General features: G+C 46.9%; 7 protein-coding genes across 11 annotated transcripts; 3 read left to right on the top strand and 4 right to left on the bottom strand.

Moving 5' to 3' along the window:
• Nucleotides 1–25682: 25682 nt before the first annotated feature.
• Nucleotides 25683–41582, bottom strand: rpap1 (RNA polymerase II associated protein 1). 4 transcript variants are annotated; one of them, XM_086153330.1, is made up of 28 exons: nt 40882–41576; nt 40675–40817; nt 40297–40389; nt 39866–40052; nt 39479–39661; nt 39112–39333; nt 37997–38112; nt 37792–37890; nt 37474–37575; nt 37221–37388; nt 36796–36984; nt 36077–36211; nt 35670–35840; nt 35237–35394; nt 34398–34568; nt 34076–34271; nt 33750–33859; nt 33351–33546; nt 33064–33210; nt 32688–32830; nt 32021–32453; nt 31755–31873; nt 31433–31664; nt 31173–31349; nt 30776–30832; nt 29272–30004; nt 28849–29168; nt 25683–28602 (listed from the first exon to the last, which is right to left on the bottom strand). In XM_086153330.1, exons 1-26 carry the CDS (start codon nt 41090–41092, stop codon nt 29858–29860), a joined length of 4305 nt encoding a protein of 1434 aa, XP_086009456.1. In that variant the 5' UTR covers nt 41093–41576; the 3' UTR covers nt 25683–28602; nt 28849–29168; nt 29272–29857. The 4 variants fall into 4 exon arrangements, with proteins under 4 accessions (XP_086009456.1, XP_086009463.1, XP_086009446.1 ...); XM_086153337.1 differs by having other exon boundaries at nt 25683–29168; nt 33351–33405; XM_086153320.1 differs by having other exon boundaries at nt 25683–29168.
• Nucleotides 41583–41758: 176 nt separating this feature from the next.
• Nucleotides 41759–47726, top strand: LOC147237742 (transmembrane protein 151B). The gene is made up of 2 exons (XM_086153373.1): nt 41759–42214; nt 45562–47726. Exons 1-2 carry the CDS (start codon nt 42116–42118, stop codon nt 47191–47193), a joined length of 1731 nt encoding a protein of 576 aa, XP_086009499.1. The 5' UTR covers nt 41759–42115; the 3' UTR covers nt 47194–47726.
• On the top strand, nt 47213–53258 carry lrr1 (leucine rich repeat protein 1). Of its 2 annotated transcripts, none has more exons than XM_086153384.1 (5): nt 47213–48749; nt 49303–49401; nt 51040–51316; nt 51941–52415; nt 52502–53258. In XM_086153384.1, the coding sequence occupies exons 1-5, from the start codon at nt 48567–48569 to the stop codon at nt 52755–52757; spliced, it is 1290 nt and encodes a 429-aa protein (XP_086009510.1). In that variant the 5' UTR covers nt 47213–48566; the 3' UTR covers nt 52758–53258. The 2 variants fall into 2 exon arrangements, with proteins under 2 accessions (XP_086009510.1, XP_086009519.1); XM_086153393.1 differs by having other exon boundaries at nt 51064–51316.
• Nucleotides 53259–53396: 138 nt separating this feature from the next.
• On the bottom strand, nt 53397–56079 carry dnaaf2 (dynein axonemal assembly factor 2). Its single transcript, XM_086153360.1, has 2 exons — nt 54431–56079; nt 53397–54197 (listed from the first exon to the last, which is right to left on the bottom strand). Exons 1-2 carry the CDS (start codon nt 55964–55966, stop codon nt 53853–53855), a joined length of 1881 nt encoding a protein of 626 aa, XP_086009486.1. The 5' UTR covers nt 55967–56079; the 3' UTR covers nt 53397–53852.
• Nucleotides 56080–60108: 4029 nt separating this feature from the next.
• LOC147237745 (Krueppel-like factor 11) lies at nt 60109–63822 on the bottom strand. The gene is made up of 4 exons (XM_086153406.1): nt 63586–63822; nt 62657–62947; nt 61442–62369; nt 60109–60893 (listed from the first exon to the last, which is right to left on the bottom strand). The coding sequence occupies exons 1-4, from the start codon at nt 63622–63624 to the stop codon at nt 60592–60594; spliced, it is 1560 nt and encodes a 519-aa protein (XP_086009532.1). The 5' UTR covers nt 63625–63822; the 3' UTR covers nt 60109–60591.
• A 6095-nt stretch (nt 63823–69917) lies between these two features.
• grhl1 (grainyhead-like transcription factor 1) lies at nt 69918–81735 on the bottom strand. The gene is made up of 16 exons (XM_086153418.1): nt 81571–81735; nt 79789–79978; nt 79591–79664; nt 78762–78892; nt 78450–78679; nt 77860–77942; nt 77348–77501; nt 77153–77264; nt 76561–76655; nt 75097–75340; nt 74511–74638; nt 73189–73217; nt 72900–72985; nt 71852–71937; nt 71383–71447; nt 69918–71161 (listed from the first exon to the last, which is right to left on the bottom strand). The coding sequence occupies exons 1-16, from the start codon at nt 81588–81590 to the stop codon at nt 71047–71049; spliced, it is 1842 nt and encodes a 613-aa protein (XP_086009544.1). The 5' UTR covers nt 81591–81735; the 3' UTR covers nt 69918–71046.
• Nucleotides 81736–102076: 20341 nt separating this feature from the next.
• Nucleotides 102077–109703, top strand: LOC147237747 (14-3-3 protein beta/alpha-A-like). The gene is made up of 6 exons (XM_086153429.1): nt 102077–102175; nt 102744–103158; nt 106986–107109; nt 108157–108320; nt 108412–108507; nt 108665–109703. Exons 2-6 carry the CDS (start codon nt 102865–102867, stop codon nt 108734–108736), a joined length of 750 nt encoding a protein of 249 aa, XP_086009555.1. The 5' UTR covers nt 102077–102175; nt 102744–102864; the 3' UTR covers nt 108737–109703.
• The last annotated feature ends 2237 nt before the right edge of the window (nt 109704–111940 follow it).

Consider the following 111940-nt stretch of genomic DNA (forward strand, 5'->3'; position numbering starts at 1 on the left):
TTTATTTTCTTTAAAAAAAAAAAGTAAAAAAAAACTAAAATGTCATACATTCTGGATTCATTACAAATCAACTGATATATCGCAAGCCTTTTATTATTTTAATATTGCTGATTGAGGCTTACAGCTTAAGAAATGCATGACATTTTTGTTTTTTTAATTACATTACAGACAATAAAGAACTTTATCACAATATTCTAATTTTCTGAGACAGTCCTGTACATGACAGTTATAAACTATCTCAACTGCTACTAATAAGTGGTTGTTACTTATTTATCGTCTACCCACTGACATATCTTGACACTGAACATATTTTAGCTTTCTGTTTTATCTGCTTTTATCTAATTCTATTTCTTTGCTGTATGGAGCAATCCTCTGAAAACAATTAAGTATTTCTGATTCCAAATCTGATGAATGGCAAGATAAAGCACGTCTTTGACCAGTTTCCTTGTTTGTGATCTGTTGTTATTTTTCCCCAGTCATGCTCTAACTTTCTGCATGTACATGATGGCAGTCCGTGTCAAAGTGAGCGTCTCATCGCGGCTTGTTTTCGGACGTTTCTGCAGAAATGAAGCTCACGAACAATTGATGAAAACTTGAACAAGTGGACTTCGGACCCCCTTACATGTCCACACTTCGCCTCCAAAATAAGGCGTTTAACGTCCCGAGTTCAGCCTTACAATGGCTTCCAAATGTTTTTATTTGCAGCGTTACAAGTCTCTCTCTCTCTCTCTCAACGTGCCCACATTGACCTTTTTTTTTTTTTGTCTTTACCATTTCTCAGGATCATCTCAAATTGAATCACGTAATGAAATTAGTAAAAACCTTGTTACTTTGAATGTCCCGCAGAATTCGCGCTTTGTTCCAGTTCACATGAAATTGGTGAGTCTCCGTTGTCGGCAGCAGGACGGGTGACTGGAGCTGCGTGTGGAAAGAGAAGTGGGGGCCTTTATTCACAGAAGCCAACGCCGGGCTCATACCGAAATATATTCACAGTCGCAGACAAAAAACTGAAAGTCGGAAGGAAATTTTAGGAGTTTTACTCTATGGTGGTAGGTGCTTCCGCCTCACGGTAAGAAGGCTCCTGGTTGGATTCCCGTAGGATGCTCTTTTCGATGTCCACGGAACCCCAAGAAGGGAGACCAAGGGTGGGCAAACATTTTGGCTCAGGGGCCACATTGACTTTTAAAATTTGACAGCCTGGCCGGGTCAGCACAAGATACAATACATATATATATATATATATAAAAAAAAAAAAAGCATTTGTAAACGGTACATATCAGACTCATCTGACATTTGCTTTGAAAATAAAACCAGCTTGGTTTTGAAGGCTCTGGCGTTTGCTTGCATTTCATGGACAAACCAGTTTTTCCCTTATGGCTTCACGTCCAGCTCATTCATGTGTGTCAGTATGTTCACAGTAAAGGCTGTTTTCAACCTTTTTTGAGCCGCGGCACAGTTTTTACATTTACAAAATCCCGGGGCACACCACCAACCGAAATGACACTCTAACACAGTACATATAAACATACAAGTTAATAATATAGTTTTTAATGTATTTATACTCAATGTGAAACCTGTTTCTATGAACACACAATGGATGTCCCGGCAGTAATTGTAGAAAGACACACACGAAGCTCTTGCTCAAGCTTTACAAGCTGGAAGTATTCATGTTTCTGCCACAGTGTGGGACTTTTTTGATTTAGCTACGAGTTCAGCAACAAGGTAACTAGCTTTGAGGGCTCTCTCGTTTACCTTTGTGGTTTTTCTCCAAAATATTGCCCGTTTCTCAGAAATTGTACGTAAGCATACAAAATAGTCCATCAGCTTTTTTTGAACGGAGGGGTGTTTCATTTGGAGATGGCGTTTAAGCTTGCTTGGCACCCTGGCGCTATTGGATAGCTTCTCACCGCACACCGAGCGCAGCGGAGGCGGTGCCGTCGCTGGCAGGACTTTCCAGAGATGTTTCCTGGAGCCCTTGGAGCGAGAGGCCGATCCTTGTTCCGTTCCCATCACATCCCATCATTTCAACATGCCACTGCCTCGCTTTGAAGAGCTGGCTTCTGCTGTTCAGAAGTGCTTCCCATTTGGCCTGTTCATCACACCTCAACATCTTCCAGCCATAATGTTATATGCATATCAAGCTACACTTTCAGAAGCCCTGGGCACTGGCGGCCCTGGTCTCCACATATTGTTGAGGGGACAGAGTATGAATTTAAGTCGTGGCTTTGCCGGGGTCGGATTCTTCTGATTTCTGATCTGCCGAGTGGGAAGAACTTGGGAGGCTCCCATTCGGAGAGTTCACAGAAGCAAATGCATCATGAAGACGACTTTCTAGTGGTGACCTCAAAACGGGTCACGGGTAACCATGGGAAAGTGACTGCCAAATGGACTATAAAAAGGTATTGTGCAGCTTCAGACAGGTTAAAACTCGATCTGTAGGCCACCGATTATATAACTTTACTCCGACACGTCGATGGATGGCACCACTTATTTTAACATAAACGGTTAAAGTGTAGCAACATTACTTTTGCACAACTCTTTCCTGATCTGGAAGAAAACCGCGATCAGTTCAGTGACTTGGTGAGTTAGTGTGATTACTTTCTCATGGCTTTGTACGAGACAGATGTGCTGACAAATGTCAGGAGGAGTCGGCTACATTTGTTTGTTTCCCTTCACCCTGCAGACGGCAGGGAAACACTTGATCTTGATGTCTAATCTAATAAATGTGAAGGCTATCTGGGTATGCCAGGGTGTGTGTGTGTCAGTCTTATCGCGGGCTCATCACGAAGAATGCTCCAGGTACTTAAAAACCTAATCTCCAATACATTGTGCTGAAAGAACCAAGTAAACGCTCAGATACCGCCAAGGGACGTCCTTGTGAAACCAAGACAGTTGTCAGCCGACAATATGATCCTTCAAATGGCAACAACGGCTGTTTATCCACCACATTTCTCAAAAACGTTTCAAAGCTTGCAGTCTGTCAACGGCGCGGCAAAGGTGCTGTCCGACTCGGTATCGGCCTCTCGCTCCTCTCAATTTCTGTTCCCTGCACTGAACGTAGCTGGATTTTTTTTGGCAGAACAGTTAATACCACAAAGATTTCAAAGATCAGATTGCCGATGGCTGTGTGTGTGTGTGTGTGTGTGTGTGTGTGTGTGTGTCCAAGGACAGGAGCCATAACAATTCCATTTTCAGTTTATTTCTGGGATATTACATTAGGCAAGGGAGGACTCCTTTAAGGACACTAAAAATGTGGATTTTTCTGCGATCGCACATCCTGTATTTCGTTCAGGCGCAGATTCATGAAAAGTCTAGGGAGCCGGCGTTGTGCAAAAAGTCGTATCTAATCCAAAGCGAATGCTGCTTCTGCCAATGGACGCTTGGCGTTTACACGGTGGAGAGGATCTTGGCATGAGAGATCGAATCGCAGGCGGGATTTGATTTCCTTGTTGAAAAACGCCAAATCCCAAGGCAATGTTTGTTGGAGGGCAAACAAGGAGGTGATTCGCTCTCAAATGAAAAATTCCTGAACAGCAGGAGGTTGGAAAAAGTGTCATGTAACATCAAAATCAAGTCTGCAGAAAACGGAGGATGATGGAAAAGAGAGGTGCCCTTCAAGCTTACCTTTTCTATCCTTTCGTTCATTTTCAATCCTTCATCACAAGACCAACAGGACATCATTTTTTAAAACGTTGCCACATCAAAAGCCCGTGAGCACAGACACATCAGCGTCCATCCGGGGGGAGACGGGGCTGACCTGCCCCAACACTGAAAAACTTCTCAAATTTCAGCCTTCTTGCTGCTCCAACCTAAGCAAGGTGAACACATGGATGGCATCTGGCGCCGATGGGTTGCTTAGTCACGCTCTGGGGCAGATTCCCAGTCTGCCTCCGACCCCGGCCATTCTCTCACACTCACGCAATCAACGCAAAACCACCATTTTACACTCCTGCCAACCCCACTGGGCCTTCACACACAGTGTTTGAAGCTGGGGGACCTCAAAGATGATCTCTTAGCATGGTCTACTTAGACGTCTCTAATTTGGCTCTAGGAACCAGCTTCCTCCAGGGGGACATTTGAGCCGCGCATGTTCGCAGGCGGTGAAGGCCTACGGTCGGGACGGGTGTGACGCAGGCATCTACGACTTGCACCCGAAGCTCAGCACTCCAAAACAAGCCTCTAAGAAGACGAAGCAGAAGAAGAGGAAGACAACACGGACAACACGAAGGTAGAGGCTTTCCATGAACAGCATTCATAGAATAATAACCATAGACCATGAGCCATTAGCTGACCCCGCACTTATTCTGGCCAAAGTGTCGATGTTCTTCTGCAAACCCAGGAAACCCCTCTAAGGCGTAGCAGGCCAGAAGAACTTGGACCTCTTTGACCCTCCATTTCTCAAAGATTTGTCTATCTGTTCCCCAAGAAGACACCTGACCAGAGACTAGATTATGCTTTAGAAATGGTGCTCTACGGTCTGCAAGAAGTAACTGGTACTGGCTGCGGCTTGGGCGTTCTATGGAAGCGTAAAAAGACCCTACCTCAGAGACGGAGCTAATATGGTTCCTCGGCTGTCCCAGTGCATAAAAAAACAGTCCAGTTCCTGAAAAGGTTCTTGGAGCTGCAAAAAGTTCCTACACTGGGAAAGCAGCTAATGACACCTTTGGGCTCCTGCACAACTGACCAGAGTGACTGGTTGCTAAACATGTTTTCAGATAACTGAGGAGGACTGAACCAAGCAGCAGGTCATCTTTAACAACCACGCACACCTTTTGCAATACTGTGGCTCTCCACCTTCAGCCACCATAAATCATTTCAGTCGTGTAGGACAAAGGACCCCTCATGCTGCAGAATCTTTAACTCCGCTTACTTTACGTGGCGTTGTCTTTGCAGCGTTCAGATAATAACAGGTACATTTACACACTTAAGTTGCATCTCATTCGGTAAACGTTTCCTTTTTCTGCTCCGAGCAGAATATCAGCACAATGAATGCACGATTGGAACGTGGTATTGTGTTAAAAAGAAAAAACTCAGCTGTTCGGGTTTAAGCAAGCGTCATATCCACTGGGGAAATCTTCCGCCCAACCGCTGCCTTGCTTGTTGTAACTGACACCCAGCCCTTTCTGCCAAGGCTGGCAGAAATAGCTGGGAAGAAGAGAGCAAACCTGAGGGTGAAACCGAAAGAATAGGCTGACTATCTTGAAACCCATCAGTGTGATTAGTGTCTGGGTCAACGACCCTAATTTCTGAGCTTTCAGCAGTTCTCCGGGCCAACATTTTCACCCCGGCTGCAGACCCCCAGCGCTTCTCTGTAGCTGTTCACTGCACAAGTTCAAAGTTTGGACTGGCTTCCTGTGGCTGAAACTTTTGGTTGATGAGTGTGTCATCCCTCTTTGAAAAGGTTCCAGTCCCGTCAACGCTGTTGAACTTGTTCGAACCCCCTGCCAGCGCCGGAGATCTCAGGCAATCAGTCTCATTGAGTTGCAGCAGCACAGCCATCGAGCAAACAAAGATGTGTACCTCCCAATCAATGTTCCAGACAAGACAAAGGGCCATGTTTTTGTTGTTTTATTATTAACTCTGTGGTTTCAGTCTCAACCAGTGTCCCTGTTACTCTCTGTCAAAACAACGGAGGATGAGAAATAAATATAATTCTTTTCCAGGGATGTTTTTCTTTCCTTCCTCTAACGTAACCACTCAAATGCACACGTTGGATATCTTAAATGAGTTAATAATGTCATGTGGCCACTTTCCGGATGGACGAGTACGTACCCCCCCAGGATTTGCAGGCACTCCTGTGCAAACTCACAGGTGGCCTAAAAATTCAGCCATCCCCAGTTGCTGAAATATGAAAGTAAAACCCATTTCCTCGTTCTTTCCCAGCGCGTCCGTCGCCCCTCGATGCAAAAAAGGGCTGTGGGTTCCCATTCCGAGAGGTCTGCAGATTGTCAGCTTGGCTGCTGACTCCTTCACAAGGGTCCGCTGGGACGTGTGCTCACCGTCTGCTCACTTCACCACTCCTTTGCCTGGAGGGCAGCCAGAGGACTGGAGTGAATGCAGTTTTATACATGATGCGTTTATAACGTTATTTATAAGTGTCGTTTTCTAACGTCTTAGACGGCGGGGCTGTTGGGAGGTCAAGCTGCCACCGGTGGGATCGGGATCCGACGTGACCTTTAGAAGGATGGAGAATCACGCACATTAAATATGCCGAATTTCTACTTTTCATCTGCTTTTTCCCCCCAATGAGTACGAGTGCAGCGGCGTGATGGCAGGGGCCTCCGAACCGAAGCACCCGAAATAATTCATCTATCACTAATGGCAGTCTATAAATCTGTTTCTGTTTCGACAAGCCACTTTTCTTCCTCAGAACGAAGGTGGTGTTTTTTGGGGGTGGTTCCTCATGAATAACTAATACTACAGTCTTGATTTCTGACAAATGATCAGAAATCAAGGCTGTAGTGGAAAAGGCAACATTTTTGCGGAGGGGTGGAAATCACCCTGACGTTTATCTTTCACTTCAGGTACCAACTTCTAGATCCAAAGCCATCAACTGGAGTTGCAGGCCCTTGGTCTGTGTGTGTGTGTGTGTGTGTGTGTGTGTGTGTGTATGTGTGTGTGTGTGTGTGAATTATTCTCTCCTAATGAAACCCTAATGACTGTCCAGTTTAATGCCTTGATCCTTTGAGCCTGGCGTGAAACATTACAAGCCGTAGAGTTAGCACCATGCCTTCGAAAACTTCCACTCTTGAAGTACAAGATCGGCAAGAAACAAAATGGTGGGGAAAAAGGGCACAAGGACTGCTGATCTGAGGGTCTCCGGCTCAGAGGTACCGGCTGTCCAAAGTGCAGCTCGCTGCATTTGCAGACACCGCTCACAGCACGCCCGTCTTCCATAAAGCGGACGGCCGGTTGTGGCCGCGATGCAACGGCGGAGCAGAAGTTGAGCGAGAGAGACGTCGGCAAGCGATGCAGACAGACGCGCCAGGGCTGCGTGACACAAGCGTTTTCTTAATACCGGCCAAAGGGCCCATCTGGGATTCTCCTCGGTAATGGAGCAGCCGTTTCTCTGATGTGTGGTTTCAATCCCCATGAAATCCCTGCATGTTGTCTTCATTTAGTTTACTTTGACCCAAAGCAGGCAGGCAATGGCATGACTTTTTTTGTTCTTTTCGTTCCTTGCAGTCGCTGTTTATTCTACCAGCACGACGGTAATTGTTCTTGTATTAGAATTTCACGTTTAATATATATATATATAAAGAATATAATGTTGTGTCTCCATTTCTATGGGGTTTTGGAGACACAGGAGTTTGAACACAGTGTTATCTTTTGCCCTTTGCAAACTTTTCCTTTTCCAGTCTTACACAGGTGGACTTTCACAGACCTCAGAAGGATACAGGGTAAAATGCATGCATCTTTGGTCTCACCAAGGCTCAAACAATCGTCATGGAATCGCCGGCAGCTACGGGCATGGTTTTAAAACTCGACGGCAAAGCCGAGGGGCCGTAGAGGTGGAGGCGACACAAGCGAGAGCTCTTTTGAGGCGATCAGAGTTTCTGTACTCACATGAGGTTTTTTTTTTTTCACGGGAGGGACAGCAGACGACTGCACTCGCATATCACTAATCCATGCAGGTAGATCACCCAGACAACAGGGATTCCTTTCAAGATCAACAGTTAATTCTGGTGCAGAAAGAACGAACCAATAAGGAGTTATTATTTGGGGTCGGATCTGTTTGGATAGCATAGAAGTTCCTTCTCTGCAGGGTTGGCCTCAGTGGAGGAGTTCACCTTACCGGCAACACGGAAGCAGAACAATCACCAAATCGCCAATTGCTGTCAATAATCGAACGGACAGAAATAAAAAAAGACAAACAGAGCACGTGTTTCTTTATCCTTCACGTCGCTGTTTACGCCGCCTCCTAAGTGACAGTGTTCCAAGTGATCAATCGAAAACACATTGCTATCGAGCCTTTGTGCGATCGCTCTCATTAGCCCGTTGACCAGTCAGAGCCTCTCTGCTATCTCTGATAAACAACTCCATTAAAACGTCAATGAGTATCCAGGCCATTGCTTCTCGGCCTCATTAAGACTTCCGGCTACACCACTACGACCCAGAGGGGGGCTCAGACTAACCAGAATGCTTTGCTCTATTTGGCAAAAAGTGACACATCATGCCAGATGGATGTTTGGCAAAGAGGAAATATAGTAATGCAGGTGAATCCAGACAAAAGGGGATTTTGTGTAAGATCCGGACCCTCGTCCAATCATAAATCAAAAACGATGCGTCCGTTTGTTATCTGCCCGTCGTGTTTCTCAACCGCACAGTTTCAGTTACAGTATATCATCAGAAATAAATTCTGAAGTTCGCTACGGCCCTAGATTGTTTGCCACTGTTGGCATTGGCACTTGTTTGGCATTATCTTTAAGAAAAACATTCAATTACATTTTTAAAGAGAGGCGCAAATGACCCAGAAAACTGCAATGTGCAGAAATCTCGGACGTGTGAAGACAGCGAGAATCCCTCAGAGCAAGCGGCGGGCCCCACGCCAACCTGCAATACCACCGTCACAGAGAAACAAGAGTCAAGAAATGCGTCTGTCATCAATATCCAGATCACTTTGTCTTAAGAGCATTGAAAAAAGAAAACAGAAGGTCGTGTGCTGTCTGAACAGTTTCTTGGCCAGGGATGCTGATGTTTGAAATATACTCAAATGTAAAGCCAAAAAAAATGAAATCACAGACCTCAAACAGCCGTGGGTCAGAGGAAAACACAGGGAAAACACAGGGATTGTCCATTGTGTCCAATTCGGGGATCATGTCTACATGTCATCTAAAGGAGCTGAGAGGAGCTGATTTCCAGGACCGGGGGAGACAAAGGATTGCAGTGAAAACTACTTCTCGAATGAAATGTCTGCTCTTTTTATTTTTTATCAATTAAAGGAGACCATGACGTGATGGGAATATCAACGATGCTCACGTTCATTCTTCTCCTTTTGGCCTCAGAACACAGCAGAAGCAGCAGTAATGTGGCCGAATAGATCAAAGATGCTGCAGTTGATTCTCCCTCATGGTGAAAAAATCCACTCCCAGGGTTTTCAGAGATGGCTGCGGGGTAAATACCACTTCATCTTCCAAATCTCTTACTTCCACAGCGTTATGTGTTCGATACAAAGGATGAGTTATTTGCCATATGATATCACACCCGGCTGTCAGCTGGTTGCGTCTCTCCCTCTCGCTCTCTCCGTCTGTTTGTTCTGTTTGCTTTTAATGACCACCAGGCCTTAACTCTTCAGCAGGCTTCACTATTTCGGGGGGATTTGATAGAGGAATGGTCCAGAAGATGAACAAAAGAACAGAGCTGCTTCGATGGCCAAGGACCGCAGTCATCCCTCGCATGGGCCCTTCACACGCCTCTCCTTGGGCTGGAGCTACAGGAGAATGAAATATTGGACATCGCCGAAGAACTCCTTCTACCCACCTGCCATCAGATTCTTGAACAACTGGCAGTCAATAACATGTTCTACCGCAGAACCAACAGACCCACCCGGTTGTCACTTCTCTGCCCCCAACTGTTCATTTAAACGTTTGCATCCAACCTGCGCTTTGTGAGTTTGCACACTCAAAGCTGCATTTGACCGTTTGCATGTCGATCTGCATGTTTTTTCCACTCGACTTCCTGTAAATCCAACTGTTTATTCTGAATTTGCACACCCAGTGCTGTCCTATTACACACTATCCGGCTGCAGTGAGGACATCTAAGTAACAAATGCCTTATACAGGGAAAGACGTCTCCTGACTGCACACATGACAATAAACACTTTGAATCTTAAAAAAAAAAAAAAAAAGGATCAAATTTTGAAAGAAGCAATGAAATAGTAAGTAGTCTCCCTTTCTAAAGCGCTTTCACGTCTTTGTGAAAGCGCAGAAAGGAGGAGCCGGGGATTAACCTTCCAGCCTCTGGCTTGACGCCCATGTCGAGCGTCAGGTCGTTTCTGCAAGGCGTTTGTGGCGGCACTCCCGAAGTTCACAATAATTCATCGGGATTTCCATTGACCTTTTCCTTATTGATGCAACACAAATCCAAATCCACGAATCGGTGTCATCGACACAACACAACATGAACAAGACCCTCTGTTTCAAAACAGAGCCCAGAGGGAAACAAAAACAAAAATGTCTTGTGGTCACAAGATGTAACTTGGTTGTTAATCACTGTTTCATGGTCATAACCAAGAGATAGAATATGTTTAAATTGAGTTAATGCAGCTGAAAACACATGTTTTCAATCGAATCAGAAAGATACCCCGATCGATAGCTGACGGGAGAGGAACGCTGTCACAACATGACACATCTTTATGATTCCACCGGGATGGACAGAAGGCAAGTGTGGGACGCATTTAATCGCAGTTAAAACATTTGTGAGAATGAATATAGATGATTGATCCATGGCGGGGTTTCAATCGATGTTTAAACATTACACTCATGACGGGCCGCTCCATTTGCTCTGCCCAGAACCAAAGCAGAGAAGTGGAGAATTAATGTGCTTTGGAAAAAACACTTTGACCATTTTTTTTTTTTTTTTTTTTTTTGCCTTCATGTGTTTCTTGTTTTTCTTTCAGTATTTAAATTCTTCACTTCTTTTTTTGGACAGTGAGCTCGGTGAGGCCCTCTTGGTGTGAAAAGCGCTCAAACCTGGCCTGGCCTATTGTGTGTCATCCCATGAGTCTGCCTTTCCTCTACTAATACTGGATCAATTAATCCCTCTAAGACTCAAAGGATGACACACTCCGCGACAGAGTCGTACAAATGGATTTTCACTGGTCAGCTGATGTTTTCTTTTTTAACGTGGTCTGATTATGCAAAGCAAGCGGCAGATGCTGAGAATGGAGGGTCGAACTGGTATGGAAGCTGTTTTCACATGTTGTTCACATCTGCCATTTGTCATCACGCTTTACCCACAACACGTTTGAGCTCCAGTTTAAAAGACAGAATACTTTGACTTTAATTATCGTCCTGTATCTCATATAGTGAGCGAGCCTGTCAGTCAGCAAGTTAGCTTATTAAAAACTGCATATGTTACTACTTTACTACTTCATTGTCGCTCCTCAGGCTACTGCCTCTTATCTTTCCCAGTATTCATATATAATAGCAAGAAGTACAAGAACTTCAAGACAGAAGAAAAGGGTGCAGAGAGAACCAGGCCTGGGAAGAAATCCGCTGTGTGTTTTCCAACAGTTTTCCAACAGTTTCCCTGATATACACATTTTGGTTTCAAAAAAGTACCTGCTTCCAGAAATGTTACCTTGACAACCCGCCGAATAATGTATTCATCACGGACCACGCGTCTTCAATAATTAATCGATTCAACATCGGCAAAGTCACTAAATCACCCTGTTGCAGATGACTGTTTATCACAATTGATAATAACAATAATCCTCCTCACATCCCTGTTTTCATCATTATAAATAGTCGTTCGGCCCAAAAATAAGTTCCTTGCGGGTCTGTCTCTTGTAGCTGTGCAGATATTTCACATGATGGCTGAGCACGGAGCCGTGACAGTGCAGGTTTCTTATAGAGCACGATGTGGACCATCTCTCCCTTCTATGGACTCGGGTTACACTGGACAACCAGCACGGAGGGATTTTGTGTATTTTTCCCCCAGTGTTTCACAGCTCAGGAGTTGTCTCCAGGAAGCTGCAACACTCCTCATATCGATATTTGGGAAATAGGACTTTTTTTTTTTTTTTCATTTTTTGGTGAACAACACCTTTAGGTCCCACCAATTAGCATCCAAACCTTTACACCTACTGCGGTAAACAAAAAGGGCCGTCCTTCCAGCGTAAAAGCAGGTATTATTAACAGATCCACTGTCATAGCTTTGCGTCAGTATGACAACGTCCTCTTTCAGCTTCGATCAAAGAACCTCTACACATGATATCCCACGACGTCCCCTTCCTCTGGACCCTTTTCGCAATACTGTCGTCACCACATGACGCCGCAGTGTCGGTTTTTCGCCGTGCAGCTCTCTGTGCACGTCTTTGCTTGATGTGTTTTGGGGAATGATAGATGAGTGAGCATGCAAATAGTTATTCCTCCAGCACTTAGCCTCAGTTAAACCAGTGTCTGGAGAGAACCGTTTCAGAGATTATTTATGAGCTCTTAGTTTCTGGCTAAATCCAGCCCTCAAGTATGTAAAAGGGATGCAACAACATCACTGTTGAGAACGACTGCTGCCAAACAATTTGAAAAACCGCAGCCATTAATTTTTCAGGCTACCAGCCTCAGTCCTTGTCCTCAGATGATATATTTGAATCTGCATGGGTCGTATTTAATCCTGTAGACTGATAACTAATCCCCGAATCTCTGCACAAAGTCCCATATCAGAGGGTTCGCAAGAAATGAATAACTGGGCTGTGATGAATCGACATGAAGGAGCATTGTGAAAGTAAGATATGCTGAAATTTACGTGCCCATAATTCAAAACATAGTCTGTATTAAACAATTAAGAGCCAGATATTGTTCTTACACATGTATCAGTAACTAGTTCATCCAGTAAATCATTAAAGATCAATTCAGTTCACAGACTATTATGATTAAACACAGACTTCATTCTGTTGCGTATGTCAGTGGCATCATTTTAGAACACCGGATGACAAGTTAACGGCACAGTCAATATATTCAGATGGCTTAAGGATATTCAGATGGCTTAAGGATAGGGGAGGAAGTACCCTGTGGCCCTACGAATACAACAATATGAACGTTTTTCTGATAAGGCCCAAAAAACAATTTCTATCTCACCTCAAAGACTATCGGCGTCAGGCCTTTTTGGCATTCCGTGAAATCACCAGACAATCTCTTTCTTCCTCGTGCACACTAAAACCACTGAGGTCGTCTTCCTCAGTGTCAGAATTGAACAGCCTCAGAATTTCACGGGAATTTTATTGGTCCAATGTGAAAAAAAGATAAATTAGCAGCATCATTTAAGCCGCAGTGTTCGAAGCGCGTGAGAGAAATAGCGGCTTATAGTCGGAAATTTACGGCATATACAATTAAGAATACCTGACGAAGGCACCTTGCTCGGGGCGGAGCGTCGTGAACAGAAAACATACACACGTTAACAATGCATTTGTCCTTATTTATTGTGATGGCAATTATTTGGATTTTTTTGCAGGAACCATCATGGAGGATTTCATTTCCCCGGAGCTGTTTTCAACACTGGGTACTTGACTCCCAAAAACATTTTTTCTGAAGAAATCTTTTGTCAGCCAAACAGTTTTTACTAAATTGGGAGTCCTCTTTTCCTTTTCATTGGATCACAAAAATCCCCCACATCCACACTTCGCAGATAGCTTGACAGAACATGAATGTTTTTTTAAGAAAACAAAAATTGCAATAATTAGGTAATCTGAAGCTGTATTTTTGTCTCATTTTAGAGCTGGAGTGGGCAGAAGGAAGGCAGGCAGGGGAAATACAAATAACTTTGTCTCATGTACACAGAGGGGAAGAATGATAATATCCAGCAATATATGGAAAATGGTGAGCTTGAAATCATTAATGTTTTAAGTGGAAAGCCCTGCTGCAGGCCAGCGCTTGGTTGGCCAGCTTTAACAGCACTTTACAAGAGTGGCAATCACAGCCTCACTGCGACTACAACACTACACTAATGAAAAAAAGAAAATTCACAAACTTGCATGATCAACCCTGAAACATTGATCCGTGCATGTCTTGGATGGATGTTACGATAACCATCCCTCAAAAATATGCAAGTAAAATACTCAATACTTAAGTGTTTTGTGGTCTTGCTACATTATTCACCGCTAAAATGAACATGTTAATGGTAATGTTATTTCACCATTGCAAAGCCTTCAACTGTGGCAAGCTAAAAACCAGATAGATAAAATGGGATTTTGCTCACCACAGTACAACATATGCCTATCACAAAGCACGACACACCATGATGTCCACATTTTATCATCCATGCATAAAGCGGCCTTGGCTTCGATATCTGGCTCGCTAACATTTTACTTCAACCTCACAGTCGCAGGCTGACAAGCACTCCCACAGCACTGACAGGACTTGGTGAATCATCAGAGAAAAACAAAAGAACAGATCACCACCGAGCTAACTCATTATAAGTCCCTACAGGTGTGTCAATCTGTACGACCGCCCTTCTGCATAACCAATGTTATAAACATCACATAAAGTATCAAGTTTTTTCTTCAAACAGAGTTCAAACATCAGTTGCTTCCACTCGATGATGCACCGATGTGGACCTGACAGGTTTGTGCCGAGAGGAGCACCATTCAAATGTACAAATAAAAGAAAATATCTATGGGAGCAAATTATTGAAGCCAAGGCTGTCGGTATTCATACTTAATTTTCAACTGCAGATTATACTGTTTACACATTCGCTGTTAAATGTTCATGCCTATTGAAAATAAACAATTACTTATGTATTTCAACAAGACCTTGTTGATTTCTTGAGAGTGGAGCTGTCACACCATAGACCGATTCCACCACAAACTAAACGCCTTTAACGTAATCCTCAATTGAGACTACACAGTAAAATGTTATTGTTGACAAAACAGAGACCCTAATCTAATGTAATGTCAATTAAACGGAGACCTTTCCCCACAGCCAGCCATCCTGTGTGTGTATGCAATTGATGCTGCTGCAGATCTAATGGGTAACTTGTTCTAAGTTACCACTTTAGTATTGATGGCTCTAGTAGCTACTGACATAACTACACAAGTACGTCTAATTAATTATCACGCACTGATTCATTCACCTCATGGTGCCCTTAATGCAGCTAAAAGGGTGTAATGGAAACATTCGATTTTTGCCTTTTCACTTATATATTGTGCATTTCACACATTTGTACTTTGTATCAACAGCCAGTGCTGTTGCTACCCACCTCGGGCCTTGCGTTGTGGGCTGCATTCACAGTTTTTTGGAGCATTGTCTTGAAAGGCTGCAGAGCGGTAAGGAACAAATTATACTTTTGACATGCATCATGCGCAGGCGCCAAATGTTTTCTATATCAAATCAAAATTCCTTTAAGTTGAATATTCACCACAGTCACAAACATCTGGACAATGCTGATATGGAAAATGGCAATGGTGTTTTGGTTTCAGGTAACTGAGCACTTAGGAAACTTTATATCTCTGGGTCTTGTGACAGTAAGAACAGTTAGTTTGTAAAAATATCAAACAGATATCAATCTTTTCTCTCTGACCATTCATGTCACTGTATACGTGAAGAAATACAGGCAGGATCAGAACAAAACACATGACTTTTCGGGTCGGCTTGTTAACTTAACACCAGAAGAATACACTTGCTAGCTTAACACCAGCCTAACACTAGAGGTCGGATTTTTTTTTTTTTTTTTTTAATTGAACATAAATGGTATAAACAGATATAAATATGTGCAAACAAACAAACATGGCAAGGTAGACTCGAAGGTCAACGAATCAACTGGGGATGAGGAAGCAAAGGACATAAGAACATTTGTTCTGTATGTAATCACTGAACTGAATGAGTTAACAGTATTAAAGGTTTGTGAGAAATGTTTAATGCTAGAAGAAAAATAAATTAAAAGAAAAATAAATAAATAATACAATACAATATGTACTTAACTTGGTGGTTCACAGGGAATCTCAGATATCAAACTGTATCCTTTTTTTGTTTTGTTTTGTTTTGTTTTCCATAAGTTTTAAGGATTCTTTTATGGAAGTTTGACATTAGCATGACACCGACAATTGCCTGCTCAACACCGGAAGTCGGAAATTAGCATAACACCGACGCTTGCCGGCAAAACACCGGAAGTTAGCAACGCGAACAAGCAAGCAAGCACTCGGTTTAGCCACTGATCTCACCCACGAATCAGCCTGATGGTAAATTAGCCGCTAAACGGAAATTCTACTCGAACCTGTATTTACTTGTATTTACCTGTAGAGCAGTCAGGTAACAGGAGGCGTCTTCTTCGGTCACCCACCTTGGCGTTGAGGTCGTACCATGTCGGTCCCGCATCGGCAGCGACACCTAGCGGTACAAACGAGTACCTCCGCGCTTTGGTGCACTGCTGTAACACGAATGATGAATGTTTTTGGAAAAAGGTGTACGTTTCTATTTAATCTTAAGCATAGACGTTTTTTTTCCCAGTATATTTTCAATTTACCTGCCTTGTTTAACAAGTGAGTTAATAGCATCATTTAACAGAACTGATCTTTTCCATGAGTCCAGGAACAAACAACCCTGATTGTCGTCCCCTGGACTGCGGATGATGGTGTCCTGCAAATAAACAGAACTGTAAACACTTAAGTCTTCAAAACACATAATGTTTTGCATTAAAGTAGATTGTAATCAACACTATTTTTCTGCTGCAATGAAAGTTTTACCACCACCACTATGAATGCCTGGGCTACAAAGGCCTGACAAATAACATATTGCTAAAAAAAAAACAACAATCAGCTAACATATTCTGTTGCCTGCTGGAGATTACATCTTATGCAAACACAGAAACAACCGGATCACGTCTATTGAAGTTGTCAGTCATCCAGTTCTTGCCCGAATCTTTTTGTGGCGACTGGACTTGAATTGCTTCCCTTGAAGACGATGGCAAAGAGGGCACTTTGGCATGCAATCAGGAGGAGCCTGGGATGAAACTGCAGTAGGGATCTGCAGTTTTGTGTGTGTGTGTGAAATATCAAACAAAGTGTGGGGGCATCAAACTGCCCTCATGACAGAGTCCTGCAGGAAAATCCTTGTCTCTCTCCTGTGTGAGACATCCCTGAAGACAAACATTGGGATCTGTGCTGACAGACGACTCCAGATTTTGGGGAAGAACCCTTTGCTGTTGTAAATCAGTGTTTGCCATTCACACAAGTGTCTGCAACCAAAGGGGGAAGAGCTGGACACAGTGCAACGTTGACATGTAGCTTAGTTTTACATTGCAGATCCGTTGCTTGGGTGTTTCTCATATCCTCTGTCAGTGGAGACGCTCCACTTTGTGCTTGGCTTTGGGGACAATCGCTCATACCCAAGACAACAGCACCAACACTTGGGGCCGCGATCGATAGCTCATTTGTGGATCAGCTGAATGTGTTGCTTGTTGTTTTTGACAAAGAAGCTGTGAATATGGGTCCAGTTTTGCTTATTTCATGGAGCACGATGCACAACATCCCATCAGCAGATGTTTTATTTTGATTTTATTTACTTTTTGCCGTTTTCTTTCTTGGTCCAAGTGCTTTCATCATCTCGGGCTCATGCGGTGACAGGCAGCTGTTTTTGGTCAAAGTGTTTTGCCGAACCCGCCGTGAGGCTGGTGCAGCTTACGGACTGTAGACTGTCAAAGTTAGCGAGGAACCGATGAGCCGGGTTTAACAATCGGGGACCAGAATGGAGCAGGAAAAGGCCAAAAACAAAAACAGAGGAGGATCTGACTGGAATCTGACTGGAAGGTGAAGGTCCAACAACCCTTTTTATCTTCAGTGTCCTGTGAGTTCAATTGAATTAAAAATCAATTGCAATTGTCAACTGAGGGGTGTTTTTCAGCTGTCAAAACCTAAACATGATTCATTGTTCGGTGAATTTGTCTTGTAAACCTTCCTCATTGAAAACCCTCTATGATTCAGTCAGCATTTTGCCCATTTTACATGGTTGTTTTCTAAAATGTGATAAAATGCCACGAGTGAACGCTTGTTACCAAAACATAAGTGAGCAAGTGCCTTAAAATGTAACATGAAATTTCCTGCAAATCGGGGATTGTCCGAGAGTGAGCAGGAAAGTGTCCCAACTCGGTTTAGATTTGCAACATTTATGGACCTTGTGTCACCTGCTGCCCCCCCCCCACCTCTCTCTCTCACACACACACACACACACACACACACACACACACACACACAGCTCGGCGGGAGGCCCAGGTGGCTGCAGCAGAAAAACATCTCCCTCAAACTGAGCTTTTCATCACTCAATTGGACCTTTGAAAGCCTAATCTGATAAACCACCCCCCTCTCCCTTTCATACCATGAAGCACGAGCCTCGCCGCCAGTCCTCCTTCCCCACCCTGTCTCCAGTGGGATGGCCTCATCAACTACTTTTAAAATATTTATCAAAAGAAGAAGAAGAAAATGAAGAGGAAGAACGAGGCACTGCACCAGAGAAGGAGAAATGAGCAGAAACAGCTTCCCCTCACACACAGCGGGGCAGCCGGGGGGGGGGGGGTATGAGGTCCTAGTTTACAAACCTCACAAGATACACTTACAAATGCCCTGTGTATGCACAAACACCCCCAAACACACACACACACACACACACACACACACACACACACACACACACATCCGACATGTCAGTATGTCATATTTGCATCGTTGCCCTCCTCCACCTCCTCCTCCTCCTCCTCCGCCACTGCTGCCCTGGTCTTGTTTTTCAATCTGCCATGAAGCTGGAGCCTGAAGGCAGGCTTTGTTGGTGGGATATCATGAGAGCGGCATGTCCTCCTTCTAATGCAATCAGTCTCAGTGAATTACAACAGCAGCTAATGGCATTAGGACCTGCTGATTCTCATTTAGTCTACTTATTCCCTGCTTGTCCCAGACGGTGCAGGGTTGAGGCGGGGAGCGACAGCTGTCTAAACAGCATCTCTTCCTGTCCAGACAGCAGAACTGCAGCCGGTCCGGGACGAATCTCCCTCCTCCTCTCGAGTCCGCGGGGAAGATCTGTCGTTGACTGGAGGCAGGGCGGGGATTTTCAGCATCCAAACACTGTCCGCCGGCTCGGCTTTGTCCCGACTCAAAATAGCAGCCGAAAATCCTAATCCCGGATGGCCGGCCTCCCCCGGACGAGTCTCTCTGTGATTTCACACGGTTTCATCAAAACCTCCTGAAGTCTCCATCCGCTGCCCGCCTTGCCTTAGCAGAGTTTGTGCGCAGGCGAGTGTCACCGCCAACGTCATCTTTCAAGTCCAGTCCTCCCTGGTCCTTATTTTCTCTCACCGAGATCTTCCAAATCAAGTTCCAGTCTCCCGCAGTCATCATTGCTTTCAAACTCCTTTATTAAGTCCATGTTTTTGAAACCCAAATCTATGTTTTTCCCTCCAGCGGCCATCATGCGCTCCGAGCGGGCCCGTCGGTCCTCGGCACACTGACTGCGGTCGCGGCGTGGCTTCGAAATACAAGCTGGCTGCGCCGGGAGAGACAAGGACTCTTCCTGTTGGTGCACACTCCACAGAACATGCAGGGAGAAGGTCTGATTCTGAGGCAGGGGAGTAAACGGATGAGCCACGTGTTTACGCTGACCTGATCTGGTCAGATGGCAGGCTGCTGCAGCCTGGAAACACCCAGACTATGAGGTGACACAGAGGCAGCTTCGCTCCGTTAGACGCTGGAGCTCCGATCACAAACCTGCAGACGAGAGGGTCCTTATCCTCTTTCTTCTCTCCGAAGAGCCACCCTGCTGCTCCTGTCATTTACCACGAGACTCTTCCTCCTCTTCAAATCCAGCACGTGCATCGACGTTGTCCGTCATTTCATCATCATCAAACCTTTATTTATACTTGTAAGACCACTGAGGTCTCCCTCATTTTCAGGGTCGACAAGTTTACAAGCAAAGCAGAGCACAGCACAACAATAAAATGAGATCAAATTAAAAAACAGTAGATAGACTGAAAGCAGGTGAAAATGAGATTAAATTAAAGACAGTACGGAAGCAGTAGATAAAAGTCGAAACAAGTAAAAATGAGATCAGATTAAAAAGTACAAGGGCAGTGGATAAAACTAAAAACAAGTGCAATTGGCAGTACATACATTTTTGACCAAGTGTTTAAAAACAGCGGCAGAGGGGAGGGCATCTAATTTTAGGGTTTGTTGCAGAGTGTTCCATGTGTTGGGGGCATCAATACAAAAGGCTGTTTTACCCAGATCCATTTCAACTTCCTCAGTGTTTTTAGGAGCCGTGGTTTTACCCGAGGTTCTCCGGCCTCGCTGCTCGTGTCTTCTCAGACGCGTCACTGACCGGAAGCTGCGTCAGCAGATTCGGTCTGAAAGCGACCTCTCAGGGGCTGAGGGGTGACTTATGGTGTGTTTATGAAGAATATTACAACTTCTTTGGATCGCTGGGGACCACATGCTGTTCCAAAGACTCCCAGGTCCTCTGAGCATTTTGTCAGAAATGATGGTGAGCAGGGTTTCACTCCTGGTCTGGGGATTTGGAAGAGTGCTGTGTTTCACTTCACGCCTTCCTGAAAAGAAAATGATTATTTGATTCTGACTGGCGGAGTGTGAGCCGACCGTGGTCCGGTGCAGCCTCGTGTTCTGATGTTTGAAGCATCAACGTTGACACACAAATCACACAAGACAAGTGTTATATCATGATCCCATTAGCGGAAGAACAGCGGAACAATCCAAATATTTGAGTAATGGAGAACGGGCAAATCATTCCCTCATGTCTCTGCGACGAGTGCTTCCAGACCGACCCCGCACGTCCCAGTGGCTGGTTGCTATGGCGATTCAGAGGAAAGGCAACATGGGCTCCACAGTTCATGAATTAAAGTGTAGACCAGACCTGGGGTCCCGGTGTCCCGGAGCCCGAAATCTCCTCCATACTTCCTGAAGACTCAGGTTTCAACTTCACATTTTTTTAAATAGCAATGTTTTCACGTCGCTCAGACTGCTGGAGACCCGCCCAGACAAAGTCCACCTTCTCTCTCCATGGCACAGCCACGCCATGAGCGCTCTCCGTGCTTTTATTCCTCCGTTCACCTCACTGGTAGCCGCCAGCTTTTCTTTAAATACCTGGAAGTGGTTTGAAATCATGTCCTTTATTCAAGTAATTCCGACTCGGAAGCGATTTCGAATTGTCTCCGCGTCTCCTGGGGCGCAAATAAAAGCCGAAACGACGGCCGGCTCCCCGGTGACTCCACCTCTTTCCAGGATGCATCTCGGGGGGATTTATTTTAATTGTCTCTTGATTCTTTTTTAATTTCCGGAGCGAAAGCGGCCAATCGAGCGCAGGCGAATCACAGGGCCTAAGCTTGCAGGAGACTCATCGCTGGCTAATCCCGACAAACTTTATAAGCTTATAAAGACGGACGTGATTGAGTTCGGCCCTTTTCGTGTCTCCGTGAGAGTTGTGTTTTCCAATTTTTACGATATTTGTGTCAAGAATTTGTGCCTCGAATTTGTGGTCCTGACCATATTTGGACAATTAGCATTGATTTCCTTTCGAGTGGCAAATAATTTGAACACGGTGCAGGATTTAAAGCAGCTGTTGCTCCATGAAGACCATGAAGACATTGAGAAATCAAGATACAAAGACACGGAAGTCCACCAAGTCGTGACCCTGGAAAAAGAAGCGCGGGAGGGGGCTGAGCCCTGGACGGCAGTCTGCATTGGAAGGAGACGATCTGAACCCCTTGTCGGTTCATTCAACACATCCCAAAGACATAGAAGAGGAAACACAAACGTCAAAGATGACTCCAAGAATTTTCTAGACTTTTGAAGCCCTCTCGCCGCTTACAGCCCCGAGTGACCATTATTTTTTTTCTTTTTCTTTCTGCGGTCGCATCCAGTTCAGCTCAGCTCAGTGACGTAGGGTCACCACTGCACACCAAGTAGACCGGTTTTATAACTGATACTTGGATACAGTGTGTGTGTGTGTGTGTGTGTGTATGTGTGTATTTGTGTGTTTGTGTGTTAATGTAACCCCATATAAAAAGAGACTCTTTTCCTGTCCATAACGATATAAATTTATGAGCCATGTTCCTGCTGGACACTCATCTCACAGTTATGGCTTCAAAAATTGTTTCCTGGGTCTGCTGGTGCTTTTACCCCTGTTTTCCGCGAAACAATTACGCCAAAATTGAGCGCAAACGAGAGGGGAAAACCCTGGGTTATTGCAATGGCTGCATCAGGCAAGCTGCTGTAAGATAAACAAAGTAAACAAATAGATGGTGGTTGTTTGGTTCTATAGCTGTATAGCCTGTCCTTTTAGAGACAATTGTGTGTGTGTGTGTGTGTGTGTGTGTGTGTGTGTGTGTGTGTGTGTGTGTGTGTGTGTGTGTGTGAGTGCCTGAGCAGCTGGGGAGAAAGACGATACTGGAGGTCAAACCAGGACGCCAAACCTTGATTCTCCTCTTCTCTCTTCTCTCTCTCTCTCTCTCTCTCTCTCTCACACACACGCACACACACACACACACACATGCAAACACTCTCACTCATGCATGCCTTTTACCCGCACATGTATGTGCCTGTGCATGCCAGGAATGTGTTGTACATCTGTGTGTAAGTTCCAGGATGCTATTGGACTCTGGAGATGGACGCTTTGTCATTGTGTGTGTGTGTGTGTGTGTGTGTGTGTGTGTGTGTGTGTGTTTGCACTCGATACTCAGCGGCACATGAATTCCACATGCACGCCCGATGTGCATGTACAGGAAGGAAGCTCACAGCATCTAGCAGCGCTGCAAAGAGGCAGCTGCTCGGAAAATCAAAACCAAATCTATAAAACATTAATTTGATACGTGTTTGAGTTTAAGATCATACTTGACCTTTTCCCGGCTGGCGTCTGCAAGGAATTGTATCATCGCTTCATATTATGAAAGTTAATTATTTGCTTTTATAAATAAAAAATAAAGCAGTGTCTAAATGTGTTGTATATTAATGTGGAGTCAATTTTGGGATTCCCGGATATGAAGTAAAAGCGCTGTGTTGCATTCTAACATCAAGCTGCAGCATTAAAAGGTAGCACATGTACATGTTTTGTACATACTTTGCACCCCCCTCCAGCAACCACACACACACACACACACAAACACACGCACACACGCACAATTAACACAGTATAAGGTCTCACAGGCATGTATGATGTCAGTGTGTAGTATCAAATGAAGAACCTCAATCTATTTAATGTACTGACTTGCGAGTACCTGAAGAGCTTTCTGTGTCTGAGATCTGTGAAATCTAACGTGTTCTCTACTGTCTGATGGGCGGTGCTACTGTTGCTGATGGAGAGGTTAAAAAATTCACACACTTAACTGCAATCAGAAAATTTTGTACGCATTCAGTGTTGTTTTGCAGGATAATGCTCTCGGGGAGGAGGGCGACCCTGGATATTACGAGCCGGGAAACCGAAGGAACACGAGGATCTGCAGTGGAATTCTGAAAGCGATTACCCAGAAGTCCCATCATCCGTCGCAGTTTTTGTCATTGCAAGGTCAGCAGTCTGATGACCTCAGAAAAAAAAACGGTCGGATGCAGAGGCTGCTCTGAACTTCAACAGGAGGACGTAAATATAAATATAACCCCCCTGGTTTTATCCCTCACGAATCATTCCAGTAACCAGTGAGTTATTTTCTTCCTTCCCGCCATGGTCTACCGGCAGAGGCTCCATGATTTTATCCGAGCGTTCTTCCTGCCACTCAGCGGCACACGTGCGGGAACGCTTCCCCCCCCCCCCCCCCCCCCCCCTTCCCCGCTGAGTCCAAAGAAAAACAGTGGCTGCTTTCAGTGTTGTGAGGATAATTAATGAACGTTTCTGTTTTTTGTCTTACGCTTGTGCGCTCAATCCCTGGCACGTGGCTACTAATCAGTAGCGAGACGGAGAAGCTACTAGACACTGTATTTGTCATGGCGGCGGTGACGGCCCGGTCCACGTAGCAATGCCGTGACCACAAGATATCAAAAAAAGCCAGCCGGTCCCCAGATAGCGCTAAAGTTTTGGTCTCGATGAGCTCCACATCTGTGGAGGTGCGTGACGGCCAAGTGTAGATTCCCTAAGGAGTGTTTGCTTTTGAACTGCATTTTCATCAGTTTTTGTTAAGTAGGACTATTAGCAGATTCCTCATATACGCGATGCAACATTCCATCATATTTTCAAGTGACTGCATCCAAATGAAGAGCAGATGTTCGCCGAGCCATCCTCCTCCCATCAGTCCTCAGGTTGTGACGGGTTGTGAACGGAAAGGAGGCGAGGGACGGACAGAAGACACTGAGCAGCCCCGTGCAGGTCCACCAACAGCCGGCATTAATTAATCGACATTTTATTCGATGGGGAGAGATTTGACTTGGCAACTGGAAACTTTTATGTTAAAATCTGGTGGGAGTGCGGGTATCAGCGGGAGATTGCCTGGGTCGTCCATTAAATCCTAATAACGGCCATCTTGCACCTCCCTGCTGTTGCCACAATCACCTGCTAAGGCCTTACGAGCGCTTATCCAAAGCCATAACCATTCACCCTCTCGTTCATGTGTCTGGACAATTTAGGGCAGGGGTCGGGAACCTTTTTGACTGAAAGAGCCAAAAAACCCACATATTTTAAAATCTGATCCTAAGAGAGCCATATGTATATTTTAATACCAAAAAAAGCTAAATGGAAGAGAAAGACCAACAATTTTAGAGTACAATAAGACTGAATTTATTTTGAACAACATACTTTGCTATAACAAAGTAACTTAATAACAAGAAAAGTGCTTCTTACTTATAATGCTACTAAACGTGACCGCAGGTTCGTCTTAATGTTTTCTAGGTGCGAGAACGACTGTCCATTGCCAATAATATAACAAGCAGCTGGTCTGCAGGATGAAGTTTTTTTCTGTCCATTTGTGTTTACCTGCCAGCTCTGCTTATTTACCCACATGTCCGAAAAACTACTGAAATACTTCGCTGCATTTATGTCATTCACCTGTTGTTTCTCCACTTGATTTGACATCATAATGGTACGATCATGTCCAGTTCTTGCTGAGAAAGGCATATCTTTTATCCGTTTGATTATCTTGTCTTTATCCTTAAAGTCGTCAAAAAGCTCGTTGGCCACATCAAGCATGAATGATTTGGCGTATTCGCCATCTGTAAACGTCTTCCCGCTTCTCACAATTGTTAAAGAACCAGCAAAGCTAGCCGAATTGTAATCACCTTGTTTGGCCCAGACACGGAGCTGCTGCTGACTTGCCTGCACTCTGGACACTAGTTCTTGACAGGCCTTCTTTCTGTCATCTCCCGCTGGATATTTCTCTGCAAATGTGGCATGGCGTGTGTCAAAGTGTCGCTTTATATTTGAACGTTTCATCGATGAAATTTTATCATTGCATAAAAGACACACTGCACAACCCGCTCTCTCCACGAAGGCGAATTCTTATGTCCATTCCTGCTGAAACATACGGTAATCCTCATTATTTTTTCTTTTCGTCATCTTCTTTGTTAGAAGGGTTCACTCTGCATAAACAAGCTAACCAAAAACGAGGGAATATTACTTCTTGGCCTCAAAGTGACGTGTGCAGGCTGTTGTAAATTATCCAATAAAATTAGACTTTTAGGGTATCGGACCCTTCCGCACACACTACAGAAAGGATTGGCTCTTTGTTGCGTGCCAGCGCGAAAAGTTGCGGGTGAAAATATCTTAAGATTAAAATGTGTGTGGATTTTTTTTTTTATTGTGATGGCTTTTCCTGTAATTTTTTTTTACTAAAGTAACATTATTAGTAAAATTATTGATTAATTTTTCTGTTAAGAAATTTTCAAAGAGCCAGAGGCAGTCATCAAAAGAGCCACATCTGGCTCGCGAGCCATAGATTCCCGACCCCTGATTTAGGGTCTCCAACAAACTGCCTGTAATTTTTTGAACAGCTGAAGGAACCTGGAGAACCAGAACATCAGTGAAATTTTCATATCTGCTCTCTGGTCCTTGCATGCATTGAGTCAAGCTTCTCATTTAATGATAAAATTGATGGTCACATTGATCACTTGGTCCATTTGGAGTGAAATACAAAACACAGCAATGATCGGAATCAGAATCAGAAAAACGTTATTTGTCCCCGAGGGCAATTGGGGGGCACATGGGGTTGCAGCAAGTTGTGAACACGTGAACATCAAGAGTAAAATTTACAAAAAAAGAAAAAGAAAAAAGAGAATTATATATATATAAATTACTTTACAAAATCGCTCTGCATTTGAATAATAACTATAACATGAGCGCCATTAATTACACTCAGTGATATGGAGCGAGGGCTGGCTTGGCGATGAGGGGTTTGGCATTTGAACAGCTCAGGGGACAAAGGGTTTTGCAGGCGGGGCAGCAGAGTCTGCGGGAGCCACTCGAAAGCCGGGTGTAGGATGTGGGACTGATCTGCGAGGATCTTTTCGGCTGTTATTAACATCCGAGTGTCGTTAAAGCGGGTGAGAGGTCTGAGGGTTTGGCCAATTATTTTGGAGCTGACCGAGGCGGTGCGCTCCAGGAGATTCCTGTCGTGTTGGGTAAGGGAGTGGAACCAGCAGGTGAAGGAGAAGGTCATTGCGTTGTCAATGAAGACATGATAGAACGTGGTTAGGACTGTGCTGCTAACCTCGAACGACCTCAGCTCCCTGAGCAGGTCCTGCCCTTGGTAATATTTCATGATGATCTCCTCAGTGTTGGAGGAGAACATCAGGATGTTGTCGAAGACGGTGCCCAGGTATCTGTGCTCCTTCACCATTTCAACTGGCTCCCCTTGGTTCGTGGTGGGGATTGCCTCTGCCAGTTGCCTCTGCGTACTGAATGTGATGACCATGTCCTTCGTCTTGCTCACATTCAGATTCAGGGAGGAGGCTTCGCACCAAAGCGTGAAACCCTGGAGGGCCAGGCCGTGGTGGAGAGCGCGACCAGACAGTGGGGACAGGGGGACAGTGTCGTTCACCAGGTGGCAGTCTTGTTGGGTGGACCTGCAGGGGAGACAGGATGCAGCCTTGCGGTGAGCCGGCGGAGGGGAGGAGGGTGTCGGAGAGGATGTCGTTCGCCAGAACCCTCTGGGATCTGTTGGTGAGGAAGCTGATGATCCGGTGGTTGAGGTGGAAACACGTCACCATCTTCTCCACCAGTATGTATGATTGCGGGGTATTAAAAGCAGAGAAGTTGGCAAAAAGGAGCCTGGATGTGCTGTGGGTGGTCTCCAGGTGTCTGTGTACAGAATCAGTGAGGAAGATCTTGACATCATCCACCCCTCTCTGAGCTCTGTAGGCTCAGAGTGGGTTCCGTTATTCTGATGATGTGAGTTTTTACAATTCTCTCCAAGGCGTTCATCACCAAAGAGGTGAGAGCCACCGGCCTGAGGTTGTTCAGAGCATTAGGGGTCCCCTTTTTCGGGGCACAGTGCTGCAGGACAGGGAGTTATGAATAAGGGAAATTAAAAATCTCCCCCCAGCTGCTCGGGAAAGAGCTTGAGGGTATGTCCACAGACCCCGTCAGGACCAGGCATTGTAGAGACCCTTGCTTTCCTAAGGGCTCTCACCCCCTCCTTGGAGTTGAGGACCAGGGCGGGCCAGTCGAGTTTGAGAGTGGTCTCTGCACCTTAGATGGTGTTTTCTGCTATGTCGTCTGATGACGATAATGAATGCTTTCACTTTAGCTCCACACTCCACACTGTGGACTGGAAACAACCCCGACACACACATGGTCCAACAAGGATACCACACCGGTAAGGCAAATGGAAAGTGTTGCCTCGTAAAAACATACAGTTCCTTTAAGTTCAAATATAAGTAGGAGAGTTTGGATAAAGCTGAGTAATGGGCCGTGCAGAGCGGAGGCCTTATGATGATTCGATTTTTCCACCACTGGAAGCATAACATATTATACCTTCAAGCTGGAACGAGTGAAGCGCTGCTGCAGAAAAGCTTCCTTCTGTATCTTTGACTCTCATTCCCTTTCTCAGCTCTACCAAGGGGCTGGGATATAGATATCTGGCTTTTTGGCTTCCAACGCAGCACGCTCATCCACACAGCACCTCGACCGGGTCTCTGGCAACCTCACCTGGCTCGAGAAGACTGCTCAATCCAGAGGACATGTTTTCTGTACAAATATCACAGTGGACATGTAAACACGTCCTATGTGTTTACCTCCCAAGATGTTTTACTGTGACGCCTGAGAATGATGATGTTTTTGTAAATGTGTCTATCGCTTGAATTTCCAAACAGCTATTTGAAGAAGTCCTGTCCAAGCTTTGGAGGACCTCTTAGTGTTGCAAGGATCGCCTTACGGGCGGCACAAGAATATGAAGATTCTGGCTCTGTTACACCACCTCGGAGGGCGGCGGACATCACCGAGCCGCCAGATGTGTCCAGTTTGCCAGTTGCACACCCTGACCTCCCTCTGCCCGGGAATCCTGAAGTCTGCAAGTCGTTCGGCAGCTGTGCAAAGACATAAACGGATTGATTTCTGCAGGACTTTTCTTCCTCAGCGGGGGAACTCCATGGGTTTTACTGCTGCATCCGTGCCACTGGATATAATGAACGGCTGTAAATGTTGTCTGCCATCAGCCGCTGTCCACGACAGCTGTCTCCTTCCTCAATGACAACTCCTGCTGGGTCACAATGTTTCTCAAACTTGCAAAGCAAGGGGTCCACATGTTTCCCATTGCCTCTAATATTTGGAATATTTATACAGTAAATATTATTGCTAAAAACTTGTCCGAGCACAGCTTCCAGACGGTTTTGCTCTGCTGTTCCTGCAGAACTTGGCTGCGCTTTATCTCGGCCCTTAAGAGGAAACTCGCACCTCCGTTTTGCAGCAGGAGCCATTTGGAGACATCAACATCAATTACCTTGGAATGGAGATGAACTCCTCCTCGGCTCATGTTGGTGCCCTGAGGGGGGATGTGCAGAACACATCAAAATGGCTTATTTGAGTGACATTTATAATGTGAAAAATTAAGTTTTCCATAAATTGTCACATCAATATTAAATATCTGAAGAACATGTTCTCATGAACTTGAAATGTGAAAATGCTTATTCCATACTTCCCTCCCACGGGATGTTGAAAGGGCCAAACATGTGAGGTTCCCATGGGAAGGTGCAAGTAACCCTTTGTTTTGCTCGAGTTGGGGCATCACCTGGTGACTCGGGTTCCTGCAGGCTCTTCATACGTGCGCAGCTGACACCAATTCCTATTTACAGATGTGATCCCTTGGATCTAAAGCATCTTTGTTCCTGTTGAGACTCAAAGCGAGCATCTTAGCAACTGAAGCTGATTCAACCCGCTGTCAGAAACTTTTATCTTTCTCTTTTGTCCCGTTGATTAAACATTTCTTAAATCCAATATTGCACCATGTTCACAGCCAGCGTGATCTGGAGGTCGTGCCTGTTGCCAGCAGTAAATATAGAAGCATCTGCATCCCTGCTGAGTCAGTGTTTCTTCATTTTCCTGTCACATCTGGAAATGTGAGGAAAACAAAGAGTGTTGTTACGTTGATGCGCCCTCTAAAACCTGTAAACAGGACGTGCACGAAGGGTGTGTTGGAATGAAGGGATCTGACCCGTCTCTCGTGGGAATTATCAACAGCAGTGATGCATCTTAAAGGGCTGCTTCTGTGGAAAAGGGATGTAGCTGGAAAATTACTTCATCCAGACTGGTTTTAATCAGTGAAACAAACACTTCTGCCGGCGTCAGATGCATTTCTCACGCCGATAAACAATTAAAACATAAAGGGAAAAAATGTTCCTCCTGTACCAGTCGCATGCCTTTAAATCACAGTAATCAAAGTAAACGCACTTTCCAATCTTATCTAGAGCCCTTCTTCTGGTCACTTCTTTCTTCAGCTGAGTTTTAGTGCATGAGATGCAAAGTGTGTTTCATTTGCGGAAAAAAAAAAAAAAAAAAAACAGTCTGAGTCATGTCTGTTTAAGAGATGTCCTGGGCGGTTTTCTCCAATCACAGCACACCCCGTCATTCAGGCACATGATGCAGTTACAAGTCAATGCAATTCCTTCTTTCGTTCTGCCAGGGAGGTTTGCTTGGTGGGGTCCGAGTCCCTCAGCAGTCACTCCTTAGCATTTTGAAAAGATCCATCTTGAAATCTCGTCTCTCCTCCGTTTGCTGTTGGCTCCAAAACCCTTATCCCGTCAGGGTCCTTTGTCATCACCAGTCCGCTGTCCGGCGACGCTCTCCAAATGCTTCACTCGGATTTGAGGCAACTGGTCGTATACGTCGAATCCCAAGTCCGAGCGCTGTTTGGGAAGGCGGAACAGAAGCAAGTGGTTCCTAAGCACCTGGATTTGAGTGCGGGGAGAAGAAGGTGTGCATGTCAATAAGACAGGATAACAGGAGGAGAGATGTGAGATTGAAACTTCAAAAAATGTACGGACAACATGACACTTCATAAGGATCCCTCTCAGGAAATGATGGCAGCTTGTTTGGGCCCATTTCAGATGGTGACGCCTTGTGTTTATAAGAGCGCCCCAGGGAACGCCATTTCCCATTTGCTATATTATCTATTGTCAGTCCTTGCCTCTATCCTGCACAGCTAGGAGACGACTGATGGTAGCTGGCCTGGACAACGGGTGGAGATCTGAAGGCAATGGGAGCTGGACGGATCTCGACAGAATAATGAAATATGAGTGTGGCGGATCAGTCTGGCTGCCAGGCTAAGGTTGTTAGCTGAAGTAAGGCTGGATTACAACTATAACGTAAGGGTTAAAGTACATTGAAAATATAGACGTGACTCCCACACAATAGCTATTTCTGTTCCAATAATTATATTTTGCTTAATATTCCTTGCGATATCAGTGTCTCAACATACCCACAGTGAAAACATTAACACATGAAAACATTCCTTGAGGAAAATGGTCTTAAACCGCGATTTTACAAAATGAGAAACAGCACAAAGAGAGGAATGTGAGAATATTGAGGGCCATGGTAAAACCATCATCAAAAAGCTCTGTGAGAGGCATGGCGGGTACGGAGTGCGATCGATAAGTTGTGTATCAAGGGAAGAAGTAAAGAACAGAAGAGACTTGCAGTAAGAACAAAAAAAGAAATACCTCATCAGTCAGGTAGTAGATTTTCCTCAGCATACTGTGCCGAGCCGCTTTGACCTCCTGGAAAAGAGGAATGGATGTAAAATCATTAATGGCGTACTTGACGTCCTTTTTTTTCTTGAACTGCACATGCATGTATGAATGCCCCACTGAGGTATTTAATATTCTATGACATTGCAGCCGCACTCACATTCGACACAGATAATGTGTATGCGCTGCTAAAAAAACGCGCCTGTTTCTCTTCATATACTAGAGTCTCCAGCACCTCCTGTAAGCTCAAAATTTTATGCGGAGAACTTGTAATCTGGTGGTGATTGACTGACGAAATGGCTGGATCGTCTAAGGCAAGAACGATTCTAGATATATTGCACTCTATTCCAAGGTGTGTTATCTGCCGTACCTGAGCCGCAGCATCCTGTGAGAAGATGAAACTGTTGACTTGTGACACAGCGACCACATATAGGACAGGACACCAGCAGGGCTTCAGGGCCCCCGTTACAAGCGATCGGAAATAGAGGCGAAGGAGTGGCAGGGAGTCTTCCGGAGGAGAGGTGAACCGCTCGATGGGAATGGAGAGCTTCAGGCGAAGAGATAATCAAAAGGTGTTAAGACATGTCCACAACATGAGGCACTTTAACTGTGGAACATTTCCATTATCACCTCCTCTAGAGTGACACCCAATGACCTCAGTATCCCCACGTGTTCTCCAAATACAGCCAGCCTCAGGGTGGTGCTGCACTTCCTCTGCAGTGGCAAGAGAAGCCAGCAGCCAAACAGTCTGTCACCGAAAGACACGGCTTCATACTGAGCCAAGAGGGCTGAATATAAGTCCTGGAAGGAGGCTAAACCCGGAGGAGGGATATCCAGGTCCAAAGAGTCCAGCCTGGATGGCCTGAGTACAGAGGAGAATGTTATTTCAACGGCTCAGCCACCATTCCACATCCTTCAAAGCACATTAAATGAATTATCGGCTTTCTCAAACCTGGTCAGCAGTCTGAATAGACCCCAGGTCAGTTTCTGAACCTGCTTCTTCAAGAACAAGTCACTGGAACACAGGAACACACAGGAGAGGCGTGCAAGCTTTGCGACAGGAAGGATTACCTGCAGAACATTATAGACGTGTTTAATTTCCCGAGTACAGATATGTTTACCAGCATGCCAGCTTTAAATATTACACACAAGGCCCAAGCCACTCAACCTCCGCGTCCCATCTCGTTACATAAGGGGGCTTAAGAGGTGTGCATGTACCTTTAGAGCCTCCTCCCTCCAGACTTCCAGCACCAACAGCCACTGCAGGCAGTGTGTCACCAGCTGCAGAGCCCCCTGAGGCAGCTCCTCCACTGCCAGTCCTCCACCGTCAGACACACCTGCCCGCTCATACAGGCCGACGAGCGGGAGGAAAGGCCAGTCGGAGGGCAACGTGGGGCCGCTGACTTCGGGGAGCAGATGGGACTTTATCCAGGGGTTGCGTCCCAGGTGAGCATCTCGGGAGGCCAACACGGACGGCTCAAGGTGGGCCAAGTGGGTCAAGAAGCAGCCGCGGATGGATGGCAGCTGGGTGCCGGCTTCCCTCAGAAGCTCCCCAACAGTTTGTAGTGAAGGAGAGGTGTGTTCGTGGCTTTGGTGGTAGAGCCTCAGCTCTCCCAGCTCCACGGCCTCAGGGCCCCCGCCGCGGATTTCTCTGAAAGGAAAACACAGAGAAGGAGCTGTGTAATGCACAAACATCTGGAGGACTATTTTTGGTGATCTGCCACTTTGAAAATTGTAAAGCAATGTGTTTAATTATACAATCCAATTTGTGAAATGACATTACAGTTATGGGCCCTGCATTTTATGTAAAAACCAATAAGGTACTCTTCATAAAGCATCTATTGTGCACAGCTTAACCCAAAAGACATCATTTGTGGAAACTCACAATATGAAGTCCTCGGTGAAGATGACTGTGGACAGCAGTTCGTGGATCAGGTACTCGCTGCCCGGTAACAAACAGGGTAAGAGGACCAATGCCACCTGGTGGTAGAGAGAGGCCTGCTTGGCCACATCAGGATCAAGGGGAACCTGAGAGATTTCAGAGGAGAATTGTGGTCAAATGTAGAAATCTAATAAATGGTGTAAAGGAATCTACACACGGTCATTCAACAGGAGATGACACTGACTTGCAACGAGTCATCTTCTGCACAAGTTCACACTTTTGAGTCAGATTATTAAGTGAGCCCGGGATCTTATCATTAGGACCTTCCACAACCTGCAAAACTTTAGTTATTTAGTAGATTGAAAATATCTTGAGTTACCAGTCTGTGTGCCAGCCGCAGCAGCAGGTAGATGAGGTGGTGTTCGTGGCGGAGAAGCCAGGCCCTGGTGTGAGACAAGGTGGGCGCTGCCCGGCTGCAGCTCCGGAGATAAGTGACCACCGGCTCTGCCAGCAGGAGTCCGGTGAACTGGATGTCAACAAATAAAAGGCAAACAGGGGCATGGTTCATGAACACATCCTGTGTGTCAGGAGCCACAGCGAGTTGTAGCTTCAAGTATCCTTACATTCTATTAAACTACCAAAACATTCTCCTTCTGAAGGACCTACCTTGCAGCTGAGGCCTTTGTGGAGGTCTGTGATTGTTTCCAGGAGGAGCCCCAGGCTGGTAAGAAGAGGGAAGGGAGAGGTGGCGTTGAGCAGGCCTGGGCGATGCCTCAATCCAAGGCAGGACAACCCTGGGAGGCTGGTGGGGAAATCTGAGCCCTGATGACCAGACTGCTCATTGCATACTAATGAAGACATCCTGGTGAGGGTTCGGGTTAAACAGGAAAAGAATTTATGATTAAGAGACAGGTTTTTCAACCCGTTGTCTTCTTCAGCACTGACGGGCCCATCACACATTTTATAAGAAGGATAATTACTCCTGATCGAAACCACTGAATTAGCCGGCCTAAGAGAAATACAAGGGCATTGATGACCACAGAGGTTTTACAGTAGGTCACTTACTTGAGGTTCTTAATAAAGTCTCTAACAACATAATGACCCATCAGGGGAAGAAGAACTTCATATGTCAGCTGCTCCAAGTCCTGAAGTGTTTCCACTGGGCTGAAACAGTTCTGAGGAGGACACATTATTGTACGTATGTTGTCCATTTAGCTAACGTGACTTTTTTGCTAAACATGCTCTGCATCAATTCTTAAGAAATAAGAACATTTCACAGGAGGAGCACAAAAGAAACTGAAAAGCAGATTCTCAGATATTTGCCAAGAGGTTTCATTTCAGCCAAAACATGATGTGATCATAAAAGATCTCTACAAGACGGGAAGGAGCACCTGTCTGGAGAGCTGCTGGTAGTAAGCCTTGAAGTAGAGCAAGTACGCTGGTATGAGTGTAAGACTTGTGTCTTTCTGGACTGGACTATCCAGACCTTTAACAAAGCTCTTGAAATGGCCAAGCAGCAATGGCTGCAACCCTGCGACATGTTTCCAAGACACTGGAGGAGGAGGAGGACATTCGTCTTCCAGGGAACTGATGAAAAACAAGAGACAAAGTAAAAACATGAGGCAAAAGAGATTGAAACCATTGGGGAAAAAAAAACGCAGAAGCCTTTGGTGCAGCTGGGTGATGTGGAGACACAGCAGAAGTTCTCCATACCTGACCATGCCAGCCTGCAGTGCTTGGTGGCAGCCGGCAGTGTGTGTGACCTGGGTGAGCATGGACAGCATGGCCAGAGCACGCTGCAGCTGCAGAGGCAGCAAAGGTCCCAAGGTGATCCACACTTTGGGAAGTGCCTGCAATGCATTCACCAAGGCTGGATACAGGTCTCTGGGGAATGACAACGACAAATAATGAAAACACTGTGAGAATCAACGAGGTGACAGTGGTTGGATGCGTAACTCGGCTCACATGTTTGTAATAATAATTCAATAAGCTGATGTCGAACTCGGCCCGATGATTTATTTTTACAATTTCTTTTCAAAGTTCCTGCGGCTCAACGTAGATTTAAGAATGTGCAATGCTAAGTGATGTAAAATATAATGAAAATACCTTTATAATAAGTTATTTCAAACAACATGTGACTTCAAACGCTTGAGAAGAATAGCAAACGCGAGAGGCTGACTAGGAAAGCCTGCTTTGAAAGAAACATTTGGGAGCCGACGCAAGAATAAGAAATAACTGATTGGCTTGAGAAACAGCTAAGAAAAGAAGTATCTATCCTTGAAGTATGCAAATGTACAGATATTTACAGATACTATGTAAAACCCTGCTCCACAGAGCAATAAACATGACCTGTCAGTTTGCTATTTCACATCCGTGTCGAGAATTACAGTTCATAAAATCCTGACCTAAACATACCATAACATAAAATCCTTAGATGCTTTCATACTGAATTCAGGCGGTATTTTTTCATGATTGTGTCCAATGTCTTTTTGGGCTCTTTTGTAAGGAACTCCGAATGGGAACTCTGAATTACAGTATCAATATCGGCTTACATGTATAATTGGCAGGCCTGTCCGTAGCCAGCTGCTACAGCCCAGAACCTGTAGGCCTCCGTGGTGATCCTGAGGGCCTCGCTTGGCTCCAGCAGCAGCTGATTGGGCTCGGCACTCAGAAGACAGGACAGACACTCCATCACACCCAGAGAATTTAACTATGTGGAGAGGAGAGAATAGCTATTCTGAGACGATTTAGTTGAATCAAATTCTTGTTTTTTTGCGAGTCCTGGCATGATTTATTCTGGCGGATCACAACCGATCAAAATCAGCCAGATTTCTGAGCTAATATTACCGACGGTGAATCCAAATTGTCTGACAGTGGACAAATGGAGTTCCTGTCAAACATAATTAATTGTAGCCAGACTGTTTTCCTTCATGAAAATAAGTAAAGGAATAGAATACTTGGCATTAACCCTTACAAAGTCCTTACCAATCTCGCACAGGCATGCCTCCCAGACGTCGCCAAGACTCTGAGCAGTTTAATGGCAGGAGAAAGCGGAAGTCCGTAAACCGACGGATGGAGGGGAAGACACCGTGCAGCCCAGGACGCGGGAAGGAACTCCGATACCACAGTGTTCATCAGGCGAGGACAGGCCAACACCTGGGGGAGTCCAGTGTAGAAAATCTAATGTAATCAGAGCCAAAACTGACAGATATATTCTACAGGACATAACTTAAGTCAACTTGGACTTTCAGCCATTTGATACCATGTTGGGCAGATGCTTGATGTGTTCTTACTTCAAAACTTTTTTTTTTAGCATACTATTAACTAAGGCACATGAAGTCATACCCTCCCTAGTGGGCCTGTTTGGAAGATGCTGCGGTTGCTACAATTACCTGAGCGGCGGACAAAGCAGAGTGCCTGGCGATACGAGTCAAGACCTCCAAGACATCCTGGACCACCAGCGGGGTTGGTCGCACCACCTCGAGAATGTAGCGCAGCCTTGGAAGCAGCTTCATTTTGAGCAGACCCTGACACAGCAGACAACAGAGACAGGAAGATGGTTCACTTCTCAGGCTATTTCCTCATCGGATAAGAAATATATTAAAATCACAGGTTTGACAAGTGAGAGTGAATGTATTGCAAGCAAAAGAGCTGTTGATGAGAAGCTTGTTGTCATGGAGAACGTGGCAATGTTTTAAGCTTGCCTATTACATGAAAGTATAATGTGAAATCAACAGCCAGACTTAATCCACTACGGTACCATCATGTGCCGAGGTGCCAAAGTATGACACGAGGAGAGGGGGTTCACCTACCGAGCACCGCCGATGTGCCCCTGAGTGAGGCCCCTCCCTGGGCCAACCCTCTCACTCTGTTGCCATTGATGCCTGTTTAAAAGTTCTGTTTGTCCATGCGTGAGTTTGTGTATTAATGACAACAATCTCCCTGCAGGGGATCATTAGTATATGAAATTTAACTTTCTTGTATTAGCAATGCTGAGAATACATGCAATGGAGTTGGAGCGCCCTCTGCTGGGCAAACTGAGTGACAACGTCCTCACTGACTGTTTTGATCCCAAGATCCGAAACCTCTCCAACACAATTTGTTATCTTACCTTGACAACATCTTGCCTGGCCACATCATAATCAGACTTCCTCTCCTCCCTCTCCTTTGCTGTCTCCTTTAAGCCTTCATTCAGTCCTTCATCCTCCACCTCATCATCATCGTCCTCCTCTGGCGCAGACGGCAGCAGCGGGAAGGAGGCCAGGCCACGAAACCAAGAGAACGTCAAGTCTAAACTCTCCTGAAAGTGAGGATAAATCTTTGAAAGGCTGTCCAATGGATTGTGGAGAGCGAACGTGACCATTAATTCAGTGATGCACGATGTAGTTTCTTTGAAGCATGATATATTTTTGTAATTTCTCTATGAGGGTGATTTTATTTTAAGGCAGGTGTTGCCATGAGCTATGTGGAAAATCTGCAGTAACGGAGCAGGGATTGAACGGTCTTGAATGAGAATTTAAGAGTCAGAGTGCTTACTTCGTCATCTGCGCAAACCAAGAGTGCTTTGAGAGCATGGACTGCAGCAGCCATTACTCCCTCCACACTGTCATCCAACGCAAAACGGAGCAGGAAGAGCAACCCAGCATCCAACAGGGTGGACGCCACGCTGCCAGTGAGGACAGACTGGTATTCCCCTGCACGTGCCTTCAGAGGAAGATGTAGATGTCGTCATGCACGGCCTGTATCAACCCTGCGAACACTGTGGGACGGCGTGTGCCTCCTTGCGTACCTTTGAAAGAACGTTGCCGAGGGTGCTGAGGGCCAGACACCTCTGCTGGATCACCTGGCTGCGAGACAGCAGGAAGAGGTCCTGCAGGGAGTAACCTGCCCGCTGGGGAGAAGGTCTGAGTCAGTAACCATCAGTCATCAGTAACCCTAAAGATTGATTCTGACAGCTTGCTGCTTTTTGTATCATTTGCTGGTCAACTGAAGAGGTCGGATCCAAACCTTGCCGTTAGCCATCAGTTTAAAACAAGTAATAGATTTTTGTATTCAACTGGCTGTGTAAAATATCACAGTTTAAGACAAAATACTGTAGTCCAGTGACCTCAGGCTCCTCCCCGTGGTGGTGCAGGCCCAGGTGGGTGGGTAGATCATCTGTTGGAGGAATTAGAGTCCCATTGAAATGAAAGCGGGCCTGCATAGCCTATAGGAACAAAAAACTCAATTAAACACTTTGGCTTCAGCTGTATCAAATTTCAGATCTGTCGACGAAGTGATGCATGTATTTGGGAGGTCTTTTTCACTCTTACTTGCTTGGTTCCCGTCTTTCTTGGAGCAGGCAGGTCCCTCATCCACTCAAGCTTCTCTGGCTCCAGTTTGTCCATATGAAGCCATTCCTTCTCAGGCTTAAACGACAGATCTTGCTCTGGATTAAACAAATACAGTGGGACGAACAAATAAAACAAGACTCGACTAGGAATTGATTAAAACAAATGAAGCTTCTGCAAGCCAAGTGGCTGACTTTATTTTGCATTGTTATAAGTATTACTACAACAAATATCATACTAGTGAAGTAATGCTAGAAAACTCATACTTCATCCATATGCTGGAAGAAAATTGGAGTTAACTGGTGGGAAATAACCTCAAGAGCACCAAATCATCATCTTTAAACTGGAGAGAAATTACTTAAAAGTTTTAATGAGAAATGGAAAAAAAAGAAAAAAAATCAGCCAGATATCTTCAGTAATTTATTCACTTTATTCAAAGATTCACTAATCTGTCTCTGCTGCAAGTTGCTAAGTTGTTTTCAGCTCATTCCTTTTAGTGATGTTTAAAAAACAACAGAAGGCATTAGCATGTGTCAGTGAGGCATCAGAGACAGGCCTCAAGGGTTCATCCCTGTTTGAATCTTCTTAGAGCGCCATCACAAAAGTGGCAATATTTGGACATTCAGCATGAGGTTCGGATGTTTTTGGGATGAGGCAGGAAGAAGGGATGATAAGAACACCTGTTCGTGGAACGGAGCACATCTTAGGACATCTAAGAACTTTAGTCCTATGACCCGATTGTAAGACTGTTTTCAATTTCACTTGTCTTTTAAATAGTGTCTAGACACTGGAAATATGGACATCAATTTCCGACAAGCAGGAGAACGCCAATAAATGGATCTGGTGTAATAACATACAGACAAATAGCTGAAATTGCACAATAGTGAATGCTCATGCTCATGAATTCAGATCATATAAAGAACTTGGAGTAAATGCTCAGACTTCTCTTTTGACCGGTTACTGCTGCATTTATAACAAGTATAAAACCAGGGCCTTCGCTGACAGGGATGGCTCCTGGTTTGAATCTTAAACATCAGAGACTAAAACTAACTGCTGGCGTGAAGGGGATAATGGAGCTAGTTTTGAAGTCATCATACCTGCTTCTGCATGTGATGATGACAGTTTCTCCTCTTCTTCCCCGTCCATCTCTACTTCTTGCAGTTTATGAGCCACAGTGGAGCCACCGGACGAGTTTGAATCCGTGCTCACATTTTCGAGAGGCGCGTTTCCCCTGCTTTTGGTCTCTAGCCTTTTGGATTCCGAGGAGGACGGGACACTTTGGGCTTTGTGAGATCTAACAAACTCCACCAGTCTAGGATCTGGGATGCAGAGTTACGTTTTACACACATCGAAAAAAAATAAGGGTGATAAAACAAAGACTTGTAATAGTTAAAATCATTAATTTTAAATCCCACACATATTAATATCATATCAACTGCCAAGGTGAACAGAGACATTAACTACCAAGCTGAGATAAGAGTTTCTTCTGTTCCTCTCGTATCTCGGACTCAGACATAGCCTGGAGCTTAGCCTGATTCTCCTTGTGGATCCTTATGGTCTCGCCCAAACTGTCCGGGCCCCTGAGCCCCTGGCCGGACAGCAGTCTGGGACCTGAGACTAGAGTTGAAGGGGGAGCAGCAGTCTTTGCTGGTACAGGTGAAGGGAGACAGAGAAAAGCAGGGTGAAAAAAAACACAAGATCTGTGAGTGGACAAAACTGCACGGATTTTCCAGATATCTGAAGTCAAAATTGTCAAGAAATGCAGGGCAGAGTGAGCAAAATAGGAAATTCAAAATGTCTAAAATAAGCACATTATGAATAACATTAACAGAACGACAGTATGCCACTTACTATTAGCAGCAACATCACTCCATTCTGTAGCCATGCTTGCCTCAGTGGAGAGCCTCTGTGGTCTTGGGTTGGATTTCTGGGCAGCTCCGGACACACGAGCCACGGGGGTCTTTCCCTGATTCAACCTCTGAGCCTCAATCTGACGTGCGAAGATGCTCTTCTTCGCACCGTCGGACGACATTGGCGCCTTGTTCAGGGAGCAGTGTGTGTTCAGAGGTTTGTATGACTACTGAACTGACGTTATAACGCCTCTCGTCAAATGTATCGAGGAAGATTTGTATTACCAAAGATGCACGCATGCATTTTTTTGAAGAGGATAACATAAAAACTGTTTCCATAGTAAATGAGATTATGGTCAAAGTTGATTTTATGTACATTCTTTAACTTTCTCTATAAAAAAGAGAAATGACTTGAGAAAAAACACGTTTTACCTGAGAGCTGTTTGTGGAGCGGCGCTGCACTTTGGGGAAAGCCATGCCAGTAAATTCCGGTAGAGAAATGGGAGTTGAGCTGGTATCTCTCTCCTTGAGAGACAGAGGAATATTTCAGATTCATCAGGAAAATAATTAAGGATAAAAGCGAGCGATAAAATGACAGACCTTGAAATACAACAGGGCACTATATTCTTGTACATCGTGTATTTTCTAACACTGGATTTTTTTTTTTTTCATTTCAATACACGTTTGTTTTAGGGGTGAAAATATTATACTTAGTTCGACCGTCAAAAGTTTCACTCAAGCTCACTTGCTTTGTGTTGGGTATCTGGTAACTGCTTTTATAAAATGACAGTTTGTAAACACTGCACTTACAACAATCCTGGAGAGAACCGCACTGATGTGAGAGTCGTGCCTGTCCAGACTCTCTTCTGCGTCCTCCTCCTCAAAGGTAACACTTTTAAAGCGAGACTTCTTGGGAGGGGCTGGTGTCAGAGACGGGAGCTGGTCCGGAACATCTAAAGACGCCAAGAACGTTAGATCTGCCTTCAAAACCTAAACGATGGGGAAGATAAGTCAAACCTTCTATGGTGACTACATCCCTCTGATTTCCTGCGGTGGCCGTGCTGTGCCCCTCTCCTCCTCCACCTCCACCTCCACCTCCACCATGACCTCTCCTCTTGTCAGGCCGCCGGAGCACCTGAGCAGCGGACAAGGCGCCGGAGGTCAGGAAGTTCTCCTGCTCTCTAAGGAGGTCCGCCTCCGAGTCAGTGGGCTTGGGACGCCGCAGCATCCCTGGGAAGACCAAAAAGAAGCTTGGGGCGCTGCTTTTGTTGTTGTTGTTACTGTTCTCTATTGTTGACTGCCCAAGAGGTCTTCAACGTTCTCCCTTTAGCCGCTGTTGGACTGGTGACACAAGTAGACCACAGCTAAATGAGAGACAACACTCTCCACTGTGACCGAGAGGTTAAAAAAAATTACATCCCATGGCTAATTATTTAGCGTGAACTAAAAGTCTTGTAAAGAGACAAAAAGAGGCTGAAATGAAACGTAAACCCCCACGCTAGTTAAGCTAGCTGCCGCAAAATGTTTCACCGCACTTTGACGAAGTTAGCCTTCCATTGGCGGTGTGGTGAAATGTTAGCAGCACAGCTAGCTTTAGCACGAATTCGCCAAAGAGATTTTTTCCCTCAAATGTAGAGAAATTGGCTGTAAGACAACTCGAGGCGCGATAGTTTCAATGAAGAGATATTTAATATTTCCATGGTGTCGCCGACAAACCCCTCGTTCCGCGATAATACAGCCCCACGCAGCGGGCGGAAACACACGGAAGGAATGTAAAGTGACACACGGTGGATCTCTTTCAAAATAAAAGCCCTGTCATCATCAACCAAAGACGAAGAAGGACCGTTAGCTGCTTCCTGGGCTGCGCACACACACACACACACACACACACACACACACACACACACACCACCCCATTCCGAGGTGTAGAGTCCTTCCTGTTTGCTCCGCTGTGCAGCATCTCCTGCATGAACCCTACGCGAAACCGCTGATGTTCTCCTCCATCCTCGGCTAAGGTGGCCCCGCATCATGGTCAACCTCTGCTGCCTCTGCTGCGGCGACATCCCGCAACCCCGCCCACCCCGGTCCGCAGAGTCGGGACCACGGCGGGATCCTCTCGCCGTGCAGCAGTCCGCTGGCGCTGCGGCGGGCAGCGGGGGACAGAAGGACGGACGAGGGAGCAAGAAGGAGCCGGTGAGCGGTCGGATATGACCGTCCAGGTGTTTTCGGACATGTGATCGCAGAGGGCAGGATGCTCTCCTCCGGTCTCGACCCTGCGGCGGACCCCGTTCCCGGTGATGGTGTGGAAGAGGAGCGGGAGGACCGTGCCGCTGCCAACGAGGCGGATGAGGTAACTGCACATCTGCTTCAAGATTTGTATTCTCTAAAAGTCATGATCATTTCATTGTTAGAGTAAAACTACTCGCACCCAGAGCGAATACCCCCTCAGTGATCGTGTGTTTTGATTCCTAAAGTGCCTCTTTGCAAAACTGCACCTGCAAGCACACGCCGTTTTATTTCTGTGACGATGGATCAAAGTATCAAGTGAAGCTGCAAGTCTGAACATCAGACACCAGAGTCTTGCAAACCTTATACTTGTAATTGTTTTTCTATATTTTGGATTCTTTTGATTTGTGTCTACTTAGTTCCCTAGTTTTTCGGTGCCATTCGTTGTATGTTAAATGCATTGGTTTAAAATTGTTATGGAACATGTTTGTTGTCTTCACATTTTTGCATCAATCCTGTCATTTCACTCTTTGTGCCATAGAGTGTTGTCCTTTTTGAATAAATTCTGATGTAAATCAGTACCTGCTTATCTAGAAAGAAAGGAGCGGTGGAAGCAGAGATGAAGATGTGGATGTTCCTCCTTTGGAGTTAGGAGGACGGAGAGAATGAGGAAGGAGTCCATCAGAGGGACAGCACACGGTAGATGTTCTGGAGATAAAGTCACTCTGAGATGGTTTGGAGATGAAAAGAGAGGTGGTGGTGAAGATCTGGGTAGAAAGATGCTGTGGTTGGAGCAACCAGGCAGGAGGTCTAGAAGAAGACCAGAGAGGAGGTTTATGGGAGGAAGACAGGAAGATGGAGCTAGTTGATTGGCTGTGGGTCCTGAAGGGAGATGCCCAATGGAAATGTCATCAAAAACACATCACGTAAAAATGTCACCAATTTGTAACCTAAGATGACAGGAACATATTTGAATGTATTTTTCAGGTACTGGGTCAAAAAGTTGCAAATAATGATTGATGATCACAGCAATGATTGATAATGGTTGATTATGGTACTAGAGGGGAAGTTGAGTGACCACCAAAGGGATTAGAGCCTAGGGAGAACATGAATGTTTACTTTTATACACTGGGAACAAGTCGAGACTTGTCCACACTCGTCCACGTGTCGACATCATGTTGACACCAGAGAAACAGGCAGGTTTCCTGAAGAGTCCGAACAGCACACAGGATCCTCCCCCCAGGGCAAAGTTGAACCATGGAAAAAATAAAAGTGTGCCAGTCCATTAGCTATTGTGAGTGGATTTGTGGAAACACTTAAAGATTATGTATATATATACACACACACAAAAATGACACCATATGGACAGTCAGATGCTGCAAAGAAATTGACAGTCACACATAATCCTAAAAGACCTCTGATGCCAAGCATCAAAATCCCATTATTCTACTGCTCTGATCCAGAGCCACCATTTATCCGACTGTGTTCCACTGCACAAAAGAAGCTCATCTTGTGATCTGCAAGGGAGTGGGGCTTGATGAGATAAGTGTGAGGGAAGAAACACAACCAGTAAAGTAGAGGGGGGTTCGATGGAAGAGTATGCAGATTTTGAAACACACTGTAGGAACAAACAAACTGGCCTGTTTGCGGCAGCAGGGGGAAGGTCAGCGGGTCAGAAAAATGATAAATAATTTCACCTGGACAAAAGAAGTGGACAACCTCACTATCAGACCTCTGCAGCTGGTTCATCTTGATAAATGAAGACAATCTAAAAACAGGCAATAATATCAACAGGGAGGAAGCCTTGATGGCGGAGAGCCCATCCACTCTGGTTCACAAGAGTTCAATCTCTATTTGCTCCATAAATAACGGGGGCTGGACTGGAAGAGAGACGTCTCTGCGGCGGGGTCAGCGCAGTAATGGATGGCTTGTTGTCAGCATCAATCATTTCACTCCATTTGAAAAAAGAGGTTGGCCACAACAAAGTAGGACCTCCTGGAAAGCACCGCCACTGCAATAGCAAGATTAGACTATCACAGGGTCACACTCTTTCTCCTGCACTACTTTAAAAGGATCTACCATGCAGATGAAGTCAGAAACCCCTGATTTATCAGCTCATAAAAACAGGCCATGCATTTATTTATTTACTGACAACCTTTATGGAGACAACGTTTAAGGCCAGTGTCTTCAATCAATGGGTAAGTCAAGGCTGAAAACATTGCCGCTCCTGTTCGGCAGTCTTCTTCAAGTCACTCGAGGAGCTCCAGGTCTCGTGGGGCCAATAAAGCTTGAAATAGTGAGAAACAGACTCCTTTTTTGAAACCAAAGAAATCCAAGTGCCCATCGAGTGAATCCTTCCATTTTATGATCAAGGGATAAACACGAAGTTGTGTGCGGTTGGAGGGACGCGCACAAACAAACAAGCGCCAGCCTCCTGCAAACTGTACTGCTTTTGTTTTCTATTGATAAAGATAAATTGTGAGTCTTCACGCTTGATCTAGAAAATATCAATTATCTTTGCAAACATGGAGCATTTCCGTCTGTGGATTATTGCACTGTCATACATCAGCTGCTGCCTGCCATTATTTGAAAGCTATGGGATTATTTACCACAAACTGGGTTGGAGGTGGAAACATAACAATGTATTTACGTTCTGGTTGAATGTAGGTTATGACATTAATATAAAACATACACTCATTGACAATCTACAACAATAATGCCAGCTATTGTGTTTGAGTCTACTAACCGTAGACCTTTTTACATCCTCCCAATGTGTCATTTTAACTTCTTTTTACATCGGTGTTTTGTTTCATTGGAATTGAGAAAAGCTTATTAATCAGATGAGTATTGATCGGATATCCTCAAATCGAGTGTCTCTGACAATAAACTGGGGCCTCTCTGACAATCAACTGACAGTACCGTATAATGAAATGACATTTCTCGGGCGATAATTGAATGCGGATTGAAAGTCAGTCGCCATAAGTGAATATGATGACTAATGCAATAATTGAGACAAATTGGAGTTTCTTCCTTATATTGCTTTTCAAGTATGAGAGTAAAATACTATAACATTTTTTTCCACAAATACATGAATCAGGTTTTAATTTCAGCACTGCGTTTTTTCCATATTTACTTATATCATTACACTTGTAGGAAATGATCATTTTAGTGGTAAGCCCATTCGCCCCCGTGCATTCCAGTTAATATTAATTTCGGAGATGGCCTTGTGCACCCATATCAGTAAAATGTTTTGTCCATCGGCGTATTGACATGCAGGACACTACAGGGCTTAATTGAATCTCACCGTGCTTTCTTTGCTCTGATTTACTTCCTGCTTAGGTACGGAAAAGCTCGGCAATTTATAGTGCATCCACAGTCATTACCATTTCGGCATGATATCACTGCCATGTTTTAAGGGCCTCATTGCTCTAAGTGCTCATTCCTCATTTCTTTCTGCCTGTCTCTCTGCAGCAGCGTCCGGTGAAGCAGTCCCTCGGCGCCTGCGTGTGCCGCGAGTCTCACTGGCGCTGCCTGCTCCTCTCCCTGCTCATATACAGCTGCCTGGCCGCAGTGGTATGGTGTCAGCTGACTCGGGTCACCAAGATCAGCTTCAACTCGGGTTTCACCTCCTCTTTCACCGCCTCCTTCTCCTCCTCTGCCCGGGGGACCTCCGGAGTCGGCATCGGAGGACACTCCATGATCTACCACGACAGCCCCTGCTCGGACGGCTATGTCTACATCCCGCTGGCTTTCCTGCTCATGCTCTACGTTCTTTACATGGTGGAGTGTTGGCACTGCAGGGTGAGGAGCAAGCTGCAGTGCAAAGCAGACGTGGACAGCGTGTATGAGCGCGTGCTGCGGATGCAGCAGGCCCAGCCGTGTATATGGTGGAAAGCCATCAGCTACCATTTTGTCCGCCGGACACGCCAAGTCACCCGCTACCGTAATGGGGACGCCTACACCACCACGCAGGTGTATCACGAGAGAGTCAATACACATGTGGCCGAGGGCGAGTTCGACTTCAGCCAGTGTGGGATGAAAGACGTGTCACGGGACCTCAGAGGCTTGGAGGAGCATCCGGCAACTCGCCTCCAATTTACCAAGTGCTTCAGCTTTACCGAGACTGGACCGGAAAATGATTACCTCAACCAGCGAGCCAGGTTTTTCTCTGAAATCGAGGGTCTGGACGACTACATGGAGGCCAGAGAAGGGATGCTGCTAAAAAACGTGGACTTCAGAGACAACCTCATCGCCTATTTAGACCCAAATAAGATGCCGTGGTACACTTCGCATGTAGCCTTCTGGCTGGCTGCTATCTTCATGCTTTCCTGGCCCCTTAGAGTGCTGATAGAGTACCGCACCGCATATGTGCACTATCGCATAGAGAAACTTTTTGGCATAGAGTACAGACGCAGCAGCCCCTCCTCTCTGGACAATGGCAGTGCCGCAGGGACGAATAATGAATGCGTGATTCCCAGAGTAGACACCCTGGACAGCACTGAAATGGAGTGGCACATTCGCTGTAACCACCAGCTGATCCCCACCTATTCAGAAGCCATGCTGATAAACATGAGCACAGCGGACTCCAACTCTTTGCACGACACCGAATGCACCACCTCTTCCAACTGCTACCTTTTGGACAGCAGTCCCACGATTCACAGTTACGGAGCTCTGCAGGGCCAGGCAGAGTGCGAGCAATGCTCTGAGCTGAGCGGACAAGGAGATGAACGGGGGAGGATGGGGGCCATCACTAGCTCCAGTTGCTCCTCCATAATCTCCTGCCAAGGAGCGATTTTCTGCTCCCACCTCTCCTCAGACACCTCGCGTCTCTCCCTTTGCCGTATGTACGGTTCTCATCACACCATGGCTCCGTGGAGAAGCCGCAGCAGCAACCTGACAGAGCCGTGCTGCGCAGACGGACAGTGCCGGTGCTCCGACTCCAGCCAGTTGGCGCTCAGCAACAGTCCGCCTACTTACAGGGATGCCAGGTTCTTCCCGGTTCTGATTGTCCGTCAGAATGAAAGTTGCGGAAGGGAGGACAGGAGGGATGTACGGCATTACCTCATAAGGAGAGGCTCATCATCTGGAGAGACAGCTCTCTGAGGAGATCAGTTTGTGTTTGTCAGCACCTGTTTCAGGCACAGACATGCCAAATATAATCTTTCAGGAAATACAAGTATATCAAGAATAAAAAAAATAAAAAAAAGAAGCACTTTTATTTCATCACCACAATGTCGACAATGTAATTGCATACATTAAGCAAACTTTTTTTTATAATAGTGAGTTTACCTGCAAGCGCTGACAGTGTAAAACCGCAGCGATAACCTACCTGGTGTTTCGGGCCCAGGAGAATGTTGTTTTTATCTGCAGTGTTTTTCTTAAGTTTGAGGAATGGAATCCCCCTTGAGCAACATGTTTATGCATGTGACGATCCGGCCGGTCCACAGTCTGCTTAGAGGCCTGTGTAAGTACGACATATGTTGTTACCATGTATATTAATCCGGCTGGGGAATCTAGAGTGTTTTCTGTTTGTCTCCGACGAATAATATTATGCATTGTGACGTATTTATTGCTGAGCGATGCAGAGAAGGGAACGTGAGGTGAATGTCAGACTGTGAGCAATAAAGGTCTATGAAGGATTCTGTTCGTCTGTATACCATATCACATGGATTCATTTAGCAATCGCTTTACCTGCACATTGTTTGTTGAAGAAATGGAATACCGTGAGTCTTGTCTCCCCCTCACTCGATTAAAATTCAGAGAACAATCAATAGTAACATGTTGTGGGGCCATGAACAGATTAACCCCGTAATCTCTCCAAGTGTGTCTGGGCCTCAATATTAAGAGTTTAACAAAGGGTGAAAAGAAAAGGGATCAAGGTCAAATCTTTGAAAGTGCTCTACAAGTAGAGACCATTTACCAGCTTCCTCGCCTGCTCTCTTTTGTAACGACAGAGGAAGCTATTTCCAAATGAGTCTCTACACGCAAGACAAAACAAATGGTCCTCTATGCAAACATGAATAAATGCATATATCACATGTGTTCGTAGACTAAAGATTGTCCAGAAACAGGCCTTCGAAGTTCACCCGCAAAATAACCGGACACATCCATGCCAAAGGCGGTCTCCCGCCCTGAAGTGACAAGTGCAGACGTCACTTCCGGCGCGCGGGCTAAAGCTAGCAGCAGCTAGCAGCCGCCGACGGAGAACCTTTTCCGTCGCGGGGCCGGTGGTGGTCCGGGGGGGGGGTGGGTTGCCGGGACATCCAGTCGTTCTTTCGGTCATCCAGGACCGGACGTAACTGTGACGGAGCGCCCGTCTTTGTGTTCGGGAACCGCTGAGATGCGACCGCGCCTCGTCTCCGGGGCGAAGGCTGGTCGGTTGTTGACATCCGGCACCGACGCGGGCGATTGACGGCTGGTTAGCCAGCTCCGAGCTGCGCTCTGCGGAAGGCCGAGCCGAGCCGAGCCGGACTGCCATGAAGCTGCAGTGCGACGTCGAGGTGGTGAACCGAATGCTGCCCACCTTCGGAATGAGGAGCCGTGGAAAAGGGACCCGAGCGGTTCTCTCCATCGGGAAGCACCTGGACCGGGCGAGCCAGCGGGGCTGCGTCTACATGCTCATCTGCACGGCCAGAGATAGATCCGGCTCCAAGTACAAGGTTCGGACCGCCTCTACCCGCGACTTTATGGGGAGGGGGATGGTCGCTCCTCTGGGGCAGAACTGCTGGAAAAGACGAGCTCCTTTGAACAAACGGCACACACCCACAAAACAGTCAAACAGCTCAGTCTGTGGAGGCACTTCTAATGCCTGTTGTTGTTTGAAATCACCCATCTTGTTGCTTTTGTACTGTCAGCATCCTGTAATTCAGCAAAGACTTGTGGAGCTCCCTGAAAGCATCTCGTCCGTGTGGACGCTGTGCCACGTCTGGCTTAGGATTTAGGGGCCTTATAATTTATACTTTATTAATGCCTCGTGGGGAAATTGAAACATCCCTTCTTTAAACATGCTCATCTTGAAAGAGTTCTGAAACCCCTGAGGTTTCATGGTGTCAAATGCTGCCTTCAGGGTCCCCCGGAGAAACCAGTTCTTGTGACCCCTGATAAATCCTAGCCGTGTTTGACGAGACCGGCCGCGATGGTGTTTTCTTCTCAATTTGTGACAGTAAATGGGTGTATCATGGATCATTTAAGTCCTGATCATTTCTCCTACAGCTGAAAGGCAACATTGAAAAGTTCTTCACCTGGTTTGTGGAAGAAGGAAAGGCCACCCTGAGGCTGAAGGAACCTGCTGTTGACATCTGTTTAAGCAAGGTATGACAAACGCCATTGTGCAATCAATATGAAGGCTTTCGGTCGATTCATGTTGTGTCAGGAAACTTGTCAGACAAAACAAAACTTTCGCTGGATTTATGCAGGGCTGACATCAGTTGCCATCTTTGGAGTTTCGTTAGGACGTGTTCACACGCGCCGTTGCTTCTTTTCCTTACATCACATCTTATCTTCAAGCTCCTCTCCCGGTTTAAGAAGATAGGTTGGATTGTAAGTGAGGATCTGCACACCACGACTAACTGCTCACTTTGGCATAAGTAAACAAGTTGGGATTACGAGGTGATTATAGTCCTACGGGTTTAAAGGGTGGATGATAGGCATCTTTGACAGTGTGACATCACCACCCCTAATGTGACATCACAATCAGGCCTACATAGGCAGAAGAGTAGCGCTATAAAGACAAATAAAACAGCAACAGAAGATGACTGTTGGACTACAGAAAGTAAAAGGGCGAACGTAGGGGGCTGAACAGATTTGGACACAATAGATTACGTTACAGTAACAACCGCTCAGGGGGAAGAGGACGCGACGGAGGCACCCCTCTTATTCCACGTTCGAAGGAGGAAAGAGACGAACCTCCCCGGGTAATTTAGGACCGTTTAGAAGAGGAAGAAACTTAAGGCGGTGTCGTGTCGCCACATGGATGCCAAACAACGTTACCTGCGCGAACTGCAGCGGAGGTCGTGAAAACAATGTCATGAGGACGAGGTCCAAGAGGAGGAGGAGGGAGGCAGAGGATGGGAATGGAGCGCTTCGAAGAGTAAGGAACTCCACGTGAAATAGGCAGCGCGATGATACTTTTGCTTTAGTGAAACCGAGACGTCATGGTGACCGACTGAACCGCAGAAAGTAGAAGTAGCTGTAAGTACCGCGAGAGGAGGAGCTTCTGGAGATTATAGGTGTTTAAGGTGCGGAACAGCAGGGATGTCAAAGGAGGAGGAATCCTGCAGAGCAAATGGAGAGAGTTTTCGAGTGTGCGTGAAAGTTGAGTGAAACGGGTTAGGATTGTTTGGATTTCAGAGCGCAAAAGTGTAGATGGGAAGTTACTCCGATCTCCTAAGTGTTTATTAGCGTCACACAAACTGACCAGTATGTTTGATTGTCTTTTAACTTGGAATCATTACTTTTTTCTTAGAATTCTTAGAAAACCCGCCTTTAACCCCCGGGGTGGCTAAACTACTTGGCCATTTACCCGCCAGACACATGTGTTTGTTTTGACTGCGCGCCGCACACCCCAGCGGCCCTTCTTTGTTTTTGAACAGCTGCTGAGTCCCGGCCGCTACAGCGGCGACCTTTCGCCTGTATTCCAATTCCATTCAACCTGCCGCACTGACAAAAACAGACCCACAACTGGCAGCGATGAGCAGCAACAGAAAACAGAGGACGGGGGTATAATTGTGTCAATCAGCCATTAGTGATGTGCCAGGCCGCACAAGCCTTCTGAAAACAGCCTTCTCTTATGCCTGAGTCACTACTCAACTTCGATTCCCTCCAGAATAAAGTCTCTCTCAAAGAAGAAATAGGTCAAGATATATTAGGCTGGTTAATTGTGGTTAGAAAATTCACCGCCCCAGGAGGCATTGCATAGCAGCTCTGTTTATTGCAGTATTATATTTACAGGTATTGTCAACTATGTCCTTCCAGGCTGATTCAGGTAGCCTGAAGAACTTCCTCTCGGCAGCACGTTTGGCAGACAAGGGGAACGATACCAGCAGCCTTCCTCTCTCCACGCTCACTCCTGTCCGCGCCAGGGACGTAGAGCAACCCAAAAAGAAACTCACCATTGTCTCCAAAAAGGACTACCCACTCACCTCCAACTTCCCCTACTCTCTGGAGCAGCTGCAGGTCTCCTACTGCAAACTGTCCCGTGTAGACATGAGAATGCTTTCACTCAAAGGTAATTTGGGTTTGTGCGTTTGGTGGAAACCGCTGAAAAATAGATCCTGGCTGGAAAAGAAAACGCTTTTGACGTCCAGTCTGGAAATCGTTCTGCTTTTTAGCTAACTTTGTTTCAAACGGTATTATCAAACCAGCAGCAGATCAGACATAAACACTAGTGTGCACCTAAAATACCCTTTATTTATTTATTTGGAAAACTAACCATAGCGCTCTTCTCCATAGCCCGTACGAGCACATCCACACTGATTTACTTTGCTGAAAACTTTGTCTGGCATGAGTAGATGACTCATGACACTGCCAAGTGGAAAACATTTGATTCGGCCTGGATTCAATCTTGTCTCAGGATAAGGTTTGAGAAGCCTCTGCGCTTCCTCATCGGCACACCCATCACATTGTACAGGAAACTACAAGAACTGTTAACTTTGTTAAGAGTAGGTGAAAGTTGTAGTCGCTCCTTTTGCTCAGTAAAATCCTGAGAAAAAGCAACAAGTGAATTCTGTAAGTAATTGTAAATTTCAAATAGCCAAAACTGGAAATGGCAGAATAGGTCGTTTCTTGTCATTTTTTGGTAGATTGCTGGTTTGTCACATTAATAAGATATATGTGGAATTTTTCCATGCAGGTCTTCGCAAGCTCGACCTCAGCAACAATCACATCAAGAAACTCCCCTCCACCATCGGGGATTTGAGCAGCCTGACGGAGCTCATCCTCCACAACAACCACCTGGAAGCCTTCAGTGAGGCCCTCTGTCTGTCCACTCTGCAGCGAACCCTCCAGCTTCTGGACCTCAGTCAGAACCTCCTCCTGTCCCTTCCTGCCCAATTCTGCCAGCTGCGCGAGCTAGTGAACCTCAAACTGGATGACAACAAGCTCGCCTTTTTGCCATTCCACATTGGCCGCCTCTCCAAGCTGAGATTCCTGTCCGCGGCGCACAACCAGCTCACTGTCCTGCCTGGAGACTTTCGCAAGCTTAGACTGGAGAACCTCGACTTGTTCGGAAATCCTTTCATCCAGCCCAACCCCGCGCTGCGCACGGTGCAGCTAACGTTCCCTCTTCCACTTCAAGAGTTGGCCTCCAGAGCTATAGCAAACCTCAGGTCTGGATCCCGTCCTTCTCTGTCGCCGTGCTTCCTATTCTGCCCTTACCTTTTCTTCCTTAACCCATTGCTCTGATCTGCCGCAGACTAGCATATGGACCTCACCTCATCCCTGCCCACTTGTGTCGGGACCTTGAAGTAGCCAAGACCTGCAGCTGCAACCGACTCTGTATCAGCTTCTACATCAAGACGGCCGTGAACATGAACCTTCACCAGGTGTCTCACACAGTGGTCCTGGTTGACAACATGGGAGGCACCGACGCACCGGTGCAGCAGCACTTCTGCTCCAACGCCTGCTATTCAAATTTCGTGGGCAACTCCATCCAGAGACGAATCAGATGAGGATGAACAGCGAAGACACGCCAGGGTGTTGGAAAGTTGCTGTGATGCCTGTAGGATTTGCCGGTGGTGAGAGAGCGCTATAGAACAAGAGGAGTCAGCTGTAGTAGCTACGGTCTTTGGATGCCGTGCCTTTGAATGACAAAGGCCGGGTTGAATCTGCTGAGCTATGCTATCTGTTTTTTTTAAAGTGCTTCAAGCCTCTGGTCTTTACTTAATGTCCCCTACCCAGATCAGTGGCACAGACTGTATGATCATTAATGATAGCAATACTGACATCTGTGTCCCTGACGAGTACGCTTTGTTTGCTTACGTTCTTCCTCCATCCCCCGCTGACCCTCTTCCATCTGACGAGGGAAGAACGAAACAACGTGCGTCGAGATTGAGAACGCAGTGCCTGTGGGTCGATTAGCGCTGGCTTTTTTTTTTTTTTTTTACTGTGCTGATGACCCACACTTTTTATATGTGAAAAATTAAATAAAAGTTTTCGTTGTCTGGTCCAAAGTTGTTTTATTGAGGGGCATTAAAATCAATATTGTACAATTTTAACATACCGCTCTATTAATTGACTGTCAGTTGAACCGCAGTGTTGACCGGTGTTTGTCTTCTTGACTGACCAGCTCACAAATCACAACATTGAGCCTCTGCAGCAGCTGAAGCTGATCCTGATGCAAAAGGCAGCCTCATTTGACCGTTTGGAAGATGTTCAGACAAGAAAGAAAAGTTTTAAAAAGGTCAAGGGTTGTGACAGAAATTCATCGATTGACGAATGAGGGTCAGGAGCAGCGTCGGAAGACTTCCACACACTTCTGAGAACTGTTTGGAAACTTACAAATGTTTATATCATGAAAAATCAGATGTTTGGCCCATAGTGTGCATCAGATCGTGGACCTCTAGTGGTCCAGAACGCCCCCTCGAAGAGCTAACATCCCCTCTGGTTTGTTCAAAAGCCAAATCCTTTTCGAGACAAGACAAGAAAAACCTTGGTTTTGGTTTAACGTATATTCAAATGTGGCCAATGAAAACCGACCAAACACGGAGCAAAAACTAGAAATGTTACCTGGAGTGTGCTTGCGTGCAGTAGCCGTGCACCGGCGCTCAGTCTAGCTCGAACAGCATTGAATTTTGGAAGGCGAACCCCGCAGACGTGACGTGATCACTGATGATATTCTCATTTCCATCTTGGTCTAATTCCCTCAACAGGACAGGCGGGGGCTTCGCATCGGGCTCGGGGGCGCCGACGATCCGTCCCGTCGGCAGGTCGTCTTCGTCCGTGTCCTGGTCCTCCTTCGAACCTGGGCTGTGCCGCTCGGGGAATCCTCCGGCCTTACTCTCTGAATCTTCTGCGGGCACTTGCGTCCGGCCGTCCTCTGCGTCCACTGCTCTGGCGTGTGCGCCAGCGGCTTCAGCTGACGTGTGCATCCCAGCCTCCGCCTCTGGTTCCTTTCGTCACAGAAAGACATTAAGGCTGATGACTGGGTGTGTTTGCAGGTTTCCTTAAGATACAATCACCTGGTATTTCCAAATGAAGTAGTAAAAATTAGTTGTAAAAGTACAACCTTATTATTTCCTGCTGTTACTGATCCTACAACGGTTAAATTCTGATCGCAATCGATGACCGATGACACGTCTGCTGCCGATGGATCTCTTAAGAACCTCCAGGATTCATCTCTCACCTTCACATCCTCCTTGGTCTCCGTGTTGTGAGGGACGTCTGAGGGCGTCACCTCGGGCCCGGACACCAGGCAGGCCCCCGGCTCCGTCTCTCCGTCCTCTTTGCTGACGGACAGGTTGGCTGTCGGCGGCCACTTGTCATCTGAAGATGTTTCTGTCTCGGTCGACAAGCCTGTCGGTTGGACTGACGTCTCCTCCCCCTGCTCTTCACTGTCCTTGTCGTCTTTGTGACGCTCTGCTGGTCCTCGCCCCACCTCTTCACCTGACTTTTTTTGCTCTCCCGGGTCAGCCTGCTCCTCCACATCTGCTACGACTTCTGGCTGCCCCACCCCTACGGGATTTCTCCATTTCTCCTCAACCACGATATTTGCATCTTGATCTTTCCTGACCTCCTCCTCTTCCTCCTGGCAACTTTCCTGTCCCTCAAGTTGCACCTCCTCAGGACCACTTTCTTTGCGGAGCACCTGCATGCTTAAATCCTGTCTGGGAGCCAGGATGGGCAGTGTGACAGTCAGCTGTCCTCTCTGCTTGTTGAACTTGGCCTCTCCCTTGTCTTCATCCACGGGGTAGGAGAGGGGCAGCTCCAGCCTGTAGGCGGGTTTCTCGGATTCCAGCAGCAGACTTTTCTGTTTCACCTCGAGAACAGTGTCCGTCACCGACTTCAGCAGCGGCAAGTCAATGGTGACGACCATCTCTCTGGGCCTGGTGGTCTTCGCCGAGTCCCTGGAACACCTGAAGTCCTGTATATCGATGACGGACCTGTATTTGATGGTGTACTTGGGCTCGGTGGGCCCCGGCTGCGGAGGCTTGAGTTGGAACTGTTTCGTTTCGGCGCCTGTGTCGTTTTCTGCTTCGGGGGGCCGGTTGGGTTCGGCGCGTGGAGGTTTTTCATCGGGGTACGGGAAGCGGAGAGGGTGATCTGAGAGGTCCTGGGCTTTGAATCCGGGTATTGGTTTTCGGACGACACAGGCCCGCGGCGTTCCTTTGTACTTGGTTTTCATCGTCCTCGCGTTGTTTCGATCCAGGGTGACTTTGAAAGCGTCCTGGACGCCCTGCACGGCCGTGCTCTCCACCATCTCCATGAACCTCGTGTTCTTCCCTGCTATGTGAAGAGTGTCGGGGTGGAAGATAACATCATAGATCATGACTTTCTTTCCTTTTGGATCGACGTCTTCCCTCCCGGACTGCAGGCTGTGGGGCAGGGACCAGCGCTGGCCTTTGCGTCCATCCTCGGACACCCACGCCTTGCATTCGGGCCTCGCCACCTTGCCATCGGAGCAGATGTTGATGTAGCACTTCCGCCCTCCGTCCACGCTGGTCCTCAGCGCTTTGAACGGCTGCGGGTGGAGGAACTCCACGGCGTTCCCCCTCTCCCGCTCCAGGAGGGCGATCTCCTCCTCGTACCTCTTTTTGTTTTCGGGGTCCGCCAACTCCCGGGCGTAGTCGTGCACCATCTCCATGAACTTCTCATCTTTCAAGGCTTTGGAGAAGCGGTGGATCTCGTCCGGGGTCAGGTCCAGCTCTTTGAGTCGCTCCATGCTAAAGTAGCTTTATCAACACGACCCGCCCGATTCAGAAACACCACACGCCGAAAGTTGAATTAAAATAAGAAATATACCGGACTTTTCACCAATGAACCTTCCCCTGACGTCCAATGAGCTAACAGTAACGACACCGGCCGTCGACTTCGCGTCAGAGTAACCATGGCAACACCGGAAGCCAGGTGGTGCGTCTGAGAAATCCTTCCCCGGAAACAAGGAAGAGCCCCTTCAACTGGTTCCGGTCTGAGTGAACGGGACTGCGGTTTAAAACAGCCCCCCTCACCTTTTGTTGCAATATAGAAGAATTAAATAAATAAACTTCTTACGATGTGAATAGAAGGTATCTGAGGTCAAAGTGTGATAAGAAGCAGAGAGAGAATAGGAAAAGCATAAGTCTGGGACTGAGAGTAGGGACTTTTAATATCGGAACTATGACGGGAAAAGGTAGAGAGTTGGTCGACATGATGCAGAGAAGGAAGGTTGATATGCTGTGTGTCCAGGAGACCAGGTGGTAAGGTAGTAAGGTCAGAAGCTTAGGAGCAGGCTTTAAGAACATAGGATAACTTATTAGAGCGGCGGTAGGAGCACGCAGGTAGACTACATCTTGTTTAGACGAGGTAACCTGATAGAGATCAGTGACTGCAAAGTAGTTGTAGGTGAGAATGTAGCCAGACAGCATAGGTCACTGGTTTGAAGGATGACTCTGGTGACAAGTAAGATCAAGAGCACAAAGGCCAAAGTGGTGAAAACTGAAATGGGAGGAGTGTTGTATGGTTTTCAGGGAGGAGTTGAGAAAGGCTCTGGGTGATCACTGAGAGCTTCCAGATGATTGGACAACTACAGCTAGTGTTATCAGGGAGACAGGTAGGAGGGTACTTGGTGGTCATCTGGAAGGAAAATAGATAAAGAGACTTGGTGGCAGAATGAGGAAGTGCATGGGTTTACACAGAGAAAGCGGTTAGCAAAAAAGTGGGACACTCCTGTGTCCCAGACTCCTGTCTGTTCTATCAGACAGGAGTACAGGGAGATACAGTGTAAGGTAAAGATAGAGGTAGCAAAGGCAAAACAAAGGGCGTATGATGACTCGTACGCTCGGTTGGACAGCAAGGAGGGAGAGAATGATCTATACAAATTGGCGAAACAGAGATAAAGATGGATAAGGTGTGCAATAGGTCCGTGTGATTAAGGATAGAGAGGGAAATGTATGGACAGATGCTGAGTGATGGGACGATGGAAAGAGTTTTTTGTAGAGCCGATGACTGAAGAAAATGAAAGCGAGGCAAGGGTAGAAGAGGTAACTTGCAGATCACAAAGTAGCAGAGATTTGTCAACAGCAAGCGGAGAGCTGTGATCTTAAGAGTCCAAATACCTGTTCAAAGCAAAGCTTTTAGGTTTATTTATTTTTCAGTGCAACCTCAAGGACACCATTGCACTGCCGAACCGATACTGTTGTCACACTCTGTGTCCGTGGTAGAAATAAATAGAATGAGCAGTAACGCCAAATCTTGTTTGCAATGATTCAGATTGTAGTCAGGGTGTTCATCATGGGCTGAGATTACACAATCTGTTGTTATGACAGCCATGTGAGTCACTGCGTGGCAGAATGCAGTCAACAAGAAACAAAGAAATATCTAACAAAAGTCTTATTCATGGGTTTGAGCGTCGATTGTCATTTGCACAGTCCGGAAAAGTCTTTCCCTCAACAATGAAAGTCTTATTAAGCTGTCCACAATGAAGCCAGGTACAGCATTTTAGCAATAGAGAAAAAGGGGAGTTTGTTCAGACAAAACAGTAAATGATAAGCATGATAAGGCCAGTATTTGATGGGCAAAATCGAGGAAGTGCGGATTGAAATGTTAATAGTCGGTAGCAGCTTTGAGATGAGATGCACTTTAATGATCCCATGCCTGGGAAATTGATTAGCAGCAGCAGCAAGACATACAAGCACAAGAAAGAAACAAGCTTGCTAAAAATACAAGTAAAAAAATAAACTCCGCTATACTGAAGTATAATATATATATATGAACTAAATAAATAAATAAATAAGTCCTTCCATATTTACCAATACACAGGAATAAATAATGTGCAAAGTGTGAATTGGCAGGGTTGTCCATGATGGATGACAGAATTGGCAGGGTTGTCCATGATGGATGACAGTTTCTTCAGCGTCCTCCTTTCCACCACTGTCTCAAAGTTCTCCATCCTGAGACCAATCACAGAGCCTGCTCTCCTAATGACCCTGTCTAGTCCGTGGGAGTCTCTGACTATGATGCTGATCCCCCAAGAAACACCTGCAAAAAATATGACACTGGAGATAAATCTCCAATATCTTGCTGCATACACTGAAGGATCTGAGCCTCCTAAGGATGTCCAGTCTGCCTATTCCTTTCCTGTACACAGACTTGATGCCGGATCTCCAGTCCAGTTTGTTGTCAATCACGACAACAGACCGGGAATCTATAGTTTTCATGCATCTCACCCCTGATCCATAGCGGTTGTGCTGGCATGTCCATCTTCCTCTTGAAGTTGATCACCATCTCCCTGGTATTACTGGCATTCAGCCTCAAGTGGTTCTGTTCAGTCCAGTCTACAAATCTGTCTACCAGCGTCTACCCCCCCCGGCCCCTCCCCCCTTTAAACACCCTACAACAACCGCAAATTTTTGTAAGTGGCGTGACTCTGTGTTGTACTGGAAGTCGGTGGTGTCCAAGGTGTAGAGAAAAGGAGAAAGCACAGTCCCCTGAGGAGCTCCGGTATCACCAACCACCACATCAGACAGAACACTGACCAGACGGACAAACTGTGGCTTAGTCAGTGATCCAGGAGATCACCAAGTCAACCGCAGCTTCTCACCCAACACCACTGGAGAAATCCAAGTACCTATCTGCCATTCAGGTGCAGATGAGCTCATTGCAGCAGGTAGATGACGGCATCTTAGCGGGGCTGATAGGCCCTCTTCTTCTCGTTCAGCGGTTCCTTTGGATCTTTGGTGATCCACGGCTTGTTGTTGGGGTACCAGTGTACAGTTTGGGCTGGCATTGAGTGTGCAGATTCACAAAGTGCAGGTTGAACTTAACACTTATGATTTATGCAGTTTTCTGCAATTAACCCATCATGGATGAACCATGAGCAGTAGGCATGCCGTCAACCAGCGCCAGTGGAGCAGTTAGGGGTTCAGTGTCTCGCTCAACAACACTTCAACACGCTGAAAGTAGCTGGGAATCAAAACAGGAATATTCGCTTCCGAAGACAATGACTCCACCCTCTGGTCCACATCGCCCCTTGTTTCTCAAAGAAGACAGCCAGGTATTTTAAGAGTCAAAAATTTAAAACATTGGTAAAAACAAATATCTAATTAGAGGTAGAGAATATTTACAAAACAAAAGGAATCAAGTTCCATGAAAACTAGCCGAGCATAAGTCACGGAGGTGTGTAGTGCAGACTCTCCCCAGCAGGTGTTGCTGTGGGCCGCCTCTGCAGGCTGGCAAGGAGGCGGGTGTGCAGGGGGACGGGTGATTGGTCGCACCCCCGACAGGTCACGTCTGCCACGGTCTGATTGGAAGGCCGCTGCTGTTACCGGGTGTGGGACCATGGCTTGTGCATGTGTTGTTGACTGTTTCTTTCCCGTGAAACGTGTCATGTGCTTAGTCAGTGGATTCGGCCATTTCACCCCTTCTCCCGTAAGTCGGAGCGTGGGCCGGTCCGCGGGCCCACCTCCTCCCTCCGCCTGTGAAATGGAGGGCGAATGAGCCCTAATGATCTGTTCATGGGCGGAATACCGGGCCGACACATCCCGGCTTGTTTTGTCTGCTCTGACTCATCCAGTGTTCTGACTCTAAGCTAATAAACAGGACACAGTGTCGTCCCCCCCGCCCCCTGAGATGGTCTCACCAAAACCAACTTTCATAACAAGGGAAAAATTCATCCAGGCGGCAGGAAGCGAGCCGCAGGCCAGTCAGCACATTTGGAAGGATACAAGTGGGTTTCAGCTGATCGGAAGAGAACCGAGGGGGAAGTGTGACACGTATCTCTAGCAGACCCCCACTGCGCTTTCCAGAAAACGCTGACTACATCCACGTCCCACGTGCTTTCTTGGATTTGCTATGAGAAAAGTCCACAGTGAAGTAGTCGAGCCGGAGTCCATGATAAATGACTCGTCTGTTTAATTACAAATCTGTATTAAATATGAAAAGTTAGACATGGACACTTAATCGAGGCATAATCATAGTATCAATGATTTATATTTACATTGTTTTTCAGGTTAACATTTCCCGCAATTATGACAAATAATTGCATCTTATAATAAAACAAACAGTACATTCACGTTTGGGTGTCAATATTACCACGACAAATAAAAAAACATGTTGTCGAAAGGTCGGAGAGGATGAAATGTATAAGACGAATAGTCATACAAAGGCTTTGGCAAGAGTGCATCCGTATTCATTTCCAATAAAGTAAACCCGAAGAATCCTTTCGAGAGAAACACATGTACAAATGAGCAGTAGATAGGAAAGGTCCAGTGCATGTTCTCGTTCATTAGCATGAGTAAAACAGCAACAGCCTAACGTGTCCGGCTGCTCCCTGCGGTACCTGGGAGCGGTTAAGATGCAAAATTGAATGGCCTACTTTGAGCCGGCAGGTACCAGCATGCTTATCGTGGCCAGGCCAGTTTTGTTGGGAGGTGTTTTCCCCGCAGACATTTTGTTCAGGTTCCGAATGTCAGCCTGCCAAGAGGGAATTTTCTTTGTGGTCATGTGACGCCGGGCATGCTTGGTGAGGTGATCGCTCCGCATGAATCGGCGGTCACACACGGGACACACAAACTTCTTTTCCCCGGTGTGCGTCCGCCGGTGACGGGACAGCTCATCGGACCGGGCGAACCTCTTGTCACAGCCGTCCCAGCTGCAGCTGAAAGGCTTCTCACCTGGAGGACAGAGAGGAAAAAAACAGGGGTTGGAGTTACTCACCGTGGACACATAAAAACCGGGAAGAACAACCAGTGTCTTTCAAACAGGATGCAACACTCATGTGGGGTAGTCATACTGATCCCACATCCTGACAAGTTACAGCTGCGTGAACACCGAGGCTCAACACTCGGTTCTGACTCTAAATGGTGAACTTTTAAGTGAGAAAATAAAGGCTGTCGGACACGTTAGGGGCCTCATTCGTATGTGGGATTAATCCACACAGGAACTGTCTGTGCTGGCTGCTGAACTTGACAGGGAACAAGCCGGTGGAGGATCACAGCTCTAAGGATGCCTAAAAGCAATAGCTTTTATAAATTTGCTGGCTGCCTTTGTGTGACCACCGGGTGCTAGATCTTCATGTTTGTTCGGGATTCCGCATGACAGCATTCGCAATGTGTCAATCCAGATTCTTGTTTGTTTTTTTCAACTCGAGTATGACGTCAAGACATGTGAACAATGATAAGCGGCATCGATATATGTGTTCTACACGCAGGTCGAATCTCACCTGTGTGAGTCCGAAGGTGAGCCTTGAGATGTGAGCTCTTGAAGTAAGTCTTCCTACAGCCAGGGAAGTTGCAGACATAGTTCCTCCTGCGGGAAAAGTCCATCTTGGTAGCGGAAGTGCAGCCGCTGGGCCCCGTCGGCACGTACACGGGGGCTGGGGCCAGGGGGAGCAGCTTGGTGTTGCCCAGAGTCATGACAGTCTGAGAACAGTGGGGGGCCTGAGGGACTGAGGTCGGGGGGAGGACCAGCATCACGGTGCCCTGAGGCACCGCCGAACCCACGATCAGCGATGGCTGGACAGCAGCGGCGTTGGCTGCGGCCGGCTGCGGGAGAATCGGTGTCGTGCCAGTTCGAATTCCAGTGCCGGCGGCCTGGACCGCACCGGGGATTATTGCTGAGATTATACCTGATTGGCCGTTGACAGGAAACATCTGGCAGATGATTTGGGGGCTCGGGAGCGGAGGTGGGGACAAAGTTGCAGGGGCAGGGGGGCTACTCTGTGGGTGGGCAGGGACCGGAGTGGGTGTGGAGGCACTATTCACACAGGGCTGCGAGGGATTCGCCTGCTCCTCTGTTTTCAAGACGGGCAAAGTGGGTGTGAGGGGAGGAGGGGGCGACGGGAGCATTGCTATCTGCTCTGAGGCTCTGAGGTGTTGCTGTTGACATACTTTTGCGGCCGCCACAGGATCTTTGCCTTTTTCTGAATTAGGGCTTACTGGAATGTGGTGTTGGCAGGGGGAGCTGTCTGCGGTGTGGCGGATGACGCTGGTCACCATGGCTCTGCAGGGCGGAGGGGGAACCGAGGTGGTCTTCGCCGCCACCGGAGCAAGACTTGGCTGATAAGCCCCTGATGCACCGCACTGTGAGGATACGGCAGTCCTGAGTGTGGAAGTCTCTGTGCAACTCGGGCTGTGCGGGGGGGTCATACACTGGGGAGGTGAAGGAAAAAGCATGTTTAAAAAGAGTCTTTCGGCATCTAAGGAAGCAGCCAAAGAAAGAAAAACACCGGTCGCCCTCAGCTGTAAAATGAGACCTTTACGGGCCCCTAGCTGAGAAGAACAACCCCGTCTAAAGGTCAAGTCCCCTCACTTCAAGCCCACGTCTCCTGCTGCAGGACCAGCTGGCCTCACACGCTGATTTCACAATGCAGAAGACTTGATTTGTAACTTTAAGGTGTTAAATAAAGGAAGAAATGTTTCTGAGGAAAAAGTGTTACCAGAGAGGAGAGTAGCATGAAGTCCTTCGGGGGCTCCGGGAGCTCCGGCTGCAGGATGGCGTCACAGGAGTCTGACGCCGGCGTGAGCGGCCTCGGTTTGCAGGCGCCGGGACCCGGGCTGCTGGCCAGGTGGCCCCGGCCCCAGGAACTCATGCACATCAGCGCCTCGGCCGCCTCCAGGTCCGTGTACTCCAAGCCGGGGGAGCAGCTCTCACTTCCGCTGGACACAGAATGTTCGCTGTCATGTCTCCTCCTCTTTGCCTTGGAGCCGTAATACACCATCAGCTCTGCCTGGAGGGACCAATAAATACACACGGAAGGGGGATCAGAATCAGAAATACATTATTGATCCTGGAGGAGTGGTGTCAGATGGTCCATACAGAAAGAAAATGATTAAATATATAAATTAATAGGGAAAGATTATTAGACTATTATCCCAGTAGAGGGATTTTTCACCTGAGTTTTTGCATAAAACATGTTTTATACCCTGGTTGCTGTTCTTTTTTAAAGCACAAATAAAACACTTTTGTTCCGCGCGAATTGTGCCGTCATCTCCCCTGCGGAGGACTTCCCGACCGGGTGAAGTCCGACCCGGTGTCGCCAGCCCAGCCCGGCCCGGCCCTGAGCCAGGGCGCCGCCCACGGACAAATATAGCCCACGCGGAGTGACGCGCTCCGTGAAATCCCCCGCGGAGCAGGTGGGAAGCGGGAAGTCAGTTCGCGGCTTTTGTTAAAAACGAGGGTTCTTCAGCACCACGGCATAAATGATAATAATAATAATGATAAATCAAAAATAAAGACCATAATAGCGTTTAAGGTGAGACGTCATCGCCGAGCGCTGACGTCACTGATACTACTATAAGAGACGCGATTCTATTGGACGGAAAAAATAAAGACGCGGAAAAACCGCCGGGTCTGAATCAAACTCACCCCCCGCGGGTCCGTTTCGGCGTGTTTTCGCGAGGGCATCGGGAACCGGGCGCGTCCGAACGAGGCCTCGTCCGTCGTCAGAGCCGGTCCGGAACAAAGGGGTCGGGCGGGCGGAGCTGCGGTGCGGCGCGGGACAGGGAGGCTGCCTCGGACTGGAACCGCCGTCCTCTCAGCTGAGTGTGTAAAACACTGGCAGAGGCGAAGAGGGGAAAAAAAAGAAAAAAAAAGAAAAACACAACTCACACGCACTCGCGGGGTGGCAACACTCGACCAATCGCAATCAAGTGTGTGCTGCGCCGCGGCCAATCGGCGAGCGGCGCACGCGTGAACACTGCGTGCACGTCGGGCGGTTGGAGGAAATGGGGTGCGTGGCCGTTGGTGGGCGTGGCCTCCAGAGTCAGCAATGTCAGGGTAAACCCGATGAACCGCCATCCGCTAAACTAGGCGAAAGGTCGCTTCAGTGTATGAGGCGTTCACGGACTGTCGGAATAAATTTCTACGAGCTACATGTCTGCCAACTGCATAGGCATAGCTGCTCGTTTCTCCGCCTTGAACGTTATTATTAATCTATTCATAATCAGGATATATTCACTGACTAATTAGCACTGTGTGCGGTGATTGTGAGGCATATTTGACAGAGAAAGCAAAACCCCGATGGTTGTTTCGTTAGGGTTAGGGTTGGGGAGAGGGTCGACGACACTGGGATTTTTGTGCAATTTTTTGTGTAATAACGAGCAAAAAAAAAAAAAAAAAAGCAGTAAGTTACCCCTCCGAATGTCTTATCCAGGAAATAATTCATGCTAAATCAGCTTTTCGCTACATTTTCAACCAATTAATTTGATTTCTTTTCCACGGCACTCATTGAATATAATAGCAAAATACAGTTTCCAGGCTCGTTGATGACAACATCTGACGTTCCGGAAAGTGGAGCGGTGACGCGGTTACTGGGAGCGCGTCCACCGCTGCAGAACAGTCCTATTTCCCCACAACGAACCCATTTTCCCACAACACTCGAATGCAACGTCAGCGCCCAGACGAGGCGCTGGGGGCTGTCTTTTCTTTCATTTTTTTTTTTTTTTGAACTTTTCTTTTCTTTCATTTTTTTTTTTACAGCTGTTTGTGCAGCTTTCTGTTGGGATGCAGATAAACAAACACACAGTTGTCCAAAGCACGACGCTCTAAAGCAACAGCAAAAATTTAAAAAGTGAGTAAAATGCGTTGCACCTTCAACCCACTGGAGTTCAGGGCCGCAGACGACATTCACCCCTCCGTCCTGCAGGCTTCACATACATGATAATCATAGTTGTTATAACCAATACGGGGCTTTCATTTGGCAATTCCTCCGCCCCTTTGTTATATACAAAGCATTTGTTTTGTCTATGGGTGTTGCCAGTCTGGGCTGGAGGTCACCCCACAGCCAGGTTTACATCCACACCAACTGCGCCAGACATTAGATTTATATTTTTATTGTTGTATCCAAGCGGGCACAATAGACCTCTCCGAAAGGCGGTCGTGTCTGCAAATGAGCTGATAACCGTCTTCTGCTGCTTGGTGTATGCAATATTGTCCTTTCAACCACTGACGGCAGTGAAATCATTCCAGCAAATGCAGGTCAGAGAATTCAAGTTTGTCTTGACCCACATTTGACGTTATATCACCACCTCTCCATTTGGACATGGAGAGGATATGTGTCACAAGGCTGGAAAAAAAGCATGGATGTGTCAAGAAAGGCCTAACTTTAAAAATATCACCGCACATGAAATCTTATTACTGTCATAAACAAAAAGTTGTATTTTTCAATTTCTTCAATTTCAAGACGGAGCTCCTTCAAATGATTCGCATCTGAGCACTAAGAGGATAACGTTGTGTGGGTAACCACTGTGCCGCAAACACAGAAAAACTAGACTAGTTTCCGAGGGATGTGTTGTTTTTCAGCATAAACAAACACGTCTTCCAAACAGGAACCGTATACGCTTGTATTGTTTATTAAAAGATGCACGCATTTTGACTCCGGAGGGGGCTGCAGGGGACTGTAACCTGTCCCCGGATCTTCTCAGTACATTTCCACCCCTGATCTGATTAATCGATAGTTTTAGAGAGAACCACCGGTTAAGAGACATGCGATAAATGACCTCCCTTCATTACATGTCACTCCGGAGTGCTGCAGCTCTCCTGCAGCAGAAGGGTGTGGAGCAGGTGTGTTGGCCGGTCTCAGGCGGCGCCCGGTTGCCAACGCAGACCTGCGCCTCGGTATGACTCATAGCAGCGTGACCTCAGGGAGCAGCGAGGGCCCGGAGCCGTGGCACTGCAGCCTCGGTGCCGGCAGTTAGCGAGAGGGAGGGGAAGTGGGAGGAGCGACGGGGGAAAACGTGCTCGCACGCAGGCATGACAGGCAGCCCGGCCTGAGCACAGCGGGCTGTTTGTGGTAGAAGTGGGCCACTCCGCTTCAACTTAGTCGGGGAATCTGGAGGAAAGGTTACGCTGGCCCTATCTGGGCCTCCGTGTTCATGCACACCTCCCCTGTCGAGCCAACTCCCCCATCCCAGGAACTCCAAGAGTGAAGTCAGAGGGGGGAGCTGCCCCAGCAGGGTTAAATATACCACAAAGGGGCTATATTTCACCAGCCGTCCACGAGCTCGCCGCTACCCATGGGCCAATTGGGACCTCTGGAACTGGCCTTTCCACCCAAAAAATGTCCACGCATGACTCTGCTTTTCTCTCCGGCGGGTCCTGTAGAACCTACAAGCAGGAAGAAATGTCCGCTCATGTATTTGTTTCAACCTGAATGGTCACCATAAAAGTACTTCAGGATGACTGTGGCCGGTCTGTGAGCTCATCGCACTCCATACTTGGACAGGGGACGAGAAGTATTATATACAATGTCATTATGAGGAAGAATAAAATCAAGGGAGGAGCGTGGAAAGGCCACAATAGCACGATGACAGGAAACCATCGAACACTATCAAAAACACGGCTGGTTAATGACAACATGAATAAAGATGATGCAGACAAACACACTTTGAAGGGACATTACACTTTCATGACCGGTGTGATGTTTGCTGATAGGATATGCAGGAAACGCCTCCCAAACATCCCTCAGGCCGGGGCGATCGGGGCCGGTCTGAACATCACAGGGTAAACGTTGAGAAATGTCTTCATACATCAGACGCTGAGTTTGTATGGAATGTGAAGCTGGAATGCCCTGGTCTGCTGTACGGGGCCGCGATGCCGCTCTCAGCGCTTTCACTTTGCATCCCAGGGGTTCCTAAATACATCCCTATGAAAGGGTGAACTTTGACTTCTTCTTATATCGCCGCCTTCGACTGACCATCCCAGATGCAAACTCTCAGCGGCTGCGGAATTCAGCGGTTGAAGGACCCGAGGAAGGACACGCCGTTGTCCGTCCAAGAGGGAGAGCGAGATGTGCAGGTGTCCTCTCTCCACACCCACAGCCAAAAAGAACAGAGACATTTTCCTTCAGTGAGCTCCCAGGATGCAACTCTCATCCTCCACTGACTCAACACCGTGGAGAACAATTATCAGGAAATGATCGGGCATTTTGGAGATGAAACCCAACTCTAAACCCCCGAGGTGCTTTAACATCCAGGTCTTGCACTATCACAGAATGCGTTCAAAATGCAGAGTCAGACGCAGGAGCCTTTCACATTGTGTTCCTTTTTTTAAAAAAACAAATTGAAGTTTCCTCATTCCTGTATCTTGCAGGAGGCAAACACGATTCACCTCAGTGCTACTGTCCAGTGGGATATTTTCTCCATAACATTAACATCATATAACTGCGTTCATTGCACGGGGAATATTCAGATTGTCGGCAGCTGGCAGTCACTGTTCAAGCAGATGTCGGCTCAGATGAGTTGCTGATTATAATGGAGAAAAAGATACTTTTATTCCTTTCATTCCCTCCAAGACAGCAGGACAACAAGTCGTAGATGACGGAGCGTAGAAGCGGTCCGGCTGCGTTGTGTATCAGCCCTCCGCCGCCCTCGCCCCCCGCTCCCGGAGCAGGGATTCCTCCACAGGCACCTCGTTCCTGATTGGTCACCACGCCGCGTGTTGGCTGTCTGTTGTCCTGGCAACATGAGGAACAGGAGGCAGTTTTGAGGGCTCCCTGATGGAGCGCCCCTGGAGACCGCCGGAACATGTGCGGCGCCTAATGATAAGGCTGAGGGCCCCGAAAATCTGTTGCGTCGTTAAATAATTCACCTTCAATACACCCCCGTCTGGTGGGACGGGAAATATATTTGCAGGGCGTGGGCGAACACAAATGCACTTCGAAAACAGACAAGGAACATCCTCCGCGTTCGAAGACCTCGGGCTGATGAATCAATTCTGATTCTGTGAATGAGAGGGTTCGTATTTGGACACCGGCGTGACCAAATGAAAGCGCTGAATGCTGTGAACCGGGGAGAAAACCCCACATAGTCACTGTGTGAACTCCATCTTCTTGAGGTCACATCACCAACCATCTCCTGGACATTTCTCTCGGCGCCACGTTTCGACCATAGGGCCAGGCGCAAGGACCCGCTTGTCGCTCACGGACGTAAAAGCATCGAGATGGAAGCTGCAGAGGTGTCTCCAGAAAGCCGGTTGTTGTGTGTTTGGCGTGCGGGTTGGCCTCACATCATTCACTCATGCTTGATTAAACACTTCCTGTTTGTTTTGTGAGGATCCGGCGGCGAACGCCTTCCAGGTCTCGCGCGTAAAGTAGAAATCATGATGTCAACAAAGCATAACCACGGTAACAGATGTGCAAGTGAGGCGCTTCATGCCAATGACTACTGTGAAGGCGGTGCAGGTTCCAGACATTCAGTTCTGCACGGATAGTTCTGGCAAAAAGACCCGAGGCTTTTCAGGATTCCTCTCTAAAAAGGGTCGTGGAAAATCTGTTAAAAAGGTGAGAGTGAATACGTGACGGGGCCGTATGCTCCACCATGAAGCACAGACAGGAGAGATCATCCATGGTGACATTTACAACATGGATGAGCTGTAGCACCTCTGCGCCGGAGCTTTGTGAGGACGCTAAACTTCACAGACAGATGACGTTTGAACAGGAGTGGGCGATTTGAAAGGCTCTCAAGGCTGCAGAGGAAAGTCCGGGACAAGCGTGGATTGCATTTCACTTTCGCAGCGGCGAGCAGCCCGCGTGGTCCTCACAGCTCGTCGAGCAGATATGATGCGGGAGCTTCATCGGGAGAAACACCGACGGGGTTCCGTGTTTTCCCACCGAGGATGCCTCCCATCACATTAATATCCGTCATATTGTTAAGCTACGTGGGCCGAGCCTCCTTCTTCCTGCTGCTGGGGATCTTCTTGAATAAATGATGATGGACGACCGGGCGAGGGAGACCATCTGCCTGCACCTGAGGTCCCTCGCCTCTGCGGTGGGGTGAAATGAGGACTCAGGGACAGCCGGCTGGCGGACAGGACGGAGAGGACCATGAAAAGCGCATTAACCGAGGAACCTCCAACATCTCCTGCACGTCTTCCCAAGACATTCAGACGTTTACTCCGAGTAACATTTTTTATGCTATTCAATTTACTCCCAGTGTGCAAGCCAATCATCCGGCTCATTCTGCATGCGTTTATATACATGTGGATATCCCTGTACATTCATGAGTTACGAGTGTATGAGTGCATTACCTATCTCATTCTTCAAATATACATTGTATGACCATATCATTTTGTGTATATATACATTTTCTGGCCATCTCATTCAAAATATAAACCTTCAATAACAATCTCATTCTGCACATGTACATTTTATGACCATATCATTTTGTATACATACATTTTCTGGCCATCTCATTCAATATATAAACCTTCAATAACAATCTCATTCTGCACATGTACATTTTATGACCATATCATTTTGTATACATACATTTTGTGGCCATCTCATTTGATATATAAAACTTTTATAACTATCTCATTCTGTACATATACAGTTTTTTAGTCATCTCATTCTGTATGTATACCTTATTCTCATGTTGACCCTATTCCGTTTATACCTTTGTACTGTGGGGAACCTCGATCATATCTATCTATCTGTTGTTTTTGCTTTTGGAATGATCTAAAGAGGTCTCTTATTTTAAGCTTCGATAAGTCATGGCCCACTTCCTGGCTGCTGTCTCTTCTTCCTGCCTTTGGCCTCCCCTGTGAGGCCTCCTGGCTGCAGGCTTTGTGCCCGGACCCCCGCTCCGGTCGGGGTGGAGCCAGCCCCGGAGGAGCGAAAGCATCATCCAGCAATCTCGTAGGCGTTCGCCCCTCGGAGGGAGCGCGGCGTTCATCTGAGGAAGACAGTGACCACCGGCGGAGAAGCTACAGCACAGCTTTTATTGAGCACTTTGTGCATTAAATCCTTTACAAAACTGAAGAACATGAATCACAGGAATGTCGTTAATAACTTTTTTGTACCTCTGACACATATTTAATATTAACTTCATAAAAAAAGAGACAATAAACATATTATTGGCAACAATAAAAATCTGGATATAGAATGTAAAAAAAAAAAGGACCCACATCCATTTTCTTAATAAATATATACACAATAAGTACTGTGATGCAAAAGGAGGAGCCTTTCGATCTTTGTTTGCTTTGCAGAGAACATGTACAATCATATTTCGAACAAAAAATATCCAAATCAGATGTTTAATGGCAATAGTGGACATTTTTCTGAGTGTAACTAAAATAACGGTATATTGCACTTTCAGCACTATTTTCTCTTCTATAAAAAATAGAAACAATATTCAGAGACAATATTCAATGGGGCGGTTTAGCCGTGTACTCTAATTACTACTTAATACTTGGATTTTTTTTTTTTTTTTTTTCAAAAATAATGGATTATGGAAAATTGCTTCCTTTTGATTCACAAACATGACATATGCTTAAAAATACACAAACACACAATGCCGTTTACTTGCATGGTGATGATGAAGATGTACACACTAAATACTGCCATGTTAGCATTAATACACTGAACCGCCCTCCCGCAGACAGCGGCGGTCTGCCGTCTCCCTTTCCCAGAGTGAAACAGCCGGCGGCCCGTCCTGCGTCATCAGTGCTATGGCTTCAGTGAGCCTCCCCGGGCGATAGTCGCATCCCAGAGAAACACTGCTGCTCGCACAGCATGAGGTATTGTGGCGACACTAGTTTTTCCACGGAGCATTCTGAGAGCAGGTGCAGTTCTCTCCCGGCTCTTTAATCCTTATAAAAAATAATTCGTGAGCTAAAAATGTGATACATTAAGAGCTATGGCTTTTCAAATGGCATGGCGCTTCTTTTTTTTTTTTGTTTGTTTGTTTGTTTGTTTTGCCATGTTCTGATCGCAGAGGTGTCGCCGGTCCATCATCACGGGGTGCCACGAAGGCAAGATGTGTAAACCACCACTGCTGATGGCTCACCCCCGGCCTCCTGTCGTGGGTGATGTCACCTCCTTCCGCCAAATCAGATTTCGGTCAGGGTAAGCTTGTATATGCCCCCCAGCTCCTCCATGGAAATCTGGAAGGTGTCTTCATTGGAGTAGTGTTTAATGATGTTGTCGTCCATGTGGACCAGAATCCTGCCGTCACACACAAAAACATGGATCGGTCACCTTCCACCATTTCAAATTTGAGCGGCTTTATCTTTTTTTTTTTTTTCTCCTGCCTCAAGACTCGAATGCACAGCTTTATCTCCGGCATGCAAAAATATTCATGCATTTTGAGCTGCTCTTAATGGCTGATGCATAGTAATAGACAGATGGTGTCTGGTTTAGAGTGTGTAGATGCCAAAAAAACCCACCCTTTCTTGCACTTCTTGTAGACTTTTCCAACCTTGTCCAAAGGCAAGTCGTACTTCTCTGAAATCTGAAAGGATATCAAAGTGACGGCAAGACATATTTGAAGATGAACTCTACAAACAACGATGAACTAACAATAAAGTGAAGCAGCCTCTCAGATCAGAAGTGAACAACTTCAAGTCCAATCGTAACTATAAGAAGATTTGACAAGAACAGAGCATGACCTGCATGACTGAGAACCTCCACAGATAACTCTAGAAACAAACAAAAACAAGCAGGTTCACACTTCTTCATTCTGTTGTGCATCACTGTTTCAGGCTCTCCAAACCTGTCTCTTCCACCACACTTCTATTCATGCCCGATCTTTCAGTCTCTACTCTTTATCCGAACCCAAGAAGCCGCCGGAGACCCGCCGTCCCGTTCCGATTTTCATGTGAGGTTGGCAGTTAGTGTGCGCGGGTTTGAACTTACCGCGTCCACCAGGCCTTTCAGGGTGGGATTCTTCAGCATGACGGCGTCAAACACCTCTTCGGTCTCCTTGCGCACATACAGCAGGACTGTGTGGGGAGTGAAGAAGACTGGGCTCAGTGGGAAGCCAAAGTAGAAGAGTTGACGTCGGTTCGGGTTCGAGGCCCGAATCCGTTTGACCCAATCCAGAAAGCAGGGGAGCATACAGGGGTTCGGGTACTTCGGGTTCTTTTTGGGTGTCCAAACCCAATGTGGCCGACATCAAATTCCAAGTGCTTCACATTTCAAAGACAACCATATACGTTTTTTTTTTTTCACAGAAAAAAAAAATCACAGAAAGCCATTTTTATGGCTTTCTGTGATTGGCTGGAATCTGAGTGAGCCGTGGGACAATTGGCTGCGTGACCACTCCCGGTTACCTTCTCTCACAGGAGAGAGCGAGCATTCATTATGGTCTGGACAAGCACATGTCACACCAGGGAGCTGTCCGGCAGGAGAACACCTCCCTCCTCTGCACAGACCTCAGCTGCAAACAACTGGAAGGCCCGTGACCTTTGACCTCTCAAACCCCGACCCTTGAGAACACTGATCCCTCCAGGCGACTGTTGTTTACTTGTCAGAGTCCCCCCCCCCCAAAAAAAATAAATCTTAAATATGAATCTACTTTGGAAGCAAAATTAGAAAGTATTACCTCTGCCAATACTCTTACCAAGTGAAGTAATTTAGAGGGAGCAGGACAATGAAAGAAAATTCTGCTAAATATGATTATGTTATGTAACTGTAGAAACATCCAATAATGATTTGGTGGTTTTCAGAGGAAGTTTGAAGAGTGAAGCCCCAGCATCTACTTGGGTTCTGTTTCTATGAATAGGATGTAGGCTAAAGGGCACAGGCTTGTTTGCATGTGTGTGTGCACAGAGTGATCAATGGCATTCTGTGAGAGGAGGCCTTGGGCATGTGTGTGTGTATGTGTGTGTCGGCGTGTGTCTCCTGTACATCATTGAACACAAGGGAAGGCCATCACCAAGGGATCCATGAGTAGCTCGCATACCTTTCTTTGGCTCCTCCGCTCTCGCCATCTTGGTCGGCGGGGAGGCGAATTCGTCATCGCTGAAGGGTAGCCTCTTCATGCCGGAGCTGCGGCGGACACAGATACACAAATCATCGCTTAAAGGCCGGAAAGCACGCTATAAGATGCACACACAGAGCCTGCGGGCATTTCCTAGAAGCTACATGTGCATGCCTGTGTGCCTTTTTCCGGGAAAGTGTCAAAAGGTCAGCTCAGTTCTATTGCTAAAAGCAAAAGAGATAGTGTGAAAGCAGGGCTTTGGGGAACTCACCTGTCTTCTCCGTCTTCAGCAGAAAAAGGCTGAGAAACAGGAAGAGAAACAGCAGGGTTAGCTCGAAGCCATAAGTGCCAACTGACAAAATGCTCCAGATCACTCCCAACAACACGCACCAGACACTTAGTCGTAATTCTTAATTCAAATATGCGTGTTCAAACGCCACGGCTTGCGAAGACAGCTCGGCCGGTCTGCTCGGAGACTAAGACTCCAGTTCTTACAAGACTGACTTCATCCCTGCAGATGCGAACATCCGCATCGGCGTGTCGACCGGTCACATGTACAGCCCACATGTTTGTTTTATTCTTTATTATTATCAAACCCAGGATGTCCGTTCATCCTATTGTGTATCACTTCCCATTATCTTTTAACTTCTTGTAACCTGCGTTTCTCAGAAGTGCGTTGCCGTCCCGCTCTGCGGGAGCCTCCGCCGAACAACCATATTGATCCAGGCGCTGCGCTTTCATGGGATTCTATTCTAAGCAGGAACCCGATAAACTGGGAGTTTATCAGAAAGTGATATCAGGGCAGCGGCAGGTTCAACCAGGTTCAATGTCACCGCCAAAAATAACCTCCTGGCCCTCGCTCGGCCTCATTGGTGCAAAGTAAACATAGAGGGATAGAGAGAGAGAGAGAGAGAGAGAGAGAGAAAAACGCACTGAACGGGAGAATCCGTCCTGTGCTGGTACTCGGGGAGAAATGTTGCAGCTCGGCCACAGGGGGCACCGCAACACGGAAACGATCAACAAGCGAAGACTGCTTCGGTGGAACAGGCTCCTTAACCCTTTCCCATGTTCCCAAAACTGATTTTTCTCAGGGAACTGAAACTGACACATGCATGATGGAGACTATGTGCTCTCTCACACACACACACACACACACCTTTCGAAGTGTCAAGTGGCGTGTTGGACTTGGTCAGAGTCCAGCCACATAGAAAAGTGCGGCGCTGATAAAAAATATAACAACCCATGAACCGTTCCTACACCTCTCCTGCTCGTCCCCTCTCTTTGCCCTTCCGTCACTGGCGGAACAGGAGCCACCGGTGAACCTTGGCTCCCGGCATGTGGAACCGAAAAACGCCTAGCTTGTTCAGAAACTGGTAAATTATTCATCCTTTGAGTGTGCGGCTGTAAATCTAAGTCAAAGATCGTCGGGACTCCTTGTTCCTGCCAGAGCGCCGTCAGGTCACCTCGACCCGCGAGGCTGTTGACGAGTGGGCGGAGGAGGTGTTTGTGGGCTGCCTGGGGAGCCTGAAAAGGCCTGAACTGAGGCCTGTGTGTGTGTGTGTGTGTGTGTGTGTGTGTGTGTGTGTCACTCACGTGACGTTGGATTGTAGAGAAGTGGATGTCCGGTATGAAAAGGACCGGCTGGGTCTCCAGATCCGTCATCATCTTGAAGACGGTCACGTCGTTGCGTTTCTGAAGGATGGGTACTTTGACGTCGGCAACTGGGAGGGGAGAACACGGCGTCGAGGGTTTAATGAGCCGACCGCCTTCCTTTACCTACGTATGCGAGCAAACATTCTCAGTGATGCCGTTTAACAAATCCAGCTGATGATCACCTGCCAGCTATCCTTCTCATAGCCACCTCAGACTTTCTATCTGACTTCGACGGGTTTGTCCAAGCCCGACAGATTGATCGAAAATATAAGAACTGAAAAACAGTGATTGAAGAAGAAAAACATGGAGATTTGGTTTGTTTTTCGGACACGGTGAATAAGTGATGTAACCCCGCATCACCAACCTAATATTCTCTTGGATTTACAGTAGCAGGTTGAGAGAATAAAGAAAGAAACGGATCGAGCCAAACCGACGTTAGTATATCGGTGCAGTCCGGTTCTCATGCGGCTCCTTTAGGAAACCCAATATTCTGACCCGACCGGCAGAGTGCATGGCTCTGACTCACATGGCAGGTTAGGGTTGAGGTCCGGCACCTTCCCTTTCCGACGGGACTGTTTCCTCTCCTCGTCCCGGATCTTCCTTTCGGCCCCCTTGTCGCAGAAGACCTTGATCTGGCAGTAGGCGCGGTGAATGGGCTTGTTGCTGCGGTTGTTGTAGCTGTACGTGTCGATCTGCAGGTTGAGAGGAAGGCCCTTCACGCCCTTCTGGGAGGAGAAGTCCGTGCTCAGGCAGTTGACTGAGATGAAGATCTGGGAAGGGGTGTCGGACAGGCCACGGCGATGGATCAGACATTGTTATGATGACAACATGAAAAAGCTAAAAAACATCATTCTGCTCTAATCATGGAGATGCGTTTGGTTTTAAGTGCATCGGGATGGAGAGCTGCTCTGCTCCTGCAGGCGCCATCGCTTTTTCCTCTGCCTGTGCCTGTGACGCCCCCTATTGGCCGATTCTAGTAAGCGCACGCTGGTTGGATTCCAGGCTGCAGGAGCTCCTTTGTCCTGGTGTTTGTGTTGAAAACAGGTTAAGACTTTGTCATCAAAATAGATTCTGAGAGAGACTTTGGAAAACAAAAAGTGGAGGCTCCGGAGTGTGGAGAGATCGGTTTGGAATACGAACATGTGAAAATCATGACCAGAATATTTTTCCCTGCTTTTGCAGTTCTAAAATAATTAAAAATAAGTAAAAATAAATAATAAAAAAAATCGTTGATTCGCGAGGTACACATTGATTTTTCAGCATTTCTATTCATTACTGGTCAATTCCATTAACAGCAAATGATCGAAGAAACAATGTTAATCCCCTCTGGAAAAAACAGAAACTAAAAAAAGCCCTTGTGCGCTAAGTAGTATTAGGACAACACCCCAAAGCAGGTAAACATTAGGGATGGGCTGCTATTTGCAAATACATATATCTGCAGGGGAAATCATCTAGGGGCAAACGACACACACATCTTCATCAAACAAACTGGTGGGTGGCGCTTGCAAAAACACGCACAAGAGGATGAACATCCTATAGATACAGGCCTCAGGTCATGAGACAGTTATTCCTACGTCCTGGTGAGAGAGGTTTGTGCACGCTGCCGTGTTCACGCCGACTTCGGTGTTCAGAGCGCGACTTCCGGACGAGGCGCCGCGTTGGCTCTTCGTGGGCTGTCAGATGTTACGTTAGACGGCGCAAGCGTCAGACCTCAAAACTCGCGCCTTTTCCCCTTGGTCCAGCCAGTTGGACAAGATTTCAACGGGCTTCCTCATTCCTGCAGTCTTTGCATCTCCGAGTTGATGGCGGGTTGACGTTCGCCCGCAAACTTGTGAAACGGTCATTCGCAAGGTCTGAAAATGTAAGTTTATCTGGAAAACCTTGGGAAGATGTGAGCCTTATTTGGCTTTGTAGGCCGGGGGAAGCTCCGTCACTGACTTGGTCGAGATCTTTGGAGTAAAAGGTAATTGGACAGGATTGCGGTGCTTACTTTGGCCTCTCCGTTGGTGTCCCAGGAGAAGGAGATGGCGTTGTAGGAGATCTCCTCGATGTTTCCGATGGTGTTAAAGCTCTCCTTGTAATCAGCTGGAATGGCAAACCAGACGTGAAATCAGTATCAAGGAGACAAGAAAAGACAACAATCATCCCAGGAGGTGTTTTGATCCTTGGGAATGAGGAGCTTCAACAACTTGGGAATGGCTGAAATAACAACGCTCTTCAGTACATAGAAACCAAACTGTGACCACACCGAAGCTGCTGAGCTCCGTATCTTCAGAGCTCAGAGCTGAGCTCCATATCTTCGTCTTCTTCTCCTCTAGACTGCTCCCGTCAGTGGTCTCCACAGCCTCCATCTAACCCTCTCCTCTTACACCAACTAACTTCCTGTCCTCCTCCCCTCCATCCATAAACCTTCTCTATGGTCTTCCTCTGGACCTCCTTCATCTTCAGCATCCTTCTAGAAATCTACCGCGATAGACTCCTTCCTGATCGTCTCCGTCCTCCTCCCTCCCACAGAGGAACCTCCACAGATCATCTCTGCTGCCTCCCCGCCACCATGGAGCCGCTCAAAACACCGAGCTCACCGATGTCCAGACACCTCTGCTTGGCGGTGTGCTGTCTGGAGTGCCAGTACTTCCAGTGTTTCAGCTGGTCTTCTCTGCACTTCTCCTCCCCAAACACCACCATCACCACACTCTGTCGAGGAAACCGATGCACATTTAACATCCCCCCCATTATGCGCACGTGGTATCTTCCCCCTTGCAAACACACACTCGTACCCTGACTTTGGTGATGGGCTGCTGCAGGCCCTTGTTGTCCAGCTCCCGCAGAGTGATTGGATAGAACTGACCCTTGTTGAGGTACGTCATTGTGCCGTCGCCGGTCTTCTGACGTAGCGACTTCGAAGCCTCGAGGGTGTACTCAAAATTATTCCTGAAACACGGAGGGAGGATCGGATTTATTTGTGTATTTGGGGAGCGTGCGCACAAACATCAGCGACGACGGTCGAAAGCGGGGAGGAATAAATGAAACATTTCATCCCACACATGAACCTGAAGGTGCAGCCATCACGGCCTTCCATCCAGATCCATCCACCAGGATGTATCCATGTACCGACGCGCAAACATCGCATTATCCGTACGTCGTCTTGGACTTGTCCAACACGAGTCCAGGAACGATTAGAATATGGAGCGAATGGTGCAGATTCCAGTGTTTGGTGTTTTTCCTCGTGGACGTAAGAGAGAGAATCCGTGTCCGCAAGGGTCGGGAGACGTGCCGGCGGCCGACTCACCCCAGGACGGTGTCGAAGTGAGAGTAGTCCTCGGGCGTCATGGAGGCCATACGTAACTGGAGATCCCCCGGGAAGGAGAACGCCTGCGACACACAAAGAAGGGGGGCGGGAGAGAGGACTTTAGAAAACTAACTCTTCCTTCGGCACGGGGGGAGAAACGATGAGTGTCATCGCTGCGCGGTTCTGAGTGTGAACTGGAATCAATACATCATTTTTCACCTTTATCCTCATCCTTCCCCTGGTTTCCCGGCTAACCCCACCCCACCCCCACCCCCCGGTAGCGGGGTTTTGTTGGGTTACTCTTTTCTTAGGTAATCCCCCTCCAGGTTAAAAAGAGAAGGGAGAAAGAGCCGGGCTATTGTCGGAGAATAGTACAGCACTTTATTGTGCTGCTGAGACAATGGCATAATAACACACTGCCCGCTGTTTTGGCATGTTCAAATAAAACCCGGGAGGGCCGAGCCCACCGCCGGCTCCTTGGGATCGGGTGAATATCCTATTGTTTGGGTGGGGGAGATCTGAGACAGGAGGGGGGTATCGGAGCATTAGCGGGATTTAGAAAGAGGGGGGTATTGGATCGAAACACTCGCCTCCTGGGAACCGTCCTTGAAGCTCTCTGAGAAGGTGGAGTCGGGGGGTGTACGGGACTGCGTGACGGGGCTGAACTGGACCGCGCTGTGGGTGAGCTGCCGCTCGAAGACGCCCACGTGGCCGTCGGTTTCGGCGCAGTTGCTCGACACCGAGAAGCCGTGCGCCTGGACCTCCGTCTTCACCGGCGGGTAGTTGGGTAAGGTGGCGATGGAAACGGTGACGGTCGTGTCTGCAGGAAGAGAAGGATGAAACGGGGGAGTTTCCCGGAAGGAACCTGTTTGTGGTTCATCGCTGAGAAACGGCCAGCAGACCTGGGGAGGGGAACTGGGCCCTCTTGTCCTGGGCCAGCTGCCGGATATTGAAAGGCCCCTTGAAAAGCTGGATCCTCTCCATGCTGCCCTCCTGCAACGGGGCTATGGGGTGTCCAGGCTGGAGGTGGTGTCTGCAGACACACACACACACTGCCTGAAATGACCGGGATGCTGCGGGAAATCGTCACAGATGCTCCGAAATGACGTGACGTTCAGCAAATGTGCAAAAAAACATGAATTTAAATAAAATGCAAATAAAGCTTTACATCACTCGCTAATTAGATACTATTGGTGACTAGTTACGACTTTGTCTGCATCGCTTTTTGTGGAAAACACGTGTGAAAAAGTGCGAGGAGGACAGGGGTGGGAGAGGGCACACTCATGGACGGTGCATTACGGAGGAAATGTGCAAAGATGTATCTCAGTTCCAAGGTGCCGAGGCTCCAAGAGGCTATTTGTTGCGCTTTTATTTTCATCCATTAATTCATTCTCTATACCGCTTAGACATTGCAGGGGGGGGGGGGGGGGGGGGGTTCCACGCTGTGATTGGTCGAGAGGGAGGGTGCACCCCTGACAGCTCCATGGAAGGGTCGCGTATGAAGATATACAACTATTTACCCATGCATTCACATGGCTGGACAATGTGGTGAACCTCCTGCGTGTGTTTGGACTGTGGGAGGAACCCTGAGGAACCCCACGCAGACACGGGGAGAACATGGAAGCTCCACACAGGAAGCCCCCCCCAGTGGGAATCCAACCAGGGACCTTCTCGCTGCGAAGAGGAGGCTCTTGCAGCCCGCTCTACAGTGAAATGACAGCCGTCACTTACCTTTTGTTAGCGTCCACATCAGAGAGCAATGCGTCAGGCTTGCCCTGGGCTATTGTTCTCTTCTCCCTGGGTACCTGTGGGGGGGTAAACACAGCCGCTCAGACCGATCCCGTCCAGTGTGGTCTGCGCCGGCCACCGATGCCCCCGGCAGATGTTGTGTCCTCGGACCAGATTAACATTAAGAAGTTAGGGACGTACCTTGTAGTAGTCGTAGAGCAAGCTGAGCGCCGCGGCGCTGTCCTCGTCCCCGTTGATGCTCATCATGGCTTTGGTGGCCGCCGTCAGCGGGTTCTCCAGAAACGACTTCCAGGCCTCGTCCTCAGGGGTGAAGGGGCGGCGCTGGCCCCCGTAGCCGGAGTCATTCTGTACGACCAGGACCGCACGCTTGCTACAAAAGAGAATGTTCTGCTTGGTTCATTATTTTCTTACGTCACACTCCCAGGCAAAGCGCCGAACCCGACATTTTTTAATGATAAACGGAACATCGTGGAGGCCGCACGTGAAGGAAACAAGGGGTCCATAAACGCGGCTCACATCACAGAGATTGGCACGATGTGTCCGGTTCGATCACAGGACCGTCATTTAAGGTGAGACTTGTTCCTCAAGCTTTTGACTGATTGCGCAACCAATCTTGGGCATCTTGGGGCCGAGCCGCCTCAGAAAAGATGCTCTACAGGCTCGTCCGGTGTGACGACTCCCTCCCGGAGCCGTCATTGGGCGAGGAGCTCCCCGCCGCTGACGTATGTGACCCCGCAGCATTCCTGCATCTCAACAGCTTCGCGCTGATGTTTCGGTAAGTCCTGAAAACTCGGCGCTGACCGGGTACGTCCCGGCCCTGTCCCGTCCGCAGGCCCCCGTGGCTTCTTGGCCCGTCACCATGACTGGAGATATCAAACTCCTAAAACAGCACGAAGCGCCTGACAGGAAGTCTTCGCTTCCAAAGTAGAGAATTACGGCCGCTGTTTGCACAGCCTTTATTTACTCAGATCCGTCGAGTCAACCGCAACCCGGCTCTCGTCGTCGAGACTCCATCTGGATCGTTCTGTTCTTCACGAGGGCCGTAGCAAAGATATAATTAGTAATTCTACGCCGTAACCCGATAGGACGCGTGTTTACTGGCAATAAAACGGGGGACACGCAACCCATGTGCGGACACACAAAGGTGATTTGATTTGCTCGCTGTTAAAGGATGGTCCTTAAAGTGGCACGGGGCTGCTGCGCACGCAAATGTTGCTTTTTCAGCAATGCACCCCCCCCCCCCCTCCAACGAATGTTTGGGGAAAAAGTAGACGAAACGCTGGAAAAGCTCAACCCGTGTCCTCCCATGCTTGCTGACATCATTGTCTATGTTAGTAACCGGGCCAACGCCTAACAGGTGTAACATTTCATTCCCCTCAAAAAGTCCTTGTCATTGCAACCAACCCCCCCCCCCACCAACCCCCCCAACCCCCAGACACACAACTCCACTATGAGAAAAAGAGGTTAGAATTTTAACATATATTAATACACCTTGTTTTTCAGAAGAGAGAAAAAAAAAACTGAGCCACATAATGAATCATTTTGCGCAATTTTGATCCGAGAGTGACCGTCATTTCAGCGCTGAAAGCAGCGCTGCAGAAAGCAGGAGTTGCGCTCCCGTGGAGGATGTTTTCCGTTCCCGTTTATTCCTGAGCAAACACCTCCAGAGCCCAGCCCGCGACTGGCTGTCGGATCTCGCCGTGAAGTCAAACAGTGCGCGGTGCGCTGCCGTCACGGGACGCGCTCTGCTCGCACGGCAGGTGTCGGCTCACCTGCCGTGCGCAACAGGTGAGCGTCCGGCGGAGAAATGGGAATATAAATGAGCCGAAAGCACGACGGCGGCCCGGGAAAGAGGGGGACCTCCATCCCCCGGGTCCCCTCCCCGGTCCCCCGGGGAAGGCTCAGGGGAGGGGGCACCGGGGCCGCCCGCGGCCGCTGGGCGGCGGAGAGGCAGGATCCTACCTGTCATGCTCCTGTGACATTTCGGTCGGTCGAACTGGACTTTCTAGTTGGTTCTGAAAATCCGATCCGTCTTCTTTGCCACTTCCACTAGATGAGGGCCGCGGCGACGAGCGAGCAGTCCCCGACCGAGAGAACGGGTTTTGTCGGCTTTTCTTGCTTTTTGGGGGCAATGCTTAGAAACCGAGGCCGGTTTTACCTGTGCCATCGCCACGGATTGGATTACAGGTGGACGAAAAGGCGGGGCCAAACTGTCAATTGCGCCCTGATATGCGTGGATTGGCTGTGCAGGTGACCTACCTGGGCTGCAGGACACCGCCTTCCACAGCTGTGATTTCATCCCGGGCTTGGGGGGAGGAGGGGGGGGGGGGGGGGTCCAGTCAAAAGAGGAATTAAACCCCAAACCACACACACACACACACACAAACACACACACAATCATCTGAGAGAATTAGTCTGCAAGCCTCTACTTCTCCCGGCTGCTCCAATGGCCTCCTTCTTCTGCGGAGAGCAAAATGGATCATCAGGGAGGACACATCTTTGTTGTGTGTGTGTGTGTGAGTGTGTTTCAAAATAGACTGAATTCAACACTATCATATATACTAAGTTTGGAGCGGGTGAGGAAAGCGGACTTTTTTCTTGTAAATGATGTCATGTGATCGCAGATGTGTGTGTGTGTGTGTGTGTGTGTGTGTGTGGTTGTGGTGGTGGTTTTGACTGATAAATGCTGAAAGTGAGTTCCTAAATGAACACCCGGGTGTTTTTTTTTTCCGCTCTAGGTTTCTACCTGTTTCTTCCAGGGCTCATCATGAAACCTCATCTTCAATGATCATGCCCCCCCCCCCCCCCCCCCCCCCCCCCCCCCCGCCCTCCCCTGCCTGTTGACATCCTGTTCAACTGCAGGAAGTCTTTCCCACTCCACGCCATCCCACACCATCCCATCCGTGTCATCGTTTACCAGCCGCAATGGGCAGATTAGCATCAGCCAGCACAGCTGCAGTTAAGAAGCAGGCAAATTAGAGCTAGAACCTTCGGAGTCCTCCTGAACTGTCTGCTAACAAAGCAGGGAATTAGCCTGTGGCCGGCCAGGTGGATAGGTGGGCGGGCGGGTGCGAAATGTATATTCATCCCAACCGAGGGAGGGAAAGATAAAACAAACACGTTATCTTCAACAGCAAAAACTTTAAGACACAGATAAAACACTGCAGGAAAAAAAACACAGCAAATGAAAATAAACAGCTTTAGTCGAGACAAAGGGCTTAAAAGATACTATCAGCAGTATTCAAAGTTTCACTGCTCTCTGCCTCTTGGTCACCATCACGCACTCACACACACACACACATACACAAACACACACACACCAAATATATACATAGGCAAACACATGGGGGGGCAGGGACAGAAAACACAATAGGACAGAAACCATGGATGGCAACCCCCACCACCCACCCACCCATCACACACACACACACACACACACACACTTCTGGATCCTGGTCTGCTATCTATTTATCCCAGTGAGGAGACACCTGCCTCCTCTGAAGCCTGATAGTGTTTGCACTGAGGACATGCAATAACGCTTTGAGGAGGGGTGTGAGGATCCACCGCTGCACCTGTGTGTTTGTGCGTGAGTGTGTGAGTGAGTGTGTGTAGGGTGGGAAGATGTCTGGACGTGGACGGTAGGTCTGACTATGTGCTGACTCAACAGGGCTCCATGACCCATGGGGGGGAGGGGTGGGGTACAGACAAACACGCCTTCGTCACTGAGAGATTCTTCTCGGGAGCTGATGCAGAGATCTCCTCGCTGATATGGCGCCTCCTAATGAAAGTGACCTTTAAAAAGGAGTTTTGCCCTTTGCGGTCCGTTATGGAACCCTTCAAAAAGGCTGTCTGGTACTGACAGTCGTGGGCCTTCAGGTTTACCCCAGACTCAACCACCACTCCGACAGATACTCCGCGGTTGCTGACAACTGCTCTCATCTGCAAAACCGTCAAGTGGTGTGCCCCAAGGCGCTGTTCTCGGCCCTGCCTTGTTTGTCTTGTATACACCTCGTATTGAGCATAATTGCAACGTCTAACACAAAGCAATGAAAGTGTTCCTCTTCGGTAAGATAGTTAGACTTCGTTGTTAGTCAGGAAAGGCAGGGCTATGGTAGAAAAAGACGAGCAAAAGTGCTCATGTGTTGTCATGGCGACTGTTTCCCTTCCACAGTTAAACTCCCCTCTGCAGGTGTTTCAGCAAGTTGGAATCGGCTGATGTGAACTGGCGTGGTTACAATGGTCCAGCAGAAACTACAGACACGCAGGAGATCCCATCATTTGGCGGAGACAATGTAGGCACACACACACATTTAGAAATATAGGTGTGTGTGTGTGTGTGTGTGTGTGTGTGATACTGGATTACACAGACGGCTGTTCAAATTAATGGGTGCAGTCACTCTCTTGTGAGGATCGTCATGAACGGCGTGAATTCCCGCGACGTGTTTTCAACCCAAACACTGCGTTCAGAGCCCAATTCAAAATTCCAGCGGCTGTTTTTCTGTTTGGGTTTTTCTGGACGCCTGCTTTCATGAATAGGGGTGAGGATGCAAAAAGCAAAAGCAAAAGCAAAAGCAAAGAAGTGCATTCTGAATCAAACAGGTTCACAATTTTTAGGATTTAAGAAGAGGAGGACCATCAGCCAGGGTGCGCGTGGAGCCTGTTCTCAGTGTCTAAGGGTCTGAAACCTGCAACCACCTGTCAGTGAGCTTTCTCGTGCACAGCTCGCTGGTCTGCAACCAGCACAACATTTGGGCTCATTTTTGTGGAAATAGGTCCCACTTTCGTCCTCCTTCATGTCTCCGTCCTCACATAAATTGAACTCCCTCTTCCCTCAAAACAGTTAAACTCCATCCATTGTCACTCCAGGCACCAAACCGGGATGTAAATCACATGCAAATCAATCCTCGTTCTCCCGGCGTGTCAATACTTGTTTGCACTGACAGCCAACGTAACTGTCACTGGGTCTGTTTGAGCCGCGCTGGAGCGCAGGGCCGGTGCGGGGCTGGGTGCACGCTTCCAATCTACCGGCCGAAGTTTACTTTGGATTAAAACAAGGCAGGGCAGCAATATGGCGTGCTTTAACACGATTTTATATTTCTCAAAGTAGTTGTCATGCCTCATGTGAGGTTTGTTAAAGTGTGCACAACAAATATGAGATCTTCTCGGCTGTTTGGATGACAGATGTGTCTGATCTGCAAATATTTTCTATTGACATTGTGGGATCGTCCCAGTAACCGATCACGCGGTTTGGTCGTCTACCAGAAGTTTGTCTGTCGGAGCTTCTCGGCATCCTCACGCTCACACAGATTGTTTGTCGGAGGGAATGTTTGGATCCGGCCAAGCCGCCAGGCCCAACTGCTGGATGTTATTAATGTTTTGCTGAGACCGGGGTTAGATGCTATCTCGCTGCTCCCAGTGATGACAGTCCAAACAGACACAGACACTGAGGGCACATCAAACCCGCATTCTGTCATGGACCTAACACCACAAGCAAGCATGCATGATCACTCCCTCTTTCACACACACAGGTGCCCACACACACACACCCACACGCACACACACACACACACACACACACACACAAATAAGCACTCCCATCAAGAATCCCAGAATCCCATAACAATAGAATCCCTTTCCTTCTCATTTTGTGTGTGTGTGTGTGTATGTGTATGTGTGTGTGTTTGGCTTTACAACACAGCTGATGTTTTCGCCTCAAGCTGTAGCCACGACTGTCCATTCAGAACAACTTAAACTGCTGTTTTTGGTTATTCACTTTATTATGGAAATGTTATACAGAACTGGGCAATAACTTGTGTTTCCTAAAGCTACAGAGTCTATATACGATATATACTGTATATATGACATATACTGTATATATGACATATATACATACTGTATATATGTCACTCGAGTTCCACATTCATTGGTTTGAAGCGGATTAAAAACTAAACCCGGTGAATTCCGTATGTCTGGTTCCAGCCTTCCCTCCACGATTGTCGGTCTGACGGGTGATTCGTGGCCCGCACACAAGCACAGTCGTGCGTCTGTGAAAGCCTCACTATCTACGTTTTCATCGTGGTGCAGGTTGCCGTCGTTCGCCGTGTCTTCCCTGCTTATGAACGTCACCAAATGATGATGTGCATCCAGAAGAGGCCACTTGATGGCCAAATAGCGGCAACATCCCTGTGACCACTTCTACACCCACATTTACAGAAAGAATACTCCAATTGTTGTCCTGAGCATCACATAAGTCTCCTTTCATGACACGCAACCGCCGAAGGTGTAAGGAAGCGTGATCTGATGAGCACAAATGATCTTTGTTGCGGCGTTTGGAGGTTGGAGACAGAAAGGAAGACCTGTGGGAAGCCGTGGCGTCCATCAAAACCTGTGCGGCGATTTGATTTCAAGGCACAGTCGCAGCTCTGTGAAGGCCCTTATGAATGTACACACACACACACACACACACACACACACAGGGCTAAGAGAACAGTACGGGCAACGTCTGACATCTGAAGCTGCTACCTGACCTCCTCCCGGTACTCTGACAGATACTCAGGGTCGGTTCCAGTTCGTGAAGTCAGACGTCGGATGGGCGAGGAGTGGTAGGAAATATAAAACTTGCATTCTGAGTTTCATCTATTCCAGAATGTACATCTTTTATTTTAGATCCCACCTGATGATTCCTCTTAGGGGCGGCAAGAAGGACCATTTCCACAGACAGACACTTACAGGAACACCAATATGAGCTCCTTGTGAAATTTTCGCCCCACATAACACATTATTTCGAATCGACAGATGACTCAATCACCGCTCACTGTCTCAACTGCAACCGGTCCGCTCCGCTTGAAACCCGTCAAACACCGGCCTTGTGTGTTTACAGTAGGCTATAAGTGTGTGTGGCGAATATCCCGGATGTGCGCTGGCTTTTTTCAGGAATGCAGACGAGCTAAACAGACGGCATTCCTGCAGCGGGATGGATGCATCGAGACGCTATTTTGAGACACAGTCGGTGTTTTGTGGGAAAGTTACACGATATGCAAACAAAGTTAAACCACTTTGAGCTGAGCTGAGAGGTGGGGGACGCCAGACACAAATGTCCACCCAGAGGAGATTCAGATTAAAATCCAGCATCATCTTCACCGACACGAGGAAGACGCGAGGGTCGAACCGGCCCTCCTCCACAGCCTCGTGTCGGGAGCCACCTTCAGACACGCACGACGCCTGTTTTATGAACGCATCGCATGATGGCTGAAGGCAGGGGTCGGATGAGGGTTACAGATTGGGCCAATGAGGACACATCATGGTGGAGGAAGGTGCGAGGGGGGAAACGAGATGTGCCCTACATCACCTGCTGTGGCCTCCCGTTCTGCACCGACCGGTTCTGCATCTTCAACAAGAGAGGGTTGCTAGAGCTCACCTATTTGTGCTCTATCTATCTATCTATCTATCTATCTATCTATCTATCTATCTATCTATCTATCTATCTATCTATCTATCTATCTATCTATCTATCTATCTATCTATCTATCTATCTATCTATCTATCTATCTATCTATCTATCTATCTACCTACCTACCTATCTACCTACCTACCTACCTACCTACCTACCTACCTATCTATCTATCTATCTATCTATCTATCTATCTATCTATCTATCTATCTATCTATCTATCTATCTATCTATACATGTACCTGCATGCATGGGTCAAAATTGAGTGATATTTAATCGAAAACCAATGCGTGCATCTGGGTTTCTTTTGAATTCGAATAAAGCGATTGATATATGAACAAAGAAGCAGAGTTTTGGAGGAAGGGAACTGTGTCAGCATCATTTTGCGATCCTGTAGAAATCACTGGGAGTAAGCTGGCTGTTGTCTTCTCCATGAGGGATGACAAATATGAAGGAGAATTCGAATTTGAATTTTTACGCTGCGGGATCGATTGAGTCTATCTTATCTTATCTTAGAAGCTTGCAGAGGAGAAAATCAGTTGAGGAAGCGAAAAAGAAAAGGCTCACCAGAGCCTGTGGGACCCGTCATTCAGGCTTGTCCACACACACATTCACCGGAGAGGAATCCGTCCTGCACAGATTTGCTGTCAAACCTGACGGGTGTCTGGAGGAGGAAGCAGGAAAGGACTAAATGTCAAACGCACTCATCATGTGATGTTGGCCCGGGTCGGAATGGTCCAGGCATCTCCGTCCGGCTCATGGATTTATCACACCCATGCATTTATACATATACATTTAATTACGTTCTTCCGCGTGAGATTTTCTTTTCCCAACACGTCGGTATCCAAACGGCCAAACCAGAAAAAAAAAAAAAAAGAGAATGGTTCCCACGAAGGAGTGAGATTGAGAAACATCGCAGGGAAAAGAAAAGGTTCCCTCCTTTTTCCTGGAGATCAGAATTTGATTTCCACACTCTCGGTCTCACACAAACGGACAAACTGCATGTGTGTGTGTGTGACTGAGACTCACATAGGGCATGCATGAGCTTGCAAGAGTTTCTGTTGTCTTCATGTAAACCGTCGCTGCTTGGCAATTGTCATTGTGAAGCAGCCGCTGCAGTTAAACCGATCTGTGTCAAATTATACGCCCACACTCGCCGCTCACGCCACACCGAGGACGGGCTCTCACCCGAGCCGGTAGAACAAGTATCCCTGTCCAGGTGAATGGTCAACTGACTTGAACTCCAAACAGGAGGTGGAAGGAAAGCGACAAGATGAGCTGTGTTTGGCGCTCACCGTCGGAGAGAGCATATAAAAGTTTCAGTTGAACCCGGGCCAAACCTCAGCGCTGCAGGGAGTGGGAAACACTGAGATCATCCAAACTCACATCTGAATGTGTGGGACTTTTCTTTCTTTCTTTGTTTTTGAGCCCCAAACATTTCTTCACGCTTTATTTGACTTCATTCTGATACAGCGTCAATGAAAATAATGCAGTCACGCTAACATAAAAAGATATGTGCTGTTCATCCACCTGAAGGCACAATATTCCAGCTATCTTCCACTTATACTCTACTTTCATTCAAGTTATATTCTGGTTATGTTCCACTTGCATTCCCGTTATATTCCAGTTACTTTGCAGTAATATCTAACTTATACTCCTGTTGTAATGCAGTTATATTCCACTTACATTTCACTCATGTTCCAGTTGTATTCTAGTTAGATTCCAGCTATATTACAGTTGAATACAAGTTATATGCCCTTTAGATTCCAGTTAGATTCTAATTATTTTCCGAACTACGGTAGCTCATACATTTACAGTCATACATTTGACTCCATTCCTGATAACTGAGTGCACAAAGAGATTGTTCGGAATTGAACCGCTAAAAATGTACCTCCTGCCCACAGGATATTGGGAAATTATTCAGAAGAACAGATCCAGATATTCCCAGATATTTTGCTGATTTCATCCGCAAACACAGTGTTTAACATGGGTATTATCGAACGCTTCGATCAGGCTTCTTTGGTGCTAATGTGACCAGCTTGGAAAAGTCTTCATCACAACCACTTCTGAACATCTGATTCGGCAGGATTTGGCAGCCTTAGTTAACCAAATCGCATCTGTGACCCTCCTTCCCCAAATCTCCTCAGACCAGCACCGCCGGAGAGAAGGGGAGCCGGTGCAAAATCAAGATCTGTTCAGGGACCGGGTATCACATGATGGGACCGGTTCAACTGGCAGCCGGATCCCGGTCCTTCCCGGGGCGGAGCTGAGAAATCACTGCAGGGAGCGGGTAGGATTAGCTGAGGCGTCAGCCCGGGGTTTCCATCTCGCGCAGGTTTGTAAACAGCCGCGTCACGTGTGTGCGTCCAAACACATGCACCAAATGGCGTCTTCCACGATTTAGCGTTGACCTCGTCTTATTGGTTTCTTTAATTACAACACGGCAACTGGACCCGACACTTCGGGTCATCCCATGATAATTTTGCAGACTTGCTTACTGGATATGCAGTTGTGAGTTCCAAGATCCAGAGAGGAATACCGGAACCTGGGTGACGCTGGCCCGCTTGGCTGGGACACTTACGACAAGGAAAAACAAGTCCGACCGACAATTTACAAATATCGCTTCAAGCAGCACATAAATAGTTACAACAATAATGATAACAATGGTTACAATATATTTTTTTTAATTTTTCTAATAATAATTTATCTTGCTCGCATAATTTTCTAAGGGACAACTATGGCAAATATTAAGAATCATTTTTTTCTGTTGTACTTTCCTGGAGCCTCCTTCTTGTTCTTTGTTTCTCAGTTTTAGATCACCTTGGGTGATTTTCACAAAACTATTCATGAAATCCAAAACTTCCGATGTTTAGTCACTTGTCGAAATCTATTTTGGAAATAAGATGAGGAAAAAAGTTTGAGCGATTGGCTTGAAAACATGCCAATAATGATAGGTATTATAATTAGAATTATTGATCCTTAGTAACCCTGCAGCAGGCCATGTTCTTTCGGTTTGGGAGGCGTCTGTTTGAAATGCTGTGTGAGCCGGAGTACAGCAGAGGGCGGCTCCAGCCCATGCAACGCGTCTCCGAGGCCTGGCGGCCGCTCAGACCTCAGACACCGCGGATTGTGTAACACCGCTCATCTCATTCCTTCCAACACGCCTTCTTTTTCCGGCTTCACGCAGGAGAGCCGCAGAGCTCCGGATCACGCTCCCCGATACCTCTGCCGAACACAACCGGGAGAGAATTCCGATGTCCTCCGTCACCTCCGCCCCCCTTTTTTATGCAAATGATCTTCCCAGAGGTCAGCGTGTGGAATCCATGAAGTAGCGGGGGGGTATTAGTGTCACAGCGTGGACAAAAGGCCGCACTCCACAGCGGGATGTGAGGCCTTTGGTCGGGGCGGTTTTGAAAGAAACCCATGAATGTATTCATGTTTCCAAGGGCGGCGGAGCTCCTCGCATCCTAGTCTCGGCCACAGACGAGCTCATCCTCTCATAAATATTTCACTTTTTCTGTCTCTGTTGATTTGGACCCCGGAACCTCCTCCGACCCCGATGTGAACGCATGTTTCGGTTATTGATCCGCTCGGACCGCGGCCGCGAGAAGGTCGGTGACAGTAAGGAGCTCCCAGGTGTTTGGCGTGGCAGATACCTGAGACCCTCTGCATCTAGGCCTGCGAAGGTATCTTGAAATGTTATTCCGATAGTTAATATTGTCTCCACGAAATACCTGTAGCTGTGTCAATACCGGTGACCAAGAGCTGCTGTGTGCTGGAAATGGAGAAAGTGGAGGAGATTAAGGACTGAGGGTTAACAGTCCAGAGCAATGTAGAGGCTGGAGAAACAAGTCTGGACATGGGATGGGGGGAGAAAGAAGTCAGGGGTGATGGTGGAAAATGACAGGAAAGGTAGAGAAGGTGGAGGTGAGAGCAGCCATGGTGTCTGGTTTGGAGAACCTGAGGAGAAGACAGGAGGCAAAGCATGAGGTGAAGAGATGAAGTTATGGAGGTTCCTCTTTGGGAGTGACAAGGATGATGGGATCAGGAATTAATCTATTAAAAGGATGGCACGTGTTAGATGTTTTGGAGATAAAGTGACACTGAGATGGTTTGGACATAGACAGAGGAGGGATGGAGAAGATCTGGGTAGATGGATGTTGAGGTTGGAGTTGCAGGAGGTCTGGAGGCAGACCAGAGAGGAGGTTTGTGGATGGAGGGAGAAAGGACAGGAAGGTAGGTGTTGTGAGAGTTGGTGTTAGATGGAGGCAGGCGATTGGCTGTGACTTAGCTGAAGGGCTACATGAAACCAAACACATCCAATCGAGGATATCCATCCATCCATCCATCGCTTATCCTGCGCTCAGGGTCGCGGCGGATGCTGGACCCTATCCCAGCTGTCATCGGCAAGAGGCGGGCTATACCCTGGACTGGTCGCCAGTCCATCGCTGGGCCACATATACAAACAACCATTCACTCACTCATTTGTTGCAATTTTTTGAGGAAACCCATGCAGACACGGGGAGAACATGCAAACTCTATACAGAAAGATCCCCTTGTCAGAATCCAACCAGGGTCCTCTGTCCCGTGAGGTCAAAGCGCTAACCACCGCAACCCCCCATAACAAGGATATTTAAAGTTATTCCTTGCAACCTCAGAATTCCAGTTATAAATGAAAAAAAAATAGTGATTTAAAATACTTATTTTATATAGATCTTCCACTTTGACTTGTTTTTTCTATTTACCTTCTTATTTCTCCAGCAAAACCCGCTGGGATGCAGCCTGGAGGCCCCGGAGACGACAGGCAGCATAAAACAACAACAAACATATATTGATATCAATAGTACGATATACGAAGATAAACATATCCCATAATAAGCGATGGGCGGAAAAGCCTATTTAAAAATATGAATGGGCACATTTATAATGGACACGCAGGGAGGAAACAGGAAAACAGACAGAAGCGGCAGGAAGGTCTGCCCCCCCAGAATTAATCCGTCTCAGCCTCCTCTGCTGTGGACCCCAATAGAAGACAAGAGAATAGAACAGAAAACAAAAGAATGGCCTTTTTGTCATTATACTGAATGTACCGAGTTTGGAGAGCCCCTCCTTTCAGTGCAAACAGTCAGCTACACTAATATAAACAAGATGAAATCCTACAAGACTGTAATGTATACTCTAGACAAGACACTACAAATTGATTCTGTAGACTGTGGAGATAAAAATGAAGAATATGAAGTATTGCACAGGTTATTGGCATGACTATATGTTGAATGCTGAGTTCTATTGATGACGAGGGGCGTGCATGTGAGAGTTCAGGGCGGTGACAGCCCTTGGTCTGTTTGTCCTTGTTTGGATGTACCTGTAGCGCCTGCCAGAGGGCAACAAGTCAAACAGATGGGAACCAGGATGTGGACCGTCCTTGGTGATGTTCTGAGCTCTGCTGAGGCGGCGGGTGGCGTAGACGTCCATCGTAGAGGGGAGAGGGAAGCAGACTGCTTTTTCTGCCTCACTGCAGCTCCCGCACCAGGTGGAATCGCACTATGTCGGCAGGCTTTCGGCAGATCGGCGGCGGGAGGCCGGCGGCAGCTTTCTGTCCGGGTTCTTCCTCAGAACGGGAAGTGCAGACGCCGCCGAGCCTTTATGATGTTGTCCGTCCGGGAGAGGCCATTGGAAATCTGGATCGGCCTCTCCCCGCCACTGCAAATGCTCCGAATGAGCTCGCCAGCCGAATATCACGCAGCTGTGTCGGGGTATATGACGGTCCGCCGCGGCCTCTGCGCCTCTCTCGGTCTCCATGGCAACAGTTGACGTCAGAAAATGGCAGAGGAAAAAGGGGAGCTGCGCGGTCCGGCCGTGATTAACCATCGCGGGATGCCGACAATGAAAGCTTTACGTGAAAAGGGCGCTGCACATCCCAGCACGCCATCTCCATGACGACGCTGACTCCTGCCTCACAGCGCCTGAACGGCCGGGAGCACGTCCACAGCGAAACGTGTTTCAACCCCATTCCCACCCAGATGGGGGAGTCGGCACAGGGACGTGGAAAAGCTACACTTTCATGGGAATGGGGGCAATTGGGGAGGAGGTTCAGGTAGGGGAGGAAGAGGAGAGGAGAGGAGAGGAGAGGAGAAGAAAGGAGAAGAGAGGAGAGGAGAGGACAGGGAAAAAGTGCTCATCATCATCATCGTTGAGAACGTGACCTGAGACCAAGATACAGATTCTGTCTGCTTGTTTTTTCTGCCTGTCTGTTTCTCCAACCTCCAGGCTGCATGATTTCATCAAAACGACACCATCATTTCTGACAGGTTTCTTGCAAAAGGGAGAACATAATTTATTTCCTGTGTGTGTGTGTGTGTGTGTAGGTGTATAAAACAAAGGGAGAACTTTTGCTCTCACGGGGTTTTCCGTATCTATGTGTAGTTTGCAGGAAGCCGGTGTGACAGTACTTCCTGAAGGGATATCCTCTGTGTATTCATGTCCTGAGGATATTTGCAGGAGCTCTCTGCGTGCCTGTTAATGACACAGCCTTTACTACGGCATATTCATCACAAACACATTTGGTTTAACCCCTTTTTTCCCGTCATGCATTCACCTCTCCGTCGGCGTGGAGCCGTTCCAGCTGGAGACTCTCCCCCTTGCAAAGATTTTCTTCGAGCTGCATATGCAGTGCTCAATGAGCCCATTGTTTTAGTGACACCGGCGAGCGTGGGCAGGAGGCTCATCGCTGGGCTGAGGAGACCTCAGCGGGAGGCGTGGAAGGAACCGACTAAAAGATGAGACATCGGTTCCCTGGGTTGCGGTGAGATAAACAAGTTAAGGCGTAGAAAAGTCAGATGCCATTCAGACGTCCTCTATTTGTTCCCCTTATATGGATTATCAGTATGAAAGATGTTTTATGATGAAAAATGATCAGATTCTATTCACTCCGTTGTGGACTTATATTTGTTTTCACTCATGTTCTGACGTGGAACCAGGCTGCGGCTCGGCAAAGGTTCGGGCCTGCTGCCGGAGACGTCCCGGTGAAGTGATACCGAACGGCGGCGATTGTTTATCACCATGACGGATCGATGTCAAGAAAACAAGCAAAGACAAATTCGCTGTGATAAACTGTCACCCTACGTGAGTTCGGAGGGTTTCTCATCGCTAAATGATATTTCAGTTTACTTTTACACGTTTCTGGAAGCGCGGGAAGCAGTTTGATGCGTCTGCAGAGGATACGCAAAAAACTCATTCTCAAACTCAATGCAATCCTTATCTACTGTACACAGGGCTGTGCGTTTGTGTGTGTGTGTGTGAGTGTGTGTGTTGTGAAATTGAATCTCGTCCACCTCTGTATGAGAGGCCGGGGACATCTCGAGTCTGCAGGCTGTGGGAGGAGGCAGATGAACCAGCAGAGATGCTACACTGTAACATGGAAGACACTGATATGTGTGTTTGACATGAAACCTCTGCACCTGAGGAGGGGAGACCCCGGCCCCTCTGGATCACCTCACCTTTTTTTTCGGTTGCTATAACTTCCCCTGCACACACCTGACTGACAGTCCACACAGAGTTGATGTTTTCATCTTTGCTCTAAGCTAAAAAGTCACACGTGCAGAGTGCACCATCAGAAGGAATGAAACCGCTGGGTGACGCTAACTGTGTCATTGGGTAACGTATACATCGCAGGCGTAGAGCTACGGCTTCTCTGTGGTTTATCTTTCTGTGTCTTATTTTGACAGATAGTCCTTGGATAGAGAAAAGGAGTGAAATTTCAGAGCTGACCTGTTTTACCTGCTGAGTCTCACTCTGGTTCACAACACCCACCAGCACCCCACCTCCCCAATGCGGCAAGCTAACTTTATCTCTGTGCCAACCCGTGCCCAAGAGGCAGGCAGAGGCAACCCAGAAAAGACACGGAGCCGTGTCAGAGTGATGGGGGGGGGGGTCGGGGCCATGTTCTTAATGGCCTGCTCTGTTTTACATGACTTACAAGCTGCAGTCTGCACAGCCAGCGAGGATGTAGGCGAAAATGTTTGTTTGGACGACTGTTTTTTTTTTTTCTCGGCACGTAGGTGTGTGTGATAGTGAGAGACACTTGGGAGTTGCTGAAGTTACTCTCACATTTGCATTACATAACAGCAACAGCAGTATGTTGGCTGCAATATGAGAGCAGGGTGGCTTCGGTTTTCTACTTTGATTCAACCGCCAAAAAGCCGACATAAAACCCCAAATTGTTTCATCCGGCTGATGCTAATCATATAGCAGTTGGTGTGTGAATGAGTTCTTGCTCGAGAACATTACTTTATGTTCTTCCGTCCTGGTCCCTCACCTATTGGTCAATGTGTTGATTTAAAAGCAGCCCTCTGTGCACACTGACATCACCACCTTTTGCCCCGAGCCGGAAGCTCTGGGGCTCTGCTGGTCTACGCGGTGACATCACAAAGAGCAGAGCCTTTGTCGGAAGCGTCTTTGTGACCTCTGCCCGGAGACTCGTTGTCAACGCAACGAATGCATTTTCTGGACGGCAGTCTAAAAGACCAGATGTTTCTTTAAAACTCCGATCTCTTGTCTGAGAGTTCCTGGTGGTGCTTTTCTCTCTGGACAAATAGCGAGCCCCGATGGCCGATTGCCGCCAGCCGGTGACTCATAATATACACGAGGCGCCAAAAATACAACTCGCTCCAACCGAGGTGCACGCCGGTTGCTATGTTGTCGGACACAAACACTGCTTTGCGTTCACCGCGGCGGTACATGGACATGTCACAGTGGCGACGATGCAGCGGCGTGACTCTCGCCTCACCTTCGGGTTCACCGCGAGGAGCGGTTGACGAGTCATAAAATCAACTTTAGGAACTTTCCATTCCAGTCGCCCGCACCGCAGAGGGGGAAGGGAGAGGCGTGTGCGGTAGCTTACGTCCAAGCTAAAGGGAGTCATTTCGGTGTGTGTGTGTGTGTGTGTGTGTGCATGCTGCCTCCTGTTGATGCACAGGCAGCGCAACCCCCCTCCTCCCCTCGCACAGGCTGTGCAGCTTGCAAACATGGCGGTAACTGGGTACACGTCTCCGGCGATGACATTGCGTTTGTGCGTTTTAGCGAAGGGACCCGGTTTCTTCACGAGTCTCCGGTGCAAAGACAGTGGGAGCGAGGGAGGAGAGAGAAACAGACGGCAAATGAGAGAGAAAGACGGAGACTTAAATCTTCACCCTTTCACTGTTTCATTTGGCCGCGTCTCTAGTGCTGTGGAACATCGGGTGGGAGGATTGGAAGCCCACTTGTTGTGTAACTCCTATCACCTCCTCCGCATATCCAAGCTCCGCTTCGACGAGGTTGAATCGCAGCGGCTTTCATCCACACTTGTGGGATGTTTCAAGTTGCGGTTCTAACGTGTCCTTTCTCTTACCGTTGAATTCGAGCACGAAAAAAATAAGATCTGGTAAATGGATTGCGAGTGCAGCCAACGTCTGCAGTCAGAGCTGGTCAACCGGGGTTTGTGAATTTGGAGGGTTCAGGTTCAAACACTTCAAAGATCTAGAGCCAGTGGTCGTCCACTCAGAAAAAACACTGTATTTAAAAAGCGTGGCCAAAAACTAAAAGCCGATCCAAATGGCACGCGGTCAGTAAGCGTAAAAGACGAAAACAGAATATGAGAAAACGGCGAGTTCTCACAATCTCACTCGAGGTTTTTATTTGCAAATGTTTTCCGAGATCCGTGAGCCGCTCTTTCTTTGTGCTCGTCGTCAAGGGGCTGCGTTTTAAGAGAGAGCACGTGTGACAAACCAGCTGGCGTCAGTTTTCTTGCTGGTAGTTAGCAGCTGGTCAGAAGAGAGGAGAATTGTCCGAGTTTTCCTTCTGTTTCATGCACGTTAAGATCAGCCAGTGTGGTCAGTGTGATCTATGTTTGAGGGTTGTGGTAAACTGTCATGGCTACAACAGGCTGGAAAAATACATACAACACAGAAAAACCAATTGACATGGGATGCCAAATTTCAGGTGGAATAACAATCTTCTTGTTACTACTTCGAACCCGGGACGCCTGCATTACGATCGGCTTTCGAATTCTTAGATCGTACGGTACAGCGGCGTGTGTTTTCACGGTGCAGGTTGGTTGGGCCGCCTCTGTCCTCAAAATCTGTCTCTGCAGACTGTGGACTGAAGATGTCCCCGTTGCTAGGTGACAGGGTAGGCGAGTTCGATCTGGTTTCTCATCAACGCTCGGGTCAGCTCCACGAAGGCCAGGTCGGTGTGCGCAAACTCCAGAGTAATTCTTGAGAGTCCAAATGAGACAGAAACAGAACTGATCCAGTACCGCTCATGTCAAGACATCCCTTAAAGAGTGCAGGACTGAACACGGAGTCGCGGTGGTGAGACATCGCTCCTGGCTTCATGCGTGTCTCTCAGGTTTTAGCTCTTTGGTGAAGGATGCCACACTGTTCATGGGGCGAGACCCTGATTTTCAGGCACCCTTCGACACAGGGTTATTCAATCCTGGAGACGGTGAAATACAAGCGGTCATTTCATCTTTGTTTTCCCGACTCATGCTTTACAGCACGTCTTGGGTTCCGGCTCAAACAAAGAAGGCACTTCTCTGGCTTTTCTTTCACTTTCATGTTTCTGTCACCTGTGTTCACTCAAACTGTCTGATCATCTAATTTTGCAGGAATGCAGCCTGTAAAGGTCAGTGCGGAAGACTTCCTTCAACCTGCAGCGCATTACAATTAATCCCGGCAAATGCAGTATTTCACTTTCATTACATCCTTGTCTTTCACACTCTATGGCTCGGACGCAACCCGTGTGGAAAAGAGGAAAAGGGAGAGCGTTAATCCTGCTTGATAATTCAGTGACATTCTGCAGTGGGTTTAATTAGAGCCCGGACCTGATATAAATCCTGGTGTGCGCTTGCATCTGTGTGTGTGTGTGTGTGGGCGTCTGTGTGTGAGAGTCTGAGGCAGAGTGACAAGAAGACTGAGAGTGTTTTAATTACCTCTAATTAGAGGAGAAAGATGGGCCACGAACTGGAGCGCGGAGGCCTCTTTGCCAGGCAACGACCTCCCGCCACCGCGCAGCGTGGAGCAGAGACCTCCTCGTACCCGATGATTACCACAATATAGAATGATAGTCGTCAAAAGAAAGGGGCAAATCGGCACCGCGGCTGTAAAATATTTCATATTCTATTCAGTCAGGCGTTAGATGATTAAATATGCAAAAAAGACAGAGCGTTTCTTCTGCGATGCGAGAACCGTGTGAGATTTAGAAAATAGCTTTGTCTCTCATCTATTATTCATCTGCTCGCCATCACCAGCTCTAAACACACACACACACACTGGAAATGCAAGGTTCAAACATCCAAGTTGTCTTTGCGGCAGCAGCTCCGCAGCGCCGGCGTGCAACAGCTCAGCACGCATTATTCTTCTGCATTATTCTCTCTGTTCTCTCATGCATGGGCTTAACTATCACTTCTGAGAAATGTTACTTTTCATTTCTATTTATGTTTATATTCTAAAAGCTACTCATCCTCACGGTTTCTTTGACCTGGACCTGACCTGAGTGTGTGTGTGTGTGTGTGTGTGTGTGTGTGTTAGTGAATGGGTGAACGTGTCCCAGTGTAAGAACATTTCCATACAATAGTAATAGAATAAATAATTGAGTTGGACTGATATGAGAAACAGAGCCAGCAGCAAATGCACATATTTCTATTTAACATATTAATAGCTGAATTCACCATTTTTATTACACGTGCATTTGATAAATGAACGTGGATAAGACATGTCTTGCATCAGAGAAACACGTCCAGCGAAGACTCTAAACCTCTCACACTGCATGAAAAACCAGAAACTGGGCAGTTTGATCATTTTATGTCACAGTTAAGCATTCACCTGTTTATGGTTATTGTTATCTGATCATATTAACATAAACGCTTGCATCACATCATCTACAATACACAAAGATGGTCCCTTTCAATAAAAAAAACCAAACATTATATTGCAATGTCCCATAGCTACATAAAACTACAAGAACAGCGATCAAAGTAAAATCCTCATTGCTGTTATTTTTATGTCATCTTGAAAATCCCATCTTCATCTGCCGATCTCCAACGAACATAATCTCAAGGAAATAAAATGCAGTGAGTCCTTTGTGCAGGAAGAGCGGATCAAAACTGGAGCTGAAGCCATGGGATTTCCCAACCTATTAACCAGCTCTATTTTTAGCCATCTGACCTACTGTGGACAAGAAACTGCTCAACTGAGAACGCCATTTTCTAATGACAGGAATAATAGATGCAGGGCCGTGAATAGAGTTGATGTGGGTGCCCACGGTGTGGGTAGGGTGGGATCCACAACTTGTTCGAATAGGACCAGCTTTGATATATTGACAGAGATATTTGTTGTGTACGTGCTGAAATGGTAACGCCACCGATGTTGTGGTTTGATCATGCATAAATACATCTCCATTCAGTGGTAAAGCTGCATATTCACATTTGAAAAGATCATTTCTCGCGTCGCTGTTTCTCAAGTCTTCACGCACTTCGTCTCTGCTCTGCTGTCACGTGATGAGATGACCTTTGAGTTTAGCACGAGAGGAACTCGAACAAATAAGTGAATGATAATTATTTCATTTTTTTGTACTCACTCACCAGCATGACCGTCTCTCCCCACCCCCTTCGCAGCAGCAGAGCGTTCAGCTGGCTCCTGCAGCACGTCATATGTCAGGTAAGCGTTACGGATGCTCGGGGGGCTCCTGAAAACTATTCTGCTCCTCTCTGACCGAACATTCTTGCTTGAGTACAGACAAGAACGGGCCTGTTCAGCAGTTTGGTTTGGCTTCAGACAGGATGTTAACCTCCTTGTTCCTTCCTGTGAGAAGCACTTTTTTTAAACTCTTTGTAAGAGGAGAGTCAAGGTGTTTTTCTATACATTTCAAAACGACATATTTGAGCATCGTAATAGGCCTATTTTACACACCTCTTGATGGTTCATTCATCTTGAGCGTGTACCCAACGTAAATCCGAATTATATGTCATTTGTTTGTATTCAAGTATCTGCATATTGGCCTATTTCAACTTTGTACCTCAATCGAATACTATGATGACACACAAAGTAAGTGATACATCAACCGAGTGTCTTTTACAGGAAAAAAAACCTTGTTTCAGCAGCACAGGATGACCATTGGGTTTGCTGCCTTCATCACACCATCATATTGGACTCCATGAGATAACACATCGCAGTGACAGTTGAAATCGGCAGGGATATTGTCGAGTCGATGGCACGCTCGTCTGAGAAACATCTGTTAAGCTGATTTGAATCAGCAGGGGGGCTTCAGTTGGAGTTGAGGACCATATATGCCTCCTCTCTCTCGCTTTCTCACACACACACACACACACACACACACACACAAAATAACTTTATCCTAACGTTAACTAAAATTATTTTTCTATCGGAGCTAATCCAGATTCTAACTCTTTCCCCTCTCGGCCCCCTTGTCATAAGATTAGATTTTTCAAAAGCTTAGAGATTGGACAAACAGCACAAATTACATAGCCTCTGTTGTTGGGGAATCACAATTGGAAATGATTTGTGGAATTCTAAGTAAGCGGCAGGGTGGTGCAGTGGTTGGCGCTTCTGCCTCACAGCACGAAGGACCCTGGTTGGATTACGACAAGGGGACGTTTCTGAGTGGAGTTTGCATGTTCTCCCCGTGTCTGCGTGGGTTTCCTCCGGGTTGTCCGATTTCCTCCCACAGTCCAAAAACATGCAGGTTAATTGGAAAAAAATGGTAAAATTGCCCCGAATGAACGAATGAGTGAGTGAATGTTTTTTTTTGGTCGTTATATGTGGCCCTGCAATTGACTGGCGACCCGCCTTTTGCCTGAAGACAGCTGGGATAGGCTCCATCTCCCTCGACCATCAGTGCGATATAAGCGGAAGAAGATGGATGTCTACGAATGTCTGGACCCCGTCATTGGGAAGGGAAATTCACGAGCAGGCTATTATTTTTACATTAAAGAATAAACACAATAAAGGACATTTTTGAAAAAGTGCTTTTTTTCTAAGGACAGACAAAATCTGGTAAAGTGTACAAACATTCACACCAAATTTCTTCATGATGATCATGGATGCTGCTGTTCACCAGACCATTCATATCACTCAGGTGTGTCAAGACGGTGTCTGCATATGCAACAGTTTGAGTCATGGAACTAAAATTGTCTTCCTGGCCAGTACAGCCATGAGATGCAAACCTACCAAGAACCAAGAATTAATGACCCAGGCGTCCTGGGGTTGCCTGCCTTCTGCTCCCAACTACCGGATAAGCAGATGCAAATCAGATGTGAGGGGTAAAAAAAGAAATTTCTAGAATGATCTGTGCGAGGAATTGGTTCACCGATTAATTTAGATATTTTTCTAATCTGTTCGAGAGAGCCGCTCGTGCATTTCAGTGGTCAGGCTCTGTGATTCATCGTGCTGTCGAACTGTGCGGCGTTACAGGGGGGTTTTGCCTGATTGTTCTGTTCATCTTAAACCATTGGGAAGTGCGTTATTTTTTTTTTCTTATTCACAATTGTCCTACCAAGGGCTGCAGATCCCTTGACCTTAAGCTAAAATCGTGCACGGGGATTAATCGAATTTGACAGTTTTGCGAGTAAATCATAAGGGCGAGGTTGATAACGGTTGACTGCATCATCTCAGCACACAGTGTGAGTCGTCCGCCACGGCCGGGTGGCAGCGGCCAGGATGACTGCATGTCTGCAGGCGCAGGGTGCCACGCCCGCCTAAAGGGCTCCCATCGCGGGGAAGCGGGGGAGCCATTGGTCGAGCATCACCATGGCAATGTGATGACGTCTTCTCCCTTGCTCTAATTGGAGGAAACCCCGTGGCCCCAATCGCTGCACCGTTCCGTGCGGCCAAACTATAACTGAGGGTCCGCCCCCTTTTCCCGTTATCGACGGCGATTGGTCGATGCTGCTGGAATTTCCCGTCGATCATCTGAAATAGGATTTTTCAATTGGACAGTCGGCGCACATAGGCTCCACCCCCAGCCAGCAGTTCCGTTAGATTTTCACTGCCACAGCCGTTCCTTGCCTTTCTGACCACTCTATCTAATCGGACCAAATTGGAAGGCGATCTTGGATCACAGTTGGTGAGAAAGGATCGATGATTTTTCCGTTTTATTCCCATATGTATACTTGTCTGCATTTCCCGTGTCAAGTGCCAAGTTGTGGCCCGATAGTTTTTGTGGTAGGACTTACGGTGGTGTGACATTTGAATTGATAGGAGTGGCCCTTGTAGCTAACGCCAGCTAGCTTTGCTAACGTTCAAGCGAGCTAACGTTACGGCAGACCGCTTTGTGGCGGATTGCCGTGGGAGACGGGATGCCAGCTCCCGGTGCCAGCCCTACCCTCCCTTTTTTTTTTTTACATTCAAACCATCAGCATTGTCTTTTGCGCGTTTCGTTATGCCGCAATTGACCTTTTAATCGAAAAATATAAAACAAAATGCTGTAGAATCCTCTAGCATATAACGACCCATCCCCGGAAATGTAATTCCTATTGCCAGACGCGCCGTGCCTTGACAACTGATGCTAGCTTCCATGGGCTGCGCCGGTTGCGTCCATGTTTCCAGCACTGACGGCAGGTTGTCTTCTCCAGCCGTTACAATTTAGTTTTTTCATCACCTTCTCATTCTTATCCTCTTTTTTTCTCCCCTAGCTTACCGCCGCTGTCGGATTACTTCTCACCACCCCTTTGCTTCACCCAAACTTCCAAGTTCACGACCGCCGCCTTCTCCCGGATTACTAATTTATTAGTCCCCCCCCCCAATACATAAACAATGGATAAAACGGATCTTATCCAGAGGGCCAAGCTGGCTGAGCAGGCTGAGCGCTACGACGACATGGCACAGTGGATGAAGGAGGTCACGGAGAAAGGAGGCGAGCTGTCAAACGAGGAGAGGAACCTGCTGTCGGTCGCCTACAAGAACGTGGTCGGGGCGAGGCGGTCTGCATGGAGGGTGATGTCCAGCATCGGAATGAAGGCCGAGGCCAACGAGAAGAAGCAGCAGTTGGTCAAGGAGTACCGGGAGAAAGTGGAAAAGGAGCTTCAGGAGATCTGCAACAACGTTTTGGTATAATTGAAATCTTCTTTTTCTAAAGCTGCTGCTTTAATCCACTCTGAATGTTTGGGAGATTTGTTATTTCAATTCTCTCGCCTTTGCAGTTAGTACTCTTAGATAAAAGTAATGCATCATCGTTCTGCATTAATGTCAGTATGTTTTGTTCTTCAGTCATTTTAAAGAACACGTTGAATTTTCAGTAGCCATTTTTTGATGTTTCCCCGCTGGGTTTTTGGTGTTCTTAATCATATCCCATTCCAGGTTATTTATTTTGACTTAATGCAGTAACTCAAAATTTGAAGGAAAAAAAGCATATCATTTCAATTTGCTGAGTGAAATGGAAAGTGCTTAAGTATTGCTTTTCCGTCCTCAGAGTGGGGTTGGAGAATCTAAAATTTCCTTAGCCAAAGGTGGACACCAGACCATCAGTTATTACTCTGGCAAAAGATTATTTGGGTCCAGGCTTCTTCTTCTTTTCCCTTCAGGGGTCCCCACAGCGAGTCAACCTTCTCCATCTATCCCCATCTATTCTCTGTATCCTCCTCTCTCACACCCAGCAACTGCGTATCCTCTCTCACTGCGTAAATAAATCTTCTCTTTGGTCTTCCTCTAGACCTCCCGCCTGGCACCTTCAATTCCAATAACGTGTATGAAACGGCATCTGCCCGGTTCCCGGTTTTCTGTTTGTTCCTCTGCTGAATCCATCGAGCATTTAATTCCATAAGCCATGTAACCATGTAGTCCTCCCACAGTTCCTATCTTTTGGGAGTTTTGACATAAATGTTCGGATTTAAATGCAGAGGGTGTGAACTGAGCAAGGTCATCTTGACTAGTCCAGCATCTAGGTGTGTCTGACTGGGTGGATAGTGAAACAGGGATCCGCACATGACAAATGCTGAATGTAAGTCATGGTCGTGCTATTCATCCATGCAGCCTCATCTGGCAGATAGAAGCTTAATGCGGTAATCCATGTGCAATAATTGGCATGCTTAAACAAACTGTAATTTGCAACAGCTAGTTTGTACAGATCATGGGAAATGACATGCTCCCGCAGTCCCCTTTGTTGTAATCATTGATTTCAGTGCTGATAATAGAATTCCATACAGACACCGCATCCCAGGCGAAGATTTACTGAAAAGCCAGGGCATATGCTTTCACCTCTTGTTTAATGTGGCACAACGGCGGGGATTGGTGATTTACATGATTTCTAGTCTTTCTTGGTGATGGATTAGAGAAGATCTGGATGGACGCTTAACTGCAAGATCGAGAATTTTCCTGTGTGGCTGTCTGCCCTTAAAAAGCTGCAGGGTCTATTTCAGCCAGCTTCCCCTGTGTTTTCCTAGGAGGATGAGCTTGCATGGTCATGACTCAGCCCATCATTATCTCATCTAGTGAATGTTAACAGAGGTTGTGTCAAGTCTCATGCCTTGACTTGTCTCTAGTAGCTTGACAAATTAGTTACGCACCCACAAAGGCAGAGGAAGGGAGACGGCAATAGACGAGAAGCTAAATGCACATTTCTTGAAGTGGCCGTATGCTTATCACAAGCATCAGATTGTCTCCTGACAACACAAAGCTAGTATGCTTTAATGTGTACATTTGCCTTTGGGTCCGTGTCATCTCCGATCAAATCACTAACCCTGACTATAGTTGACACTTCCGAGAGCATACAGGTAAATATATTTTTGCAGACAATGTATCCCCACCGACAGGAAAAGGCGCTAAAGCCTCTTGTACCCCACTGTCTTGATTTTAGTATCGACACACTCTTAGTAGGAGATAATGCAACGTCATTGCAGAGAAAATGCAGGTTTGCTTTGATTGTGTTTGGCTTGAATCTCCACAAATGAAGGGAAGACCAGTAGCCACTTTCAGGCAGACATGCAATGGGTGTGAATGTAGGTCTTCAAACATATCAACCATTCACTGAATGCCAGGGAAGAATGCCGGCACTTGAGAAAAATTTGTATTTGATTTGCAAGGTATGCAGTGTGGAGATCACATGTCCCTCACGTACGGTGAATGTATGTCATGATGGAGCTTCAATCTGTTGCATCTGTACAAAAGAAATTACTCTGAAACCCACACAAATAAGTCAACCGTGGCGCCTCAGAGCCCAGCATGTCACTGCGCTTTGCATTGGCTGCATCCACTGGGAGAGGAGACTCCGCTTACAGAACTATGTGAAGACAAGTGGGGGAAATTCAGAGGTATGCAGGTGTCCGGAACAATGGGAAGGCCAAAATTCACCTCTCTTGTTTCCATTCCGCAATCCACGATATACAATACGGACATTGTATTCTGAGGTCTCCCCAGTGTGACATGAAGGAATGCTTCTTTTTTTTTTCTTGGTCTTAACATAAACAAGGCATGGTAACGGTGCCGTTCAGCAGTACCTGCTAAGCATTCCACTGAAAGCGCTTTCAAGAGGCTTGAGGCAAAACCACACTAGTGGGCAGCTGTAAAATGTTTGTGACATTTCCCCAAGTCTGGATTTTGTCCCACAGCTACTCTGTGTGGGGTAACACCAGAATGTCGAGAGTACAGTTTTTTTTTTAAAGTGCCCTACATTCTTTACAACTGCATTTCAGTTGCCTTTTTTTTTCTAGTTGACATCTATTCTGTACATCAAAATGAAGCATTCAAAAGGTTCATTAGGTTATTCCAAATGATCCTTACAGTAGTTACAAGCAAGGGCTGCAGTAGTCAAATAAATCATTTAAGTCACACTTGAGTTGGGAATGTTGCAAAGAATACTTATTCTCTGACATGTAAAGTCAGATGTAGAACGACTCCTAATTAGCCAGCAGCACCGTCCCTGAGTGCTGCGGACAGTGATTCGCTTAGTGTGAAAGCACAGGCTGTCTATTGTACAGAGCATGCAGAGAAAGAAAAATGCCGCGCTTTTGAGGCATACATATTTTGGCTGAGCCAATCTTTGTGTCGGTGCAGGGCTCTGGGGGTGTGGCTGCCGGGATGGCCCCGGCCCCACCTTCACTCTTGACGCTTTGGAAAAGAATTCTCACTTGGTGGGAGTCAGTCCTGATTAAAACACAAAACGGCATCACTGCATCAAAAAATCTGAAGATGTTCGGCACATTGAGTCACAAATTAGTCAAACGTAAATATTTGCAAGTGGTATATGCAACCAGAAGTTTTAAAATAAATGATCCCAGAGTATTGCCAGTTACAGGTACATTTGTATCTGTTGCCATCAACATGTCATATTTTCAATGGATTGTCAAATCCAGGAGAGGTAGTAGTCGATATATCAATCGATCTCTTTCTCTAAATTGTTTAGATGTGAGTGTCTAGAGGTTTCTGATTGCTTTTGCAATTTTTAGTGAGATACTTGGTCTATAAAATGATTACAGAATATGATCCATGAAAGCGAGTCGTGTTTTTTTTTTTTTTTGACACAATTCTGTCGACTTCCCTGTTTCAGACATCATGTTTGGCCTTTATTCTGGCACTCTGATTTGTAGAAGGTTATTTTTCGCAGGGAGCAGGTAGTCCACATGATTTAACGGATTACCTCCTAAGTTGAACATATATAATGACCGGTATGAGATCTACCTGTTGAATCCGGACTGGTGGCATTTAAGGGCCTTTGCATTTAAGGGCTTTTCAGTTTTTGTGCAGTGACTACAAATAGGTTGCTTGAAGATTATGTAATGCTACGCGCCCCCCCCCCCCCCCCCCCCCCCCATCTTTTTTTGCTGCATAATCCCGTTAGTACATTTCTGTTAGAAATACGGGATTGTTACAAAAATTGCTTGAAATAATCTGGAGGATCTTCCATGTTTTGTTCACCTGGTCGTAACTTTTTCATCCCACAGTCCCTGCTGGAGGACTTTTTGATTCCAAACTCTACAAATGCTGACAGCAAAGTCTTTTATCTAAAGATGAAGGGGGACTACCACAGATACCTTGCTGAAGTCGCTTCTGGAGATAACCGAACAAGTGAGTTTGCCGCATCACTCAGATTAATTAGAAATTTCTAGTGGCTTCTTTCATCATGCAGCTGGCATTGGCAGTTTGAAACCCAGAACTGAAGCACTGAGTTAACACTGCTCAAACAGTGTCGATTTGGAAGTTGCCTCTGTAGTATGGACTGCAAGGTTAACACTACAACTATTTAAAAAAAAAAGAAAAATCCCAATTTTTCAGATTTGAAGGGCTGCAGCTACAATTTGCTATTGAACATGGACATCAAAATCATGATTTTGTTGTCTGTGCTAGAAACAGTTGAGCAAATGCAGTTTTGCATTTGCTAATCAACTAGTATCTTCATTAGTCAAGCAGATAGATCCTTTGAGCGCCCTTTCATGAAACACAGGTTTTGTGTGAGAATAAGATTTTAAGATGGGTTAAAGGTTGTATTGTTGTATTTCCAAATATTCTGGAAAGCTACTCAAGTGTTTTGAGGACCTGGATTAGTCATGTCAGTCATCAAAACATGTGTGGACCTAATTTGGCTTTTTACATTTGCAAATATAAGCAATGAGTTTCGGGCACTACACACCCAAATAAGGAATGTGCGAGTTCTTGCAAAAGACAGGAAGTGAGTTTGCAGGTCATTGTGTCACAATCATGGGAGTTTAGGGCCACCATCTATTGGACAAGTTGGCAGCCCCTAGCTTTCATTCTGGGGAAACTTCAGTTTCATTAAATTTTCGTTCCAGTAGCCATTGCTCTTCTAGTACTGTGTTTTGCCACTCTGTTATTTGGATTGAGACTTTGACGTATCGGATATTAGTTCTGACATACATTTCCTGCTGTCTCATCAGTGTTTTAGAATATGAATTAACTGTATACAGTGAACGCTTCATTCAAGAACACTTGTCTGTAATGTATACGCAAAAAAAGCATTACATCTGAGTAGTGTTCACATACGTAGATATATGTATCAAGTGACCCATGGTTCTATTTTTATTTACTGGCCCCAACATGTGTGTGGGTGTATATGCATTGATTGCTATATTCCCCTGCGTCTGCTTCCTCTGCCAGAGACAATTGAGGCCTCACAGAAAGCGTACCAGAAAGCATTTGACATCAGCAAGAATGAGATGGACCCAACACATCCCATCCGCCTGGGTTTGGCGCTTAACTTCTCTGTCTTCTACTATGAGATTCTCAATTCCCCAGAAGATGCTTGCGAGCTGGCCAAAAAGGTTTGAGAAGTTGCCTAATTAACGAGTTACTTTATCTTGCCCTCTACTGTGTTATGTTAAATCTGTCTACATTTATTTTTTTTACGTGCAGGCATTTGACGAGGCCATCGCCGAGCTCGACCGACTAAATGAGGATTCCTACAAAGACAGCACCCTTATCATGCAGCTTCTCAGAGACAATCTGACAGTGAGTGTCCAGACTGTACATGGCACAGCAAAATCACGATTGCCATCTGTTAGTCCGTGTGAAAGTTCCAGTACATCACTTTAGCAAACTGGAACAGTTTCACTTACTGACGAATACCACTGTCGTTTACATAAGTTTGTGTGCATCTCTCTTACAGTTATGGACATCGGACAACGCTGCTGAGGAGGGAGACGCCGGAGAGGGAGATGCTGGCGAGACTGAGAACTAAAACGATCCAGTCCTCCGTGTAGGGAAATATGTCCAAAAAAAAAAAACAAGAAAATGGAGAAAAAAAAAAAAAAAAAAAACTTTTTACACATCCTTCATTCCTTAATGCTCCACTTAAACATTCTACCAATGAAACCCATTAATAAAAACATGTTGTCATGAAAACAATGAAAAAGAAATCTTTCACAGTGCAGATCAGGACAACTATTGGTGAAGAGAAACCTCCCATTCCCTTGGTTTATGTGTGTCTCGGCCTTTCCATTTGTGCAATTTCAGCTGTAGAAAAGTATTGATAGTTTGACTTGGTATTAAGGTTTTCTGCCTCTTCATAGAGCTAGGAGTTTAGGTCCCACCATTGAACAACCGAAAGCTCATCACTGGTGGAAGTTTGGATTTCTTTTTTTCCAGGTAAGAAGTTAGGTTCCTCGTATTGTCCCCCCCCCCCTTTTAAAATAATGTCTGTCTTGAAAGTTTTGTGGTACGGTTACAGCAGCTGAAAGCCAACGTCAGATTCAATATTCATTCTGCAGGGAAAGACAGTGTTCAATACATGCAGGAGGCAATTGTTAATCATAGAGAGCCACGTAGTAGCCCATTGAATGAATCCTCACTTTGCCACTCTTTATTGAAGCATGTCTGTTTGGGGTCAGGTTTGTCTGACCAAATGTCAGGATTATTTTTTTTAATGGGAATGAGACAAGTCTGTCTGCATGTCTTGAGATATTACACTGGAATGGGAACAAATGCTGTAACACACACTAATCCCAAGTGTTAACAACTTTTCAATGCAGGTTTGTACACATCCTGAAAGAGGGTGATCTGTTAGTCTGTCCAGTGATTGTTATTAGAGATTTGGACCACTATTGTTTTGCTATTCATTCAATTGTAGTCCCCCAAAGCCTTGTGGAACCATTTGAATTCCAATGTCTCTGCTCTGTTAACATGAATAAAACATTTTATAAACCTGACTGGTTCTTTGTCTCTTACTTAATGCAGTGTGGAGTGAACCTCTTGTCAAATGCAGATAGTAGTTGATAATAAGCAAGACCAAAACAAAGTCTTGACTTTTGCATAAGTAGCCATCAAATAATCTCAACCGAAACTGTTTGTATAAACTAATTGTTCACATTTTATATTAATGACAGTTGATTTCAAAATGGAGAATTCAGAGCTGAGGTAGCCTCCAATGCTATATCTATTCTAATATAACAGGAACCTGACTGACAAGGAGGCTCTCTGTTAAGAACCAGAACATAAAAGGAAATGCTTCCCCAGGCTTTTCCATTTCCTAACCTCAAGCTGCAATTACAGCTATATTTCCAATTTCTAATTGCTCTATGAGATGAGCCTGATTGTTTCCTCTCTCCCCGTATTCTTTACCTTGCGCTTCCTCACTAGTTCCTGATGGTCCATGTCTCTCCTTGCCAGCTCTTAGTTCCTGAGACTCCTGTGACACCCATTCACCAAAGACCCCTACCTTTTGAGTGTCCTCGTGTTTGAGTCAGGCACACTTTCCTTTAACATGACAGCATTAAGAGTGTCATCAATATAAAACTTGAAATTATCGCCATACTTTGTTCAACAAAGTATTGTTCTGAGATACACCATTTATCTGAAAACTTTAGAACAAATCAAAATGAGTATTTCCTCGGAAACCTCTGCTTTTCCTTTTGGCTTTTACCTCCAGGGGTCAGCACAGCAAATCAACCTCCTTCCATCTAACCCGCTATCATCTTTTCCTACACCAACTAACTTCATGTCCTCTCTCACCACATCCGTAAATCCTCTTGGTCTTCACCGTCCCTCCTCTGTACATGACCAAACCATCTCAGTCTGGCCTCTCTCCAAAATAACTAACATGTGTTGTCCCTTTGATAAATGAATTCCTGATCCCATCACCCTGGTCATTCCCAAAGAGAGCTTCAACATCTTCATCTCTACTGCCTCCAGCGCTGCTTCCTGTCTTCTCTTCAATGCCACTGTCTTCAAACCATACAGCATTGCTGGATATTCTTCTATCACTATCGCAGTACATTTCCTCCTTAATCATCTTAACCTTTCCATACATCCTTTCCATCTCTCTCTCTGTTTTGCCAACCTGTATAATCATTCTTTCCCTCCTACTGTCCAAACTAGCATTATGTCATCATACGCCCTTTGTTTTGCCTTTGCTACCTCTATCTTTACCTTACGCTGTATCTCCCTGTACTCCTGTCCACTCTCTACAGTCCCCTCAGTGTCCCACTTCTTTGCTAACCACTTTCTCTATATATACTCCTGCACTTCTTCATTCCACCATCAAGTCTCCTTATCTACTTTCCTTCCAGACGACACACCAAGCACTCTCCTCAGTCTCCCTGATCACATTAGTTGTAGTTGTCCAGTCATCATGGAGATCTCCCTGACCACCCAGAGCCTTTCTCAACTCCTCCCTGAAAACCATACAACACTCCTTCCTTTTCAGCTTCCACCACTTTGTCATCTGCTCAGCCTTTGTTCTCTTTATCTTGTCACCAGATTCATCCTACAAACCACAATCTGATGGTGTCTGGCTACTCTCCAAGCTTATCCAACATGGCGCCCTCGGCGGCAGATGTATGCTGTTGTATGCTGACTATTTTCCACGCACACTCCTCCTCTCTCCCAACAGTATCATCAGACCAGGTACACAGGGCGCTCAGAGGCTGGCTAATGTTCTCACCACCATCTTCAACCTCTCCCTCACCCAGAGCACGATGCCCACCTGCTTCAAAACACAGCCATCGTCCCCCTCCCCAAGAAGAGCCCACCCACCTGCGTAAATGACCACAGGCCAGTAGCACTCACTCTGATCATTATAACGTGCTACGAAAGAATGGTGCTGGCCCACATTCAGAATGGAAACCTAGACCCCCCTTGCAGTCTGCATACTAGCCCCCTCAGACGCCACAGCCGCCACCCTCCGCTATAATAATTAATACTTTATTAATCCCCATGGGGAAATTAATTCTATGCAATTAACCCATCACGGATGAACCATGAACAGTAGGCTGACGTCAACCTGCAGTTAGGGGTTTGGTGTCTTGCTCAACAACGCTTTGGCACACTAGGAGGAGCCGGGAATTGAACCAGTAATGTTCGGTTCCAAAGGTGATTGATTTACTTCCTGTCCCTCTGTGGCCTACAGTGCTGCATTCATCACCATCATACTGCACAATCTCTCACA

The sequence above is a fragment of the Fistularia commersonii genome, chromosome 1 (genome assembly GCF_037954325.1).
Source record: "Fistularia commersonii isolate RoL2024-O1a breed Wild chromosome 1, RoL_Fcom_v1.0, whole genome shotgun sequence".
Taxonomy (NCBI): domain Eukaryota; kingdom Metazoa; phylum Chordata; class Actinopteri; order Syngnathiformes; family Fistulariidae; genus Fistularia; species Fistularia commersonii.

What these genes read in the sequence shown, in the direction of transcription:
- rpap1 (XM_086153330.1), bottom strand. Translation starts at nt 41,092, where the DNA reads ATGCTGCGGCGTCCCAAGCCCACTGACTCGGAGGCGGACCTCCTTAGA. An exon ending in ACCACGGGGAGGAGCCTGAG is followed by an intron (nt 37,576 to 37,791) that starts GTCACTGGACTA and finishes CCTTCTCCCCAG; the next exon opens with CGGGCAGGTTACTCCCTGCA. An exon ending in CAGGCCTGCCAATTATACAT is followed by an intron (nt 34,569 to 35,236) that starts GTAAGCCGATAT and finishes GTCATTCCCCAG; the next exon opens with AGACCTGTATCCAGCCTTGG.
- LOC147237742 (XM_086153373.1), top strand. Translation starts at nt 42,116, where the DNA reads ATGCTCTCCTCCGGTCTCGACCCTGCGGCGGACCCCGTTCCCGGTGAT. An exon ending in CTGCCAACGAGGCGGATGAG is followed by an intron (nt 42,215 to 45,561) that starts GTAACTGCACAT and finishes GTCTCTCTGCAG; the next exon opens with CAGCGTCCGGTGAAGCAGTC.
- lrr1 (XM_086153384.1), top strand. Translation starts at nt 48,567, where the DNA reads ATGAAGCTGCAGTGCGACGTCGAGGTGGTGAACCGAATGCTGCCCACC. An exon ending in GATCCGGCTCCAAGTACAAG is followed by an intron (nt 48,750 to 49,302) that starts GTTCGGACCGCC and finishes TTTCTCCTACAG; the next exon opens with CTGAAAGGCAACATTGAAAA. An exon ending in GAGAATGCTTTCACTCAAAG is followed by an intron (nt 51,317 to 51,940) that starts GTAATTTGGGTT and finishes TTTTCCATGCAG; the next exon opens with GTCTTCGCAAGCTCGACCTC.
- dnaaf2 (XM_086153360.1), bottom strand. Translation starts at nt 55,966, where the DNA reads ATGGAGCGACTCAAAGAGCTGGACCTGACCCCGGACGAGATCCACCGC. An exon ending in AGACCAAGGAGGATGTGAAG is followed by an intron (nt 54,198 to 54,430) that starts GTGAGAGATGAA and finishes CTGTGACGAAAG; the next exon opens with GAACCAGAGGCGGAGGCTGG.
- LOC147237745 (XM_086153406.1), bottom strand. Translation starts at nt 63,624, where the DNA reads ATGCCCTCGCGAAAACACGCCGAAACGGACCCGCGGGGG. An exon ending in CCGAAACGGACCCGCGGGGG is followed by an intron (nt 62,948 to 63,585) that starts GTGAGTTTGATT and finishes TGGTCCCTCCAG; the next exon opens with GCAGAGCTGATGGTGTATTA. An exon ending in TCACCTTCGGACTCACACAG is followed by an intron (nt 60,894 to 61,441) that starts GTGAGATTCGAC and finishes TCTGTCCTCCAG; the next exon opens with GTGAGAAGCCTTTCAGCTGC.
- grhl1 (XM_086153418.1), bottom strand. Translation starts at nt 81,590, where the DNA reads ATGTCACAGGAGCATGACAG. An exon ending in TGCTCTACGACTACTACAAG is followed by an intron (nt 79,665 to 79,788) that starts GTACGTCCCTAA and finishes ACCCCCCCACAG; the next exon opens with GTACCCAGGGAGAAGAGAAC. An exon ending in TGAAAGGCCTGGTGGACGCG is followed by an intron (nt 71,448 to 71,851) that starts GTAAGTTCAAAC and finishes ATATCCTTTCAG; the next exon opens with ATTTCAGAGAAGTACGACTT.
- LOC147237747 (XM_086153429.1), top strand. Translation starts at nt 102,865, where the DNA reads ATGGATAAAACGGATCTTATCCAGAGGGCCAAGCTGGCTGAGCAGGCT. An exon ending in AGATCTGCAACAACGTTTTG is followed by an intron (nt 103,159 to 106,985) that starts GTATAATTGAAA and finishes TTCATCCCACAG; the next exon opens with TCCCTGCTGGAGGACTTTTT. An exon ending in TTCTCAGAGACAATCTGACA is followed by an intron (nt 108,508 to 108,664) that starts GTGAGTGTCCAG and finishes TCTCTCTTACAG; the next exon opens with TTATGGACATCGGACAACGC.